Genomic DNA, 144,179 nt, shown 5'->3' with positions numbered 1-144,179 from the left:
TATGTCATGCATTAGACTATATAGGTACAAGATCTGGAAAGGAATTAGCCCATAGGATAAAAATCTTTAACACACTGTTATAGCTACAAACTGAGAAAAATATGACTCTCTTAGGTTCAATATCCCTTCTTGTGACGGTGCTAGAAACTATAGAACTACAGATTATATCAGAGGAGAAAAACCCTCTCTGTCCACAATCATTTTAATTTCCCAGCCAGAAGCAAGAGAGGTGCAGCAATACATAGAAGAAACAGGAGTGTGGAAACCCATAGGTGTCATCGAATATTCATTTTCCTTTGATAAAAATAGCCAGTATATTTTTGAGCTTGCTTCTGTTTGTCAATGGTTCTGCAAAAAAAGAAATAAATAAAGGGCAGACTCATGGAAAACTAAGTTTTTAAATTGATTTCAATGCTCTGACTAATGTCGGATATCATTGATGCATTTAGAAATTTAGTACAGTAGTGCAATTTAAATCAGATGGGTCAGGTAGGGTCCACCTAGAGCAATCTGGGCTCTCAAAGTGGGGAGGGCAGGTGAGGGAGCAGGCGAGCAGGGAGCCATTGGCAGCCTGCTGGTATCGCTTTCTCTCTGACCCAACTCCACGGCATGAATATTTACGGGATTGTTCAGCTTTGTTTGTTTGGTTTTTTAAAAAAAAGAAAAGTTTGATAGTATAAAGCAGAAATCTTGGTATAGGTATTTTACATAATGATAATATATAAATTGGTATAGTTATTGCATATGTATATGTATAGTGTGTGTGTATAGATAGATAGATAGATGATAGATAGATGATAGATAGATAGATGATAGATAGATAGATAGATAGATAGATAGATAGATAGATAGATAGATACTGCAGCGAGTTCAAAATGCATTGAGTAATTTTCTTTAAAAGTTAAACATAAATCTTCTTTAGATGTTCTCCTCCTTATTGCGCTTCTTAGTTTCCATTTATATTATTTTCTCAAATGCTTCTTAGCTCATCAATTCATTTCAAGAGGGAAATGTCAATCCTGCAGCAAAACTCAGTCCAATTTTATCCATTTTTACCAACACATACATTCAGTCCTTTCCTTCTTAAAAAATGTTTAAGGGTTCGCTTTCTCTCTGACCCAACTCCACGGCATGAATATTTACGGGGTTGCTCAGTTTGTTTGTTTGGGTTGTGTTTTTTTTTTAAAGAAAAGTTTGATAGTATAAAGCAGAAATCTTGGTCTAGCTATTTTATATAATGATAATCTATTAATTGGTATAGTTATTGCATATATATATATATCTTAAAAAGCAGAGACATCACCTTGCCAACAAAGGTCCATATAGAAAAAGCTATGGTTTTCCCAGTAGTGATGTATGGAAGTGAGAGCTGGACCATCAAGAAGGCCGGTCACCGAAGAATTGATGCTTTTGAATTATGGTGCTGGAGGAGACTCTTGAGAGTCCCATGGACTGCAAGAAGATCAAACCTATCCATGCTGAAGGAAATCAGCCCTGAGTGCTCACTGGAAGGACAGATCCTGAAGCTGAGGTTCCAATACGTTGGCCACCTCATTAGAAGAGCAGACTCCCTGGAAAAGACCCTGATGTTGGGAAAGATGGAGGGCACAAGGAGAAGGGGACGACAGAGGACGAGATGGTTGGACAGTGTTCTCAAAGTTACTAACATGAGTTTGACCAAACTGCGGGAGGCAGTGGAAGACAGAAGTGCCTGACGTGCTCTGGTCCATGGGGTCACGAAGAGTCGGGCACGACTAAGCGACTAAACAACAACAAATATATATATTGCAGCAAGTTCAAAATGCATTGAGTAATTTTATTTAAATGTTAAACAAAAATCTTCTTTAGATGTTCTCCTTATTGTGCATCTTAGTTTCCATTTATATTATTTTCTCAAATGCTTCTTAGCTCATCGATTCATTTCAAGAGGGAAATGTCAATCCTGCAGCAAAACTCAGTCCAATTTTATCCATTTTTACCAACACATACATTCAGTCCTTTTCTTCTTAAAAAATGTTCAGGGGTACTCTCATTTTCCTACTCATATTGAAATACTGTCCCTCAATGAGGCCAAACTAAGATTCACAAAATGTTTAGGGGTATGCGTACCCCTGCGTCCCCCCAGAAATAAAAGCACTGCATACATTTATTTAACTGGCAACATTCCTATATGAAACAGGCCAGCATTAATAAAGCACTATCTGTTGCATGATCTAGGGTCGTAAATGATGCCCTTTTTTCATACTGTTTGGCAAGCTACCGTGAGTGTGGGAAAAGAAATATACACTACCATACCATCTATGCAAGATCAGTCTTTAATAAAACCAAAAGGGAAGAATATGAAGTCATTTTCCATGATATAAAGCAGCCTTCATATATCACTGATTCGCCAAACCTAGGCAAAAAATTCAGAAATAGTGCAGAAAACTCTGGCGTCTGAAAAGGAAACCATATTGGATCTTTCACCTATTCCTTTCGTCTGTGTTAAAGCCAGTCCCAAGTCATCTAACAAAAGTAAGCAGTTTCCAACCCTGCCCAGGAAAAGAGAGTGAAAGGAAGATTGAAGGAATGCTCAGGAGGGAATTGTGGTGAAGGTCACGGAAGTTTAAACAATACCTTTCCCTAAGCAAATTAGTTTGTGGCATTTAAAACTTGCCCATAGCAACCCTGTCCTGATGCCCTCCTGTTTGTAGTCATAAGTGCTTGTGCATTTAGCTTTTCTCGGGAAAACTGTGTGGTTCCTAATCTGTGATACACATGATATTCAGGTAATGAACATTCGATGGCACCTTCTCCGCCTACACTATTAAAGCTGAGTTTCTGCCTTTGCATAGCTTAGCAGAATTGAGTTTTAATGGAATCCCTTCAAGCAATTAGATGATGATGGTAAGTTAGATGACGGCTAAGGAGTCTGGCCTTAGGAATAACAACCAGCTATCTTTTTTTCTGTTCATTTATATAGAAGGGTACAAAACTGATGGGATGGTGTGTGCTGTGGTCTAAACCACAGAGCCTAGGGCTTGCTGATCAGAAGGTTGGCAGTTTGAATCCCCGCGACGGGGTGAGCTCCCGTTGCTCGGTCCCAGCTCCTGTCCACCTAGCAGTTCGAAAGCATGTCAAAGTGCAAGTAGATAAATAGGTACCGCTCCGGTGGGAAGGTAAATGGCATTTGCGTGAGCTGCTCTGGTTCGCCAGAAGTGGCTTAGTCATGCTGGCCACATGACCCGGAAGCTGTCTGCGGACAAACGCCGGCTCCCTTGGCCAGTAAAGCAAGATAAGCGCCGCAACCCAAGTCGTTTGCGACTGGACTTAATTGTCAGGGGTACCTTTACCTTTACAAAACTGATACCAGCAGTTCTGCATAGAATGACCCTCTGTATAGTGACCAGCTGCAATTGGAACTAAAACAAGCTCACTTGTAAATGGCACTGGTTTCCATATACTCAATACACTCCCTTTATACAGAGAAATACATATATTGGAATATTAATTTAAAACAAAACAGAATACAGTGGTACCTTGGTTCGCAAATGCTGAAAACCTGGAAGTAAGTGTTCTGGTTTTCAAACATTTTTCAGAAGCCGAACATTTGATGCGGCTGTCGGCTATTGTTTCTGGGGCCCCTGCACTAATCAGAAGCTGCACCTTGGTTTCCGAACATTTCAGAAGTCAAACAGACTTCCGGAACAGATCAAGTTTGGCACTTTTGTTTTTGCTATTTATCTTGCATTTTTGTTTTTGAGGCTTTTTCGGTTAATTTGTTTTTGTGACTTTGTGGAACCCAGTTCAGTTACTGATTGGTTGATTGTGTGACCGCAGAAATGGATAAAAGCCCCCATCTAAACAATGACCATCATCAGTGCAGGTAAGAAAAAACATAATTTAAATTTTTATCATCTACAATACTGTCTTATTTATTTTATAGTACAGTACATATTGCTTTCATTTTATGGATCAATGGTCTCGTTAGATAGTAAAATTCATGTTAAATTGCTGTTTTAGGGGTTGTTTTCAAAGGTCTGGAACGGCTTAATAGGTTTTGCATTACTTTCTAAAAGCGTGCCTTGGTTTTGGAACGCTTTGGTTTTGGAACGGGCCTCCAGAACGGATTAAGTTGGAGAACCAAGGTACCACTGTACTGAATGATTGAGCATAACTTTTTCAAGTGGTAGGGCAGGACTTGAAAAGTAAGGTGTGCCACATGGCCTGAGTTGCACACAGCTTTGTGCTTGGAATCTGATAAATCTGAGTTTTCCTCCAGTGTTTGATACACTTTCAACGTCATGATACTAAACAGTTGATTTGCTTACTCTGTAGCATAGGAACGTACACACATCTATATATACACAAAAAGAGTCCCCTCAACTCCTTCCCCAACACATTTATGACATCTTATGATAAATACACTTTCAGTTTGTAGGATAATAATATTTCCAAAACTATTTACTAGGGCAGGTTTCCAATTATCTGGGAAGGGTCTTACTCAATTCTGTTTCAGTGTCTCTTTCTTCATTCCAAAGAAAACAGGACCCACCCACCCTCATTTGTCTTATGTCAAATGATGGGAGACCATAATAAAGCCCTGACTTTGTCTAGGGATCTGGTCTTCTGAATCCTTTCCAGAAATAGATGCATTTTTTCCATTTTATTTGTAATCATATTGGAATGGAGTGTCTTAGAAGGTAAAGAATCTTTCCTTTCCTCAATGACAATGTAAACTTTATACAGCCAGGGATTTATTTGCGAGTTCAGACCCAGAGACCTCTCCCCTAAATAAATACACACTTGACTCAAATTTTAGTTTTGGTTTTTGGCAGAATTTAGGCCACAACTTTATTGATTACAGAAAGTGAGTGGTTGCATAGGCTCTGGTACGACTAGCTCCCTACACCGTTGCAGGCGACACTGACCCAGGGCACCAGCATAGGTCAGGCAAGGGTGAACACCTGAGGTAGGTGAAAAGCTCGGGAACAGACTCTGTTCACTCCCCAGATGCTCCCCTGGACTCAGCCATGGGCACAACCCCCACTCAGGGGTTGACCAAACCAAGCTGAGTCTGTGGATTCCTTTAATGGAATACCCTTCACATAGGGATGGCGAGAGCGTTCTCCCATCCCTATCACCTGAACCAGTGCCTATCTGCAACCTTACAAGTTGTGATGATTTGCTATGTGGCAGGCGAAACCCAAATGGCAACAGCCAATCAGCCAAGTGGGGAAAATTCCTGCCGTGCCCCTGTCCCAACGACAGACGACACACAATGGCATAGCAAGGTCAATCACAAAATACCCTAAATATAGGGAGAGGTGGGCGGGTGTTCCGAATGCACGAGCCAAAAGAGGAAGCTCAGGGTCACGTGCAAGGGATTAAATAGGTCCCTCAACCTGTTTAGACTGCACCCCATTGGCCAGATTAAACCTAGCAACAAGGGACCTACCAATCAGGTGCTGTGGCTGTCCAACAGACCCACCCACAATCAGGAGGTCAATCTCAGGTCTCACCGCAACACACACCCTCTTTTAGGGAGGACATGATTTATGTATTGGGTGAAGGTAGGAAATCAAGACACATGGAAATATTGGCCTGGGACATTGACAGAACAGAGTAACACAATCAGAACTGTTGTTCTTCTATTAAATAAATAGAGCACTTTTTCATTATCTACAAATTAATATTTCATTGAAGAAATGTAAACACAAACCCCTTCCAAGCCATCCATGTTTTGGCTTTTAAAATAGCACAATTTTAGGTGAAGGCAAGCACTTCTTATATCAATCATAGTCCGCCAAATTCTTCTATGAGCTTGTGTTAACAGGAGTCAGATTGTTTTGTGCTAAAATACAACCACTTCTGAAAGCTTGGTTTTTGTTACGTACTGAAGTTCTCACCCTGGGCCAGCAGGGGGATACTGTAGATAGTTCAGGTCCACATATGCAAATAAGGGATCGAAAGTGACGTTCAGTGATTGGATAGTTACAGAAAATGGTTACTGTTGCGTTCTAGTGGAGCTCTATATAAGCAGGCTGGCTGAACCCTTCAGTTCAGTTCTGTTCTGACCTGTGAATAAACAAGAGCTGTTTGAAGAATCGCTGTGTCGTCTGATATGTTCACCCACAACTTAACAGTTTTGGTTTCTACACTGCGCCCTATCTCTCCATCGTCCATGCAGCTAAAGAAAAGACATTCTTAAATTCAAGGACCAATTCAAGCCAGACAAAAGCTCTCAAAGCAGGTGTGGACCAGAGCTGGTGAATGGTTGGTCTGGGGAGAATCCTGGAGACTGAATACAAATACCTGGAGGGCTTGCATTCATCCACAAAGACCCAAGGCTCCCCAGTCTTTTAAAAGGTTGGCAACCAAGTCCCCTCCATTTCCCCCCTCAGCTCACACAAAATCCATCACTGTGGCTTCAGTCTAAATTCCACAGTTATCTTGGTTATTTTGTTTCGTCCTTCGTCTTATCCTGCCTCTGGCAAATGAGTCTCTCCTCTCCTCTGCTCCGCAGACGTCTTCACTTTGCAAAAATATTCTGTGCATGAAATATTTGGGTTTCTAAACGATTATCATAAATTAGACCACTGTTTTGTTTTCTGCTTCTTTGAAAAGAATGGATCGGCGGTACCTTGATAGTCTTGCCCAAAGCATTCTTTTCTGTGTACACTTGGACAACTGTGTTCTATCAAAATGATATCCACTGGTCTCGGCGGAATTCAAACAGAGAAATAGAACAGCGATGCTGCAGTCCCAGCAGAAGAAGATTTAGCACATGTGGACATGATGTTCAGTGAGAGGGTTTTAGCAGTCACACCAGGAAACAGAGATTTCTCATAATTCATGCTAGTGGTATTCTCAACGGAACATGGTCGAAAAAAGTGGTGTTTATGATAGAAGAGGAGCGGGCACATCTCCTGCCTTTTTCTCTCAAACTGCACCAAACTTGGCTCCTTGACCATGGCAATGGGAATCCGCTGTGGGAAGCTTCTATTCCCCTAGCCAAAATTTGTCTTGGGGGGGGGGTGTGAGTCTTGCTTAACAACTGAGATGCTTACATAGTGTGCGCACAGAGAAGTGGGAATGAAAATATTTGGCTGGGCATGAGGACAACAATTTGTGATTAAAGTCCGTGGAAACCAATGACCCTGAAAATTATAAAGCAACAGCTTTCACTATGCACTACGCCTGATCTATTTACAAGACTCAGCGATGATTCCAGGCATTTTGTTTATGGCCTTTGAAGAAAACGAATGCCAAGAAATTCATTACAGGGTTCGCAGAAGGTTAAAACCCAACCACATTTGACAGCTTTCTATAATACAAAATCCAAGGGAAACCATCAAACGTAAGGCATCCCCTTTCAAGTTCTTCATTCTTCAGCTTTGTGGTCCTCTGTGTTAGTGTTCATGTTTTTTGTTTTTCTTCGGTGGGATCATTCGTTTCAGCATGGGGCAATCAGGACCACAGGAAATGCCACACAAACAGACTGTATAACTCCTAGGAGACTAGATGGAAACTATTGACTGGAGATCTTTGGGGCAAATCTGTCCCATCAAAGGAACTATCTGCCACACCTCCAAACTGCCAAACCAGAGGGAAAGCAAGAACAGATAGCACAAATGAATGTAACTGTAGAAGGATGGAGTCTTGACTTTGTCTCTTACTTCATTATCAGAGAAGCCACCCCCTAACCTGGACAGCAACTCCAGAAGGATACCATGGTCAATGGTATCGCTGAGAGATCAAGGAGAATTAAACAGCCTTGGCCCAGTATACCTGAAGGAGCGTCTCCACCCCCATCGTTCTGCCCAGACACTGAGGTCCAGTGCCGAGGTCCTTCTGGTGGTTCCCTCACTGCGAGAAGCAAAGCTACAGGAAACCAAGCAGAGGGCCTTCTCGGTAGTGGCGCCCGCCCTGTGGAACGCCCTCCCATCAGATGTCAAAGAGATAAACAACTACCTGACATTTCAGGGAAGTTTTTAATGTGTGATATTTTAATGTATTTTTAATCTTTGTTGGAAACCGCCCAGAGTGGCTAGGGAAGCCCAGCCAGATGGGTGGGGTACAAATAATAATAATATATTACTACTACTACTACTACTACTACTACTGGGAAACATTTCCCCTGTCTCTCTGCCTGTTATTGTTCAACATCTTTATAAACAAATCGAATGAAGGAATTGAAAGGATGCTCAGCAAATTTCAGAGATGCACCAATCAGAGAGGAAGAGCTAATGCCGCAGAAGACAGAATCGGGATTTTAATTGACCTTTACAGATTGGGAAACTGGGCCCAAGCTGGAAAAAATGCATTTCAATAGGGACAAATGGTAGATTCTGCACTTAGGTAGGAATAACCAGATGCACAAACATAGGATGGGGGACTCCTGGCTTACTAGCAGTACATATGAAAATGATCTAGGGGTCTTGGTGGACCACAAACTGAACATGAGTCAACAGTGTGATGCAGTAGGAAAAAAGGGCTATTGTTATTCTAGGCTTTGGTCAGACCATACTCTATCCAGTTCTGGGCACTACAATTTAAGAAAGATATTGACATGGGTGGCCCTGTGGTCTAAACCACAGAGCCTAGGGCTTGTCGATCAGAAGGTCAGCAGTTCGAATCCCCGCGATGGGGTGAGCTCCTGTTGCTTGGTCCCTGCTCCTGCCAACCTAGCAGTTTGAAAGCACGTCAAAGTGCAAGTAGATAAATAGGTACCGCTCCGGTGGGAAGGGAAATGGTGTTTCCATGCACTGCTCTGGTTTGCCAGAAGCGGCTTAATCATGCTTGCCACATGTCCCAGAAGCTGTACGCCGGCTCCCTCGGCCAGTAAAGCGAGATAAGCACCGCAACCCCAGAGTAATTTGCGACTGGACCTAACGGTCAGGGGTCCCTTTACCTTTACCTATTGACAAGCTGGAACGTGTGCATAGGAGGGCAACTAAGATGAAAACCAAACCTTATATGGAACTGAAAACCGAACCTTATATGGAACTATTGAAGGAGCTGGGGATGTTTAGCCTAGAAAAGAGGAGACTGAGAGGAGATATGATACCTATCTTCAAATATCTTAAGGGCTATCACATGGAGGGGGACGCGGGTGGTGCTGTGGGTTAAACCACAGAGCCTAGGACTTGCCAATCAAAAGGCTGGCGGTTCAAATCCCCACAACAGGGTGAGCTCCCGTTGCTCGGTCCCTGCTCCTGCCAACCTAGCAGTTCAAAAGCACGTTAAAGTGCAAGTAGATAAATAGGTACCACTCCGGCGGGAAGGTAAACGGCGTTTCTGTGCGCTGCTCTGGTTCGCCAGAAGCTGCTTAGTCATGCTGGCCACATGACCCAGAAGCTGTACGCCTGCTCCCTCTGCCAATAAAGTGAGATGAACCCCAGAGTCAGCCACGACTGGACCTAATGGTCAGGGGTCCCTTTACCTATCACATGGAGGAGGGAGCAATCTTGTTTTTTCCTGCTCTAGAGGGTAGGACTCAAACCAAGGGCTTCAAGTTACAAGAAATGAGATTCTGACTAAATATCAGGAAGAACCTTGTGACAGTAAGTGCTATTCAACAGTGGAACGGACTCCCATGAGAGGTGGTGGACCCTCCTTCCTTGGAGAATTTTAAGCAGAGGTCGGATGGCCATCTGTCATGGATGCTTTAGCTGAGATTCCTGCATTGCAGGGGGTTGGACTCGATGACCCTTGGGGTCCCTTACAACTTTACGATTCTATGATGTGCATTAAAATAATATATTTGTGAAAATAACATGTGAAATGTACAACAATGGGCACAATTGTGTATAAGAGAGAGTGTGTGTGTGCGTTCGTGCGTGCGTGCGTACGTGAATTTTTGTAAAGATTTTTTGAAAATATTTGCCATTTAAAATATTTTTAAATATTTTTAAAATATTTAAAAATCATCACCATCATCATTTTATTTGTTCGCCACCTTTCCAATGCTCAAGGCGGCTTACAACATGACAAAATTTACATAATTACCAACATAACAAGAGTCATAAACAATAAACAAAACACATCAAAAGGTACACAACCAAATGGAAAACAATTTCCACACGAATCATAAAATCTAAAACTAAAAATGCAGTTTAAAAATATTTGATGTGGAAGTGTGGTAAACTAAGCTGACATTTGGAAAAATCACAAAGTGAGAGAAACTGGAACTGACAGATTCCTCCATTGCTACACATGCCACACAGAAAACGGTTAAGCTCTCCAAAACAAAGGCTACAACATATCTAACTAAACAGCATGTGGATGTGTTGGGCATCCATATACCTCAGTCCATAGGTGCCAACTCCCTGAGGCCCTGGTTGCCCGAGCACCCACAAAATTCCCCATGAGGGGTCCGGGCACCCACAAATTTTGGGGCCAGGGCCATTCATGCTGCATGGCACCCACATGGTCGCAGGGCCAAGCTGGCACTCCTGCCTCAGTCCTACAAACTTTGCATTGGTAGGTGAAGCACCAGCTGGTCCGAAAGGAAATGAGAAACAAAGTAAAAGCGCAATTGGGGTGGCAGAGAAAAAGGAATTTCATGAATTTGGTTAGTTTTCCCCTTTCCCCTGGCCTTGTTTGTGGAACAGTCAGCCTAGTCCTGAAAGCTTGTGGAGTCTCTTGTGCCAAGTTAACTGTCAAAATTTTAGTGGAGAAACTGGCATCCTTGATGGGAACAATCGAAGGAAAACCACTGAGGAAAATTATTTCCAAATAATCCTGCTGTTGGAATTCTCTAAAGCAGTTCATATTCCCTCACCCATCTGGCATTAACATTCCTGGCTGACCAGTAGCACTTACGATTTCCTGGAGTACATTAGAACAAGTGATGAAGGGATGAAGAAACCTTGGTAGATCAGACCTGGAGTTTGAATACCAATGCTATTATTTACGGATTATACAACCGGCAATAATTATTTTTATTTATTTATTTATTGAATAATATTTATTAAAATTTCAAAGAAATTACAAAAATAGAAAAAAAGAAAAGAAAAAAATAAGAAAAAGGACAAAAAATACAAAATACAGAAAAATAAAAAGTTAAAAACAAATCAGTCTTAAAAACAAATCATCTCTTATCTTTCATTTACTTATTTCCCTGACCTCCTCTCACCTTCCTTTTTTGTATTCTAGTTCAGTAGTTCTTTCAGCAAATCCTTACCCTTTTTGCTTTTATCTTAATATTTTATCTTAATATATTGTAACTTTACATTTTCACCTGTTATCAATTCCTCTTTACTTAATCCTTTATATCTTTTCTGCTAAAACCACATAGTTTAATTCCAACATCTTTCTAACATTCCTTAATTTTACAATATTTCTGTAAGTAGACTTTAAATTTCTTCCACTCTTCTTCCACCGACTCTCGGCAATAATTATTTTTAAAGTGTAGATTCAAGGTTTTCCAATTCCTTGTAAGTAACATGCAATGGAGCTTTCGTTCAGTTTCTGTGACATCCAAGTCTCTGCTTGGTTGCAGTTATCCACATAGAAATAATTTGCATTCCTCCTCTCATTGCTCTTGTTTTTATTTTGTGGGACCAACAAGACTGTGCTGTGATTCAGCTTGAAATGTCGCCGGGCTAGAAAATGATGAAAATGCAGTTCATTTCTCTTCCTCTCTTTGCTAGAGCAATACTGAATTGATGGCTCACTAGTCCTAATGACTTTAACATCAGAAAACTTTTCCAGCCACTTCTGCCAACAGCTTCTAGTTTCATAGTTAAGCAACCTAGGAGAAATATTTTGAATCTTTGGATGCAAATGTGAAACAGAGGAAATGCTTATAAAACATAGCAAACTGAGTCTTTGAATGTTTTAGGTGACATATTTAAGGCTGGAAACAGAGACATGGGTGGCACTGTGGTCTAAACCACTGAGCCTCTCAGGCTTGCTGTTCGTAACGTCGGCAGTTCGAATTTGCACAGCAGGGTGAGCTCCTGTTGCTTTGTCCCAGCTCCTGCCAACCTAGCAGTTTGAAAGCGAGCAGATAAATAGGTATTGCTGTGGCAGGAAGGCAAACGGCGTTTCCATGTGCTCTGGCTTCTGTCTCGGTGTCCTGTTGCGCCAGAAGCGGTTAAGTCATGCTGGTCACATGACCCGGAAAGCTGTCTGCAGACAAACGCCAGCTCCCTTGGCCTGAAGCAAGATGAGTGCCGCACCCCATAGCCAAATTTGACTGGACTTAACTGTCCAGGGGTCCTTTACCTTTCTACTTACAACTCATCCAGAATGTGGCAGCTAGACTGGTGACTGGGAGTGGCTGCTGAGACCACATAACACTGGTCTTGAAAGACCTACATTGGCTCCCAGTACGTTTCCGAGCACAATTCAAAGTGTTGGTGCTGACCTTTAAAGCCCTAAATGGCCTTGGTCCTGTATACCTGAAGGAGTGTCTCCACCCCCATCGTTCTACCCGGACACTAAGGTCCAGCGCCGACGGCCTTCTGGTGGTTCCCTCACTGCGAGAAGCCAAGTTACAGGGAACCAGGCAGAGGGCCTTCTCGGTAGTGGCACCCGCCCTGTGGAACGCCTTCCCACCAGATGTCAAAGAGAAAAACAACTACCAGACTTTTAGAAGACATCTGAAGGCAGCCCTGTTTAGGGAAGCTTTTCATGTTTGATGCATTACTGTATTTTAATATTTTGTTGGAAGCCGCCCAGAGTGGCTGGAGAAGCCCAGCCAGATGGGTGGGGTATAAATAAATATAATAATAATAATAATAATAATAATAATAATAATAATAATAGTTATTATTATTATTACTTAGATCAATCAATATGTGAATGAGGCTTCTATTACACACCCTCGATCACTTGCAAATGAGAACAGAGCCATTCTTGGGACCTTCTGATCGGCCAGCCCAAGAGGCTCAGTTGTTTAGACCACAGTGCCGCACCTCGTGAATGGGTATGGACAGCAGAAAGCAGGACATTCTGCCCTATGAAAAAGGCTAGAGTGGTTCTGAGCATGTGTAGAGTATCTTGCCCTTCTCACAAAGAAACTGCAGCTTGTCCAAACATATCTGAAATGGAGGCAGGGCGAGATTTTTTAGGCCAAAGGGCAAGAGTTCCCTGCAGGCTTCAATCATTTTCTTAGAAAGCAGTTTCCAAATGATAGACTTAAATAAAACAGAATAACAATGGGTTGTTTAAATTAAATTATGTACGAGGATGTCTTGGGTTTAATTTGAAATGTTTCTCTCAACATGTTGTAGGCATGGAATTAATTCTCATGCATAAAGAAAGAAAAAATAAAATTAACTATGATTTGTTTCTGTGGTGTGTGTGTTTTTTAAAAGAATACTTTGTCACAAAGAACAGGATAATGCAGAACACAGGCAACAGAATGGGGGCAGGAGAATGTAAAGAGTGAATTCTTCAAATAATCTATCCCAGCAGCAAAATGGAATTGTTCATAATGTGTATCAGAACAGTTAGCGGCAAAAGACATTCAACTTCCAAATTGATGGGGGTATTTGTGATTGTGTCTCAGGTCTTCAGTGCACCCTATCTGTAACTGAAGAGAGAGAAAATTCAATTAAAGTTGGGTATAGTGCTTTTGTTGTTTGTCTCTCTCGACAAAATGGAGGAGTGTGCCTTTGGGAATGAAGTCAAACAGTTGGAAGGTTACATAATAAAAAAATGATCTGTGTTCTTTTCCTTTTCTCTGATGTTTTCCTCTCCATGTTTCAAGTATGAATGGAGAAATAATAAAATAATAATAATAGAAAGGGTGAAAACACACACCTAAGTTGATGTAGTCAGGTGAATGCGAGTAAAAACAGGAAAGCTGTTCCATTCATTCCCATACATAATAAGAGACTTCTGTAAAATAAAGTTATAACCAGTTATTGTCATTAATTCCGATTGCTCATTGTTCTTCGGGTTGCAATATAGTATTGAAGTTATCTAATATGCTGACTCCTTCGCACTGTTGGCATCAAAATCTAAATTTCCTGTGGTCAGAAATATGATACGCATCATTAAAAGATCTAAAGCAAGGGTGATATCAACGGAATGAATGAGGCACTTCAGTTTGCTCTTCTGCTCTTTCCATTAAGGCTGAAATAGCTCGACAATGGCAGTGAAAGATACATAAAACATTAATGGATGTTTGGAGAACCCTCCTGATTGGTTCCATCAGATGCTACAGCCCTGAGGGATTTGTGCCCATTTTCATCACATTTAAATCTGGACCCTACCAGGAATTATTTTCTACTAAGGCACACTAAAAAATATTAACCCCTAATTGCTGTATTTCCAAGTACTAAATATACAGAGCATCAAGGGGGAGAACTTCAGGCCTGGGAGCTGAATACAGCCCTCCAGCCCTCTCTCTCTGGCCCTTGATGCCTTCCCCAGGTTATACCTCATCCTGAACCATAGCCCTTTCCCCCAGCTCGGTCCTTCACCACCCAGGAACATACCTTCTTTGAGTGTTCCTACCTAACTGGACTGTGTCTTTGAACTCTTGCGCACCTGGATCGAGAACGGCAAGGAGCAGGAGAGTCTGTATATATACCAGTCTACCGTTGTTGTTGGCGTTGAGAGACAATGGAGTGTGCCTCCTGCGGTGTTGTCAGCTTGCTGGAGAATCACAGTACCTCCCTTGGGTGCAGAGATTGGTAACTCATAACTGCTGCCTCTCACATTCTTTTGGCTGCTTTGTTGTTGTTGTTATTGTTTAGTCGTTTAGTTGTGTCCAACTCTTCGTGACCCCATGGACCAGAGCACGCCAGGCACTTCTGTCTTCTACTGCTTCCCGCAGTCTGGTCAAACTCATGCTGGTAGCTTCGAGAACACTGTCCAACCATCTCGTCCTCTGTCGTCCCCTTCTCCTTGTGCCCTCCATCTTTCCCAACATCAGGGTCTTTTCCAGGGAGTCTTCTCTTCTGAGGTGGCCAAAGTATTGGAGCCTCAGCTTCACGATCTGTCCTTCCAGTGAGCACTCAGGGCTAATTTCCTTAAGAATGGATAGGTTTGATCTTCTTGCAGTCCATGGGACTCTCAAGAGTCTCCTCCAGCACCGTATGCAGAATTCATCATGCAAAAGGCTGGGCTGGATGAATCCCTAGCCGGAATTAAGATTGCCGGAAGAAAATCTCAGATATGCAGATGACACAACATTGATGGCAGAAAGTCAGGAGGAATTAAAGAACCTTTTACTGAGGGTGAAAGAGGAGAGCGCAAAATATGGTTTGAAGCTCAACATTTAAAAAATGAAGATCATGGCCACTGGTCCCATCACCTCCTGCCAAATAGAAGGGGAAGAAATGGAAGCAGTGAGAGATTTTACTTTCTTGGGCTCCATGATAACTGCAGACGGTGACAGCAGTCACAAAATTAAAAGACGCCTGCTTCTTGGGAGAAAAGCAATGACAAACCTAGACAGCATCTTAAAAAGCAGAGACATCATCTTGCCAACAAAGGTCCGTATAATTAAAGCTATGGTTTTCCCAGTAGTGATGTATGGAAGTGAGAGCTGGACCATAAAGAATGCTGATCGCTGAAGAATTGATGCTTAGCAGCACCAAAACAACTTCCCTGGATTACCCAGACGACAAGACCCCCTTTTGGCCTTGCTGATGTGATCCAAAGGAAAGTGGGGCAATACATTTGGCATCAGCTTGGTTGCAGGAGTTGCTGGAAGGAGGCCTAAAAGGCGCCATCTCACTGTCTTAGGGACTCCAGTCTGGATTTGTGTAGGGTAGCCTTTTCTTCTCCTGAAGATGTCCCACAAGGCATCAGATTTCTCCTCAAGGTTTGCTCCCAAAGCCTTTCTCATGAATGAGTATAGCTGCAGGCAGCATAGGTTTTAAGGTCAGAGCTTTCCTTCTCCTAGATCAGGCATGTCCAACTTTCAAGAGACTGAGATCTACCAAAGTTGTTGAGCTTTCTTTAGGGGGTCAAAGTTGTTGAGCTTTTTGTGGGGAGATGGTCCAGCGATCTACCACGGACATCTCACAATCTACCTGCTGGGCATCCCTGTCCAAGATGGGCTATGTTCCCAGGTTGATACAATATGATACGATACGATAATCTTTATTGTCATTGTCCCATCCAGAACAACAAAATTGAAAAAAAACTACATCAGACATTCAAAAACCAACAAGCCTGCTATTCCAGCTATCCCAGGCTGCTTGACCCCCTAAAAACTCTGATACCCCATAATTAAATACAATATACTCCCATAGAGACTACCTTACACTGTGTTTAAAACCAAAATCACATTTGGATAGAAACTGTTTCTCAGGCGGCTAGTCCTCATCTTTATAACCCTGTACCTTCTTCCAGAAGGCAGAAGCTGAAAGAGATCATTTTCTTGGTGCGCACTATCCTGCACTATCTCTGCAGCTTTCTTATGACACCTGGAAGCATAGATTTGATCCAAGGTGGGAAGAGTGCACCCAATTATTCTCTCCGCAGTCTTTACAACACTGGACAGCATTGTTTTTTCCCTGATTGTGCAGCTCCCAAACCACACACACAGACCATAAGTTAATACACTCTCAACAGTACAATGGTAAAATGCCATCAATGCCTTTGAGGGATTATTTTTCTGGAGGATTCTCATTCTATGAGCCTCATCATAGGAAGTCCCAAACTCACTGGGGATTAGAGGCCCATCAGAAACTCTCACCTGTTTGAGCCAGCCAGTTGAAGCCATTTTCCAGGGTGTGGCCGCTGTCACATGCTGACACCTACTAAGAGCCACAGGTGAGAGCTGAGAGCAGGGTAGGGACCAAAGGCGGGCAAACTACCTGTGATGGCCTGGGATTCCGACTCAGAGGCTGAACCTGAGGAATCCCAGCCTGCACAAGAGTCCCTGCCTCCAAAACCAGCTGAGCCGGGGTAGGGGCTTGAGCCTGAAGGGTCCTCACCTGTGCTGGATCCTCAGGTGCAGGCACCAGCTGAGTCTGCTCTGGCTCCTGAGGTGATGGAGGACCCATTGCCTGCAGGTGCTCCACTCTCAGCCCCGTCAGGGGAAGCTGAGGTTGCCTGTGGGTCCGGTAACCCTCCAGCTTCTCCTGAGCTGCAGAGGCTCAGGGCAGAGAGGCGGAGGGAACTAAGTTCCTGCAGGAGGAGTGCTCGCCTCCAGACCAGGAGAGGCGAGTCACCTGTGGACTGGGGCCGCCCTATGCCTTGGGGCAGATAAAAGCCAGTCAGCCCAAGTCCCAGGTTGCGGGAGCAATGTTGTTGCTAGCCTGTTCCTGCCTGTATCCTGTCCTTCTTTTCTGCCAGAGTTCCTGACCCCACCTGACTCCCTGTCTTGGACCCCGCCTCGCCTTTGATGGACAGCCTCCATACTGGACCCTCGACCTTGGACTGGACTTGGACCTCGCCTCTCGGTTAGCCCCCAGGACCAGCACACTACCCCAGAAGGAGAAAAACGCACTGGTGGTTCTACCCCCTCCCTAAAACCACATACACTGTACAAATATAAAATTGATAGATGTTGCTCCACGCACTCAGCTAAATACGACAAGAACACGTGGTGTATTGTTGAGGCAGCAGTAGCCATTTTTAAGGAAGATGTAGTGAATTATCTGCACACTTATCAGAATGGCTTTCGAATCAAAGGCGCTTAAAAACTTAAATTCTGACACAATAGTCTCTGTGTTACTAACCATTTCCTGTAGTTTGAAAAGTTTAAATGTTTAAGAGGGAGAACAAAGGAATGCCCTCATGCTTTTCAGTGTTGGAGATGGGTTTTGATTTCCAAAGGGAAGAAAGAACTTGCTCACAATCTCCATCCCACCTGCCAATATCCAGTTCACTTCTATAGATCAAGTATATCTACGACATACACATTGCGCTATATGAGGAATGAAGAAGTCTTGGCTCTCGTTTTCATTTAGCAAATGACCGCAAATTTAAATTTACAAAGAGCCATTGAAAAGAGATGCCCCTCTGCTATTTTCTATCCAGGCTCTCAAAATTACATGAGAAGGAGCTGAAACACTTGAAAATCCTAACTTGAGTTCCCAAGACTGGCTAAAGTTTGCCATCTTGAGGCGAAAAAGCAGTATCTTTTTTTTAAGCATAGCATTTATAAGCAGAAGTGCTGCTCTCGTAAGAACTTGTCTATAGTCTTCAAAAGAAAATGATAATGAAGATTTTCATCATTGTAGATTAAGACAATCTTTGTAAACATGAGTGTAACTAAGGGGGCGGCAGCCCCCCCCCCCCCCGATTAAGTAAAACAACAGAAATACTTTAACTGACCAATCACATTGGTTCTGCCCCCCTAATTCCTGCCCACCCCCAAGAAAAATCCTGGCTACAACCATGTTTGTAAACTGTATGATGCAGTCCACCTGACTTGAAATATATCAGAGATTTTAATATCATCTTAGAATGATAAGAACTTAACTGATACCTGTGCACAAACAATTTCCATTTCTTCACATTTCCCCATCAACCACGACACTTTTGGGGAGCATGAACCAGGCAAACCTCTCCACATTTCCACAACTTTTGAGTTTCTTTTGTTAAATTCCTCATAACAATTCACTGGCATTTTAGTTCAAGTACCTCATAATATGGGACGCTGGTGGTGCTGTGGGTTAAACCACAGAGCCTAGGGCTTGCCGATCAGAAGGTTGGCGGTTTGAATTCCCCAGCTCCTGCCAACCTAGCAGTTCAAAAGCACGCCAGTGCAAGTAGATAAATAGGTCCCGCTCCGGCGGGAAGGTAAACGGCGTTTCCTTGCGCTGCTCTGGTTCACCAGAAGCGGCTTAGTCCTGCTGGCCACATGACCCGGAAGCTGTACGCTGGCTCCCTCGGCCAATAAAGTGAGATGAGTGCCGCAACCCCAGAGTTGTCCATGACTGGACCTAATGGTCAGGGGTCCCTTTACCTTTACCTTTACTGTCCTTCATCCACAGATCTCAGGGCAGTTCACAACATAAAATTACAATATGAAAAACTATAAAAGACATTTCCCACAATACAATGCATTTTTGTATTTTAGATTCAATAATGGACAGTAGAGGCATTTTTTGCACACATGGAGTACTGCATTGAACAATTCAGAAAGTGTGATTTTTTGAAGGACAGTTGCATTTCCTTTTCTGTATTGTTTCAGGAAGTACCATTTAGGTAGGTTCACCTTTAAATGTGAACCGAACTGAATTTCTCACCAGTCTTTAAAGGAAGTGATAGGAAATAGCACTGAAAAGTGTTTGCTAACAACTGGTTGATGCAGCAACATCAAGAATAAAAACAACAACAAACAAACCAACGAAGACGAAAATTACTGAGACGGCCAGAAAGAAAAAAAAAAGTGCACTTGAGACAAGACGAGCCAGGACCCAACCCCCAGAAAAAGAAGCCCTGTACAGGGATATTTGTGGTGTTTGTTTTATTAGGCTTTTAGATTTGTTAGAACTTGGAAGCTGGCCATAAGGGGATGGGGCAACCCAGTACAAATAATAAATGTGGGCAGGCAGCTCTGCAATCCAGGCCCTGTCCTGAAAAGCCCAAATTTATTTATTTTATATAAATTTATGTAATTGGATTTGAAATTTACAAACAATCACGAAGCAACCAGAAAAGAGATTTTTAATATATATATAAATTTATTTAATTTTCTAATTTTCAAACGATCATCAAGAAAAGCCCAGATTTATTAGTTGGGACATGCTCTGGGAACCCATAAACCACATTAGATGGCCATTGCACCTCCCTTTGGGCTCAAGAGGAGACGTTGCAGATAAACTGCCTCTGGCATTGGAGGCTCCATCAAGGAGTAGCCAAGACCAAGGATCTGTGCCGAATGGGGACCAAGGAAGCCATGGACAGGGACCCCCTTTTCCCGAGGGAGGGCAGAGGGAACGCGTTGGACTCTGCACAGGCGATGTGGTCAGCAGCCCAGGTGAGGGCCCCCACAAAAAGGGCACAGGTGATTCTGTGGCAATGGCCCCAAAGGCATGAAATGGGCCCTTCTCCATGGGAACAAGCAGGGAGGGGAAAGAGGAGTATCTCTCTATCTATGGGTGAGTCCATATCAGTGTCTATATATCTATCTGTTGGTCTGTATATGTGTAGGTGTGTCTCTCTGGGTGTTCCTATCTCCGTACCAAGTATACGTGTGTGTATATTTGTCTCTCTGTGTGTGTGTTTACATCCGTGTGCATCTATGTTTGTACGTCTATAGAGTGGCAGGCCCCCGCTTTGGGGGGTTCTGTTCCATGACAGATAACCATCCTTTTTTAAAAAAAAGAAATAGCATATCAGATCTGGATAAAAGGACAGTGCTGGCTTTTCTGGCTGTCCAAGTTCCTTGAGGCAAAGAAACATGCCTAATGCTCAGTGCCTAAACATTTTGTCAATCTTTGTACTTTTGTCCATTTACTGAATTTATTTTTCCTGTTATGAACTATAAAATGGTGATTTTCTTGAGTCAAAACGAGAGTAATACCTAAACATTTTTTTTAGAAAAAAAAAGCACTGCTGATGTCTATAGTTTCTGCACCCCGCCTTGTAGAGGGTTGAACTAGATCAGGCATCCCCAAGCTTCAGCCCTCCAGATGTTTTCGCCTACAACTCCCATGATCCCTAGCTAGCAGGACCAGTGGTCAGGGATGATGGGAATTGTAGTCCAAAACATGGGGAGGGCCGAAGGTTGGGGATGCCCCGTGACTCATCCCAACCATGCTATCATTCTTTCCCCTGGTTTTTCATGCAACATATTCGCCAGGTCCGTTTCTGGAGATGAGATGCAGGAAGAACGGAAACTCCAGTGACTCTCCAGCTTTGGGATGGGCGAAAGAGGGTGGCCGGCGCCATCTTACGAGAGGCAGAAAGAGCAGGCGGAAGCGGAAATGGTGGGGCCGCCATGCCGGACCCGAGGGCGCCATCTTAGGAGAGGCACAAAGGGCGGCCGGAAGCGGAAATGGCTTGAGCCCGAAGGCGCCATCTTAGGAGAGGCACAAAGGGCGGCCCAAAGCGGAAATGGTGCTGCCGCCATGCTCGGCCCGAGGGCGCCATCTTAGGAGAGGCACAAACGGCAGCCGGAAGCGGAAATGGCCTGAGCCCGAAGGCGCCATCTTAGGAGAGGCACAAAGGGCGGCACAAAGCGGAAATGGTGCTGCCGCCATGCTCGGCCCGAGGGCGCCATCTTAGGAGAGGCACAAACGGCAGCCGGAAGCGGAAATGGCCTGAGCCCGAAGGCGCCATCTTAGGAGAGGCACAAAGGGCGGCACAAAGCGGAAATGGTGCTGCCGCCATGCTCGGCCCGAGGGCGCCATCTTAGGAGAGGCACAAACGGCAGCCGGAAGCGGAAATGGCCTGAGCCCGAAGGCGCCATCTTAGGAGAGGCACAAAGGGCGGCCCAAAGCGGAAATGGTGCTGCCGCCATGCTCGGCCCGAGGGCGCCATCTTAGGAGAGGCACAAACGGCAGCCGGAAGCGGAAATGGCCTGAGCCCGAAGGCGCCATCTTAGGAGAGGCACAAAGGGCGGCACAAAGCGGAAATGGTGCTGCCGCCATGCTCGGCCCGAGGGCGCCATCTTAGGAGAGGCACAAACGGCAGCCGGAAGCGGAAATGGCCAGGGCCAGAATGCGCCATCTTAGGAGAGGTGAGGGAGGCGATGTCTGTTTCTCTCTCCTCAGCAAATGCTGACTCCCTGGCGCTTCTGAGCTTTGCTCTCTCTTCGCAGGGAAGGGTGCCAGTCACGGGTGCCTCAGCTTCGTGGAAGGGGAGAAGCCCTCCCCCCCAAAAAAACCCTTCAGGGAAGAGCCCGGAAGAATGTCCCTTTGGGGGTGACAGGGAGGGAATTTTCCCTGGCTCCCTGCCAGGGAGGATCAGGGTTGAAATGGCAGGTGTGAAAAATGCAAGTTTGGTTGGATTCCTCCATTTCACAACAGAGCCATCGATTCAAACAGAGTAAAAAGGAAAGACGTGAAATAGAATCCTAGAATGGGATCCCGTGGGGTCATCTAGTCTGACCCTCGCCATGCAGGAGTCTCAACGAAAGCATCTGGGGCAGATGGCCATCCAGCCTCTCTTCAAAACCTCCCAGGAAGGAGAGTCCGCAAAATGGGCAGGTTGAATGCTTAGGTTGTGGGGAGAGAGCCAGTTTTTTTCCAGATATTTTGGGGGGCTAAGTGAACCCCTCAGGTGACCACATCGAATTGGACCGGGATATGAATTGGCCAAGGCAGTGGTTGTTTTCAAAGAGTGTTCTCCAGGGTGGTTGGATTCAATGGGGAGGGTGAGACCCATGACTGCAATCATGAGATCCTTGGAGGAAAAAAAGCAGTGTTTAAATACAACTAAAAATCAGAGGCTGGCACTAAAAAAATTCTGCTGTACCATTTCGGCCCCATTGCAAAACACTTCATTGCCAGGGTAGCTGGAGTGGGAGGGGCATTTGCAGGGACACATTTGAATTTTCCAAATAACTTTTGGACTTTCACATTGCCATTGTATCCATGTTTAGGCCTTTGGGTGTTTCTGCTGGTTTCACTGTTTCATTTTAAATGCTGCTGTTTAATTCAAATGCTTTAAATTGTTTTATCATTTCTAGCAAGCCGCTTACAGGTTTTATCGCCATCAAGTGTCAAATACATTTTCTTCAGAAGAAATAAATAAATCCTACCCCACATGTGGTTTCTTTTTAAAAAGAAAGAAACCTCTTTTTTGAGGAACGCATGCCATAGGGACTCCTTGCTCAGTGTGAAATAAATGACTGCTTTTTTTGGCTACATGTGCCCAAAAAAGGTAAACGAAACTGAAATAAAGCAGGAATTGAGAAGGACTGGGAGAACTGTTGGGCACTGGAGGTGCGCTCCGTGGTTTTGGGAGATGTTGATTTCTTGGCCAAAGGAAAAGTACCCTGTTGCAATTCACATCCGCTTATTAATTGAAGCCTCCTAAAATTAAAATAGTATGGAAGTGAGAGCTGGACCATAAAGAAGGCTGATCGCCGAAGGATTGATGCTTTTGAATTATGGTGCTGGAGGAGACTCTTGAGAGTCCCATGGACTGCAAGAAGGTCAAACCTATCCATTCTTAAGGAAATCAGCCCTGAGTGCTCACTGGAAGGACAGATCCTGAAGCTGAGACTCCAATACTTTGGCCACCTCATGAGAAGAGAAGACTCCCTGGAATCTTTCCCTGATGTTGGGAAAGATGAAGGGCACAAGGAGAAGGGGACGACAGAGGACGAGCTGGTGGGACAGTGTTCTCGAAGGTACCAGCATGAATTTGATCAAACTGCAGGAGGCAGTGGAAGGCAGGAGTGCCTGGCGTGCTCTGGTCCATGGGGCCACGAAGAGTCAGACACGACTAAACAACAAAATTAAAATTGTACTCAGCTATGAGGTTTCCCCTCACACACTGTTTTAATTCTACCAATGCCCAGGCCTTTTACAATGTAGGCTTCAGAGTTGTTAGGCGAGCGAGTTGCTCTTGTGTGCCAATCTTTACTTTATTATTTTATTAATTATATTTATATGCTGCTGTTCATCATAAGATCACAGGGTGGTTCACTGAATGAAATACTGGTGGGCTTCCCAGAAGAAGCACCTGCTTAGCCTTGGTGAGGACAGCAGGCTGGACTAACTAGAGGGCTTTTGGCCAGATCCTGTGGGATTCCTCTTACATTCAGAACCCAAATGAGTCAGAATTTCTTTTCTTATATCTTGATACCATCTGTTTGGGACCCATCCTCTGGAGCAGGAGAAAACAACAAACATCACCAATATGTAGCCTGGATGCTCTGAAAGTGAAAGGACACAAATTGTTCAGCATTGACGGCGACTTCATCAGCGTTGCCCAACAGCTCTCGACGCTCTCCTCAGATGTGATGTCAAGAAGCTATTCCAACACCTTGGCCAATGACTTAACACCTCTCAGATCTTGGAACATTGTATGAAGAACTGTTGGGCAATGGGTGTGCATTTCATGGTCTTGAAAGACAAGTTGGACTCATTTGCTGGGTCACTGGAGGAAAACAACACTGTTGCAATCTTTACACACATACTAATTAAAGTTTTGCTCATCTTTGCTCTCAGGAAGCCAACAAGTGATCCGAGGGAATCCCTTGGTCTTCTGCCAAGTTCTCTCTGTCCTAATGAGATGTGCCAGCAAATCTTACAAAGCAAATACATTATTCTGTTATAACAAAACAGAAGGCTTATAGATATTTTTAGAACAGATTTACTTTACTCATTTACTCATCTGTGAATAAACATAAGACTAGGCCAGTTTTTTTACCAGGCTGCCAGATGAAGGATAATATAAGGAATGTAACTGATATAATAGAATATCTAGAGGTCAGAAATGACAAGCAAGCAGCATTGATGTTTATAGACTCAGAGAAGGCCTTTGACAATGTTTCATGGACTTTTATGAAGAAGAACTTCGGAGGGTCATTCCTTAGAGGAATTGACGCAATTTATTCCAACCAACAGGCTATGCTGATAGTAAATATTGTAATAACAGAAAAATGCAAAATAATGAAGGGGATGAGACAGGGATGCCCCCTGTCACAATTATTGTTTATTTTAGTTGTAGAGACCTTGGCTAGAAGTATAAGATCATATGATGAAATAAAAGGGATAAAAACAGGTTACAAAGCATATACACTTAAGGCATTTGCAGATGACCTTGTGGTAACTTTAGAAGACCCTATGGCTAGTATACCAAAGGTCTTGGATCAGATTCTCAAGTTTGGAGAAATAGCAGGTTTAAATAAAAGTAAAATGCAAGTATTGGTGAAAAATGTGACTGAGCAATATAAAAAAGACTTAACAGAATTGAGAATTGAAAGGAAAAGTAAATATTTAGTATGGATAACAGCTAAGAATATGAATATTTTTAAGGATAACTATAATAAAGCGAGATGAGCGCCACAACCCCTGAGTTGGTCACGAGTGGACCTAATGGTCAGGGGTCCCTTTACCTTTTATACAAAAGCCTAGAGACAAATAAAGAAAAACATAGAGGTGTGGAGAAGGGTGAACTTATCATTGGGAAGGATATCGGTAATTAAAATGAATGTACTACCCAAAATGTTATTTTTATTTCAATCAACACCCTTGATCAGCAATGCAGGACACTTCAGAGAATGGCAAAAAGATATTACTAGATTTGTCTGGCAGGAGAAGAAGGCAAGAATAAAATATAAATTGCTGGAAGCACACCACCAAAGGAGAACTTGGAGGCGAAGTATACCGTGCATCCATCCTCCATGTGCACAAACTTCAGCATGGAGAGCCCATGTGAAACAGCAGACTCCTGACAGTTAAGTCCAGTTGCAAATGACTCTGGGGTTGTGGCACTCATCTCGCTTTACTGGCTGAGGGAGCCGACATTTATCCGCAGACAGTTTTTCTGGGTCATGTGGCCATTTCTGGCGAAACCAGAGCAGCGCACGGAAATGCCGTTTACCTTCCCGCTGGAGTGGTACCTATTTATCTACTTGCATTTTGACGTGCTTTCAAACTGCTAGGTTGGCAGGAGCAGGGACCGAGCAACGGGAGCTCACCCTGTCGTGGGGATTCGAACCACCAACCTTCTGATCAGCAAGCCCTAGGCTCAGTGGTTTAGACCACAGCGCCACCCGCGTTCCCTGAAGCAGCATTAAATCAGCTTAAATCCAAGTGCTTTGGCTTAACAAAGGTTCAGACCAGGTGAACTCCTGTTTGACTCAGTATGTCACAGCAGAGCTGATTAAATGCACATCTAAGAGCTCCCACAGAGTGAACTTCATCCACTGCAGATGGAAGCATAGCTCTGCCCCGATCCTTTCTGCACATCCCTATTTTCAGCTAGAGCAGACTTCAAAATTTCCACAAGAGAAAATTCCTGAGAAATCTAGAGGGAAGCCACCCCTGATTAAGTGAGTCTCACAAACATGCCTACATTTATGACTTAATTGCCCTTAAAGCATAGTTCAAAGAAAAGTTGGAGATTTTTCTAGACATCCCCTAGAACATCTGACAAATGGAAAGTTAAGACAGCAGAATATCTCAGGAAAGGGAAGCTTACATGTCCCTAGAAGCTTTGGCTCAGTTCCACTTCTCTGCAAGGCACAAATCTAAAAAGTTATGTACATGGTGAATAGGGCTGGGCAAATTTGTCAATTTCCCTAATGGACACCATCTCTTGAATCTAGAAAAATGGAGCCAGATGTGACAACACAGAAAGTAATAAAATGTAATGATCTAGTACACTTTGGTCTTGGGGTGAACTGTGTTAACAGCTTCAGGATCTGTCCTTCCAGTGAGCACTCAGGGCTGATTTCCTTAAGAATGGATAGGTTTCATCTTCTTGCAGTCCATGGGACTCTCAAGAGTCTCCTCCAGCACCATCATTCAAAAGCATCAATTCTTCGGAGATCAGCCTTCTTTATGTTCCAGCTCTCACTTCCATACATCACTACTGGGAAAACCATAGCATAGAATCATAGAATTCTCCATCCCAGTAATGGAAAGATTTGGGGGAAGTGTGAATAAAAACGAGTATATTTGTGAAAGTAGCATTATATTAGGGAAAACTGATTTGTAAAAATGTGTTTATTTGGGGAAATTACATACAAAAAAAAAGTACATAAGGAGAAATTAGCTGAATAATTTTCATTAAATTCACAACTGATGTGGAAATGGGGAGAACTGAACAAAATATTAGAAAAATGAGAAACTGAAATAAACCAAAACTGACTATATGGAGATGCAGCTGGAACAGAATAGGAATGGAACAATCTGTCATTTTTCCAACCTTAAATTTGGTTCTCCACCTTTTTGCAACAATTTGCAAATTTTCTTTTTAAAAATCCCTATGGAAATTCAGCAACAGTTTAGTGTGACTATTACTGCTAATTTCTCCTAATAAACACTTTTTTATGTAGTTTTGACCAATGCATACATGTTTACAAACAATTGGGATATATGCATTTTTGCAAACATTTCTGAGTTGGAGAATTGCATTGCAAAATTCAGACAAGTGTGGTTATTGAAGGATGACTGTATTCTGGTTATCTTATTGTTTTAGAAAGTGTGAATTTAATGAATTCAGCTTTAAATATGAACAGAATCCAAATTCTGCCCCATCGCTATTGCAGAATGAAACAGCTAGTCTGTTAAGTGGTGTGTCTTAAGGGATGTAACTCCTAATTATACAAGACAAATTCATGTATAGATGAATTGTAGATAAAGCTATCAAGCTAGTCGAAGCCCACAAAGAATCCAAAAAGCAAATGCAAGTAACATACAGGTATCAGGTGATACACACTGTAAAACAAGGCAGGGTATTAGCCACAGAAGCACAAAAAGAAAGATGCATACATTACAACATACAAGAAAAATTGAATGTCCAGCACTAGAATTGATATGCAGGAAGTGTCAGAAAGAAAATACCTGCTCAAGAGCATGCCGTTCATTTACCTTTACCTTATTCAAAGAGAAAGTAAAGCAAAGGGCATGTAATGTCATACAGTGATGCGTTTCTAAGATGACGTCAGTGACTCAGCTGCAACACTATGCCTATTTACAACACGTAAGCAGGAATTCAGAAAGGGGAGATATTTGTTACAATTCACAGAGAACACAAGGATGTAACAATGACGTTTAAGACAGGTACTCCATAAAAAGCAAACTCGCCAATACACGAGAACAGCCACAAACATGGAATCGTGTCTCTATCAGATAAACTAATAGGAAACAGCACCAAATAACATAGTGTTTCAGAAAATTGTCCTCCACATAGGCATCTTCCAAAGAAAAGTGCACAAAATCTTAGAAAAGACTGGATGATATCATCGACTTCCTACTACACATAAATTCCAGCAAGTCTCACTATCAAGATAAGCAGAGAACAATGTTAAGTCAAATGCCAATAAAATAGAAGCTTCTGTGGAACAGGTGATAATACTTTTATTCAGTCTAGAATTGGAAGCACTATGCCAGACACAAAATAAAAGTAGGTTTTCGTTTGTTTTTAAAGGAACACTAAAGGCACTGTCAACCCACCTGGAACTTATCCTAGGGATCATGACCTATTTGCCAAAAGTCACACCCAGATTGGCAGCCCTCACAGAATAACAGCAGGCTTGTCCAGTTACTCAGTAGAAAGCTTAAATCTGTTAAATAAATAAAGCAAACATTTCTGTCCCCAAAAGTCACAGGTCATGAGAAGATGAAGCAGAGCAAAAGAGAAGAGAAATGAAAAACACAAAATACCTGTAGGGACGCAGGTGGCGCTGTGGGCTAAACCACAGAGCCTAGGGCTTGCCGATCAGAAGGTCGGCGGTTCGAATCCCCGCGACGGGGTGAGCTCCTGTTGTTCAGTCCCAGCTCCTGCCCACCTAGCAGTTCGAAAGCACGTCAAAGTGCAAGTAGATAAATAGGTACCATTCTGGTGGGAAGGTAAACAGCGTTTCCATGCGTTGCTCTGGTTCACCAGAAGTGGCTTAGTCATGCTGGCCACATGACCCAGAAGCTGTCTACGGACAAACGCCAGCTCCCTCGGCCAATAAAGCGAGATGAGTGCCGCAACCCAAGTTGGTCACAACTGGACCTAATGGTCAGGGGTCCCTTTACCTTTTTTACCTGTTGGGACATAAATGCAAGATCACCTACAACTCTTGGAAGACACTTCAAAGGGAGATGCAAAGTCCCTAATGGGACAAGACCTCAAGTCATAAATAGTATACAGAATGTAACAATGTTAAAGCAGAATCTAATACATCACACATGTGAGAGAACAGAGGTGACTCTGGTGCCTTAGAACCAGAAGGCTTACACAATGGTCATGAAACCCCCATTGGAACCATACAAGGAGCAAAGGTACACTCCCTAAGCTCCCTGTGTTTTTAGACAACACAGCAATTAAGTAGAAACCCTAAAAGGTAAAGGTACCCATGACTGTTAGGTCCAGTCATGGACGACTCTGCGATTGCGGCGCTCTATAGGCTAAGGGAGCCGGCATTTGTTTGTAGACAGTTTCTGGGTCATATGGCCAGCATGACTAAGCCGCTTCTGGCAAAACCAGAGCAGCGCACAGAAACGCTGTTTACCTTCCAGCCGGAGCGGTACCTATTTATCTACTTGCACTTTGACGTGCTTTCGAACTGCTGTGTGGGCAGGAGCTGGGACCGAACAACGGGAGCTCACCCTATTGCAGGGATTTGAACTGCTGACCTTCTGACTGGCAAGCCCTAGGTTTAGACCACAGTGTCCCTAGTAGAAGCCCTATATATTCCAAATAAGGGAGATATTTCAAGCCCCAAAATTGAAGGACTAGGAAACAAACGGCTAACGTAAACAGAGACACCACTAGAAATATGCTGCCCCTCTCCTGTTAATAGAGACATGTATGCCACGCAGTGAATTAATAGTACTCTATCTCCTCAAGTAGGGACGCGGGTGGCGCTGTGGGTTAAACCACAGAGCCTAGGATTTGCCGATCAGAAGGTCGGCGGTTCGAATCCCCGCGATGGGGTGAGCTCCCGTTGCTCAGTCCCTGCTCCTGCCAACCTAGCAGTTCGAAAGCACGTCAAAGTGCAAGTAGATAAATAGGTACCTCTCGGGCAGGAAGGTGAACGGCGTTTCCGTGCGCTGCTTTGGTTCGCCAGAAGCGGCTTAGTCATGCTGGCCACATGACCTGGAAGCTGTACGCCCGCTTCCTCGGCCAATAAAGCGAGATGAGCGCTGCAAACCCAGAGTCGGCCACGACTGGACCTAATGGTCAGGGGTCCCTTTACCTTTACCTATCTCTTCAAGTACCATCCAGACTCCCTGCTCTTCCATTGGCGATGAAGAGCTGAATTCCACCGTTAATAAAACCAGATGCCATTACAGACACACAGGTAGAGACTGGCAATGAAGACCCCTCAGAGGAATTAATTAACAGCATCTCGGTAATTGCTGCTGCCATGTCTCTGGTTCCTTGCTGGCATCAGTTTAGTGTCCACAGGATCTTGTTGCTGCTGGATGCCATAAGCAGTTCTTAAAGTGATGCGAAGGGTGGGTCACCAGATACCTTCACAACCCACTCCTTCACTAAGTAGAACAAGGGAGGAAAGTTTCATGCCACTCTAGCTTGTTCCTTACTATAGGGTGGCAGGGACAGGAAGGCACCCCCTTCCTGTTTTAATTTTCTATAAGGACTGGGCATAATACATGGGAAGTTATGCAAACCCAACCCAATTGAGATGAATTAGAGGAGCACTCTCAAGCAGATCCTGATTATTTTAGTGGGACATTTTCAAGTAAACTTCCCAGTAGATTGATGGGAAGGTGAGACTGCTGTTTGGATTTTCCTCTCCAGGCACCAATATTTTTGAAATCAAACCCAATGAAAGCACATGTGTGTGTAACTGTGTGTGAGAGAGAGGGGGGGCAGGCTTTGTAAGCCTGGCATGGCCAAACTTGGCCTCCAGCTGTTTTGGGACTACACTTCCCATCATCCCTGACCCCTGGTCCTGTTAGCTAGGGATGATGGGAGTTGTAGTCCTAAAACATCTGGAAGGCCAAGTTTGGCCATGTCTGTACTAAACAGACATCTATGAGTATCTCTCCTCTCTTGTTCCTATTTAGGGAGAAGCAACATACTTCATTTTTGCTTGATGCTTCTTTGTCAAATGCTATGTACATTGATGGCACTATGCTGATCAGTAACAACAATCCGGAAATCTCTTACAAAGAGGCATCTCATGGACTCCTCCCTGCAACGTATTGGTGTGTTTCAGTTTCCACTCAACTGAGAGATAGAAGTCAGTGATCTCTGACTTGCCTCCCAAGCCTCTATCGTGCAGCTTTCCTTTGTGCTCTGTTTCCCTCCCTCCTCTCCCCACCTGGCTTTGGCGTCTCTGTTTCCTCACTAGACTCTGTACTCTGAAGCAGACCAATCAGCTTGCGGCTTCCCTGACTTCCTGTCTTTCCCAGCTCAGGAAGGTGTGCTCATTTGTACTCACCTGAACAAGTTAGACACAGACAAAAATACCTCCAGCCTCGGGGAAACCAGGAGAAAAAAACTTTAACCTGGCCCCAGGAGCAGCAGCGAGGATCCACACCAGATCTACGGGAAAAGACCCTTTTAAAGTTCAAGATGTGACACCAGTCAGGTAAGGGAATTTGATCTTGTCTCTGAGTTACGATACAAGGAGGGAAAGTCTGCTCTGTTGCAACATTCCTGGGAGAAGAATAGGAGAGAAAGAGAAAGAGAGAGAGAGGCTCCCGTGGGGCCTTGTACAGGAATTCCAGCTGAGCGGTGTCACATTTAAATCAAGACTGTAATGGGGTCTGACAGGCAATTTCGGGAGAAGAAAAGGACCCACCATTTTAAAATGTAGAGTGAAGTTCGTTACTTTTTTTTAATCATGCTATCGAGTGACTAATAACTCTGGACTTGGCTTTGATCTTTGTTGTTGTGGATATATCCTGTAAAGGTCTTATGGGCGTGCTGGATTTGTTTCTTAGCGTTCCCCTCTGCCAGGGGCAACAGGTGGGTCCTTGTCTCATCTACCTTGAAGAAAACTGGTGGTCGGGAATAAGTCACAACCTTTGTCTTTCCGTGTAGTAGCTACGCTGCTTGAGCTCAGCCTCCTGCTAGTAAAGATTTGTACAAGAAAGGAGTCGGATCTAATGATAAACAAGTTTCCTGAGACTAATGCAGTGTTTGAAAAGTTTGTGTCCGGTAGTTGCTAAGTAGATCCCTTGTCAGCCTCTTGTCCATAGACAGGACCTGAAGTTGAGGCCTGCCTGATCCCCACATCAAAGTGGATTTCTTCCCACTGGGCAGCAGCTTCTGACCCCAACTGAAGGGGCTGCTGAGGACAATAGCCTCAGGTCAAGTGGACTGCTTGAACTCTGGACTTCTTCCCTTGTTTCATTTGTGAACGTCTTATGACTTTTATGGTATGCAAAGGTGATTACTGCAGTGACAAACAGGCAAGGGGTTCGTCCCACCCCATAATCTCACAATCACCGCAGGATGAACATAAAATGCAGTTTAGGGTTTCTAGAGTATTCTGGTTCCAAAGAATGGATCCCAAAGCCACCATGGAAGAGAGAGATCCGTGTGCTTGACCTTTGTTGGCTGTTGAAGTATAGAGATACAAGCATTTGATAGGTGACATCTGAAGGGGCCATGGGAAAGAATAGCTTCGGGGGAAACCCAGGATGTTCGGCAGTTGAATTGCACCAGGATGTTGGAGGGCCATTCCAGAAATTTAGCTTGATCCAGCAAGAGAGAATTGAGTGTGCAGGCATTGCGCATCTGTATTTCGAAGTTCGTCCAGCTTCTCTTAAATTGAAAAATGCATCTGGCAATGTAGGCAGATACGTTTTTCTCCGATCTATGTTCAGTAGCTGTAACCAACGCACACAACTAGTGATTACTTGCAGCCGATGTATATTATTTTTAGCACTAAATATGCACTTTTCATTCACTTACTCTGTAGAATTCATGCTATCACGGCTGATGAGTGATACAAGGCATCACTTTGTGCCTGTCATTTTGTGAATTTTAGAAAACATTATATACCATATTTTTCGCTCTATAAGACGCACCAGACCACAAGACGCACCTAGTTTTTGGAGGAGGAAAACAAGAAAAAAAGTATTCTGAATCTCAGAAGCCAGAACTGCAAGAGGGTTCACTGCACAGTGAAAGCAGCAATCCCTCTTGCTCTTCTGGCTTCTGGGATAGCTGCACAGCCTGCATTCATTCGTTCCATAAGATGCACACACATTTCCCCATACTTTTTAGGAGGGAAAAAGTGAGTCTTATAGAGCAAAAAATACGGTATATATATATATATATATATATATATATATATATATATATAGTTACACCTGAACTGGATACACACACAATAGCGAGTTGCTGCATGTGCAGTGCTTGACATTAAGAAGACCGCATTGTGCATGTGTAGGTCCTACATGTGATCTGTTAGAGGGAGACCCAATCTAGTCACCTTCAGTGAACATCTCTCCTAGTAAAAAGAAAAGACATGGCAAACTTAAGTCCAGTTGTCTACCACAGCATAAATAGTCCTCTATCCATCATATGTAGATGGGATATGATGCTTTGGGACTCAGTTGACTGGACATAATTTACTGGACGGCCCTTTGTCAAAACTAAATGGGTAACCCAGTTATAGATAGCATGGTTCATCTTTCAGTAATGAGTAAGAACGATGGCCCTGGTGGGAACTAAAAACACTGAGATAACCAAAAAGTTGCAGATGTTTGCACCAGTTGTTTCTCAAATTATGTAAGGCATTATTCAATTTAAAATGTTCTATTTTTGTTACCAAGCATTACTGATCCAATTTTGTCATGTTATCTTACATGGCAAAATGTGTTAATTGATTGATGTGTATTTAGCAAATTACGTCATTCTCTGTAACATGTTGTAGCACCTCCTCTGTTTAAGCATCACAGTGTCCTGCATTTCTCATTTCCTACACGGTGTCATTAGCTGCTGGGGGCAGAATAGTACCCAATGTTCTGAGAGGGGAGAGGGGATACCTGGATGCAGGTCTATGTTTAAAGGAAACACGGACTGCCCCTGAAATGCGTAGTTCCAGCCTGAGTAAATTTACTCATATTTGCCACAGGCCGTGGCGATAAATCATACCATTTCTTTCATTCCTATGTCCCCCATAATAAAATGCATTTCTGCTCGTATTCAGGTTCAGTTCATAGCTGTGCTTTGTTCCATATTTACTGCAATGGAAAAGAATTTCTCTCCATCAGGTCTAGTACAAATGTCCTAATACGATATTCTGCGTTCCCCGATCTTGGCTCTATATCAGTGACTGTAGCTAGTTGCAGAACGTGTGGCATCAGGTTATCCCATGCCGGTCTTCTTCAACTTTGGGTTCCCAGAGATTGGAATGCAACTCCCACAATGCCCAGCCAGTTGCTTGGCAGGGGGTTGGACTCGATGGCCCTTGTGGTCTCTTCCAACTCTATGATTCTATGAACAAGAGTTGTAGTCCAACAACATGTGGAGACCCAGAGTTGAATTACACTGTCCTAGATCATCCTGCCCCAACTTGGGAGCCATCAGATATTTTGAACTCCTGCTCCGCATCAGCCCCACCCAGCTTGGTTGTGGTTGGAGAGAGGGAGCCAAGCATAGGGCTGCCATTTTTGTTCAGTGCAGATCTGCACAGTCTGCGACTGGCCAGACTGAATGCGGTTCGTTAGCAGTGTGCTGTGGCTTGCTGGCTCTTTGACAGTGACCTTTTTAAATACAATACTGTCCTGGGAGATTTCTGAACTCATTGATTCCTAATGCCTTGCAGTGGGCTTGGAGCATCACAAGTTGCACAAGCCAGGTTTTTAGCATAGCATCTACTTTGGTCCTCAGAGCTGCTTTTCAGGCATTTAAGGTCTGAAACTTGACCTGTACCAAGAGTATATAACTACTTCTATACTAATTACTTCATACTGCAGCTGGGATATTGTATGATTGAGTGGTCCTCAATATCAACCCCTCATTTTACCCCAACCTCCCTAGCATGTCAGGGAAAAGGCTAGACTGCAGTTCTTTTCCATCACATGAAATTTCCAAAATATTTTCTCTCTCTTTTTGTCTCTTGTTACACAGGCCTTGTGAGAGCTACTACAGCATTGTTGTTGTTGTTAAATTTGTTGTTAAATTTGTATACCGTTCTTCATTCGAAGATCTCAGGGCAGTTCACAGCATAAAAATACAAGATAAAAACACAAAATACATGTTGTGTCAAAAATCAAAATGCACCTGCTGGTCTAAGAAGGTTGGCGACCCATGCTCCTCTCCAGTGATGTTTTGCAACTTGCAAATTCTCTTTTGTATTCCAAGAAGGTTTCTCTAAATAAACAGGCTTCTTAATGCTCCTATCACTTTTGGTTGGCTTCACAACCAATTCTGCAGTCTTTCCAATCACAAGACACATTTCTAATTCATGTGCTGCTAGGGTAAAAGATCTGAAGCTGCGGCCAATCCATTTGTCTCATTCACACATTACATTTTAAGTGTTCATGTACAGCATTCTAGGTGTAAGCCTAAACTGCAATGTTTGGAGTAGTAACTCTTTAGTCGGTGGCTATTGTCCTCCAAGGGACGCGGGTGGTGCTGTGGGTTAAACCACAGAGCCTAGGACTTGCCGATCAGAAGGTTGGCGGTTTGAATCCCCGTGACGGGATGAGTTCCCGTTGCTCGGTCCCTGCTCCTGCCAACCTAGCAGTTTGAAAGCATGTCAAAGTGCAGGTAGATAAATAGGTACCACTCCGGTGGGAAGGTAAACGGCGTATCCGTGCACTGCTCTGGTTCACCAGAAGTGGCTTAGTCATGCTGGCCACATGAACCGGAAGCTGTACGCCGGCTCCCTCGGCCAATAAAGCGAAATGAGCACTGCAACCCCAGAGTCGGTCACGACTGGATCTAATTGTCATGGGTCCCTTTACCTTTACCTTTATTGTCCTCCAAACTGAATGAGCCAAACTTACCAGACACTTATACACAAGATACGAATCCCTTTGCTCCAAAAAGGATGCCTGTCTTGGGTTGAATATATTGCTGTGGATAAATTGAGGTAGATAAGCAAGAATACAGTTAAAATAAAGTCTTAAACTGCAAAAAGAGTATATTTCACTGAAAATTGTGTTATCCATGGGTTGCCCCTGATTTCTTGGCTAGTCTAGTTAATCAGAGAGCTGAAGTCCTCAGTGATTTCAGTCCTCTGCAATCTTAATATGAGAGTAAGTCCTATTGAAGCTGGAGACTCTTCTTTCCAAGTAGAAAAACTATACTTCACTTTGCTTCCATTCACTACTTAGGAAAATTAGAGCAAGGAATGAATCCTGGTAGATATTTATCTTTGCAGAGAAATACTGCTTCATTTTCTTTCTTTTTAATCCTTTAGGAGCCCCTGAATGCATGGACAGGATAGGAATGAAACAGGGTGTCTCCAGATTGTCACTATTTTGCGGGAGGGAGTTAAACACATACTGTAAGTTTGGGTCAGCACATCTGACTCAAGGGCTTTGTCATCCAAGTACAACAGCCACTTTAAAAAAAGAACCTGACTTTTCGAAGTTTGGAAAGTGATCAGGAAATGCGTTGGAAAGTGTGGGATAAAGGAATGATTAATAGGAAGACATATAAACACCTTGCAAGCAAATTACGATTAATACAGGATGAATGCTCATAGTTTGTATAACCTCCTCACAAACAAATTGGAATGAGTGCTCAATAAATAGATTGTTAGGGGAACCCATGGTTGCTAATGAATAGCCCTTACTTTATTGCCCAAAGGTGAAGGCAGACTGGTAGAGCAGTGAGTATATCTGAGAAGCGCCCTCACTGGGTTCAGTGAAAATGTAATGTTTTCTCCTCTGGCGCATGGTTTGAAGAACTCCGATGTGCAGCTTTCGGTTTGTCTCCATGGCAAAAAGCTGGAGATGGATGTTTCTCATTATTTGCTAGTGTTTTCCGTGACAACAGAACCAACCTCCAATACTTGAAAGTTTTAAAATTAAATATAATTACCATTCAAAACACAACCCAGCCGGATGGACTGGTTATAAATAATAAATTATTATTGTTATTGTTTTGTTATTATAATTATATTATAACCCAAGTCCAAAATGTTCAGTTCAGCAAGTATGACCCTCAAAGGCTCTTGAGGCCATGTTCAATGCTTGCCTGAGTGGATTGTCATCATAGCCTCAGCCTTTATTCTATCTTGCCATTCTACTTAAGGCTGCCATCTGCTTGGGAAAAACTAACCTGACCTAAATTTTACGTGCTCATTTATGTAAATATATGTCTTTGAGAAACTATCACTCAGTCTGTAATTTGCCATTATTAAGGAAGGCGCTGGAGTGGGTGGTGTTTTGTTAACTCTTGAGTTAACTTTGAATCTGGCTTCCATCATGGCTTTGAGACAGAAACTGCCTTGGCAGATGATTTACACTGGGGAATGGATGGGAGGAATGTTCTCCTTGACTTCTCAATGGTTCCCAGTACCATTGTGTTCTCCTTCCAGAATATCTCTCTGGGATGAGGCTTGAGAGCCAGTGTGGTGTAATGGTTAAGAGTGGTGGACTCATAATCTGGGGAACTGGGTTCGCGGCTCCGCTCCTCCCATGCAGCTGCTGGGTGACCTTGGGCTAGTCACACTTCTCTGAAGTCTCTCAGCGCCACTCACCTCACAGAGTGTTTGTTGTTCTGGAGGAAGGGAAAGAAGAATGTTAGCCACTTTGAGACTCCTTCAAGTAGTGATAAAATGGGATATCAAATCCAAACTCTTCTTCTTCTTCTTGAGGGCACTGTGCTGTAGCAGATCTAATTCAGTGTGGATGATGGTTCTCAAGGACCTCTCTTTCCTTTCTTGGCTACTGGCCTTTGGAGTGCTTTAAGGCTCAACTGACCCTCCAAACATTTCAACACCTACATGAAACCAGGGGGCAAAGTCACCAGGAAGTATGGCCTGAGATATCATAAATATGCAGATAACTATCTACCTCTCTTTTTCACCATGGTAGAAATCTTAATCTAGGCAAGATGTGTGTACTGTAGACCAGGAAATCTGTCGATCTGGATGTGGTTGCCGGCCAGTAAAGATCCAAGGATGGGGTTTGGGAGATCTCCGCATTATCTCTGGGGTGTCAGGTGGTATCAAAGGCCAGGAGCACTTTTAATCAACCTTAGTTGTTTTGCTAGCTACAGCCTTATTTTGAGAAGGCAAATCTTACCTCAGTGACAGATAGGTAGCCGTGTTGGTCTGCCATAGTCAAAACAAAAAAAATTCCTTCCAGTAGCACCTTAAAGACCAACTAAGTTAGTTCTTGGTATGAGCTTTCGTGTGCATGCACACTTCTTCAGATACACACCTCAGTGATTACCTCAGTGATTCAACCAAGGATACATTACTGCATTGGGTTAAGCATGGGACTCCCTTTTTAAATGATTTGGGAACGTCAGTTGGTGCAGAATGTGGACACTATAATGCTTGTAGAAACTAGACATTTGGATTATATTTCACCCAGTCTGTGTGTGGCTGCCTGTTTGATTCTAGCCCAGTTTAAGGTCATGGTTTTATGCTTTAAACAATTTGGGACTGGGTTATCTGAATGATCACTTGCACCCATATGAACCTCCTGTTATTTTAAGGTTGGCTAACTATTTTATAATGTTAATGAGATTGTATTAAACAATTGGTATATAATTTTTATATGATGATGTAGTGAACCACCTTGTGAGAGAAGATTCCCGGAAAAGCGAGTTTAAAAAATAAAAATGGAACAAATGAATGAAGTTGTAAGTAGGCCATTTCTCAGGAAAAATGTGATGCTTAAAATAGTTAATAAAGGGGTGATTCCAACCTGCAAAGCCAGTTTAAAACTAGTCTAACAACCTGGGGTAAGTACATGGAATAAGGGTGTAGCCATACATGCACCCGAATGTTCTTTAGACAGACAGATTAATCTCTTCCAATTCAACTATGTAAGGTCACGTTATACAATGTCATAGTGCATAGACCTTGGGGACAGTTCTGGAGGACTCATCTCTATGGCTGGCACTCACAAGGTTGTAGAGGTGCATATTCAGATGTATAAAATATTGTGGCAAAATGAAGAAGTCATGCGCTTTCTGGATTATCTCCTCCTCCACTTGTCAGTAGCATTGCAAAATCGTAATTCATGAGTTAGCACCTTTTTGCAGTTGCACTGGTGGTCCTGTAGAACAGAAGTACATTATAAATATAGAACCACCTTCTCTAATTTTCCAGTGGGAAAGCTTAGGGTTTCTACCAGCTAGAGTTGAAAGGGGTGTGCTGTCAGACTCACTTGCAGATTCCAGTGTAAAATATCAATTGGATTTTCTCTGAATATTTCCTTAATATTTGTTGTTGTTTAGTCATTTAGTCATGTCTGACTCTTCGTGTCCCCATGGACCAGAGCATTCAAGGCACTCTTGTCTTCCACTGCCTCCCGCAGTTTGGTCAAACTTATGCTGGTGGCTTTGAGAACACTGTCCAACCATCTCGTCCTCTGTCGTCTCCTTCTCCTTGTGCCCTCCATCTTTCCCAACATCAGGGTCTTTTCCAGGGAGTCTTCTCTTCTCATGAGGTGGCCAAAGTATTGGAGCCTCAGCTTCACGATCTGTCCTTCCAGTGAGCACTCAGGGCTGATGTCCTTAAGAATGGATAGGTTTGATCTTGCAGTCCATGGGACTCTCAAGAGTCTCCTCCAGCACCATAATTCAAAAGCATCAATTCTTCGGCGATCAGCCTTCTTTATGGTCCAGCTCTCACTTCCATACATCACCTTCTTTAGGGTCCAGCTCTCACTTCCATACATCACTACTGGGAAAACCATAGCTTTAACTTAATATTAGATACCTGCATTTGCAACTGATATTATATTTGTTTCATTTTATGGAAGAATGCTGCCACCTCTCCATAGAGCCTCGCCAGACTCCTCACTAACCACAGTTCCAAGGGCAAACCCTTCTAGGCAGCAACCTCTCTACTTTATTTCTTGACTCCAAGCCTTTTATACACCTGCCTCTCTCTGTCTCTCTTGCATCTTCCTTTCTGGGTGCCTTTAAGAGATTCTGCCCTCCCAGGATGCCTTCCTCGCTTGAGAAGGTGGACCCAGCAGCTGGCAGGTGTGCCATTTGCTGAGAGTTCCACCCACCCTTTCCTCCTCTGCTCTGGTACTCCTCTCTATAGAAGATACACCAGTTTGGCTGTCAGGATATGTTTGCGAAGAGAGAGATGTGTGCAACCAATGTATCGAAAGCCCAGTGTGGGCAGTGGGAGAGTGCATCTTCAAGGGTGAAGTCAAGCCGATGGAGAGTTACAGTGCCTGCTATGGCTGTAGAGTCCGATATAGAAGAGCAGGCATAGGCAAACTCGGTCCTCCAGATGATTTGGGACCACAACTCCCATCATCTCTGACCACTGGTCCTGTTAGCTAGGGATGATGGGAGTTGTAGTCCCAAAACATCTGGAGGGCCGAGTTTGCCTATGCCTGTGAGAAAGACATGTTCTGTTGCTGCTGAGGCAGATGAAGGTGTTCGGTTGTGCTGCTAGAGGTGCACCATGGCATTCTCTCTGCCCTCCTTCCACAGTCCTAGCTCTGGGCCTTTGCCTTCCTTCTCCTCAAGGGACTTCAAATTGTCCATAGTTGCCATAGGATGGCAGAGTAAATATGAACAGTGGTGACACAATTTTGTTGTGGCAAAGAATAAAGTTAAAGGTACCCCTGCCCGTAAGGGCCAGTTGTGTCCGACTCTAGGGTTGTGCGCCCATCTCACTTAAGACGCCGGGGGCCAACCGCTGTCCGAAGACACTTCCGGGTCACGTGGCCAGCGTGACGAAGCTGCTCTGGCGAGCCAGCACCAGCGCAGCACACAGAAACGCCGTTTACCTTCCCGCTAGTAAGCGGTACCTATTTATCTACTTGCACTTAGGGGTGCTTTCGAACTGCTAGGTGGGCAGGAGCTGGGACCGAAAGACAGGAGCTCACCCCGCCGTGGGGATTCGAACCGCCGACCATGCAATCGGCAAGTCCTAGGCGCTGACGTTACGCATAATAAGCTGGAAATATGCAAGTACTGGGACCCGGGTGGCACTGTGGGCTAAACCACAGAGTCCAGGACTTGCCGATCAGAAGGTCGGCGGTTTGAATCCCCGTGACGGGGTGAGCGACGGGGTGAGTCCCTGCTCCTGCCAACCTAGCAGTTCAAAAGCACCTCAAAGTGCAAGTAGATAAATAGGTACCCCTCCAGCAGGAAGGTAAACGCCGTTTCCGTGCACTGCTCTGGTTTGCCAGAAGCGGCTTAGTCATGCTGGCCACATGACCCGGAAGCTGTACGCCGGCTCCCTTGGCCAATAAAGCGAGATGAGCGCCGCAACCCCAGAGTCGGTCACGACTGGACCTAATGGTCCGGGGTCCCTTTACCTTTACCTTTACCTTTATGCAAGTATCTGTATAATTGATACAAGATGCAAACTCCATCTTTTCTTAGCACAGAACCTGAGTAATCTTGGTGCATTTTTGTTTTATTGATTATTTTCCTTTTTACTTAACAAAATATAAATAACACTTACTTGGACAAAATACCTCTGAGCACTTTATAGCCATGCAGGACACACACAGTTCTGCTGTGTGCTCAGATGGACACATGAATTTAAAAATGTTAACAATGCAAGTCTCTCACAAGCATTGTTTATAAAGTTTTACATCTTGCATTGGAGGACCAAATGATTCTAAGTTGGAAACGTCCGTCTTCTTGAATTAGCAATAATCAGTAGTTGTGTCTGGAAAGGCACATGCTCTTAAAATCATGCGCCTAACTTTTGTGGCTAAGTGAGCACAAGTGTAATCAACTTGCTTCAGTGTCTGAATAAACTGTAGGCCTACTTTTTTCCCCTTTAGACAATCTTAGCCTACCACCAAGAGCTGTCCAACTTGTTTACAAAGGCCAATGAAAATTTATGAGGTCTTGACTTAATCAGCAGGCATGGTGTAAGAACCTCAGCTATAGAAACACGACACTGATGGTTTTTAAAAATGAAACCACTGCATACACTTGCAGAATTGCAAAGGAATAAGGCAGTAATTACATCTTAGCAATTACACTGCATTTCATTTTATATGAGCACATTCTTGCAACTTCGCACAAACAGCAGATATCCCTCTCCCCATTAGTGAAGTGGTAAATGAGCTGACCTTTTCATACCTCCCCCAGCCAAATGATAAAATAGAGGGGACTCTTAACATACTTCTGTTGTGTCTCCCCCCTCACACTAGGCTTCATTGCCTGAGCCCGCTCTTTCTACGTGCCCTCCCACCATTACATATTGCTGAAGTCTCTTCTCCACTTGTTGCCTGAACCTATTAAAGGTAAAGGGACCCCCTGACCATTAGGTCCAGTCGTGACTGACTCTGGGGTTGTGGTGCTCATCTCGCTTTATTGGCTGAGGGAACCGGCGTACAGCTTCTGGGTCATGTGGCCAGCAGGACTAAGCCACTTCTGGCGAACAAGAGCAGCGCATGGAAACGCCATTTACCTTCCAGCTGGAGCGATACCTATTTATCTACTTGCACTTTGACGTGCTTTTAACTGCTTTGTTGGCAGGAGCTGGGACTGAGCAACGGGAGGTCACCCCATTGCGGGGATTCGAACCACCAACCTTCTGATCGGCAAGTTCTAGGCTCTGTGGTTAAACCCACAGCACCACCCATGTCCCAGAACCTATTAAGCAACATTAAACATCAATTTGCTTTTCCCACGATTGCAAAAGATTCCCACTGAGCACATACTCCATGTCATGCACAGTCAGCACTAAGAGTAGAGTGATGTTTAGGCTGATAACTTCCCCATATTGCCTGATGAGGTTCAGCTACTTTGCAGAGGTGCTTTCATCTCCAGTGAAGTATCAATGCCCAGTGATAGACATCTCTTTTCAGCCAGGCAGGTGCCCATGATCTCCAGCACATGCACACATACGCAGACATGGAATATGGTGGGGTGCTTTTTTGCCAATGTGGCTAAGAGATGGTTCAAACCTTGACTCTACTGTGAGCACACTGGACAGCCTTTAGAGAACCATTCTTCTTTGACCCCCCCATCCCCACCCCCTGCAATAGTGCAGTTTGTGAGCTGGGATCACAGTCCTGCCAAAAACCAGGTGAAGTCAATGCAAAATCACATTTCAATCTGCCTTCTGGATTCAAAATCGTTCCCAATACCTCAACTTTAATGAAGTCCCCCATCCCCAAGTCAGAAACCTTCATGCCAGGTTTGGTGGCCTGCAGGTTTCAGGGCGGTTCACAGGATAAAATGAGAATTTAAACCACAAGGTATATAATCAAAATAAAAACAACAACAACTCAATGACCACCATCCCCATGTCAAAAAATGGGTGAAGTCACACAAGAGTGATGTTTCCACCCACTATCTTGTATCAAAATGGCGGCAGGCTTCCAGATCACCACCCCTACCTTGGGAACCTTCCTGCCAATTGATATCTTGAAAGGCAGGCAAACCTATAGAGAACAAATGTACAAACCAATTTCCAAAATATATTCAATATGTTGCAGTAAAACTCAAGTAAAAACGTTCCACCAGGCCACCACCAATCGATGGCTTTAAAAGAGGATTAGACAAATTCAGTAGTGATGTATGGAAGTGAGAGCTGGACCATAAAGAAGGCTGATTGCCGAAGAATTGATGCTTTTGAGTTATGGTCTGGAGGAGACTCTTGAGAGTCCCATGGACTGCAAGAAGATCGAACCTCTCCATTCTTAAGGAAATCAGCCCTGAGTGCTCACTGGAAGGACAGATCCTGAAGCTGAGGCTCCAATATTTGACCACCTTATGAGAAGAGAAGACTCCCTGGAAAAGACCCTGATGTTGGGAAAGATGGAGGGCACAAGAAGAAGGGGACGACAGAAGACGAGATGGTGGGACAGTGTTCTCGAAGCTTCCAGCATGAGTTTGACTAAACTGCGGGAGGCAGTGGAAGACAGGAGTGCCTGGTGTGCTCTGGTCCAGGGGGTCACGAAAAGTTGGACATGACTAAACGACTAAACAACAACAACAGACAAATTCGTGGAGGAGAAAGAGCTTTCTTTACAGCTAGAGGCAGTGTTGCCTCCAAATACCTGTTGCAACAGGCAGCTGCATGGCCACTGCGAGATCAAGAGCCTGCACTAGATGGGCCATGGTCCTGATCCAGCAGGCTCTAGATCATATGCTCTATCTGGGTGAATTATCACATTTTGCTGGATTGAAAAACATAAACAGTCGTATGTTCCCGTATCCACCAAGGAGATGCCACTTCCCAACATCAAAGTGCAAACTCAAGGTAAATTTGAGCAAACGGTGCACCATGAATAGGAAATGGGGGAACATTTGTGCCATAAAAAACTACCATATTTTTTGCTCTATAAGACTCACATTTTCCCTCCTAAAAAGTAAGGGGAAATGTGTGTGCGTCTTATGGAGTGAATGCAGGCTGCGCAGCTATCCCAGAAGACAGAACAGCAAGAGGGATTGCTGCTTTCACTGCGCAGCGATCCCTCTTGCTGTTCTGGCTTCTGAGATTCAGAATTTTTTTTTCTTGTTTTCCTCCTCCCAAAACTAGGTGCATCTTGTGGTCTGGTGTGTCTTATAATAATAATAATAATAATAATAATAATAATAATAATAATAATAATAATAATTATTTATTATTTATACCCCGCCCATCTGGCTGGGCCTCCCCAGCCACTCTGGGCGGCTTCCATAAAAACCAAAAATACAGTAAAATACGGTAGTTGTGTGGAATGAATGAATTGTCTCTGACTGGCAGCGACTCTCGAGTCTCTTGGATCCTTCCCTGTCGTGCTGCAACCTGAGTCTATTGAACTTGGAGGTGCTGGGGGAATTTGAATCTGAGACACCAAAGCATGTGTGTGGCCCTTTAAAGAAAGGGTATTTATTTTTATTTTTAATTAGATGTATGTACCACCCGTCATAGGGACGTGGGTGGTGCTGTGGGTTAAACCACAGAGGCTAGGGCTTGCGGATCAAAAGGTCAGTGGTTCGAATCCCCGTGACAGGGTGAGCTCCCATTGCTCAGTCCCTGCTCCTGCCAACCTAGCAGTTCGAAAGCACGTCAAAGTGCAAGTAGAGAAATAGGTACAACTCTGGCGGGAAGGTAAACACCATTTCTGTGTGCTGCTCTGGTTTGCCAGAGATGGCTTAGTCATGCTGGCCACATGACTGTATGCCGGCGCCCTCGGCCAATAAAGGAAGATGAGTGCCACAACCCCAGAGTCAGGGGTCCCTTTACCTTTACCTTTTACTACCCTTCATCTGAGGATCACAAGCTAATATACTGCACAAGGAACTATTTTATGTTTGAAAGAGAATATATGCACTTTTGAGAAATCAATTCCGCTTCTGAGTGGGACCAGGTTGTGCTCATGCCGCCAGGTTCCACCCCCATCTCAGCGTGGTGCGGGATAGCGTCCCGCGTCCCGCTGAGGGTGACCCAGCCATGCCATTTGCCAGGCGGCCAATCAGGGCGCTGAAGGGTTATGGCCGGGGCCCATTTAAACCGGGGTGCGACTCTGACAGTTCCTCTTTCAGCCTCTCACCACGGATCTCCTGCCCTCCTACCCTCTTTTAGGTAGGGTCACTGGCCTTGCTATGGACTTCGGTTGGTCGCTGATGAGGGGCCTGGTAGGACTTTTTTCACTTGGCAAATTGGCACCAGCCACTTGGTTTTTGCCTACCACATAGCAAACGTCACAACTTTGTAAGGTTTGGAGGTTAGGCATTGGAATAGCAATCACCTGCCCCTCCATGCAGAAGGCTATTCCGGGAGTATGGATATTGTCCGAAGCTAGGGCCATGCCACGACCCCAGCGGGAACCCAGGGGATGCTCAAGTCGATCCACATCGGCGGGGCTTCTCCTGCTGGTGGTTTACCCTTACAAGACTCCCTGCAAAGCGGGCAGGAGTCAGATATAGTCTGTTGATGCCAATGCCTAAGCCAATACTGCTCACATTCTGTAACCGATAAAGTGGTGGCCTAAATTTGTCCATCAACAGTAACCTAAATTCTGTGTCCTTGTGTCTTTATTCCCCTGGGGGAATATGTATTGTATATGTATTGTTGGAACCACAATATTCAACCACAGTCTAATAATAAATTAAGCCCATTGATTAGTCCCATTGATTGCAGTGGGAAAAGGTCTGAAGCTTAACTGCCACCTGTTGAAATGAGCATAGCTACGAAGGGTTGACTGGAGCACTTTTTAGTACAGTGGTACCTCAGGTTAAGTATTTAATTCATTTCGGAGATCCGTTCTTCACTTGAAACTGTTCTTAACCTGAAGCACCACTTTAGCTAATGGGGCCTCCTGCTGCTGCTGTGCCGCTTCTGCACGATTTCTGTTCTCATCCTGAAGCAAAGTTCTTAACCTGAAGCTCTATTTCTGGGTTAGCGGAGTCTGTAACCTGAAGCGTATGTAATCTGAAGCGTATGTAACCTGAGGTACCACTGTATATAAAAAGATGGGTAAATAGAAGTTTGCACAACATTTTCCCAATCCAGAGCCCTGGATGCCACCTCGAATTCTGACAGTATTGATAAGCTTGAAAGTTCACCCATTCTTAATGTATGCTATCTTTTCTCTCCTGCATTCACATAGCTATACATTGGTACCTCGGGTTAAGAACTTAATTCATTCTGGAGGTCCGTACTTAACCTGAAACTGTTCTTAACCTGAAGCACCACTTTAGCTAATGGGGCCTCCTGCTGCTGCTGCGCCGCCGGAGCACGATTTCTGTTCTCATCCTGAAGCAAAGTTCTTAACCCGAGGTACTATTTCTGGGTTAGCGGAGTTTGTAACCTGAAGTGTATGTAACCTGAAGCGTATGTAACCCGAGGTACCACTGTACATGAGTTGCTCTGCACATAGGGAGAGATATGCCGAAAGATATACCACAAAGCCAATCCTAGGAGCCCTCAGCCATATGCATTGCCACACAGGTGGTGGTTGCCCATAATGGGAGGCCAGTTTGTGCCTCGCATCTGTGCCTCTGGCATGCTCCCAACAAGTAACGCTTCTTGCAGGAGAATGCTGTGTCCCAGGGAGAAGTGATTTACTGGCTATTACCTGTCAGTTGTGGGATGTGGGGGGCGCTGTGGGTTAATCCACAGAGCCTAGAACTTGCCGATCAGAAGGTCGGCGGTTCAAATCCCCGCAACGGGGTGAGCTCCCGTTGCTCGGTCCCTGCTCCTGCCAACCTAGCAGTTTGAAAGCACGTCAAAGTGCAAGTAGATAAATAGGTACCGCTCCGGCGGGAAGGTAAACGGCGTTTCCGTGCGCTGCTCTGGTTTCGCCAGAATCATGCTGGCCACATGACCCGGAAGCTGTACGCCGGCTCCCTCGGCCAATAAAGCGAGATGAGCGCCGCAACCCCAGAGTCGGCCACGACTGGACCTAATGGTCAGGGGGTCCCTTTACCTTTAATAGGTTCAGGCAACAAGTGGAGAAGAGACTTCAGCAATATGTAATGGTGGGAGGGCACGTAGAAAGAGCGGGCTCAGGCAATGAAGCCTAGTGTGAGGGGGGAGACACAACAGAAGTATGTTAAGAGTCCCTTTACCTTTACCTTTGTCAGTTGCAGGAAGCTTGATCCATATCCACTGAGGAGAGACAAATCTGTCAGATTCTGTTTCTCTACATTTCTCATTTTTCCACTCTTAAGGTCAACACACTTCCAAATCTATTTGTAAACCTTTATTTGTTTTTTTAAAAGTCTGCACAAAAATTGTATTCATTTTTCGGTGCCTGTCTCCTGATATTGACATTTTATACACCATTGTGTCTAATATATGCATTTGGGAGGGGGGATCGCTAAAACAATGCATTCTTATGCATATTGGTTGGCTGTAGAGCTACGTTATAAAATATGATGGCAAATATGCTTACTGGGAAAGGATGTGCACATTAGGTTGGTTTGGACTAAAATACAGGCCAAATGCATTTCCCATCCCTGAAGTCCTCCGACAAGCGGTGTGAGGTGGATAGCTAGGAAAATGAGGGACTTCTCGGTGGTGGCACCTTCCTTTTGGAACAATTAGTGATGTTAAATTCTCGAGAATAATACAAAAGATTATTCTCAGGAATTTAACATCACTAGGAACATCCTCCCCGGGGGAGGGCCACCTGAGACATTCTTCATCACCTTTTTCGTTCCAGATGAAGAGCACTTCATTTACTCAGGCCTTTCAAGTTTGCATTTCTAAAATCAACCCTGCACTGTCCCTTTTAAATATGTGGTTTTAAATAACTCTTTGTGTGGTTTTATGCTGAGTTGCGCATGGTTTTATTCCGTCTCCACTGGAAGGAAAGCTTTATGCCGTTGCTTTTTACTGTCTTAATCATTATACTTTGTGTTTTGTTTTGTACGTACGGTGTTTGTTTTTTGCTTTCTAAGCCACCTAGATTATTTTTTGATGATCAGCCAAATACATTTAATAAATCACTATCCTTCCAGCTGTCATGATGTAGCATGCCCTGCCCAGAGCCCAGCTGAGGGATGCTGGGGGAGGAGAGAACACCCTGGTCTCTGGCAGGGGTGTTTCAGCCAGAGGGCTACATTCCATCATGCGCTGCATGCCACTGGTGGGTGAGGCGAGAGGCAAAGGTGGGCAGAGCAAGGGAAACGTCTTTTGCCTTCGTACCATGGGCTGCATTCCAGCCATGCAATAGAGCTGTGCATGCATGTAAACACATACAAACACACACACCTCCACGTGCCTTTCCGCCAATGAAAAAGCATCACCACAGTCTAAGAATGCATTCTGCACAGGCAAAAGAACTTGAGCAGGGCCAGAGAGGGGCATGGCCTGAGGAGTGTGGCTTGGAGAGAGTTGCCAAGGCTGGCTAGAGATTCTTGAAGGGCTGTGCTCACCCATTAGACAGGCAGCTCATCACCCCTGATCTAGGGGGTCCTGTTGGTGGAGCAAGGAGAGTGCATGATGGTGCACAATCATTTTGCTAAGAAGACTGATTGGTTGTCATGAAGATAATTACTGCTTGAATGCTTCTCCCTAAGTCAGTGGTTGAGGGACACGGGTGGCACTGTGGTCTAAACCACAGAGCCTAGGGCTTGCCGGTCAGAAGGTCGGCAGTTCGAATCCCCGTGACAGGGTGAGCTCCCGTTGCTCCTGCCAACCTAGCAGTTCAAAAGCACATCAAAGTGCAAGTAGATAAATAGGTACCACTCTGGCGGGAATGTAAACGGGGTTTTCGTGTGCTGCTTTGCTTCGTGAGAAGCGGCTTAGTCGTGCTGGCCACATGACCCGGAAGCTGTCTGTGGACAAACACTGGCTCCCTTGATCTATAGAGCGAGATGAGCACACAACCCCAGAGTCATCCGTGACTAGACCAAACGGTCGGGGTACCTTTACTCTGGGGTTGCTTGCTCATCTCGCTCTATAGGCTGAGGGAGCCAGCGTTTGTCCACCTTTAAGTCAGTGGTTATCGACCAGTGTGCTGTGGCACCCTGGGGTGCCTTGAATGATGGTCAGGTGTTCTGCGGGCAACACTGGCCTCTGTCCCTCTTTCCTTCCCTCCCTCCTCTGATGCCCTCTCATGTGTCTGCCTCTCAAAGGCTTGCACAGCTGTTTATTGCTGCAGCCCTGGCTATAAGCGCCGCAGGCAAATGGTTGCACTCTATGTTCTCTTTGGGGCAGGGGCAGCTCAGAGACTCAGGGACAGAAGCAGCTGCCCGCCCAGAGGACTCCCAAGGAGAGGCGAGAGGAGAGAAGGCTGAAGGAACACTCCCCAGGGGAGGGTGTTCGAAAAAGGTTGAGAAGCTACCAGCTCTGCAGGCAAAGGGTGTCCTATCTGGGCTCCTGAGCCCCACAGGGATGCTGCAGAGTGATTGCATTTGGTCAAGGGAGCCATGGACGCCAGAAGGTTGAAATCTCTGCCCTAAGTGTGTTCCAAAGCATCTTGGTGTTGGCTGCCTGGAGTTTCAGTGTGTGTCGCCTCTGCACAATGCAACAGGCCATGATGGTGAACAAGACTTGCAAGTCAGTGTCAGCCCACTCATGGCTGGCTTCAACAGCGGAAACTGACAAATCTGTCAATTTCAGTTTCCCATTTTTCCATTTCTGCATCAGTTGGCAATTTGTTCCTAAAAAAAAAAGTTCACATGAAAATTCACACACCTCTTGTGCATTTTTGCAAGCAATTTCCCAGCATATAATACAATATTGTACATTATTTGCAGTAATGTATGTATTTTATGTACAGAGTTTCCCTCAATGTATACTTTTCCCACACTTTGGAGAGCTGCACTGCAAAACTGGAAGAAGTTCAACTTTCAAAGGTTCATTTCAGTTTGTGTATTTTGATCAGAAGCACAGATTATATTCAGACGTGAACTGGGTGACTTTCTGCTCATTCCCTATTCAGTGTGGAAAGTTTCCTATTTACCAACCGATTGTTCTTTTTCCTGTGCTGCCCCCTCCCCCCACCGTCTGCTGCAGCCACAAACGTGGAGTGCAGCTCAGTGTGGTGAAATTTCCTGATGCTGATGTCACAGGAGGAGGAAAAAAACCCTCCAAGAATAGAAATGGCATATACTTTTAATGCAACTTACTCATAGCTTGCTGGTGTTTAGACTCGACCTTCGGCGTTGCCCAATGTCCTGGCTTCCGCTCAGGCACAATGAAGGAGTGGCTCCAGAAAGGAGCTGTAAGCAAACAGAGCTGGATTCTTTTATTTCCCTGTTCGGATGTGATGCAGGAAGACGGGGGAGAGAACAACTCCGCAACGGTAGCTTCTGAACATTCTGCTGGCTACGAGCCCTGTCCCAGGCTCCCTCTTGGCTTATCCTGCAGGATCCGCACTCACGGATACCTTGCTTACAAAACCCCGTGTGCTTGCATCAACTACCAAGCCCTCCTTCCTCTGCCAAGCAGTGGAGTAAGACTGTCTCGCTGATGCAGGCCTGGCCCCTAAACCCTTGCTTAGGGGCAAGGGGATGTCCTCTGGAATTCTCATAGACCTCATTGTGTGTGTGGCTTGTGTGCATTACTGGATTAGAGCAAATGGGATACAAAGGAACAAAGAACAGGATGCATTGCTACCGGAGGCGGCCAAAGAAGGTAACATGTATTTTGAATTACTCGGCTGGGGTCTCAGATTTTGAGTTAATTGCTTTGTACAGGGTGTGAGTTACATACTGAAGAACTCTGTGCTTCTTATAGGCATGGGGAACCTATAAGGTATTGCCCACTGATGGAAATACCTAAGAAGAGAAGGCCATATATTTATGTCTTCCCTGAGCCTGGTGGTTGTTGCAGACAAACTGTTGAGTTGGATGGACTTTTGGTCTGATCCGGCAAGGCATTAGGACAACTTGTTGTTGTTTAGTCGTTTAGTCATGTCCAACTCTTCGTGACCCCATGGACCAGAGCACGCCAGGCACTCCTGTCTTCCACTGCCCCCCGGAGTTTGGTCAAACTCATGCTGGTAGCTTCGAGAACACTGTCCAACCATCTCGTCCTCTGTCGTCCCCTTCTCCTTGTGCCCTCCATCTTTCCCAACATCAGGGTCTTTTCCAGGGAGTCTTCTCTTCTCATGAGGTGGCCAAAGTCTTGGAGCCTCAGCTTCAGGATCTGTGCTTCCAGTGAGCACTCAGGGCTGATTTCCTTCAGAATGGATAGGTTTGTTCTTCTTGCATTAGGACAACTACTGTAGCACAATAGCTAAGCTATGCTTCATAATACTCAGAAGAAGCCCTGGTGCTCTTTGCTACTTCAGTGAAGCATTTTGAACCCCTGAATGTGCTATATACATGATAAGTATAATTTTTCACTAGAATTAGCATCATAGTACTCAGAACAAGTCCTGGTACTTTCTGGTCCAGCTATGAACTGGAAAACCCATCGTGCAAATCCTACTTCTGGCATAAAAGTTACTAGATAGGCTCAGATAAGCCTTCCTTGTCTCTGTTTCAGTGTTTATGGGGGAAATAATACTGGCAAGTCTTACAGGGTGCCGTTAAGTGTTGCTGAAATAATGTATGTGAAACATTTTGAACGGACACAGCATGTTTTATTATCCATCCGCTTGGTGTTTTTTAACCTGCATTTTAGTAAGAGAGGTTGCTTTGAAATGGAAAATAAACATTCTCCATCATTTTGCTGAGCAGCGGTTAAGAATTTAGTGAGCAAAATCCAGCTGCCCTAGAGGCTAGTGAACAAAGCAGACACTTATGGTACTTGGCTTGTATACGATTGTGGCTAAGACACTGAGCTATGTCAATTGGAGGAGGTCCATACTTCAAAGCTCACTTCTTCTATAAACTCACTTTACACACTCACTTTTTGCCCCATGTGTCACATGCACAAGCCTCTGATTTCCTGGTCCATGTCTGAGTGCTTTCCCCCACCCCTGCCACTTTCCTCAAGGAAAAGCTGCTCTTTACTGCTGAATCGGAACAAGTGGCCATTCAGGTTTTCCGCAGATTGCCATTTGCACTGATTCAGTTGCAATGAGTAAGCTTTTCTGAGGAAAGCAGTGCCTCCCACAAAAAAAGCACTCAGACAGGGAGCTTTAAAGCACAGAACTGTACCTAGAAATGTGGAGCAAAGCTAAGTGTGCATGAGTTGTTAGAGTAGCTTTGCTATCTGCCTTGGCCCCCTTCGTGCAATATGGGATTGATAGGGACCTGCTTTGTAGGAGTGTTGTAATGATTACAGCAAGGTAATCATACACTTGAAGCCTTTTGAACACCTGAAGGTGCTCTCTACATGCTAAGTATCACAGCTGGAAGGAGTTTTGCTGCTCTTTGGTCCACCAAGTCTGGATCTCATGCCAGGTTCCTGAGGCAGACAAGTCACGGTGTGAGAGTGTATATTGGGCAAGAGGCCTAGCAGCTTTCTTCACGCTTCCTTCCAGAAGCATTTTCATGCCAACGAGAGGCCTTGAGCATTCATTGGCTGTCTGAATTAGCAGCTATCAAAGACCATCCTATAAACAGGATGACTCTGGAGGAGCAGCTCAGGTCACCAGAAAGTGTAACTGGTGCTGGATCTCTTGAAGCTTCCTAGCAATGGTGCTGCACCTTGTGGGGTCTGTATCCCTTCAGTTGGTAATATGTACTGCAGGCATAAGGACTGAGGTCCAGCGCCAAGGTCCTTCTGGCGGTTCCCTCGCTGCGAGAAGCCAAGTTACAGGGAACCAGGCAGAGGGCCTTCTCGGTAGTGGCACCCACCCTGTGGAACGCCCTCCCACCAGATGTCAAAAAGAAAAACAACTACCAGACTTTTAGAAGACATCTGAAGGCAGCCCTGTTTAGGGAAGCTTTTAATGTTTAATAGACTATTGTATTTTAATATTCTGTTGGAAGCCGCCCAGAGTGGCTGAGGAAACCCAGCCAGATGGGTGGGGTATAAATTATTATTATTATTATTATTATTATTATTATTATTATTATTATTATTATTACTGAGAGTGCTGATGAGTAACTTGGAATAGATCTCAGTGGTCACAGATTGAAATTCTATCTCCGGATAGAATTCTATCTCCAGAGAGAGATGTGGGGAGTGTGACCCTGCTAGTTTTTCTTGGCATCTCAGAGGCTTTCAATACCATTGACGATGGTGTCCTTTAAGAGGTGGGGTTTGTGGGCACTGTACTACAGTGTTTCTTCTGCTACCCCCAGAGCTGCTTCCAGAAAGCAATTGGCTCTTGGTACAGTTACTCCAATTGCACCTTTATAGATATGGCCCTGGTAGGACCCTGGTTGTTGTTGTTTATTCGTTTAGTCGTGTCCGACTCTTCGTGACCCCCTGGACCAGAGCATGCCAGGCACTCCTGTCTTCCACTGCCTCCCGCAATTTGGTCAAACTCATGCTGGTAGCTTCGAGAACACTGTCCAACCATCTCGTCCTCTGTCATCCCCTTCTCCTTGTGGCCTCAATCTTTCCCAACACCAGGGTCTTTTCCAGGGAGTCTTCTCTTCTCATGAGGTGGCCAAAGTCTTGGAGCCTCAGCTTCAGGATCTGTCCTTCCAGTGAGCACCCAGGACTGATTTCCTTCAGAATGGAGAGGTTTGATCTTCTTGCAGTCCATGGGACTCTCAAGAGTCTCCTCCGGCACCATAATTCAAAAGCATCAATTCTTCGGCGATCAGCCTTCTTTATGGTCCAGCTCTCACTTCCATACATCACTACTGGAAAAACCATGGCTTTAACTATACGGATCCCTTCATGGATCACTGCCTTGCTGTGGCGAAGGGGCTTGAATAACTCAGAGATGCTATGAACTATGCCGAGCAGGACCCTGGTAGGGATTGATATTACCTGGTGTCCAAACAACTCATTTACCCATTGCAGCTCTTCACATCACTCATTGGCTAAAAACACTGGTGGATCTGTCATTTCCATAGACACTGTGTCTCTGTCTCTCCTCCTTTCCTTTCTTCCAGGGCCCAGTATGATACGCCTCTTTTCCATTTCTCCCCCTCAAATCATAATGGCACATATTTTGCTAGTGATCTTTATCCGTTTCAGCAGATTCCAACTGAAGCCATGACATGTAAAGAACATGTTTATTGCTGAATTACACACACAAAAGGATTGTCCACGATTGTCCACAAGGCTCCTGATCTATTGAGATTTCACAAGCACCGTTTATCACTACTGGATGACTAGCAGCTGAATGTGTGAAATGCAAAACACGGCATTTGAGGTGACGTGAGGTGATTTGTGACGGCTGAGTCACAAACACCTAGCCACAGGAATTCATGTGTCGCTTACTGAAAGAATGGATTATTGCAATGTGCTTGATGTGGGGCTTCCCATGCGCTTAATCAGGCGGCTTCAGTTAGTGAAGAATGCTGCAGCACCATTGCTGACTGGAGTGAGGCCCTGTCTCATATAACACCTGTGCTCAGCATTGGTTGCTGATTTGCTGCCCGGCCAATTTCAAGGTGTTATTACAGTGGTACCTTGGGATGTGAACAGGATCCGTTCCGGAGCCCCGTTCGCATCCAGAAGCAAACGTAACTAGCGATGGCACGTCTGCGCACGTGCGCATCGCTTTTCGCCATTTCTGCGCATGCGCGTGACATCATTTTGAGCGTCTGTGCATGCGTGAGCGGCGAAACCCGGAAGTAACACGCTCCGTTACTTCTGGGTTGCCGCGGAGCACAACTCGAATGTGCACAACATGAAGCATATTCAACCCGAGGTATGACTGTATTAGCATATGTAATCATAACAACCTGGGACTAATTTACCTACGACATCACATTGTCCCACATGTGCCCACTTGACCTCTTTGATTGGCACTCCTACAAGTGCAACATAAATAGTTGTTCTGCATTTGTAAAAACTTTGGAACTCCCTGCTTATTGAGAAGGCACCTTCCTTCTGCTTATTTTTGGTCCCTGCCATAAACTTTCTTCCTTAAAGAAGCCTACCCAGATGCGTAGAAAGTTGGGGTAATATTAATGTATTGGTGTTTTCACTTTTGTATGTTTTAAAGTAGGGTTGTAATTTTTTTCATCTTGAAAGGATTTTTAAAATAAATTAAAAAATCAAGCCATGTATAATTTTTATGAAATAAAGAAAGGGAACGTATTCACTTGATGCTACAGATAATCATCAAGTGTGTGAACCAGCCCGTTGCCAGGGGAGAAAGAAAACTCAAGTTGAGTTTGGCCAAATCTGTGTCAGGAAATGGACAAAGTTGGGCCACTCACGTTTTGGTATGTTATCTTGATTCAAAATGGCAGCCAGCATCCCAATGTTGACAGAGTGCTGTGCCCTCGGAAACCCTCGGAAAGTGGTGCACGCTCCTTCATTAGAACTTTTTTAAGCAGTTTGATGGCCATCTGTCATGGATACTTTAGTTGCATGGCTGGGAGTTGACCTAGATGAGGCATAGGCAAACTCGGCCCTCCAGATGTTTTGGGACTACAACTCCCATCATCCCTAGCTAACAGGACCAGTGGTCAGGGGGATGATGGGAATTGTAGTCTCAAAACAACTGGAGGGCCGAGTTTGCCTATGCCTAACCTAGATGACCCTCCGGCTCCCTTCCAACTCTACAATTCTATGATTCTTCTCTACAGCCTATGGATTCTTCTATGAAGCTTCCATGTTGCCACCATGGCCAGAGTTGGCAGAATTGCTGCCAGTTACATCTTCACCAGTGGTCAGACTTACTCTTGTCACCCAGTCAGGCTGAAAGACCAGTGGTCCAGCTGCCAGGAGATTGTTTCAGGAGGCAGGAAGCAATAGCAGCAGCAAGCTGACAGGACCATTGGTGGGAGAGGAGAGGGGTCCTCACCCTGACCCACTGATGGACAGCAGGCAACAGTGCTTCTGTCAAGAGCACAGCGGAGCAGCTGGGACCCTCTCCAGTGCCATCAGGAGATACCCCAATGGTCTTGTGATGACACACACACACCCGCGACTAAGCCCTACACTGGTCCTCTTCTGAGCCTCCAGAGTGAGAGTAGCCACCAGCCTGATTCTCCACACAAGTTGCAGAACATGATGTGGGTCCCCTGCAAGGTGGGAATGGATCCCACCATTTATATCTGCCATCACTTTGAATGGGGGGAAGTAGCAGGGCATTACACCACCAACAATTTGCTCCAACACTTGAAGAAGCTTCACTGGTCAATCTCACTCAGGCCAGAGGGCAGCCATGTCCCAGCTATCAGGCAGCAAGGGCAAAACAGTGGTAATGCAGCAGATCCCCCCCCCCCCAGCTAGCTCTCAGTTTCCCCTTCCCAAGAGGCTAAGGTGGCCAACCATGGAGTTCGGGAAGCATGAGGTCTAGTGGGGGGGGGGGAGAGACACACCGCTGGGCCTACCTGTCTGAAAATTTGCAGGATTAATTCCCCCTTGAGGAGCTACAGTTTGCGTGTAGAGGTCTCCAAGCCACCCCTCAAAATAATTCACAAATCACACATAATTTTTGTTTAAGGCTTTTGGCATAATTTTGGCCACAACTTTATTAAAATACATAATCTGTGAGTGGTTGCTTAGGCATTGGTTATGACTATCTGTCCCCCCACCTGGGACAGAACTGACTATCCGAACTCCCTCGGAAGCCAGTGAAGGGAAAACAATGTTGGGGATCAGTTGAGCTGAGTGACAGTCCCTCACCGCTCACCCAACCAGCTCCCCAAGGCTTGCCGGCCCTGGTCCCATGACAGGGATTGGACGAAATCGTGGCAAGCCCCAGGATTCCTTTAACAGAATTCCCTTCAGCACCATTGGAGGGGCAGGCTCAGCCTATCCTGACCCCTCCACCACCAATTTTTATAACCAATGCCTAACTGCAAGCTTACAAGTTGTGACAAATTGCTAAGTAGTAGGCAAAAACCAAATGGCACCAGCCAATCAGCCAAATGGACAAAATTCCTACTAGGTCCCTGCCCCAACGGCAGATGACCCCATGACAGGCATACTAAGGTCAACCGGAACACAAGGAGGGCGGGTGATCCAATGCACTCTGCGAAACAGAAAACAAAAGCAGAGTGCCCCGATATTTAAAGCCTTTGGTCCCACCCACCTAATTTGCAACATGCAATTTGCCCCAGCAACCGGTCATCCGATTGTTGCAACAGGCAATAACCATTTAACCTGCCTGGCAACAGAGGTTTGGCCTGGCAGACCCCACCGCAACATGTGCTCTCATTTTAGGGAGAACACGCTTTCTCCAAATGTCATGTACCAATTGCAAAAACCAGCAGTTCATTGTTGTCTTGATTTTCCCAATGAAAGTCAATGGGAGGACTGAATATTTGGATTTCCAAATGTTGCTCCTATGCGGGGTCTGAGGCAGGGACCCTTCGAAGCAAGGTAGGGCCCGACCCAGAGCTCTAACCAAGAGGCTGCTATTATTATTCATTGCATTTTATATCTTGCCCTTCCCAAAGGAGCCTGGGCCGGCAAGGCCGGGCCGCCTCACACATCCCCCCTTGACATTGTAAGCATACATATTAGGAAGGAAGTGAATCCTACTGAAGTCAGTGGAACTTGCTTCTCTGTAAACATTGCTAGGATTGGACTGTAAATTTTCTTTTGGCAGTGCAAGGGAAGGCTTAGATATTCTGTACAATATTGCGATTGTGCATGTGAAGTGTTTTGAATGCTCTAAAATGTTGCACAAATGCACAAAGTATTATTCTGCACAATGTACAGTGGTACCTTGGGTTACATACGCTTCAGGTTACATATGCTTCAGGTTACAGATTCCGCTAACCTAGAAATAGTGCTTCAGGTTAAGAACTTTGCTTCAGGATGAGAACAGAAATTTTGCTCTGGCAGTGCGGAGGCAGCTAAAGTGGTGCTTCAGGTTAAGAACAGTTTCAGGTTCAGTATGGACCTCCGGAAAGAATTAAGTACTTAACCTGAGGTACCACTGTATATCCTCTTTATTCTCTATTAAGCCCTTCATCTTCCTAGGCAACACAGTGCGAGTGGAATGGATGACAGCTGAGCTGTACTAAGTTTGGTTTTAAAGGGACCCCTGACCATTAGGTCCAGTCGAGACCAACTCTGGGGTTGCGGCGCTCATCTCGCTCTATGGGCCGAGGGAGCCGACGTTTGTCCGCAGACAGCTTCTGGGTCATGTGGCCAGCATGACTAAGCCACTTCTGGCAAACCAGAGCAGTGCACAGAAACACCGTTTACCTTCCCGCCGGAGCGGTACCTATTTATCTACTTGCACTTTGACATGCTCTCGAACTGCTAGGTTGGCAGGAGCTGGGACCGAGCAACGGGAGCTCACCCCGTCACAGGAATTTGAACTGCCAACCTTCTGATCGGCAAGTCCTAGGCTCTGTGGTTTAACCCACAGCGCCACCTGCATCCCTTTAAGTTTGGTTTTACTCAGTGCTATTTTTCTAGAAAAAGAGGTGCACCGAACTCACCTTGAACACCTCCCTTGTTCTCTTATAATGGCAATGGTGCCCACCTGAGAGATGCCGGAACTAAGTTCTGGGCAGTTCTGGCTGGAAAAAAAGCCCTGGTTTTACTGACTTTCTGGCTGCCAGGTTCATTTTTAGTTCATGACCTGTTCACCATATTTCACTTGCATGAGTGTGAGACTTCTGAACAGGTTAAAATGTTGTCCGATTCAGAAATGAAGCTACACGGCAACCAGCCTGATTTGAAAACATTTTAATGCAGGTTACCTTTCTCCAAAAAAACCATAAGGGGAATTGCAAGGGTGGAGCTTAGGTAGCGGTGTGGAATGTGAAGTTACAAATACAACATGTGAAACCACACCCTTTGGTTAATGAACTCCAAGGACAGGGTTTGGCTTAAACCGAAAGAAGAGTTGAGGGAGGGAGAGAGGGAGAGAAATGAAGGAGCAAGTGAGGTTTCACAGCTCCTTCCTGGCAAACGACTGCGTCCTCTGCTTCCATCATCTCTCCCTGAAGAACAAACAGCTAGAACCATCTTCAGAGTTTCAGGTTTTAACTGGTTCTGCTCTCATTCATCCATATTCAAGCAGGGCGAGACCTTAGCAACGTGTACACAGCTACACACTCACGTTCACACAAATAGCATTTGAGCTTTATAGCAAAACTGCTCTATACCTCCTACCTCAGATTGCATGTGTCTGTGGCAGGGAGGGGTGGGGTGAGAATTCATGGTAGAATACTGACTCGTTGGGATGCGGGTGGCATTGTGGTTTAAACCACAGAGCCTAGGACATGCTGATCAGAAGGTCGTGGTTCGAATCCCCACGATGGGGTGAGCTCCTGTAGCTCGGTCCCTGCTCATGTCAACCTAGCAGTTCGAAAGCATGTCAAAGTGCAAGTAGATAAATAGGTACCACTCCGGTGGGAAGGTAAACAGTGTTTCTGTGCGCTGCTCTGATTTTGCCAAAAGCGGCTTAGTCATGCTGGCCACATGACCTGGAAGCTGTATGCTGGCTCCCTCGGCCAATAAAGCCAGATGAGCGCCGCAACCCCAGAGTCGGTCACGACTGGACCTAATGGTCAGGGGTCCCTTTACCTTTACTAACTCGTTAAGAATAATTTCTTGCAATTGAAAAGCAAGCGTCCTGGGATGACTCCTAGGCCAGAATCCTTCTCCCTGTAATTCTAGTGTCGGATGTGTATGCACACAATCTCCCCTTCTTGGGACTAAGATTATTCTGTTTTCCTGACATTACCCTAACTGTTAATTTGTGCAGTACATTGTTAGGAGTTTGAGAGGGTAGGCTCTATTCCTGAGCCCCCTTTCTAATTCCGGGATCCAACACAGATTCAATTGCTGGAATAGCCAGGCAGTGATACCAAGCGCTGCAAATCCTCCAACATCCTGCTGAAATCCTGTAACACTTCATACCACGAATGTTCGGAGTTGTATTTGGTCCCACTGTGGTTGTGCTATAGTCTCCCTGGACAGCAGTGATGTGGTAGCATTAGGAAACCATGACAGAATAACTAAGACTGTGTCCACACTAAGACATTCAACTCCAGTGTGGATGAGTCCTAATAAAGAAGAATAAACCCACCACTAACACACGTGGTAGAATGCACCCACAATAAACACCATTCCAAGGGCTTGTCATTCAATTTCAATTTGCTGCCCACTCTTCCTCTTTCCCTGTGAGAAAGAGGAGGCGCACAGCAAGCCAGCAAAGACCACTTTGCACAGGGTGCCTGAGAAAGGAGGTGGTGATGCCGTTTCTTCCTTTCCAGGAAGTCTAGGGTGAAGTGAAAGCATTGCTTCACTTGCCCTTCTCTGTGTCATGCATGGGACAGAAGAGGACTATGGTCTCAGTCCTTTAGCTTTGCACAAGGCTCCACAGGAGGAGTGTAATGAGAGAGACGGAGATGATGGAGCAGGGATATAGCCACACACAGAAATCCCAACCCCAGCCACTGGAGAACCGGTGGGCTAAGCCAGACTCAGCGGTTTCTCCTTTTCTGAAACTTTTACATATTCTAGGCATCCTTGGGGAAAAACCTCAAGGCTAATGTGACAGGAGAAGGGGCCAAGAGGTTTATTCTGAGTCCATGACTTGAAATTGCATAGTAGTGCCTGTAAGTCTAAAACTTCTTCCTGTTTCCACAGTGCCCAGCAAATGGAAGGTAATTTATGGAAACAGCTCCATAAAAAAAAGGTCATTCCATGGGGCAGAATATTGTGCTACTGGTGCTGGACTGGGGCTTGTGAGGGTGTCGTGTACAATAACTGAAAAAGGAATTCATAAATGCCCACCTAATGTTAAATCAAAAGTACAAGCCAAGAGGGAAGTACATAATCAAAGTTACAAAACATAGGAGCAGGATAGAGGTTGTCTTTTCCAAACAGAGAGGAGATACAGCAATATTTTAAAAATTAAAGTCAAATTTCACAATTTGGTGGGGGAAGAGAGTTTTGTATATCTGAATTTGACATATAAGAAATTAAACAGCATAAAAATGTTGGGTTATGTTCCTTCCTGCTTGCACCTTTGATTTTACATTAATAAAAGTATTTAAGGAAAAATAAACACTCATTTATGAATCGTCTAGAAAAACCCTCAGAAAATTCATCTTGGTAAGTTTTACAGGCTAGAGGATTTTGTTTACAAGTTTGTAAAGCACCTCTGGTTTTTGTTAATTAAGCAGCAAAGAAGCTGTTGTTTGTAATGACCGCTCCCCACCTCAAATGGGGGGGTGCTTTTTGCGGGGTCATGCACAGCCCCCTGATCCTATATGATCCCCTGCAGTTCAGACTGGCTTCACCTTCCTGAGCTGGATACCTGGACTTCCCACCTAACCTCAGACAGTTAGCCAATCCCAGCTGGGGAGGTGTTGCCAGGGGAGTTGACCAGGTAGGGTTAGGACCGCCCTGCACACACAAGAGAGGGTGGAACTTACCTGGGCGTCCTCAATCGGCTTCAGAGCTTTTCCCACCCTGTCCTCCCTCAGTTTACACCTTCCTTTTGCAGGTTCTTTACAGATATGCGGGCACTACTGTGGTCATTGATGGTTGCTGTTGAGGGACCGGGAAGGAATTTCCCTGCATTGGCAGGTTTTGCCTTCCCCGTAGCAAAAATGTCACAACTTTGGTGGTTTCAGGCCTTGGACAGAATCCTTTAGTCTATCTTCCCTAAATGGTGACCCATGCCCCCCCTGCAGTGGTGATACCAGGGTTTCCCATTAAAGGGGTTGTGTGGAAGGGAGTCACTGGCCATATGCCATTAGGTTGTCATTGCTCTCCCCTGTTGTCCCCCAGATCCCCGGACGGGGGCTGGGAGGGATAAACGCCCAATGCCTAACCAAGGTCTCCCTACATCTGAAAGTTTGACAAAATTGTGGCCAATTTTAATCCCATAACATGTTGTCATGAGTCATTATTCCTCCTGGGGGTCGCCTGGGGTCGGAGGGGAGGTCTCCGCCTGGTCACGCAAAAAGAACTCTGCTTTAAACTGGTATCTGAAGAAGTGTGCATGCACACGAAAGCTCATCCCAAGAACTGACTTAGTTGGTCTTTAAGGTGCTACTGGAAGGAATTTTTTTTGTTTTGACTATGGCAGACCAACACGGCTACCTATCTGTAACTGCTTTAAACTAACAGTTCAGCTTTGTAAAGCTCTTGCACTCCACCAGAATTTCCAGTCACAGTGAAGCATTTTTATAATGCCTCGGATGAAGCTGAGCACACAAGCAAACAGAAAGGAAGAGTAGTAAAATCTCAGAGTGGTGGGGGGGTTAGATTCAGCCTTGTGCTCCCCCTTCCAGTGAAAATAAGCCTGGGCTCTGCCATCAGCCCCATTTATCTCCCCTCTTGAGCCACATCACCATGCCCGTACAGCTGCCTGTGTTGCAAGAGGCTGCAGGAGTAATCCTTGCAGAGTCATTCTCAGACATCATCTTCCTCCAGCTGATAAACCTCATTTTTTCCCTTCTGAATTACAGTTGACAGGAAAGTGGGGGAGCCAGCCACAGCTTAAAGGGAAAAGTGTGAACTATAACATGGTAATTTCCCATTGATTCCCTATTGTGTTTTATTGTTCTCTAAACTGTGTGCAAAATTAATGAAGAGTATTTTTTAAAGAATTGAAATAAACAGAAACATTGTATGTAAAATTTCCTAGGGCTTTAGAACCCCCACCGTTTTGTTATTACCAGTGAGACTTTAAACATGTATAAAATGGGTGTTAGTAAAGTGCAGCTCCCAACCCTTAGGACATGGGTAGGCAAACTAAGGCCCGGGGGCCGGATCTGGCCCAATTGCCTTCTAAATCCGGTCCGCGGACGATCTGGGAATCAGCATATTTTTACATGAGTAGAATGTGTCCTTTTATTTAAAATGCATCTCTGGGTTATTTGTGGGGCCTGCCTGGTGTTTTTACATGAGTAGAATGTGTGCTTTTATTTAAAATGCATCTCTGGGTTTTTGTGGGGCATAGGAATTCGTTCATATATTTTTTTTCAAAATAACGTCCGGCCCGCCACAAAGTCTGTGGGACAGTGGACCGCACCCCTGCTGTAAAAGTTTGCTGACCTCTGCCTTAGGAGGTCATACTGACTGGCATCTATGCTGCTTTTTATTTAATCTCAGCTATGACCTAATACTCCAGTATTAAATCAAAGGCTTACACTTCCTTTCTGCAGAACTCTAGCTTGACTCAGCAGCAGCGGCAACAACTTCACCTAGAGCAAAGCTGGGTTTGCCAGTGCAAAAATGGTTACGTTTACTATCTGTTTTCTATGAAAACAACGATCCCAGTGGGCCATTGTGAGGCAATATTGGGCCAGTGTTTTGGACCTGATGGAGTATTAATATCCAGTGATATTTATTTGTTCTACTCCATTTATGAATCATTTCCCATAAAGTATCTCAAAGTGATGTCAGAGTTTTCCTGTTGTGTGTTTCCATGGGATCTGCTAGACAATTCTCCTTAAATCTTCCGAATGGTTAGGAAATACCTGAAAGGAGGGGAGGCGTGCCTTTGTCCCCCAACCCACCTTGCCATAAGGATGACATAATCTGTGTGAAATGAACCATGCACTACAGTTTTTGAATGAGAGACAGGGCTTATCTGGTCCTGCTAGGTTTTATCTGAATTGACGTTTGCTGTGATTTAGCACTAAAGAATGGGTTTTCTCTGTGAAAGCAGTGGGTCGAGAGGCAAGACCCAAGCTTTCTAGACATGCGGAAGTGTGGATGAGGCCATAGAGAGCTAAGTTTGCATTTTGTAAGCTAACAGCATTTTTGAGTTGCTGGTTGCTTCTGCCTAGAGATCTGATGTGAAGCAGTAGAACCTGGTGTCTTGGAGTGCTTAAACTCTGCTTCCACCTATGCTCAACCTCTTTATTTGTAGACAGATGTTACTATGCATCATAAACCTCAACTGACCTCTTTCTGAAGGAAACCAAACATGGCGAAGCACTGTGCTTCCTGGAACCTGTCACTGCTTGGAGTAGAGTCACATAACAGTATATTCAACAGAGAAGCTAAGGCAAACTTGGACATTTTACAAGTTTTGCCTCCTCGTGTGTCTGTCGGTCTTTTCAAATGAAGTTGGTTTTGCATGAGGAATGTGGATCTGGCCTCCATTTCTGGAGTAGTGCTGAATTCCTGAGAATCAGTAATTAGTGTCGCAGTTCTCTCCTTTCCTTAGGAATGCCTCTTGGGGGTTTTCAATGTCTGGTCATTTCCTAAAATCATAAGAGCCATGCTAGTCTAGCATCCTCTTTCTACACTAGCCAACCAGATGCCCACTGGAAGCCAGTAACCAGGACCTGGTTTCCAGCAACTGGCATCTGACAGATGTAGCCTTCTTCTCCATTAGTTTGTCTAGTCCTCTTTTAGAGTCGTCCAAGTTGTGGCTGTTTCTTGTTACCTTGTTGTTGGTGTTGTTATAGGTAAAGGTAAAGGGACTCCTGACCATTAGGTCCAGTCATGACCGACTCTGGGGTTGCAGCACTCATCTCACTTTATTGGCCGAGGGAGCCAGCGTTTGTCCGCAGACAGCTTCTGGGTCATGTGGCCAGCATGACTAAGCCACTTCTGGCGAACCAGAGCAGCGCACGGAAACGCCGTTACCTTCCCGCCAGAGTGGTACCTATTTATCTACTTGCACTTTGACGTGCTTTTGAACTGCTAGGTGGGCAGGAGCTGGGACTGAGCAATGGGAGCTCACCCCGTCTCGGGGATTCAAACCGCCAACCTTCTGATCAGCAAGTCCTAGGCTCTGTGGTTTAACCCACAGCGCCACCTGCGTCCCATAAGAGACCCATAAATTTTATTCTTTGTTGAGAAAGAGCATGTCTTTGCAAAATTTTCACCATCAAAAACTTCTGATTGCATTGTGCCCTAACACTGAAAAATTAGGTTTTCTAAACCTAGTTTTTCCACCAAAAAAGCTACATTTCTACATTTTTTAAGGCATTTATAAAATCTTTTGTGTGCTGGTGTATTTTTTCCCTGAAATACTCATCATGTTATTGATCTCTGTGTAAAATTTCAAAGAGATCTGATCATTGGTTATGGAGGGGGGGAAAATGCACACAAAGCCGAGGATCTCAAGAGGGACAGAAACACAGATTTCACGAAACTTTGAAGTGCTATAAAATTAAAACTGTTTGAGATAGAAGGGCGAAAATTAAGGAGGTTTCTTTCAACCATAAGGGAAGGGTGTACACCAAGTTTCATCAAAATCCGAGACGTTAGGTGGTGAAACCCTTGTTTTTTGCGTTGATTTGATGTGGAATGACCCTTCTGAATAATGCAAGTTGTGTGAATTTACATAATTTATCTAGTTTGGGGGAAGGACAAAGAGTTATGCAAGGCTCGTGGAAGCACCACCCCAACTACTAAAAAACTGTAATTCAGCCATCCTTCTGGCTTCTGAGATTTCAATAAATGCTCATGTATGTTTTTAAAAAAATTCAAACAAGAAACCTGAGACTGCAGAGCAAGTACCTGATCCTGAAAGAGTTCCTTGATTCTTTCATCCTTATCGCTTTTAAGCCAAAGCATCCTGACTGGAGAAAAGATGTGCAGAGACAGACCTTCCTCTCCAACTCAAGATTGCCATTGAAGGGGTTGAGATAGGCAATCTCCTTAGCCTCTCTGTATCTTTCCTTCCATGGGTGTAAAACGAAGTTAGAATCATTATTCCAAATGCGTTTTTTTAAAGTTTGGAATGATGATTCTAAGCTGGGAAGTTACCAGAGAGAAAGGAGTTCACCCTTCTTCTGTTCAGACTTGCAGCTTGTTTTGGCTGGGGAGAAAAATATGTCAAGGAAAGAATCATTGAACTCTGCATAATAGGTAGTTTGAGCCTCAGGTAGTTGGAGTCCACATTCTTTGCTCTCTTTCTTTTCTTTTCTTTTTACACACCTGAATGCAAGTTGTCTGCCCACCTTTCCCCTCCTCCTCCTCCTCCTCCTCCTCCTCCTCCTCCTCTTCTTCTTCTTCTTCTTCTTCTTCTTCTTCTTCTTCTTCTTCTTCTTCTTCTTCTTCTTCTTCTTCTTCCTGTTGATTACGTGTGTGGTTGAATGCTTTTAAATGTAACATTTCCTGGTCAGCCATAGCCTTATAGTAATTCTTCTTCTTCCTCTGATTTTCAGGATGTGCCACTGATGGAGTCTGAAAAAATCAAGGGGGAAGATCCTTTCCCCTCAGCAACCCACAAATTCAATGAACCTTCTAATCCTGCACCAGCCAGAAGGCACCATGACGTCACAGAATTTTTCACCAGGAGCGATGTTTCTGAAGAGAGGGTGACAGCAGTGACAGCAGAGGATAAAAAGAACTCTTTTTCTCAAGCCCTGCCACTTCTCTTTGTCATGGAAGAACAGATATGGGGCAGATTCCCTAGCCCTGTGGAAAGAGAGACATCCATGGGACTAGGAAGAGGCCAGAGAGATCCAGAGGACTGGGGAGGATTTTCCCAGCAAGAAAATCTTCTCAATATACAAGAAGTCACTTTGGAGGATAGCAAGGAGGCCCCTTTGGATCCCCGTCAGTTAGAACTTGAAGCTGCTCATTCCTTAAGTGATCATGAATCTTCCCTTTTCAGTACAGCAACTCTTGAACAGATCTCAAGTATTCCCAGTGAGGTCGCGGTGGGAGAGATAAAAGGTGAAACCCTTGTTCTTGGATTTCCCCAAGCTCTGAACCCTCGTGATGCATTTTCTCAGACACTGTGTGAGGAAACACATTCAACAGGCACTTTTTCAGCTAGTGAGGAATCAGCCTATGACTATCCCCCAGTGAGTCATGATGTTTCAGAGCATCACCAGAATGCTGAAGCTTCCAAAGGCAGATCAGATGAAAATCACTCATCGGAACTAGAGTCTCAATATGAACTAGACAAGAGCCATAGGCCAAATATGGAAGTCACATCGGAGATTGATGAGAAGATGTCCTCTAAGACCGAAGGAGCTGGTCAGATGCACCCAGATACCTCCATAGTGAATGAAGAAGGGAAAGTAAGAGAGTTAAAGGGACAAAGAGAGGGTGTGAAATCTTCTGCACTTTTCCAGCCAAGTTTTGAATTTTCTAAGGTTGGGAAAATACATTTCGATGTGCAACAACCAAAGCCTAATGAAATTTTGTCTCTGCCAGACTCCAATAGAGAAGACAATAATTCAGATATAGGAGAGGAAGTGGAAGAATCAGGACAAAATTCATTTATTTGCACTGTCCTCCATCTTGAGGAGGAAGATGGTATAGGGGGAAGCAAGACTCGTTCACTAACGGAGACGGTTAAAACAAAGCATGCTACTGATTGTGATGAAGCAGAATCATCTCAGGTATCAAAATCATTGGAGGCAGGGCCTGCAGAATTGGACCCACCAGAGTTGGTAGACACTGAACTAAATGAGGAATGCCTGGAATGGAAGGGAATGGAGAAAAAAGTGGAAACAGAGCAGAATAATCTAGAATTGGGACACAAAGGTCAGGAACAACAAGACTGTTGTGTGCAGATAAGGCAAGCATCAAAGCAAGGGGTAGAGAGAGAGATAACTGCCCCACTAGGTTTAAATGCACTGCAAATGAACGTGGATCTTCCTGATTTAAACAAGAACTGTTCTTTGGTTGAGGGCGAAGCATCTAATTTCACTTTCAAGGAGCTCTTATCTCCAAATCACAGTCCAAAGTCAGTCTGGACGCAGGACTCTGGTAATCCACAAATAGCAAAGGCAAGAGCTATGTCGATATCTGAAGGTATCCCAGTGTGTGAGAGCCCAAGGACACAGGCTCCAACATGCCATGATTCTAGACAACTGGAATCTTCTGGCGTCTTTCACCAAGTTGGCCATAATAGCCAAGGCAGTGAGCAACCCCCTGAGGAAGATGGAAGAGCTATTGAAAGAGAGGACAGCGAATATGGTGGTGAAGAGACAAGTGTTGTGAGTCTTGGTGGTGAAGGAAGACCACCATCCTGTAGAGATTTAATAGTAGCTCCTGATTCACAGATTTATCTGTATGATTCTCAGCCTGTGGATCACCCTGTTGATGGTGAAACCCAAATCACTGCCTCATCACTGGGGACCTCAACAGAGGCAGATTCTCTGGAGGAAGGTGCTGGCAAGGGAGCCAGAGATGGGACTGTTGTTCCATGTAAAGAATCAGAATCTACACAAGAGCCAGAAAACCAGAATCTGCTTAAGCCATGGCAGCTGAACAGAATGGACTGTGGAGAAGTACGGAGCAGTGATGCAGACGTCTGGGCTTCCAGCAAAAATGACATATCTGGTAAAGACTTATATGAAGTTGCTCAGGGTACTTCTTCTGAGATCCTTCAAAGTATACCATCAGGGGAGAGTCTGTCCAACGCAGACAGACCGAGTGTAGAATTCAGCCCTGATCCAGAATCATTCCAGGCACAAGACACTACCATAAGTTATTTGGAAACCCCAATGAGCAGCCTTGAGATTCCAGAAAAGGAAGCAGGAGCAGATACACTTTGCATGGAACAACAAACTTTAATCAGTGAGTCACCATGTTCATTAGTTCTTGAAGAGGATGGAACAGCATGTGGCAACACGGAAACCCCAGATGTGGCTCAGCCAACAAAGCCTTTGACCCCAACACCTGCCTCGGATCAGGCCATTTCTCCAGAGCCTGCTTCCAGCCACTTAAACCAGCTCATGCCAACTGTGTCAGACTACAGTGAGTCTGCTCAGTTTTTAAGCCCTGCACCTAATGAAGACACCCTTGCTCAGCCCCTCACTCGTGCTCTTGCACCCAGTCAGCTCCTAGAACGACTGCCCTCTCCCAGTCACGATTGCCAGTTTTTAGCCCCAAAGTCCACTGCCGTTAAGGCGCCACAGTCTTCAGTCCCGACACCTGACAATGAACTATTTAATCAGCCCCCAGCGACGGAATGCAATTCCAACCAACGTATGCCACATCCACTCCTTTCTGATTCAGTGTTTCCTGCCCTCAGTGCCGATCAGCCCATTCAACTCGCAAACTCTAGCCAAACCAGGGAATCTGTAGCTCCTGAGTTTAACTCCAACCCCACAGCCTTTGCTCTTAACAGGGACCTTCAGCTTCCACATGCAGCTTCCAGCTCCAACATGCCTCCAGCTCCTGATGGTGATCAGTTTGCCCAACAACCAGTCGAAGCACCAGAGTCTACTCTACCTATTAACTATATAGATGAGGGTGGTTGTGTGTTTGTTGCCGACTGCATCTCTCAGACCATATCCTATGCTGCTGAAGCCGAAAAGCTTGCCCAAGCTCCAAACATAGACAGCAGAGTTGAAGAACTCCCTGTTGTACAGTTGGCCAATTCAGAAGGGGCAGGTGCTTCACAAGGCCAGAAGGGCAGGAATATACACGAAGCATCCAGTCTATTGGAGATACACTCAGATGTTGGCATTACGGGAAACAGTGGGCCAGTGGAAGACTCCTCCTGCAGCATTCCTGATACTATGGATATGTGCGATGGGATATCATCAAATAAATACAGCCTCCATCCCCCAGTAAGGAGTCAGAAAATGTCTGCAGAAGCCAGAAGTCCAATGCAGCCTTCACTTATAGCTTTCACCAACCCAATACACTTTTTCCAGCGAGGCCCTCCATCTCCACCAACTATCAGACACCCATGCAGAGAACAGGCTGCCTGTCAAGGGCCGCAGTGGTGGCAGCAGTCCCAGAGAGGAGATGCTAAGAGAGATGCAGAGGGCACAGCCCCACCTTTGCTTCCCAGAAAGGAAGGCGGAGCCAGGCACCTACCCTTAGAGAAATGTACTAGTTGTCCAAATAAAAGTGTAGACGCAAAAGAACCAACATCCAGTTCCAAGAAACAGGAAGTGCTAAGCAAGCACCGGGCTAAAAGCAAGGATTGGCATCGGCAAGGTTTGAGAAAGATCTCAATACCAACGGACAATGAATTAGGTGAGTGACTTTTGATCCCTGTTCCTTACCAAAATGACAAGAAAAGTGAAAGGAGGTTGCCCCCACCCCGGCCACGCCCCCAGCTGTGCCGATTGGACAGCTGGGGGTGTGACATGGCCGGGAGTACCCTTGGCGTGGGTGGCATGCCTCCGCCCTCCAGCCGGGTCACTGGGGGGGTCCCAGGTGCCAGGTGCCGGTCTGCAACACCGCCCCCCAGGGAAGGAGAGCAGACCTGTTATAGACTAACATCAGTCTATCTGACGCAGGTGGCGCTGTGGGTTAAACCACAGAGCCTAGGACTTGCCAATCAGAAGGTCGGCGGTTCGAATCCCTGTGACGGGGTGAGCTCCCGTTGCTTGGTCCCTGCTCCTGCCAACCTAGCAGTTCAAAAGCACATCAAAGTGGAAGTAGATAAATAGGTATCGCTCCGGCAGGAAGGTAAACGGCGTTTCCGTGCGCTGCTCTGGTTCGCCAGAAGCGGCTTAGTCATGCTGGCCACATGACCCAGAAGCTGTACACCGGCTCCCTTGGCCAATAAAATGAGATGAGCGCCGCAACCCCAGAGTCGGCCACGACTGGACCTAATGGTCAGGAGTCCCTTTACCCTTTATCTGAAAGCCAGCTCCCAACTTTAAAAGAACATAAAATGAGTCCTGCTGGACTAGACCAAATATCCGTCTATTCAAGCATCCTGTTCACAACAGTTGCCAGCTAGATTTCTGCAGAGCATGTAAGCAACAGACTTTCTCACTATGTCCCAAGCACCTGAAAATCTGAGGTATACGATCTTTGAACATGGAGGTTCCATTTAGTTACCATGGCTACTGACCATTGATATATCTGTCTTTAGATTTCTCTTTTGAAACCATGGACGGGCCTTTAGTGCACTGTATAGCAGTGCTGATGGTCACTGCCTTTGGCAGATTCGCAGAGGATAGAGTGATCAATATCATAAAACTGGAACAGAGAGAGGCTCTGTTGTCCGCATGCTCTGCTTTTGGGCTTCTGGAAGGATCTGGCTAGACATAGTTGGAAAAGGAGATGGACCTGATATAATCCAGCAGGGTCATCTTGTGTGCTTAATGCTGGGAACTGGACTTCAGATAAATATATTGGTACCTCGGTTTTCAAACATAATCCGTTCCAGAAGTCCGTTCAAGTTCCAAAAGACTCAAAATGGAAAACTCAAAACGGAAGCCGCGTTTCCTGTTCAAGTTCTGAGGCGCGGTCGAAAACTGAGGCACTTACTTCCGGGTTTTCGGCATTCGAGTTCCAAAACATTCAACTACAGAGGTGTTCGAGAACCGAGGTACCACTGTATCAAGAAAAGCATGAAAAAGAATGCAAGTATGGTCAGAAACTAAAATGATGGCGTGCAGATAGCAGATAGCGTTTGAGGTAATGAACTGGGAAGCCCTTGTTAGTGGTTTGGAACCACGAAAGCCACCTGAAGCACATGGGGAGATATTTTGTGCACCATCTTAGTGGTGTGGGAATAACTATAGGTCCCAGTTCCACTACGGTGCAATTTACAATGTCTGTCATGGACTGCAAGACTCGGCAAAATCTGTGCCTCCCGTGAAATTAGGAGCAAATGGAACAGGAGGAAGGCTACCACACCTGTGGTGTCACTGAGCAGACACCTCCCCAATGAGTGAATGCTAGTTTCTCAATTTAGGGGTTGGGCTGGAAACAGAAATGTAGGGTTGGGAGGGACACCCAAGGTTCATCTAGTCCAACCCTCTGCAGTGCAGGATCACACATCAAGACAGTTGTATTGAGAGCAAAACATGTTGCCTTCCCCCCTGTGGGGGACTGACCACTGAAAGGGAACAGACACACCATGTATCTCTGTGCACCGAGACATGTTGTCCTCCCATTGGCTCTTTCCTGCAGTGGTACCTTGGTTTAAGAACAGCTTAGTTTATGAACAACTTGGATTAACAACGCTGCAAACCCAGAAGCAGGTGTTTTGGTTTGTGAACTTTGCCTTGGAAGCAGAACATGTTTTGCTTCCTGTTGAGTGTGTTCCATTTGTAAATTGAGTCCCCCGCTGCTATGGGAAAGCACGCCTTGGTTTAAGAACGCTTTGGTTTAAGAACGGACTTCTGGAACGGATTCAGTTTGTAAACCAAGGTATCACTGTATAGTCCTTCTCTCCACCTGCTGCAGTGAGCTGCATTTCCATTTTTGCAGCTGAGAAGTTATGACTGAATTACAAGCACTGCAGCACTTAATTTTTATGGAATAAGACAACCCCACTATGTCTTCCATTTTCAGAGTTTATAGCATCTCTTATCTCGTCGAAGGAGGAAGCCCCTGCACACAGAGAAAAATCAAACCATTTCGACAGAGTGAAATTTGGGTGAGTCTCTCCCCATAAGCATTTTTTGTACTGAGCCACTGGACAGCCTCTTGTGGCAGTGGAATTAAATTCCTTCTAGTGCTTTCTGAATGTTTAATGTACTTCTCACGCTATGTCACAGGAACTAAGAACCAGTGTGGTATATCAGCAGTTACAATGTTGGGTTTCCAATGAGTGAAATGCAGGTTCAATCCTTCCTTGGCTATGAAGCTGATGGGATGACCTGCCTTGGACAAATAAATTAAGCCCCCCTGAAATACTTAATTGCCTTCACCCCCAGTTCAGGTATGCAAAAAAGCTTCGGCCCACATGGTTCATTCCAGCCCAGTGTTTATGCTCAACTTCTCAAGAGGTTTGTAAATAAAACATAAGAGATGTTGGAAAAGCTTGCTGAGCATGGATATGGGATTCAGGAGCTCATTGATGCTCACCTCAAAGAAGAGGGGAACCTCCCAAGAACCCCAAGTTCCCCAGCTCAAATTAAAATCCACCCTCAAGAACAACAGCTTTGCACAGTTTGAGGAGACCCTACAAAAGCTGTGCAAAGGACCTGAAGTGCGAGCAACTTAGGGAAGCCCCAGCAGGCTGCCAACCTATTGAACTGATCAGGGCGATAGACAGCATCTCTGAACTACATTGTTTGTGGGGGGCTTCAGGAAGTGTTTTGAGGTTCTGCAGGCTCTTTATCCCCCTTGGGCTGCAGATGTGGAACCATAATTTGCAGTGAGGATATTGCAGTTTTGATAGCCTCCATGAATTCACTGCTGCTGCAAAGGACGGCTTTGGGGCTGGGTGGGGCAGGGCGTTAAGTGGTTGAATTCAGATAGCCTGACCTATTTCCCAGCCAATTACCCAATTTTAAAAGCTCACCTTATTTCCAGGTCAATCCAATGTGAGCTGTGGAAAGCTCCCCCTTCTGTATAGGGCAGGGGTGCCCAAACGTTTTCCAAAGAGGGCCAGATTTGATGAAATTAACATGTGTGAGGGCCAACCAAAGTTATTGAGCTTTTTTTTTAGGATTTTACCCCAGGAGATAAACTGCCACAGAGGCCAGATTAAGATTAAGGCCGGATGTGGGGCTGTGGCATGTCTAACTTGCCTCACAGAGTTGTTGTAAAGATAAATGTTATGTACTGAAGTTCTCACCCTGGGCCAGCAGGGGGATACTGTAGATAGTTGTGCAAATGAAGGATTGAAAGTGACGTTCAGTGATTGGATAGTTTGTATTCAAGTGAAGGGACGCGGGTGGCGCTGTGGGTAAAACCTCAGTGCCTAGGGCTTGCTGATTGCATGGTTGCCGGTTAGAATCCTCGCGGCGGGATGAGCTCCCGTCTTTTGGTCCCAGCTCCTGCCCACCTAGCAGTTCGAAAGCACCCCTAAGTGCAAGTAGATAAATAGGTACCGCTTTATAGCAGGAAGGTAAACGGCGTTTCCATGTCCTGCGCTGGTGCTGGCTCACCAGAGCAGCTTCGTCATGCTGGCCACGTGACCCGGAAGTGTCTCCGGACAGCGCTGGCCCCAGGCCTCTTAAGTGAGATGGGCGCACAACCCTAGAGTCGGACATGACTGGCCCGTATGGGCAGGGGTACCTTTACCTTTACCTTTATGCAAATGAAGGATCGAAAGTGACGTTCAGTGATTGGATAGTTTTAGAAAGTTGCAACAGTTACGTTGTTTTGGAGCTCTATATGAGCAGGCTGACTGAGCTCCTCAGTTCAGTTCTGTTCTGGCATCTGAATAAAGAAGAGCTGCTTGAAGAATCGCTGTGTCGTCTGATATGTTCACCCACAACTTAACACTAAATTAACCTGAAGAAATCTGCCAAATGCTCCTTGGAAGAACAAACTTCCAAGAAGAAGCTTTATCGTGGTTTCTGCCTTGCCATTTTCCTCAGCGAGAGTAGGCAATGTAGGCTATGAACCCAGCGCTTAAAATGCTAGCTGTAACTGATGAGATCGAACGCTCAGGTTATACTATCCTCTTTGTAGGCCTTATTGATTTTCCTCATATTTGTATACTATTCACATCTTGATGTTTTCCATTCCCTGAAAGAGAGAAGAAACTACTAGAGACAGCAGAAACCATCAAACGGCGGCGCTCCAAATTAATCAACTCATGTAAGTACTTCCTGCCTAATGAAATTCTCCGCGTGCTAAAAAACACTCTGTAGGTGCAGAATAATAGCAATAATAATAATAATAATAATAATAATAATAATAATAATAATAAATTTATTATTTATACCCCGCCTCATCTAGCTGGGTTTCCACAGCCACTCTGGGCAGCTCCCAACAGATTATTAAAATAATTATTATTATTATTATTATTATTATTATTATTATTATTATTACTACTACTATTACTATTATTATTATTATTATTATTATTATTATTATTATTATTATTTATTTGTACCCCGCCCATCTGGTTGGGTTTCCCCAGTCACTCTGGGTGGCTTCCAACAAATATTAAAAATACCTTAAAATGTCACACATTAAAAACTTCCCTAAACAGGGCTGCCTTCAGATGTCTTCTCAAAGTCAGATAGTTGTTTATTTCCTTGACATCTGATGAGGGGGGGGCGTTCCACAGGGCGGGCGCCACCACCGAGAAGGCCCTCTGCTTGGTTCAAGCCTCTAAATGTGGGGTTCATTTAAATTTTCCCAGAGTTAACAACAGACAGAGTATTTAACTGAGGAACAATGAAAACATAAAAGTTGTGTCTGATGTGAATGTGATTAGAACTAGTAATCTCAATCCTAAACCCATTCACATCCAGCTAATCCCATCTACCCCCCACTCTAAGCTGACCAAACTCCCTGCTGTCATTCCATGCTCCCTTCAGTTCCTCTTCCCCACTATTTCATTCTACCCCCTCCAAACATGGTTTGGATGTGGCTACGTACACATTAAATTATGTGTGCTTTTACAAAAGTGTACTTAGACCAGCCATTTATATTTTGGAGGAAGAGCAGTCATAGGTCCCTGTTCTGGAACGTCTTCCTATTCTAGAATGGAGCCCACGTTCAGGTTTCTGGATGCTTCAATATTATTTTCAACGAAAGAGAGATGGTAAAGAGATCCTAAAGTATCTCAGCGGCAGCAGCATAGCCTGAAAGGGGATATCAAACGTAAGCCTAAAGAAGAGTGTTATTATCCCTGCTTTTTCTTCTTTTTGCAGAAAATGGGAGTAGATATAGAAATAACCCTAGCATCTTACTTAATTTATCTCCTTATTTTTGTTCTCAGAGCTGGGTTGGCCTGAGAGAAAAGTGCTGATGCGGGATGGATTTATTTAAAAAAAATAAAATAAATCCATAAACTCATTAGTAACAATGAATTGGATGCTAACTGCAGATTCAGCAAGCCTGGCAATTTCAAAAGTTTTAGCTTTGCTTACTAAATACAAGTAAAATAAAAAGGCTAAATTAGACCTCTCTCTAGGTCTAGGGCATCAAAAAATATTCAAACACAAACTAAATACCAGCCTATTCTGCACAGGAAAAAATATTTCAGAAAAATAAAACACATCACTGCAGCAGTCTTCAGGGGGGAAAGGTGGGGCTGGGGCACACTTTATTCCCTTATCCAACTGCCCCTTTCGTTGCTAAAGTCTAGTTACCAGATCCCACTTTATACATGAATTGGGAAGTTGTGTAAACAACAAATGTGGCTGCCCTCATTATGCCTACTTTGCCCCAGTGTCGTCCAGTGAAATGTTAATAATATATCTGTTGCTTATAGAAAAGCCCCAGGTGTACTAGAAATTATCTGTTTTGTCAGCCGTGGTGAAAGGGTCCATATGGGTCCATATGACCAGCAAATGGAAATTTCAGGCCCCTTCCCAGAATTTTAGCTTTCAGGTTTTAAAAAAGTCTGATGTAGGAATGCCAGAGAATTCTGTCAGAAACAGAAATAGGAGAAAAAATGGACACAATTTGCATGTGTGTACAAGGTCAGGGGACATTTACATGGGACGCGGGTGGCGCTGTGGGTTAAAGCCTCAGCGCCTAGGGCTTGCCGATCGAAAGGTCGGCGGTTCGAATCCCCACGGCGGGGTGCGCTCCCGCTGCTCGGTCCCAGCGCCTGCCAACCTAGCAGTTCGAAAGCACCCCCGGGTGCAAGTAGATAAATAGGGACCGCTTACCAGCGGGAAGGTAAACGGCGTTTCCGTGTGCAGCTCTGGCTCGCCAGAGCAGCGATGTCACGCTGGCCACGTGACCCGGAAGTGTCTTCGGACAGCGCTGGCCCCTGGCCTCTTGAGTGAGATGGGCGCACAACCCCAGAGTCTGGCAAGACTGGCCCGTACGGGCAGGGGTACCTTTACCTTTACCTTTACAAGGTCAGGGGACACAGGTGGCGCTGTGGGTTAAAGCCTCAGCGCCTAGGACTTGCTGATCGAAAGGTTGGTGGTTCGAATCCCTGCGGCGGGGTGCACTCCTGCTGCTCGGTCCCAGCGCCTGCCAACCTAGCAGTTCGAAAGCACCTCAAAGTGCAAGTAGATAAATAGGGACCGCTTACCAGCGGGAAGGTAAACGGCGTTTCCATGTGCAGCTCTGGCTCGCCAGAGCAGCGATGTCACACTGGCCATGTGACCCGGAAGTGTCTCTGGACAGCGCTGGCCCCTGGCCTCTTAAGTGAGATGGGCGCACAACCCCAGAGTCTGTCAAGACTGGCCCGTACGGGCAGGGGTACCTTTACCTTTACTTACAAGGTCAGGAATGGAAACCACACAAAGAAATATAAGTGGTCTGAGCTGTTGTTGTGTTTTTACTCCACAAGGATGGAGATGCAAATAACTTAGGTTTTGGCAGAAGCCAGCCTTCAAATGAATGGAAACCGTGCTGTTTGCGACAAACAGAGATAGGACAGAAATTGTTCCCTCCTTGCATCACTAGCCTGTAGCTCTAAAATTAACAGAGTTGTGAGGAGTGGGGGAAAGATGCAGGAAAGAATTCTTCCCATTTGCTTAGAAATGAAGTAAAGCTGCAAATACACCTGTTCTATTGACAAGCTTGGTACTTATTTTTAAGTATCAGGTAACAATGGGGACACGGGTGGTGCTGTGGGTTAAACCACAGAGCCTAGGACTTGCCAATCAGAAGGTCGGCGGTTCGAATCCCCGTGACGGGGTGAGCTCCCATTGCTCGGTCCCAGCTCCTGCCAACCTAGCAGTTCGAAAGCACGTCAAAATGCAAGTAGATAAATAGGTACCACTCCAGTGGGAAGGTAAACGGTGTTTCCGTGCGCTGCTCTGGTTTGCCAGAAGTGGCTTAGTCATGCTGGCCACATGACCCACAAGTTGTATGCCGGCTCCCTCGGCCAGTAAAGTGAGATGAGCACCGCAACCCCAGAGTCAGTCACCACTGGACCTAATGGTCAGGGGTCACCTTTAACATTTCCTTTAACATTTACCTTTCCTTTAACATTTACCTTTAACATTTCCAATGTTATAAAAATTAAACACCATCATTTTTCATGTATAAATGGAAGTATATTCTTGCTGGTCCAAGGCCAATAACAGCAGAAATAGCCTTATCCTTTTCAGAATCTTCCTACTACAGTCGTATCTTGGTTGCTGAACGCTTTGGAACTCATATGTTTTGGCTCCTGAACGATCGAAAACCGGAAGTGAATGATTCCGAATGATTTTCAGAAGCCGAACGTCCTCCGTGGCTTCCGTGGCTTCCGATTGGCTGTAGGACGCTCCTGCAGCCAATCAGAAGGTGTGTCTTGGTTTTCGAACAGTTCCGGAAGTCAAATGAACTCCTGGAATGCATTCTGTTTGAGAACCAAGGTACGACTGTATATGTCAGTTTCTAACCGGTCATTTCATTTCAATGTTTATTTTTTCTATGCTTATGCAACAACATTTGAATGTAAGTTGTTTAACTTCAGGCTGTTTCGAATTTAAAATGCAGTGTGTTTACTGCTTCACACTGACAAATTAAACCTTGTCCCTTCCTCTCCTCAGTGTGCCCTAACCCCACCACAACCACCCCACCACCCGCATAATAGCTCTGGTGCGTTGAGTCAGAATTGTTAAGACTTGGTGGTTTTTCTTCACAGCGAAGTTGCTCTACCAGGAATACAGCGATGTTGCGCTGAACAAAGCCATTCAGAGTCAAAAGAGAGCAGATTCCTTGAGCGAAGATTTGGAGTATAAATCCGCAGACTCCCCAAGGTTACGAAGAAAAAACATCTCCCCTCAGGACTCCTACCTGCAACGCCTGTCCGTCTCATCCTCGACGTCCCTGTGGCAGGACATCCCCATGGTCCGAGAGAGCACTGTGTTGCTGAGCATGACCCGTGAGGAGCAGAAGTTGCAGGAGGTAATAGAGGTGGAGCGCAGCCAGGCATATTTGACTAGAGAGGAGGCTAACTCAATATGGCTAGTGGTAGAACCAGCAGGCCTAGAGGAGGCGAGCTGGAAGATGGAGCGAAGCAGGTGAATGGGGTAAGAGTCCAAATGGAAAAGTGAAGTGAGAGGATGGAGAGAGAGCTGCAGAATCCGAATCAGGGAAGTTGGCATACTGGTTTGAAATAAGCAGCTAGCAGCCAACAGCTCTGCAGCATTAATTTACTTTATCTGAGTTCTGTGGGGATTACTCTCGAGATAGACCGATGCCCACAACCAGTGCCGTATTTACATATAAGCTAAACAAGCTAGAGGGACGCAGGTGGCGCTGTGGGTTAAACCACAGAGCCTAGGACTTGCTGATCAGAAGGTCGGAGGTTCGAATCCCCGTGACGGGGTGAGCTCCCGTTGTTCAGTCCCAGCTCCTGCCCACCTAGCAGTTCGAAAGCACATCAAAGTGCAAGTAGATAAATAGGTACCGCTCTGGCGGGAAGGTAAACGGTGTTTCCATGCATTTCTCTGGTTTGCCAGAAGCAGCTTAGTCATGCTGGCCACATGACCCGGAAGCTGTACGGCCGGCTCCCTCAGCCAATAAAGTGAGATGAGCGCCGCAACCCCAGAGTCGGCCACAACTGGACCTAATGGTTAGGGGTCCCTTTACCTTTTACCTTTAAACACGCTATAGCTTAAGGCCCCACTTAAGGTAAAGGTAAAGGGACCCCTGACCATTAGGTCCAGTCGTGACCGACTCTGGGGTTGCGGCGCTCATCTTGCTTTATTGGCCGAGGGAGCTTCCAGGTCAAGTGGCAAACCAGAGCAGCGCACGGAAACGCCATTTACCTTCCCGCCGGAACGGTACCTATTTATCTACTTGCACTTTGATGTGCTTTTGAACTCTATAAGGGGTCCCAAAAAAATTTTAAGGAAAAAAAACCTGGATGCACTTTTCCAAAATATAAGATAAAAAACAAATAAATTAAACCTACATACAGCAACAGTGTTTTATGTTGTGTAGGCTCCTATGATGTAATATTTTGTTGTGTTCAAATGGCTTTAGACGCCTATTAGGTCCATGAATTACCTTATAGCATATATTCAACCCAAAAACCAGTGGTAATTTGTTGTTGACAGAGGACAGCTGGACATATAAAGGGGCCCATTGCCTTCAGTAGCTTAGGGCCTCATCAAACCTAAATCCGGCCCTGCCCACAACATAACTCACAGGCAACGTAGGATTGCAACCTTAGAATGCACAAGGAAGGGGAGACAGATTGTTTGAAATCATTCAGAAGGGTTGCATGTAAGATGAAAATGAATGGAAAGATCTTAAGGACCAATAGGCTGGCAAAAACATTCAAACAGGTTTTTCTTTAGGAGTGGATCCAGGAGGAAAGGACAAAAAGGAAAGGATGGAGGTTTCCAAAGAGACATTCATAGGATGTTTGATTGTGTGATGTTGAATGCAATTCTTGATCTGCTGGTTTGGATAGACCAGTTCCAGGCCTCTCTTCTGACGGACGATGAAGCGAGAGATGCAGTTGTTAGCTCTGTCTCCATCAAGAACATGCAGATATGATCTACTCCCCTTGAGGGTTTAATTTCATCTCAAATAATTCATTGCTTCTCGGAGTATCCTGTGCTCTAAAGCTTATCTTCTCCATATTATTAACAGGCCAAGTTTGAACTGATTGTATCAGAAGCCTCATACCTGCGGAGCTTAAATGTGGCCGTGGACCACTTCCAGCACTGCCACGAACTCCAAGCTGTCTTAACGAATCAAGATAAACAGTGGCTTTTCTCCCGCCTTCAGGATGTACGTGACGTTAGTGCCAAGTGAGTTGTGGTCTTCCTGTTCTGCTTGTACAGTTATCACACCGAAACCCTGGACGTCTCGAGCCAATGCAATCAATAGATACTTGCCTGTGCCTCATAACCGCATAGTACTTTGCGCTAGACTATACAGTGTGGGTGGACAGACCACTGTCAGCATCGGTTTTCCATGCGCTCTTTCATATATATATTCTGTCCTGTTTCCAAATTAATCTGCAACTTTTAAAAAAAGCCAAATGAAAATTCATATTTGAATGCATATTTTATTTTATATTTATTTATTTATAAGGCCGTTTATAAACTGCCAAACTCGTAAAAAATATTATGGTAGTGTATAATAAAATAATGAAAGCGTTTAAAATGCAGACTAATACTGAATCGAATTAATTATTTTAAAATGCTTGTTGAAACAAACATTTTCAGCAGGCAGCAAAATACTAGAATTGGAGGTGCCTGTCTGTCTGCTTTCAACAGAACCAGCATTCCAAATTACTGGTCATGAAATATGCATTTCTATTTTTTTTTATCATTTTATCATAAAATGCACGTGTTTAATACCTTTTGAGCTGATAACAGTAAAGCTAGAGAAGTGCAAAATGCCCAGGATAGCTGCACTGCAATCCACACATTAGTCCATGAATTCCTCAAACCTGCCTACTATGCACACATTCAGGCTGATATTTCTATTATCACATACAAATAATTAGCCGTGACTTAGGAAATACTTCCTGTCATTTTGGAGTAAAACCTGGATTCTGGTCTCCATGTTTATGTATCACTGAAAAAAAACACAACACAACTAAAAGTTTTGCTAGTATTTAATGTTGCATCATTGTTTAACATTGTGTTTTGATTTTTTTATCTGGTTGCACATTTGCCTAGAATGCTGTTCAGCAGATGAATAGAATAGAAATGACTGAAGGGTTTGTCCATGCTTCCACTTTCCCCCTGTCTAGAAAGCACGGATCTGAGCAGTTTTCCCCTTGCCCTGCTCCTTTTCCAGGGAAAGCCTTCTTTTTGGTGCTAAATCAGAGCAAACATCAATGCAACTGAACACTAAAAAGTAGTTTTCCCTGGGGCAAAGCATCAAGATAAGTCGAAGTGTGGATAAGCCCTAAATCTTTATATAATCACCCAAGCAAGCTGCAACAAGCACTCCTCCTCCCTGGTCTCCCAGAACCAGAAGAGGTATGAAGTGAGAGGAGCAAAGACAGTCATGCAGGCACAGTCTCTTTTTTATATATATAATTATATTTTATTAATTTTTCCATACAATCATACCACATTACAATTTCTGTTAAACTTTTCGATTTTTTGACTTCCTTCGGCTTCTCTGCCAATCATTCGAAATTTAATTTCTTTAAATACACATTTCCAAATTTTGATATTGCCTTTATACCTCCCCTTATACTTTTTTACAATATTTCTTATTTTGTCACAGAGCTTCTCTAAATGCCACTAACGTTATTTCATTATCACTTAAACATTCCCAGTAATCTGTTAATTATCCCCAGTCCTCGATGAATTTTTGATCTCGTTGATATCTAATCTTCCCAGTCAGTTTATCAAGTTCTGCATAGTCCATCAGCTTCGTTCTCCATTCTTCCAACATTGGTAATTGCTCTTGTTTCCATTTCTGAGCCAGTAATATTCTTGCCGCTGTTACTGCATATTGGAAAATTTTATGATCCTTTCTATTTATTTCATTGCCAACAATTCTTAAGAGAAAAGCCTCTGGTTTCCTAACAAATGTATATTTCAACATTTTTTTCAATTCATTGTATATCAACTCCCAGAAGCTTTTCACTTTCTTGCATTCCCACCACATATGAAAAGAATGTACCATCTATTTCTTTACATTTCCAACACTTCTTACATATTTTGTACATTTTTGCAAGTTTCACTGGTGTAATGTACCATCTATATATCATTTTCATAACATTTTCCTTTAATGCAGTAGCAGGCACAGTCTCAGATTGCTGGGGGAAAACCCTGGCGATGAGGGGACATAGGCAGCTGTGGGGTGGCTTTCAGCCTCAGCAACTGCTTCATGGGGGAAAGACCTGTCAGAAATGAGTTGCTGTGCTCATTAGGCCTCACACGCCTGTGCAGATCCTGTTGCTGCTAATAAAGAGTTAACTCCAACTTGCTCGGGTGATTTACTGCAGGCACACTCCTGCCACACAATGAGTAAGAATTTCCCTACAGCTTGGACATAGGGATAGTTATTTTTCTAGAGAAGGAGAAAGGTTAAAAAGTCGGGAGAAGTGCTGTAATTCTGGTCACCATGTCTCATTATTTTCTTCTGGGGGGGTTCCTGCAGCTTCCTATTTGACCTGGAGGAGAAGCTTGAGGAGAACATGTTCACCTTCAATGTGTGTGATGTGGCTCTGAGGCATGCGCCCGAATTCCGGAGGGTTTACCTGCCGTATGTGACAAACCAGACGTACCAGGAGCAGACCTTTCGGCGACTACTGTAAGAAACCTAAAGATGCCCCCTTTCCTATATTTTTATCCTCTTCGTAACACTCCACAAAATGTCCTTTGTAGCATATCTACACCACAGACAAGTCGTCTCCTGTCTTGGGAACTATCGCTCTGAAAAGGGGTGGGGTGATAAGGCTCTCTAGCAGACAATGCTCAAGGTTCTGCAGGGGAATCCAGGACAGTTAAACTGGAACAAAACAAGATCTAGAGGTGGACAGTTAGGAGAGATCCACACCACACATTTAAAGCACATCTAGCACACATTCAAAGCACATAAAGGTAAAGGGTAAAGGGACCCCTGACCATTAGGTCCAGTCATGACCAACTCTGGGATTGCGGCGCTCATCTCGCTTTATTGGCCAAGGGGGGCGGCGTACAGCTTCCAGGTCATGTGGCCAGCATGACTAAGCCACTTCTGACGAACCAGAGCAGCGCACGGAAACACCGTTTACCTTCCCGCTGGAGTGGTACTTGTTTATCTACTTGCACTTTGATGTGCTTTCGAACTGCTAGGTGAGCAGGAGCTGGGACTGAGCAACAGGAGCTCACCCCGTTGTGGGGATTCGAACCGTCAACCTTCTGATTGGCAAGTCCTTGGCTTTGTGGTTTAGGCCACAGCACCACCCGCGTCCCCAAAGAATCCTGGGAACTGTAGCTGTCCCCTTCACAGAGCTACAGTTCCCAGGACACTTAACAAACTGTTGTCAGGTTGTCAAGTAAACTGCCTTTTATATAATAATAGTGCTTTTGTGGAGGTATAAAAAGCATCACAGCAGTAATTAACAGCATGCAGAAGAGCCCTATTTCAACAGGCCACACCTGATTCAGTTCATAAGTGTTTAAGGTACCCAAAACAGATGTTGATACATGATTTAGTTCAGGTTCCAGGTTAGAGGAAGTGCTGTGCTATTCCAATATCATATAGATTTTATAGATAAATTCATCTATAAAGAGGCAAATTCCAGGGGAAATGATGTTTGCTGCATTCTGGATCCTGGCCCTTCCAAGGAGATTCCAGGGTATTGTCAGAGGAATGGCAATCAACTAAGATGCATCTCCCAGAATTCAAGTCCATGGTAACATATCCTAGATAAGAGCTCTAGCGCAAGTTAAATAGAATGAAAGCCCCAAAGAGGTTGCTGCAAAATAGTCAGCATTTTGTTTTCTTTTTCTGACTTTATTTGGGACATTTTCACACTGTTCTTCAGCCAGCCAGTCAGAGAGGCTTACATAAAGTGAATAAAAACAGCAGGAAGCAGTAAAACAATAAAAGCAAATAAGAACAAATAATCAGCAATGAAACCAAGATCTTTCTTTTGAACCATCCTGAGATCTTGCGATGAAGGGTGGTATCTAAATAAATAAGAGATCTAAAAAGGCCTCACACACATAAGATCTAAAAATAAAGATAAAAAAAGATTAATATCCCTCCCAACACCACCCCAGCCCAAGATTCTGTTCAGCCTCCCAGGCCAGGTGGAAAAGGCCCACAAGGCAGGGAGCAAGTCTTCCAGGACTCACTTGCCAAGATGGTCTCTGGCCTTTTCAGCAGCTTCAGCTTTTCTAGTTGGGAGTCAATCTAATCTATCGCGTCTTCTCTCTGGCAGGAATGATGTCCCTGCCTTCCAACAGGTTTTGGAGAGACTAGAAAGTGATCCTGTTTGCCAGCGCCTCTCTCTCAAATCCTTCCTCATTCTCCCGTTCCAGCGCATCACAAGACTTAAACTCCTTCTCCAGGTAAAAGTGTTGGGGATACAGGACTCACCTTTCCTTGGGCTGGCCAGCCTCATAATTCAACCGACAGTTTTCCTGGCAGTAAAAATGTAAGCAGCAGGAAAAGAATTGGCGCCCACTTCTTTATTACAAAGATATTTGACATTTACATGCATGCAATGGCAGCAAACCAGATGTTGAAGTGTGACTCAGTCCAAAAGGTGTTTTCCAGGAGCTTCTGTTTGAAATTGTTTTGAATTTAACCTCCTATATTTAACCTCCTATATTTTCAAAACCTGGGCTCTTCCATTCCGCACTCACTTCTTCCCCAGGAGCATGGCTTAATTCCAATATTTATACCAGGCATAGGCAATCTCAGCCCTCCAGATGTTTTGGGACTACAATTCCCATCATCCCTGACCACTGGTCCTGCTACCTAGGGATCATGGGAGTTGTAGGCCAAAACCATCTGGAGGGCCACGTTTGCCTATGCCTAATTTATACCCATTTCTTTTGGACTCTGGGAAGTTTTAGGAGGAGTGCTGAAACTTGGTCCATGGAAGCACAACTTCAAAGGGAGTTTGAAAAACTTGTTTCTCAAATAAGTTTAAAAACTGGAACCCCTGAAAGAGCCTGCCGCCATCCCTTAGTTCTCTGTTTTCAGCCTAAAGGTGTGGAGCACATAGTATCTGTGGCAACAGAACTTTCTGGCAAATCTCTCTAGGGGATGGAAGTTGAGGGACTGACCAGCACCTTCTCTCAAAATTGTCCCCTATAAAAACTAGCTGCTGACCAGAGGGATCGCCTTTAATTTACCACTGCCTGAAAAAAAATCCATAAATTAGCCAATTATTTAGGTAAAGGTAAAGGGAGCCCTGACCATTAGGTCCAGTCGTGGCCGACTCTGGGGTTGCGGCGCTCATCTCGCTTTACTGGCCGAGGGAGCCGGCATACAGCTTCCGAATCATGTGGCCAGCATGACAAAGCCATTTTTGAGAAACCAGAGCAGCACACGGAAACACCGTTTACCTTCCCGCCGGAGCGGTACCTATTTATCTACTTGTGCTTTGACATGCTTTCGAACTGCTAGGTTGGCAGGAGCAGGGACCGAGCAACGGGAGCTCACCCCATTATGGGGATTCGAACTGCCGACCTTCTGATCGGCAAGTCCTAGGCTCTGTGGTCCCCACCCACGTCCCTTAGCCAAGTATTTAATCTCTTACCAAAAACCCTTTGCTTCCGTCCTGCAGAACATACTGAAGAGAACTCGGCCCGGTGCCGATGAAGAGGTGCAGGCCACTCAAGCATATGATGCACTTGAAAAGGTAAAGGGTGTTGAAATCTCACCACTTCTCGCTGCCTCACACAAATGGTTCAAAAGTTTTCTCAACTCTTCCAGGCCACAAATTCCCAGTAGCTAGAAGCTGAGGTACCCATGCTGTTGTTTTCTGAGACACATGAGATATGAATTCCTTAGATACCCGAGCGACTTCTCTTCCCCTATTAATTAAAAACATGCAACAAATAATGGTTTGGAAGCGGCTCCAAGTTAGTTACAATGATGTGCAGTAATGCATGCATGTACCCCAACACTGTGGTTTGGATGCACAATGTATCCGTTCACTGTGTGAATCAACTGTGTTTTTACTGAGCCAATACCATCTAGTGAGATTCTGGGGTGAGGCGTGATTTGAACCTGGGTCTCCTCAGCACTCTGGCCAAGACACAGCTGGCAGTAGAATATTCTGAAGATATATATTCTATAAAGGTAAAGGGACCCCTGAACATTAGCTCCAGTCGTGGCGGACTCTGAGGTTGCGGCACTCATCTCACTTTATTGGCCGAGGGAGTCGGCGTACAGCTTCCGGGTCATGTGGCCAGCATGACTAAGCCGCCAGAGCGGTCCCTATTTATCTACTTGCACTTGACGTGCTTTCGAACTGCTAGGTGGGCAGTAGCAGGGAACAAACAACGGGGATTCGAACTGTTGACCTTCCAATCGGCAAGCCCTAGGCACAGCGCCACCCACGTCCCTATATGTTCTACAATTAACCACAAATGTTTGAGTATTCCCCTCTAAATAGAGGGTGCCTGGGAAAGTTTAGACACAAAGGGATGTAACTTCCAGCATGGGTAATAGGACCCAGATGCATATCTTGAACGCTTGAACTGGCTTGAGAGCCAGTGTGGTGTAGTGGTTAAGAGCAGTAGTCTCGTAATCTAGAGAACTGGGTTCGAGTCTCCGCTCCTCCATATGCAACTGCTGGGTGACCTTGGGCCAGTCACACTTCTTTGAAGTCTCTCAGCCCCACTCACCTCACAGAGTGTTTGTTGTGGGGGAGGAAGGGAAAGGAGAATGTTAGCCGCTTTGAGACTCCTTAAAGGGAGTGAAAGGTGGGATATCATATCCAAACTCTTCTTCCTCTTCTTCTAAAGAAATCTAGCTGGTGAGCCTTTTCCTGAAGAAGTGGTTGATCCAAAGTACAGTCCTTTTGTGTCCACCCCATTTTGGGTCCATTTTGTTGAACATCCACAGCAAACCCGGAAGTACCGGAACAGGTTACTTCCAGGTTTGCCGCTTGCGCACTCACAGAAGTGCTAAATCGTGCTTCGCGCTAGCGCATAGCGGCGCTTTGTCGAGCGTCCCTTTCATGGTGCATCTGGGGCTCCAGAATGGATCCTGGATGCAAAAGGAGATACGACTGTAACCAGTTCCCTCAACACCAAGCCCTAACCACAAAAGGAACCGTGCTGTCTATGTAACCTCTCCCTTAAGATCGGTCTCTGTCTGCACTGTTGCTTTTCGTCATTACTGAGGCCATACACAGATGGACCGAGTCATCTGTGTCCCCTTGTGGAACTGGGTCATCCCAAGCCCCATGCATCCTGCCCTATAGCTATGAGCCCTACCCCAGTGTTTTCTCTGCTATGCTGGAAGAAGCTTACGCAGCTTTCTAAGTGATTGAGGTTTATCATTTAGAGAAAAAAGAGGGTCGTGGGTACTTTACACATCTAAACAGTGGATCTGAAATTAGCTTAACTCAGCCAGAGAATTGGTCTAGCCAATTGAAGATTCTTGCATTTTTCTAAAAAGTTGCTCATGCCAAAACCAGGTGGCCTGATTCCATTCTCTGCCTCCTAAACCCATACCCTGTCACCCTTTCCACTTTGAGAAGGGGACACCCACCCCACCTCTCATTTTTTCCAACACTTCCCCACCCTAATAGCATTTTCCTTTCCACAGCTCATCAAAGATTGCAATGAAAATGTCCAGCGTATGAGGAGCACCGAGGAGCTAATCTACTTGAGTAAAAATATGGAGTTTGAATGCAAGGTAAACATTCATTCAGGGGGCTACAGCTTCCTCCGTCTGACACTGTACTGCAACCACCTGCTTTATTCATGCATAGATAGCCCTGCATAGTGCTGGTGATGCCAAGGTCACAGGTTTGATCCCCCTATGGGTGCAATTTCTGCTTTGAAGATGGTTGGGCTAGATAATACTCAGGGTCCCTTCCAACTCTGTGATTCTATGACCAGAGCTAATCTACTAGTGAACTGCCCTGGTCACCAAGAGGGCCTTCAGCTTATCCCTATCTTGCAGAAGGGACAGGAGAACCTGTGTCCTTTCTGATGTTGGGCATACAGCCCCCTAACCATTGGCTATGCTGGCAGGAGCGGAGGGACCACAGGTTCCCCAGTGCAGTCTTATAGGCAAGGTTGCCCTCACTGTGATGGTATTGGGCTAAGTACAGTATCCTTCATGCCATCAGGCAACAGCTGGGCGGTCTGTGTGTGACCCATCTACTGGCCACATCCACCTTCCAATGTGTAGGCTAGAATAGTAATTTTATCAACTTTCTAGCTTCAGAGAAACCTCCCCACATGGATCTGTCTACCAGGAAGTCCTTGCTTCTCTGCCACCCCACCCCCTGGAAAGTATTCTAGGCCACACACACAACTCCGATGCCCCTTGAGCCTCATGGCTACGCCTTGGAGACAAGGAGCACACCCAAAACTCGCCCACACCTGCCAATTGCAGGGGAAGGTCTTTCAGGAGAGCTTGGCTGCCTGTTGAGAACCCACCCCCCAATAGCTTCCAAGCAATCTTGCTTTCTCTCAAAACAAACTGAAAACCACATTCAGAGGACAGGAGAGTGCACCTCACAGCTCATTACGACCAAGTCTGGCTTCTGCCTTTCCAAAGCTGACCATCCCTAGAGCTGACCTTTCCAAACTGACCATCCCATCTCCCAGGACATTCTATACAAGATCTCAAAGTAGTTGTAATATTACGAAAGAATTTCAGAAATAGACTGGAAAGAGAAGTTGCTGAATTACAACTTATTACCAAACTTTAAACCATGGAGAGACCTGGTCTGAATAGAGACATGGGATTCTTATCTCATTATACATGATAAAGCTATTTTTGGCCATCTCACCCTTTGCTTTTCCCAGTAAGACCAATTGCAGTCATTAACAGTCGTCAACTGGTTTACCACACCTATCAGCTGATCACCCATGCCCACCACCCTTCTGAGTAATACCCCTCCCCACCCTCCCACTGGTGACTTCTGTTTCAGTGTATCTAAAGAAGTGTGCATGCACACGAAAGTTCATATGAATAAAAAATTTAGTTGGTCTCTAAGGTGCTATTGGAAGGAATTTTTTTATTTTGTTTCATCCCTAGAGTGGTATTCTTTCATCATCCATCCCATATGCAACTCCTTTTCAGTGGAATATTCTACAGGCTCACAGAACAATCCGGAAAATGGCATTTTGACACCACTCACCTTTCCTTCCACTAGCCATTGCCCTCTAGTACTGGAGATGGGATAAGAAATCTTCTCTACCTCTGTGCAGGGAGAAGAGAACAGCTCTCAAAACTTGTGTCTTGAAGCACTGGAGTTATAATGAGACCTTTGGGCCTCACCTAGAGCAATTATTCTTGCACTTGCAGATTTTCCCACTCATCTCGCAGTCACGGCGGCTGGTAAAACGTGGGGAACTCACAGCGTTGGAGTACAACCTGAGCTTGAAGTGGAAACTGACCACCCGGCCAATCTACCTGCACCTCTTTAATGACTACCTGCTCCTGTCTCGGCCCAGAGAGTAAGTGTTGGGGGAAGGGTTTCATTACTCCATCTTTCACTCAGCATTTATCCCTCAGCAGTCGTAACATCCTAGTTATGCAAATGAGGTGGATCAGTTCCTTTCAATTTCCTTTCCTTTTAGTAACACATAAAGGTAAAGGGATCCCTGACCATTAGGTCCAGTCGTGGCCGACTCTGGGGTTGCGGCGCTCATCTCGCTTTATTGGCCGAGGGAGCCGGCGTACAGCTTCCGGGTCATGTGGCCAGCAGGACCAAGCCGCTTCTGGCGAACCAGAGCAGTGCACAGAAATGCTGTTTACCTTCCCGCCGGAGCGGTACCTATTTATCTACTTGCACTTTGACGTGCTTTCGAACTGCTAGGTTGGCAGGAGCAGGGACTGAGCAACGGGAGCTCACCCCATCGCAGGGATTCAAACCGCCAACCTTCTGATCGGCAAGTCCTAGGCTCTGTGGTTTAACCCACAGCGCCACCCATGTCCCATTTAGTAACACATACCGGTAAATAAACATTATCACATTCTTAGTCCCCACCCCCACTTTTACAAGTCCAAATATGTTTTTGTTAAATTCTCCCCCCACAAAAATACTTACTTGACACTCAGTCTTCTTTTTATTTATACAATTTCAGATTAATTTTTTAAAAAATCACATGATTGCAGCAAGAGAAATGGATGGAAGAGGTTATGTTATAGTAGCTTGGCATAATTTTAGATGGTTTTGCATTCAGGTGGCACAATTTTTCAAAATGGGACTTTATGTTAATTTAGGGAAGGTATGCATTTTTCCATCTTCCATCACTAAAATGTATTGTTGTGTTATGTGTGAAGAGCAGCGGGCAACCACTCATAATTTGCTAGGGCGCAAAATACCCTTATGCCAGCAATGGCAAGGAGTCTTCTTTCTTACTCATTAAAACCAAGCTTTTAAAATGCCCCCTTTCTTTTCTTTCCCTATCCCTCGCAGGAATGGGCGCTTTATCGTATTTGATTTTGCTGCTTCCTCGAATGTGCGTGGAGAGAAGTGTGAAATGAAACTGCACGGCTCAAGCAAAAATCTCTTCCGCCTCTTCCTGCTGCAGAACAATCAAGGGAAAAAAGTGGAGTTCCTCTTCCGTACAGAAACACAGTAAGCAAAAGCCAAATGTTTTTGCATTGGAGAACTCCCAGCACCACAACATTCCTTAGTTTAACTTTCAGAGTGATAAGAATGAGATGATGCCTTGTGCAACCACATATTTACTACCGTATTTTTCACCCCATAGGACGCACCGGCCCATAGGACGCACCAAGTTTTTTTGGGGGGGAAATAAAGAAAAAAAATTATTCCCCCCCCCCAGGCGCTTGTGGGGCCGGCAGCAGGGAGAAGCACTCTTCTCCCCGCCGCCCGCCTGCAGACCAGGTCCGGGGACAGCAGGAAGATGCGCTCCGCCTCCCCGCTGTCCCTGGAGCTTGCGGGGCTGGCGGCGGGGAGAAGCACACGTCTCCCCGCCGTCAGCCTCCAAACCACATCGGGAGACAGCAGGATGGCGGCGTTCCGCCTCCCCGCTGTCCCCTGACCTTGTGGGGCTAGCGCTGCAGCTCTCCTGAAGCCTGCATTCGCCCCATAGGACGCACACACATTTCCCCTTCATTTTTGGAGGGGGAAAGTGCGTCCTATAGGGCGAAAAATACGGTAAAAGCAACACAGAACTTTCTTTCTTTTATGACATGAAGTATATCAGTTTTATTTCGCGTATTAACAGTCTTACCAGCAGGATTGTAGCAAGGTGAGAAGCCTGCAAAGTCTGAAGGGGAGGCCTTGCAAGCTCAGCTCTGCATCCAGCTGAGGGTTGACTTTGTTTGCTACCTCCTGCTGGAATTACCAGCTTCTTTTTGCCTTTTGCGCAACTTACTTATTGTTGCATTTATATTCTCCTTCTCCTCAAAAGAAGCTCAAAAGAATGGTAAAAAGGGTATGATCCAGCATTTTGTAATATCTGCATTCATTTACAGATTTAGCATAGGCAGAGGCATAGTTTAGACACTCCAACCGCTAGTTGAATATCACCCAGAGCTGACACACTGAAATTAATGAACGTTAGGTCCATTAAGTTCAGTGGCTGCTAAAGGGCTGTGAAAATTTGTGTCCCAGGCTTTTTAGACTCGTAGAAGGGACGTGGGTGGCACTGTGGGTTAAACCACAGAGCCTAGGACTTGACGATCAGAAGGTCGGCGGTTCGAATCCCTGCGACGGGGTGAGCTCCCATTGCTCGGTCCCTGCTCCTGCCAACCTAGCAGTTCAAAAGCACGTCAAAGTGCAAGTAGATAAATAGGTACCACTCCAGCGGGAAGGTGAACGGCGTTTCCGTGTGCTGCTCCGTCCGGTTCGCCAGTAAAAGTAACACAGTTTACATAAAATCACAATCAATTAATTGAAATGCATTCTAAAATCAATTCATTCTAAAATCAATTCAGAATCAAATTAATGGCAACCATTGGGCTAGAGTTCTGTGAGGATTACAGAAGGAGAGCGGGAGTCAGACTGTGCCTTGGCCAAAGGTCTGGTGGAACAGCTCTGTCTTGCAGGCCCTGCAGAAAGATGTCAAGTCCCGCAGAGCCCTAGATATTCACTCACCCCTTCTTACATAGCAGGGGGCACCATTTTGTGGTTCGCCTCAGGTGCCAAAACATATTGAGCTGGCTCGGCCAAGAACAGTGGCTTCCTTAAAAGCCATTAGTTAGTTAGTTAGTTTGTTAGTGAGCTATGAGCATGACTCATGGTGTGCCTCAAGTAAAGGGAGCAAAGTATACTACTACACATCTTGACATTTCACCAGCAACTGCCACGTACAACCTGAAATGCCTCTCTCCTCAGTACTTTTCACTTTTCTCCCCCCTGCCCCAGGAGTGAGAAGCTGAGGTGGATTTCTGCGCTTATGCCACAGCAAGCCGAACCTGACCTTTTGGATGACCCTGGTAAGATTGCTCAAGACATAGACTGCAAAGGGCTAGCTCATATAATACGGGTATTATGTATATACAATAGCAAGCAAATACCGACAGCAGCAACAATCAGATGCTTGCTCAAAGCATTTCTGTTTTCCTGGGTGTTTCCAGAAGTGTGACTCCAACACTTATATTTATTCATGGTTAATTTTACACTGTGTTTTCATTGCTTAATATTTTATTGTGCTTTTTCTACTGCCTGCCACTTGGATATACCATGTCAAATGGTATATAAATTTGTTAAGTAAAATACAGTACACACTGATCCTGGGCACTTATTACAGCTGCAGGTTCTTTATTAACACTGCAGCAGCACGAAATATATATAAATGTCCAGTAGCACCTTAAAGACCAACTAAGTTTGTTCTTGGTATAAGCTTCCATGTTGCATGCACACTTCTTCAGATACAATGGTACCTCAGGTAACATACATTTCAGGTTAAATGCACTTCAGGTTACAGACTCCGCTAACCCAGAAATAGTGCTTCAGGTTAAGAACTTGGTTCAGGATGAGAACAGAAATCGTGCTCCGGCGGCGCAGCAGCAGCAGGAGGCCCCATTAGCTAAAGTGGTGCTTCAGGTTAAGAAAAGTTTCAGGTTAAGAACGGACCTCCGGAACGAATTAAGTACTTAACCAGAGGTACCACTGTACACTGAAACAGAAGTCACCAGACCCTTCTATATTGTGGGAGGGTGAGGTGGGGTTTTTTTCAGGAGGGTAGTAAGAGATGAGTGGTTGACTCTTTTTCATTATGCCCATCACATTACTTTACATATGAAGAACTAAAACCAGAAATGTGTGTTTTCCTTCAATCAAGGATGAGAATTCTTACTGGATATGCAGTTAAACTAAGCTGAGACTCAGTTTACATTGAACACACAAATCTCAAAATTGAAGAACCAGGAATGGTACAGAAAGCTTTATTGAAAATAAAAAAGAGATGCCCAAGCTATACTGACGAATTCAGTATTTTATTTTTTTCAAGTACATTTTAGGTTTCTTTGCTTGCTTGTTTTGAAAAAGAACAACCCAACACATTTGAATGGTTAACAACAACAACACACCTGGTAACTGATAATCACTATATTCTTTCTTTCCAAGCTCTCTTAGATAAACTTCAAGTTCAGTGTGTGAGGTCATACAAAGCCCGAGAGAATGATGAACTGGCGCTGGAGAAAGCAGATATAATTATGGTCCTACAGCAAAGTAGCGATGGTGAGTGGATTTGGCAATGTTGTGGCAAGGTGCTGTGAGGGGCAGGAAAGAGAGCTGAAAATGTCATGGGGTGACTATGACCTGGAAGGTGGCTTCCTTTGGAACTAGGAAATGGCTTACATCGTTGAAAAATTAAAAATGGAAAATACTGCTTTCCTTGTGTATAAGCTGTTTTTCACCCAGCAGTGCAAAAGCCTGTGCTGACATGGCAGCTCCCCCCGCACCCCCGGTCCAACTCAAGTGGGAAAGCAGGGATAGAATTTGGCATCAGGGAAACAGCCTGTGGGGAAAGGGTTAAACACCCTTCCTGTCACTGCTGCAATCAAATGAGAGCTTTCCATGTATTAAAAGTAATACCAGACACAGGAGAAACGTCACCCATCCATATAGCTTGATCCAGAAATTACTTCATTTGATAGCACGTGAAATAATAATAATAATAATAATATAATAATAATTTATTATTTATACCGCGCCCATCTGGCTAGGCTTCCCCAGCCACTCTGGGCGGCTTCCAAAAAAATATTAAAATACATCAAAAATTAAAAGCTTCCCTAAACAGGGCTGCCTTCAGATGTCTTCTAAAAGTCTGGTAGTTGTTCTTGTCTTTGACATCTGGTGGGAGGGCGTTCCACAGGGCGGGTGCCACTACTGAGAAGGCCCTCTGCCTGGTTCCCTGTAACTTGGCTTCTCGCAGTGAGGGAACCGCCAGAAGGCCCTCGGAGCTGGATCTCAGTGTCCGGGTAGAACGTTGGGGGTGGAGATGCTCCTTCAGATATACTGGACCACGGCCGTTTAGGCTTTAAAGGTCAGCACAAACACTTTGAATTGTGCTTGGAAACGTACTGGGAGCCAATGTAGGTCTTTCAAGACCGGTGTTATATGGTCTCGGCGGCTGCTCCCAGTCACCAGTCTAATCTCCCCATAGATGGTGTTTTGCTCCTTTTTCAGATGAGAATAGATAAGAGACAGAGAATGGGAGCTTTCTTCTGAGTTGCCCTGGTCCACACACACTGCATGAAGACAGAGAGTGGTAACTTATCACTGTTCACACATAAGCACTTGCCAGCCTTCTATTTGGTCCTGCCATGAACTTGACCACACTTTGTCAGAAAACCGAGAAGCAAAGGAGTACAGTCGTACCTCATGTTTCGTAACCTCTAAGTTATTGAATCTTTGGGTTACGGCCGCAGCAAACCCGGAAGTGGGTTTGCTGCTAGTGTATGTTCAGAAGCGTTTTGTGGCACCGCGCGAATGTGCAGAAGCGATCCTCCACTTACGGAATTTTCAGGATACGGCCGGGCCTCCGGAACGGATCCTGTTCGTAACTGGAGGTACCACTGTATTCAATTCCACTCAGCACTTGTTAGGGTGGTAAAGATGACCAGCTAAAACACACTTAACTGTTCAGTGTATATCATGTATTATAGATTTTTATTCTTGTCCCTGCGGAGCTTAACAGTGTGCCTTTTTGATGGTGAGAAAGACCACAGAGAAAGCAGGAGAGGACAAAGAATCAAGGGTGGCAAGTGATTGAATGTGAACAAATGCCAGTAACAGATACGCAACCCAGTCTTCTGTTTGTTTTGGAACTAAATTCCACTTAGTGTAACAGCCTTAGATTGGATAGAGTTGGAGATGAGGATTCAGAGGTCCGCACTCATCAGAAATCGGGCTAAGGCAGGACTGGCACTTCACATTGGCACTTCGGAGGATGGTTCAGTCAGTCAGTTCTGAGACCTAAACTACACCAGAATAAGCTCTCTCACTCTAGGGCGATCTCATCTTACCAAGAGTTAAGGACTTCCTGCACATTAGGTGCAAATGTGGTTGTATCACCCAGATGGCTAGCCTACCAGGGTAATTTGTAGACCAGGCTTCCACAACTTCGGCCCTCCAGAAGTCTTTGGCCTACAACTCCCATGATCCCTAGCTAGCAGGACCAGTGGTCAGGGGTGATGGGAATTGTAGTCGCAAAACATCTGAAGGGCCAAGGTTGAGGAAGCCTGTTGTAGACTGTAACAACTCCCTAAATGGTTCTCTGAATGTTTCACCCTTCGTGTCTGTTCCCTCTGCAGGGTGGTTTGAAGGAGTGAAACTCTCCGATGGGGAAAGAGGCTGGTTCCCTTCCGATCACGTGGAAATAATCTCCAGCAAGCAAGCTCGCCAGATGAATCTGAAGGAGGAACAGCGTGTCAAGTATGCAAAACAACAAGTCTTCCATAAGAGATAGGGCCCTGTTTCCCCCAAAGACAAACACTTTAAAGCTCGTCTCCATTGTGGCTCCTTAACCCAACAGTACATTGCTGTATTTGGTTTTCTGGAAGAGAAACCTCCTTTGACACCGTCAACAAACGTTTAACCAATACAGGACACAGTACGTACCAAAGAAATGAAAACTGACTTGGTGGAAAGATTCTCTTCCTGTGCATCACCAGAGGAGGAAAAAGAGAAGAAAAAAACCTGCATTAGCTTTGGCTTGATGGTTTCAAATAAGAAATACCGTTGGAAACTGGATATTAGGACTTCTGGGAACCAATTATTGACACTGCCGTTGTTCCAATGCATGAACTCCTCGCTTGGGGCCTTTGCTTCAGTTTCTGCTCTGCCAAATGAGGCTATGACTTATCTCACAGAAAGGTGTGAAGCTAATAATGTTCCCAAATGCTTTGAAGTCTTCCCAAAAAGAAGATGCTAGAGAAAAGCAAAAATATATTTTATATGTATTGTCATGGAAATTGGCTTTTCCGTTTGAAATACTTCATTTATTTTAATTGCCACGTACTTCTTACCAAAGAAGATACAATACATATATCTGAATGAAAGGGAGCCAGGTTCCCCTGAACTCTGCTTTACAAAAAAGTTTGCCAACTTTTCCTGGTCTGCTCCTGTGCTTTTAACAGTAAATTGACACACACAAATTCAGCAGGTGAAAGCATTTCACACCTTTTGTCTCCACATCAGAAAAGCTTCACCTGCTACTAATTTCTGCAAGTCAGTGTGTAATTAAAGGAACAGAAGTAATCCAGAGAAAATCTATACAGGAAAAAGAACTAAGAATGCAGGAAGAAGGAAGGCATATTTGCCATTAACTTTCTTCTGGAGCCACTTCTTTAGTTGGATAACATTTTTTTCCCTTATTCTCAGCTTGAGGTTTGTGCTCAGAAAGTGTTTGTGGCCAGCCCAAGAGCCTTAGGAATGCACAAACTCATTACAAAGAGAAGGCAATGGGTCAGATTGCTGGGGGGGGGGGGGGCAACTGATCAGGGACAACTGATAAATGACTGCTTGGTGCCTGCCAGTAGGTGCTGCGTCTTTTAGGGGCAGAGGGTACATGCTTTCTGTGCAGATGGTCCCAGATTCAATCCCTGCTATTTACAAGTAGCATACGATGGGAAAGGTGCACACCTGAGACCCATTGACAGCAAGGGCATGGGGGTGGGCAGAGGGCCTGTGGCCCTGGGCACACAATTTTGAGGGGCGTGCCTCTCCAGCCCACTTTTTAAACTCTGGAGATGAGTCACAGCACCTTTCCACATCTTAACTTGGAAGCCCAAGGTGAGCTAAACTAACTCACAGAGGGCTTTTTCCTGTACTATCGCCCCAGTGCAGCACAGCCCTGCACTCCTCTCTGCAGGCATTGGGGGGATTCACCCACCAAGGGGCATGTCGTCCAGCCGGGTTCCCCCCCCCCCCATGTGGGTGCAGGTGGTGCAGCACAGCCCCACTTGGCTCCAGTGAAGGGGGGGATCTGCTCCGGCAACTTCAGCGATGAGGGTTGAGCTGTTGCGGCAGACTCCGTTTACCCCCCTCTGCATCCTGCACCCCCTGACGCGCATGCCTGCCCCAAGCACCAGCAACCTACGCTATGCCACTGGTTGACAGTCATGATAGATGCACTGGATACGCAAATAGGAAGCTCCTCTGGAAGTGCCATCACCTGCGGAGACCAGGCAAGACATAACTCAGGATGTAAAGCAATGTTCTTTTATCAGCAGTCATTCAAGATATTGCAGTATAAGAAACAAGGTAGAAAAAGACTGAGACAGGCTTGGTGTGTGTAACTGTATATTCTTTTTTTGTAATGGCCTGATCAAGCACACCTTAGACCACTGAAATCAAAGGGCATAGGCCTGGTTAAATCCACATCGGATTGTCACCTGAGGCTGCTTAATCTGCCTTCAGAAAAACCCAGATTCTTCCAAATATAAATATTTGGCAGTCAGATACACGGGGGCGTGGCCCACAAATCACTTAAACAGACTTACAATCCAAAAACACATTATGCCCAAACTATGAATATTCCAAATGTGCAGTTGCTTTCCTCAGAGGCGGCTTAAAAAGGATGGTGGTACCAACAAATTTAAACAGGTTTTTTGCACAATTGGCCTTTCCAAACATTTTAAAGAAGATCTTTTCATTCTACAAAGGTTGGTGGAACTGAAGCTCAAATTGCAAATTACTTGGAGTTCTGTGATTCTTCCTTCCATGTCGCTTTTCTTAAGCCAAAGCAGCCAATAAGTCTGAGTACAAGAAGGGAACACAGAGGAAATTGCTTTATTCTTTTCCCTCTGGTTATTTTTCAGCTCAGAATGGCCCTGCCCAACCTATGTACTTTTCCATCTGCTATGGGGAAAAGCAACAGGACCCCATAGCTCGCCCCCCAATGACAGTTTTGGGGGGAACAATGATAGTTATAGTGGAACAAACAAATACAACCCCATATTGCATTTTGTAAACATGACCTTAGTGTCAGGAAGCCTATTCCCTCAAACAATGGGAGCCTTTACTGAGGTCAGTGGATTAGCGATACGCACTACCTCTTGACCCCAGAACAAGAAATGGGGTGACCTGATGCAGAGCTGGAGCTGCGGGGGGGGGGGCTAGCCGGGTTTTTTGGCCCAAGTGAAACCTCCAGAAGGGCATCATTGAGGCTTCCGGCCTGTGCATGTGTGTATGCAAACATGCATGGGGGATGCAAAACTGGGTCTTTGACCCAGGTAAACTAAAGTCTAGTTCAGGGGTCAGCAAACTTTTTCAGCAGGGGGCCAGTCCACTGTTCCTCAGACCTTGTGTGGGGCCGGACTATATTTTGAGAAAAATAATGAACGGATTCCTATGCCCCACAAATAACCCAGAATTGGATTTTAAACAAAAGCACACATTCTACTCATGTAAAAACACCAGGCAGCCCCCACAAATAACCCAGAGATGCATTTTAAATAAAAAGACATATTCTACTCATGTAAAAACATGCTGATTCCCAGACTGTCCGCTGGCTAGGTTGAGAAGGCGATTGGGCCGCATCCTGCCCCCTGGGCCTTAGGTTGCCTACCCCTGGTCTAGTTTCACCCCTGTCAGATGCAGCACTTTCAGTAGTTGTGTTAAATGATAAGTGGTGGCTTCTTAAACTATTAACAGTGCCAAGCCCTATCAAAGTTGGTATCTGGTCAGGGGAGTTAGCAAACTCTGAACTGGGGGCAAATTCTCACTACAGCAGTGGCGTAGCATGGGGGGTGCAGGGGGGGCTGGCCGCACCGGGCGCAACATCTGGGGGTTAGGGTTAGGGGGCGCAAATCCACGGGTTAGGGGGCGCAAATCCATGGGTTAGGGAGCACAAATTACTTGCCTTGCTGACAACCCACACTACGCCACTGCACTACAGAGAAGTTTCGTTGAAAGAAGAAGGTGGAATTTACTTTAAAAGGAGGGAGGCTGCTTAGGAAAGAACATACATGGAGATAAATGTTGTCCAGCCTGCTTCTGCCAGCTTTGAGATTGCTATGTTTTTCATGTTGCTTTCCAAAACACATTCTGTTGGAAGCTGCCCTCCGAGTATTTGAGATTCTGCCCCCCCCACCCCACCCTGGGCAGAATTGGAGCCAATCTAGGCAAGATGGCATCAGTTCCACATGCTCCAATACTAAATCTTTTAATTGCCTTTTTAATGCTGAACATTCTCCTTATCAGAGAAAAAGCTGGTGAAGAAAAGTCTCGTAACCTCACAAACTTCTCCCTTCTGGAAACAAAAAATGGTTTTGTGGTCTTCTTGGGAGAAATCCTCACAGCGGGACTTATTTCATTGATCGCACTTATACTCATAGTTTCCCTCCATGGAAGTCAAGGTGGCCTGTGCGTGGCTCCCTCCCCCTCCCCCCCATTTCATCTCCACAACAACCCTGTGAGGTAGGTTGGGCTGAGAGATGCATTGCCCAAGTCATTTGAACTTTGGTCTCTCTGGCCTGACACTCAAACGTAGCCTTTCTCAACCTTGAGGGCCCCAGATGTTTGCTGGGCTACAACTCCCATCCTCCCTCACCAGCAGGACCAATGGTCAGGGAGGGATGGGCGTTGCAGTCCAAGCAGGGCCAGATTTAGGTTTGGTGAGGTCCTAAGCTGCTGGAGGCCATGGGCCCTTTATATGTCCAGCTGTCCTTTGTCAACAACAAATTGTCACTGTTTTTTGTGTTGAATATATGATGTATGGTATTTATGGACCTACATGTTGCCATGCAACTAGTCCATGCAGAATGTAGGCACCCTATACAGTCATACCTCGGGTTACAGACCCTTCAGGTTGCGTTTTTTTCAGGTTACAGACCTCCGAAACCCGGAAATACCGGAACGGGTTACTTCCGGATTTCGGCAGTCGTGCATGTGCAGAAGCACCGAGTCGCAACCCGTGTATGTGCAGACGCACAGCTGCAGGTTGCGAATGTGCAACCTGCATGGATCACGTTCACAACCCGAGTGTCCACTGTATATAGAAATGAGCAAACCAGTGATATTTTAGGGAGCAGTCTAATAACTCACACATTACTCACACCATAGGTGCCTACACAACACAAAACACTGTTGCTGTATGTAGGTTTTATTTTATTTGTTATTTATCTTCTATTTTGGAAATGTACATCCAGGGGTTTTTTTTACCTTTAGTTTTTTGGGGGCCCCCAAGAGAGAGGTGCCCTGTATAGCTATAGGTAAATCCGGCACAGATTCTGGAGCCTCGGGGTGACCCGCCAGCGTCCTCCTGCCGCGCAGGTGCCCTTGATGAGCTTGCCTGGCGTCGGCGCGCGCGGCGGTTTACAAAGCTCCCTGCGCTGCAGCGGCGGCGGCGGCCGCGCCCGAGGCGGAAGATGGAAGTGCGCGCCCAGCTGGAGGCAGCGGCGGCCGCTCCGCCGCCCCAGGACGCGGGTAAAGTGGGGGGCCATGGAATCCGGGGTGGGCAAGGGCAGCGGCCCTCCGGGACCTTCTCCCGCCGAATGCCTCGGGCTTCCCTGGGGAGGACAGGGCTCGCAGGCGCGCTAGAAGCTCCCGCGCACTTGGCTCTTATTTGCCATCTTTAATTGCCAATAGAAGAATGTAATGGCCCAATTATGCCCGCGTTAACATTAGCCCCGAGGGGAGCGCCGGAGCGCACCTGTCCCCGCCCGTTGCTGCGTTTGGGGACCCCCTCTGCACAAAGGGGGACCTGCTCCAAGTCCTTCTTAGACACGCTCTAGTTAAGGACGTGGTAAACCACCTCTCTCCCACCCCAAGGCAGCCTCCCGAAAGCCCAATTCTGGAGCAAGCTCTACTTTGCGCGTTGTAGCTCCAGACTCCGGCGTCTTGGAAGGACGTTCCATTTCTTGTCTCTTTCAAGTTGGCAGGCAAGGTTCCTAGCTTTGCAAAGGAGCGAAACAAACAGTTCCCCCCTTAGGTAGCTCCGGCAAGGCGGTTCATTCACTGGGTGCCCTTCAGCTGCCGCGGGATTTTGTTTCTATCGCTGGTTTCTGTATTAAAACTTGCATGGGAGTAAATCTCACTGAACGCAGTGGATCTTGATTCTGAGTAAACCTACGCGGAAACTGGCTTGCAGAGCTTTGGAAATTACTGTAATGAAAAGTCTGGTGCCTTGCTGGATGGGGTTTAGTGGTAAGGGGCAGAAGCCCCAGAGGGCGGTATCCCATTCAGTTTTACCTGGAGTAGACCTACTGAAATCAATGGGCCTCACTTGGTTATTAATTTCAGTATGTCTCCTCTGAGTAAGACTTGGGTGAATGCAACCTATAGTTTTATTTTGCTAGGTCTTAGGCACAGCACAAAAGCTAGGTTTATGGATCTAAGGCTTGTGGGATCAGGAAAAATAAGGGGTGGGGTGGTTCTAATTCATGTTCTTTTGGTACCTGGGCTGAAAATGAAAGAAAATAAAGATGCCCTGCCTATTCAGTGTTCCCCACTTCTCTTACATTGGTTGGCTGGTGGCGCACCCTTAAAAGAGAGGGAAAAAGAGCGTCCTCACTCAACAGGCAGCACTTAATTTTTATTTTCTGTTTCACATGTGAACTGTTTCACATAGGGACGTGGGTGGCGCTGTGGGTAAAACCTCAGTGCCTAGGGCTTGCCGATCGCATGGTTGGCAGTTCGAATACCCACGGCGGGGTGAGCTCCCGTCTTTCGGTCCCAGCTCCTGCCCACCTAGCAGTTTGAAAGCACCCCTAAGTGCAAGTAGATAAATAGGTACCGCTTTATAGCGGGAAGGTAAACGGTGTTTCCGTGTGCAGCTCTGGCTCGCCAGAGCAGCTTCGTCACGCTGGCCACGTGACCCGGAAGTGTCTCCGGACAGCACTGGCCCACGGCCTCTTAAGTGAGATGGGCGCACAACCCCAGAGTCGGACACGACTGGCCCGTATGGGCAGCAGTACCTTTACCTTCACATGTGAAAACATCAGAATGACTTGAAACCACCTCAGTCCTGTTAAGTGGGGTGAGAATAAAGGCCAAACTCAATGTCAGGGCCATCCACCCACATCTCTTCCACACCACTTCCTTCGCATAGCAGGGACTTGGAAGGCTGTTTGCATGAAAAGGAGTGCAAGGGAAGAGAAGCCAATCTTGACCTGCACTTTGTTCATTTCCGGTATCACAACTGGGTTGGGAGAAGGCTGCTCAAAGGAAAAGTGAGGGAGGGGTGGTTTTCACTCCCCCCACCCCTGTTTACGCTTTTTCATCTAGGCAGTAGATTCTAGGACCCCTTTCCTGTTTTATATGTGAACAGAAAGATGTGCATGTACATGGCTGCCTATCAAGCCTAGTTTGGCCCCAAATTCCAGACTGATGCTCATGGTGACACTGAATCCTTAACATGTTGTGCATGTGGCATGTGGCCCTGTGATGAATTGGCCTTATGTATGTGCCACCAATTTACAGGAACAAATCTTTTATCCATTGTCATGGTCCTGGCATGTGGTGGTGCCTGCGCATGCTGAGTCCAACACCAGAGGCAGTTTAAAGTGTCAACTGCACCTTCATGGATGGTCTGAGTTGTGGCATCATAAAGTTGAGGGATAGGTCTTCCCTTTCCCCCATGTTAAGAAGTATAGCATTAGCTTAATCGGTCCCCAAAATGGCCTGAAAATACACAATGCGGGTTTCAGATAAGCAGATCTGGCCTTGAATGCTACCTGGGAATCAGATGTAAGCCCTTGGGAAATAGAGGCTCATATGCTGTCAATTAATCTAAGGTACGGTGCGCTATAGAATACTCCCTCCCTACTTTTATGAGCTCTTCAAGAGGAAAAACTGGGTGTATGCAGGGTGTATTAAATGACTTGCCTTGCAAGTTCAAACCAAAGGTCAGTGTTCTGTTTCCAGCTGTGGTAACCCAGATACAAGCAGTACATGAAAATGATGGCCATCATTTGTTTGACCCAAGTATCTGGTGCTTGGAGGCATACATTGAGGTTCCATTTAGTTATCGTGATGGATAGCCGTTGACAGAGCATTCCTCCGTGGACTTGTCTTGTGGTTGGTTGGTTGGTTCTAAGCCATCTAGGTTTAATAGATTTCTAAGACAGTCATTATGAGGTTGTGACAGTTATTAAGAGGTCATTAAGAGGTTGTGAAAAAGGTGACCATTTGCAAAATTAAAGCAGAAAGGAAACAAACCTCAATACTGATAAAGGCGGAAGAGAAGTGGGGCAGGGGCTGAACAGGAAGGTGTCCCATGACATGTCTTTTCATGAAGGTTGTACATCTTTTGTAAGAAAGCTGCTTTTTCAGTACTAAACACTTAAGAAATAAGGACAGAGGTCTCCACAGGTCATAATAATAGATGGAGAATGTGTAAGCTACTTGTGATGTATATTAGAACAAATTACACAAAACCAGGACATGGCTTTTTATGTCACGGGAAGCTGTTTTGACTTTTGCACATTGGAAATGCATTAGTTCATATTTTCCCCTGGGAAGCTGTTGGTTTAACCCTTCATTCCCAAGTGAAACAGCCATTTCTGCTCCCATTCAGCCTGCATTATTTTTACCCTTCACTTTATGTCTTGCATTGCTGTCTTTCCACAGTTAAAACTTGGACTGTAAACTTCTTGAGCAGGGACCTGTCTTACTTTTGTACCTCGCTTTCTTGAATAACCATTTCAGTTCATTTGCTTTGCAGTGTGCATGGAGGAGTTTGCGAGTCAAGAGGGGAAGGGACTTAGAGAGCCGCTGTTGTGCACAGACGAAAATGGGAACCTTGAGAGTGAGGTTGGAGCCAGAAGTAGTGTGGTGTCCGTTCTCCACACCGTCATTATGGAAGAAAAGACGGGGCAGATCCTGGCGAAAGAAAGGGAGAATGATGTTGCAAAGCAAGAGCAGGCAGGGGACTGTTACATAGGACAAGGCGCAGGGTCCTCGGCTCCACAGTCGTCAGCTTTGGATAGTCACCAGCTCAATTTTGTCACTATATACAGGCACCTGCCAAACTATGCCAGCAATATAAACCCTGATCCCCCTATTCCGGAAGCCAAACTGAACCAAGAATTCATTAATCAGCCAAAGCCACAAATCCCAGCAGAAGTATCCTGCCTTAAAGTTTCAGAAAAGGGGAATGTGAAAAGAAGAAGCGATGCTGTTTTCACTGCTGGTTCTCTGAAAGCATCTTCGGCTGCTTTGGAGCAACAGAGTCAGGGTGTGAGCGAAAACCTGGGCAATGCTATGCGCAGATCGGCCAGATGCGCTGCAGCCAGCTGTGTGGGTCAGCAGTCCTCCAGAGCCTCTTCATCCCAGACAGCCAAGGGCAAGCAGGAGGGAGCCAATGAGAAGAAAGAACCACCAAAAGCTCCAGTGGAGCCTGCTCCACCTGCCCAGAAGAAGACACGCACGTTCTACAGTGCTGGTAATCAATTAAGAGCTGATTCATCCGTCTTCATGCACTTGTCCCTTCTCAGCCCTCAGTGCTACAGTGTTCTTAGAGTTAACTGCTGATGGATCCTGTTACAGTTACTGTACTTACTCGCACACTATGCTGGGGAGCAGGGAAGTATTATGAGTTGGTAAAGGTTGCCTTCTAAACCACCAGACCCATTTGAAGTCCCTCAAGGCTCCTGTGTTACCCACAGCAGCAGCTTCTTTTTTCGCTGGGTCTGAATGCAATGACCCAACCAAAAAGTGAATCGTACCAAGTGTTTGTTATAGCTCAACTACAGGCAGAGTAAGCAATGCTTAGCCCTGCTCAGTACAGCACGATGGCTAGTACGTTCAGTAGCACCTTCACCGGTCTCTGTCTTTACTGAGGTTGGTGGAGGAGAGTTTCCAAGCCACTTTTATATCTTTCTCTCGTAAACATTCTCATGGCCCCCACGGCCAGACACCAGAGCTCCTTGGACAGGTCACTGAGCTTGAAGCCCAGCTAACAGCTGCCCAGGACTAAACAATAGATAAGAAATTGGCTCCCTGGCCAGCTGCTGCCCTGTCATAAGATAGCCCTGTCATAAGATGCAGTGCTTCCCCCCACTGCCAGCCACACAAGCTCGGGGGGCAGCGGGAAGGTGGCTCGCTGCCTTTGCGCTGCTCCCCGACCTGGTCTTTGGGGCTAGCGGTGGGGGAAAGCAGAGCTTCCCCCCGCCAGCCCCAAAAAGCAGGTCAAAAGGAACCTGAAGCCTCCGGAGCCCAGAGGGAACACCCGCCACACTCCAGAGGCTTTGGGTTGCCTTCACTGGAGCCTCCATAGCAAGAGGGATCAGTGCGCACTGACTCCTTTCGCTCTCCAGGCTTCCAAGGTAGCCGCCTGAAGCCTCCAGAGTGCAGCGGGGATTCCTGCTCCGCTCTGGAGGCTTTGGGTGAATGCACCTTGAACGCACCTTGTTTTAGAGGGGGAGAACAAGAAATTTTTTTTTTCTGTTCTCCCCCTCCTATGGTCCGCTGTGTCCTATAGAGCGAAAAATACGCTGTTACAACATCTCTTAACTCCTTGCAGTGCCGTTCTGCAATTCCATTACAGCTCCTCCTTCAGATTTCTTAATTCCAGAATATTCCTTCCTTTCAGGTTGCCGAGAGCCCATCAGTTTGGAACTGAAACTGGGCCACTCAAAAATCAGTTAGAGATCTCCACATACCTGCTTGGTATACAGAAATATAGTAGTTGACGAGTTAAAAGAAAATTCATTTAAAAAACCCAGACATGAAAGCTTCCAGAACCTTTGAAATGTTGAGGGAACAACGATAAGAAAATTGTAGATAAATTTAATTGTAGATAAATTTAATTGCCTAAATAGGTTGGTATGCTTGCAGGGTGGCACGCTTCTGCCCATTCATAGCTATACAGTGGTACCTCAGGTTACATACGCTTCAGGTTACAGACTCCACTAACCCAGAAATATTACCTCGGGTGAAGAACTTTGCTTCAGGATGAGAACAGAAATCGTGCTGCAGCGGCACAGCAGCAGTGGGAGGCCCCATTAGCTAAAGTGGTGCTTCAGGTTAAGAACAGTTTCAGGTTAAGAACGGACCTCCGGAACGAATTAAGTACTTAACCTGAGGTACCACTGTACTAAAATTTCTCTGCTGTGTTTCCTGTGAGCAGCAAGGAACTGCCAGTCAAGCAGGTTATGTAGATCTTATAATGATGGTTGGTATCCTACTATGGTTTACTCAGAGTAGACTCACTGAAATTAATGAATCTAAATTAGCAATTGTTATTAATTGTAATGGGCTTACTCTGAGTATGACCAGCATTGAATGTAGCCCGTTATCTGTGGTTGACATCCAGGGGATGTTGAAGTGAAATGTGCGCTGGGTATGAGATTTTAAAAACTCCTCCTGTAATGTCATTTCCATAGCTATATAGCAATACGGTGATTAGGCTCAGAGCTCATAGTTAGCCCCAGCCTCAGCCCTTTAGCATTATATAGGAAGACTGGCTCTAGCCCTGAACAGAAGCCCTCCTGTTAGAGACCATGGGTGTGCTGCAACATTTTGATGTATTTTGATTTTGAAGGATAGGAGTATTGATACAAATATCTTAAGGGTTTTCTACTATTCCTCCCCACTCTGAACTTATCCTCTTCTCCCTTTCGCATTGCTCTTTTTTCTTCTTCTTGCTTCATTTAATGATACCCTCCTTCCCAGAACAGCTAGAGGAGCTGGAGAGAACGTTCCACGAGGACCATTATCCGGACAGCGAGAAGCGTCGCGAAATTGCTGCTGCTATCAGCGTGACCCCACAGCGTGTTATGGCGAGTCTTCCCTGCTGAACAACAAACATGGGGGGGGGGGAGTTGATAGTAAAAATAGCCCACTGGGAAAGAATTATTCTGCTGTTGCGATTGCATTTACAATTCCTCCCTCCACCCCTGTTGGCCAGGGGTCAGCAACCCTGGTCCACCGTCCCTCAGACCATGTGTGGGGCCGGACTATATTTTTTTTGGGGGGGTGAACAAATTCCTATGCCCCACAAATAACCCAGAGGTGCATTATTGAATAAAAGCACACATTCTACTCATGTAAAAACACCAGGCAGGCCCCGCAAATAACCCAGAGGTGCATTTTAAATAAAAGGACACATTCTACTCATGTAAACACACGCTGATTCCTGGACCGGATTGAGAAGGCGATTGGGCCGGATCCGGCCCCCGGGCCTTAGTTTGCCTACCCCTGCTGTTGGCCTTTCTGTAGCAGGGGGTGAATAGCAGCTGGATCACAACTGTGTTTCATTCAGCTTGGGCCAACATCCAAATCGCAATTGATGCTCCATCACATATACCGCCACCCCTCTGCCATATATTTGATGGCAGCTTTTTATAAAATGCCAAAGCCAGTTGCAGTCTAGGGTGGACCAGTAGGAGTGGGGGAAAGGACTGAGCAACCTCTGGCAATTCAATTTGCCCTTCTCCAGCTGCTTCTTACCAGGAGAGTGGGGCATGTTGCTTGAGGAAGGAGGGATAATAATAATAATAATAATAATAATAATAATAATAATAATAATTTATTATTTGTACCCTGCCCATCTGGCTGGGTTTCCCCAGCCACTCTGGGCGGCTTCCACAAAGACCAAAAATACACTAATATGTCAAACATTAAAAACTTCCCTGAACAGGGCTGCCTTAAGATGTCTTCTGAATGTCAGGTAGTTGTTTATCTCTTTGACATCTGATGGGAGGGTGTTACACAGGGCGGGCGCCACTACCGAGAAGGCCCTCTGCCTGGTTCCCTGTAGCTTTGCTTCTCGCAATGAGGGAACCGCCGGAAGGCCCTCAGAGCTGGACCTCAGTGTCCGGGCAGAATGATGGGGTGGAGACGCTCCTTCAGGTGTACTGGGCTGAGGCCGTTTAGGGCTTTAAAGGTCAACACCAACACTTTGAAAAGCGTCAGGCAGCTCTTGTTCAAGATTGCAACTTCAGTCCTTGCTTGGCTTTTAAAATGGGACGGTTGGTGGTGGATATTTTTGCGGTGCCTTTTGATTTCTCTGTGTTGTGAAAGGGGGTTCCGTGATCTGGTGAACTTGCCACAAGACCTCTCATTTTATGGTGAATTTGGTGTTCATATGGTTTACAAAGAAGTTGGAAATGTGGAGTTTGTTTTGTTTCACTGAAGATTCCTCTCCCCTTTTATTAGATCTGGTTCCAGAATCGCAGAGCCAAGTGGAGGAAAACAGAAAAATTGACGGTGAAAAGCAGCAAGAAATGTTCAGTCGCAACATTGGCTTTGTCAATAGGCTGTCAACAAAATTCACAAGGGTGAGAAGCCTCCACAACTCAGGTTGAAGATGGATGGTAGTTTTTTTAAAGAGAACAGAAAGTGATACAAATGGCAGCATAGCTGCTCTGTTTCCTTACATCCCAAAATCTTCTTATGTCATGTGGGTTTTCCAAGGTTTAGGAACTACAGAAACTTGCAGAGCCTGTTTCTTTGGGAGCAAAATTGACATGAGTGACATCACACTATGATCTAGGAGGAATCTCTCAGATCACTTTTAGCAGTTTGGCAAAAATACATGCCAGTCTCCAGGATGAAGCTTATATGAATGACGGGCGTTTGTTTTCTCTCACAGCCTTTTTCTTAATTTCATATTTTCTGTTAATGGTGCTGGAATACAAAGTGTCTGTAGCCAGAAGTCTACATTCTAGGTACACAAATATAATTCAGTTTCTAAAGAGTATTTGGGTTTTTTTAATTGCAAATATGTTTTAAAATACAGGTTTTTGTGAGTTACAGAAGATTTAACTAAAAGGTATAGGTGTTTAAACAACAGACAAAATGTGTGATGAGAGGAAGTTGATAAAAAATGCTTTTCCCCATCAGTTCCTTTCCAAATTTATGATGCACCCCCCTTCAAAATAGAACTGCCTTATGAGTTACGCTAAGTGATTTTTCTCTCTGGAAATTGTGTGAAATTAAAATAAGCTTTCTTAAAGCAACTCTTATGGAATACAACAATCCTTGCTTTTATACTGCCTCCCCCCTCCCAAATTTATTGCCCCCAACTCCTGCCAGTATTATGGGGGTGTGGTTTTGGATTCCTGTACAGCTTTTTATCAATTCCCATGTTTCCTGTTTCCTGTGTCCTTCTCCTTATTGCCTCTCTTCCCCCTTCCCCAGTGCCGAATAATAATAATAATAATAATAATAATAATAATAATAATAATAATAATAAATTATTATTTCTACCCCACCCATCTGGCTGGGTTTCCCCAGCCACTCTAGGCAGCTTTCAACAGAAGATTAAAAATAGAATAAATCTTCAAATATTAAAAACTTCCCTAAAGAGGGCTGCCTTCAAATGTCTTCTAAAAGTCGAACAGTTGTTTATTTCCTTGACATCTGATGGGAGGGCGTTCCACAGGGCGGGCGCCACTACCGAGAAGGCCCTCTGCCTGGTTCCAAACATCCTCTCAGCAGAGCAGCCCTGAAATATGATAAATTTTGCCTCAACGGCTGTGATATTTGGATTTGAATTGGGGGGGGGGGGCATTTGACAGATCAGCCAACCAAGCTTAAGAGAGAAAACGAATATTCTTGTGCTGTAATGAAGCTGCAAAGGCATTATCTTAGTAAAGAAGGCGACAGGATCTCTTTTCCTCTGAAGACAAGGAAATGGAAAGTGAAGCAGCATCGAGGGGAAGGTTTGCATTTTGCCTTCTGCCCATTCCTCCAGTGTGGTGCAGTGGTTAAGAGCAGTGGACTTGTAATCTGGTGAACTGGGTTCGCGTCTCCGCTCCTCCACATGCAGCTGCTGGGTGACCTTGGGCCAGTCACACTTCTCTGAAGTCTCTCAGCCCCACTCACCTCACAGAGTGTTTGTTGTGGGGCAGGAAGGGAAAGGAGAATACTAGCCACTTTGAGACTCCTTTGGGTAGTGATAAAGCAGGATATCAAATCCAAACTCCTCTTCTTCCTCCTGATCATGGTGTTAAACTTTGCTTTCAGTATAACTCTGCTGCCTGCACCCCCCGTATCTGACATGGTGCACGATCAGCCTGCTGCACTCATGATGGATGCCACACCTGATGCCAACTATTCTAACATGCTCAGTGGATCGGCCGTGCCACTGGCCACCTCCTCAGGTGAGATCTGTTCAGCTTGTGGCACTGGTGACTTGGGAAAGGTTGGCCCTTGCCTCACTTCCTGTTTCCCTACTTTACTTCCTCTCTCAGTGGAAGGTCTATTTCTCACACGGTTCAGCCTTTATCTTCATGGGATAAACACAAGATTGTTCTGTTCACATTTTAAGGTGCGCACACAAAACAGCTTTGGCATTTTTGAAAAAGGCCGTAAGACAGCTTGTAAACGGAGGATTCTTCGCATCTTTCATTCCTTGGAATACAGCAGAGAAAGTGTTAAGTTGTGGGCAAACATATCAGACCACACCGTGATTCTTCCAAAGCAGCTCTTTATTTGTAAGGTGGAACAGAACTGAACTGAGGAGCTCAGCCAGCCTGCTTATATAGAGCTCCACTAGAATGCAACAGTAACCATTTTCTGTAACTAGCCAATCACTGAATGTCACTTTCAATCCTTCATTTCCATACAAACTATCCAATCACTGAACGTCACTTTCGATCCTTCATTTGCATAACTATCTACAGTATCCCCCTGCTGGCCCAGGGTGAGAACTTCAGTACATAACAGAAAGACTGATGTTGGAGCACACCAGGGCAACTACCTGTGACTCTGTTTCCCCCCATCTACTTTCCACAAATGTAATGCTTTTAGAAAGGAAATATCTAGTCTTTGTGTTTGATCTGTTATGCAACTCTGCTCACTGGAAAGAAAGCATGGCTTTCATTTAATATAGGGAAACTGGCGACCCTTCTTGAGTTGTTGGACTTTGTTTCCCAACAGGTCCTGTGGTTGGGTGGGTTAACCCCACCAGGTTAAAACCTCCCGTGATTCCTTGCTTGTGGCATATTCCACTGTGCCTCACTGAGACAAAGACTGATTCCAGAATGCTTCCCGTGATTTTTCAAATCTTGCAGCCAGGACTGTAAAATTTGCTTTCACTGTGTAAGAGCAATCAAAAATACTTTTCGGTTTCAGCTGGATCCAATCTGGTTCCAGTTCCACAATCAGACAGTGGGTAAAAAACTTAGAATGTAAAGGCTACTTGAGAGAGGTGGCGAAAACCCTTGTTGACTCTGAGATGAAAGTTAACCAGCTGCATCTACAAAGCAACTCAATGAGATTTTCTTCACTGGTGAAGGCAAAAATGAGTTGCTGGATTTCTTTCATATTCCTTTGGAGATAGCTCAGTAGATAATCTCCGGGTTGTGGCTATGAGCCCCACGTTGCGCAAGAAGATTCCTGCATTGTAGGGGGTTGGACTAAATGACCCTCGTGATCCCTTCCAACTCGACTGTCCCTGGGTAGTCAAATGCCAGGTAGCTGCTCCCTCCAGAGTCCTAAAGGAAAGAGGCTTTCACTGCCCCCCTTCATGTAAAGCATTTTTAGGGGGAACTTAACTGAGGCTCAGGGACGCGGGTGGCGCTGTGGGTTAAACTACAGAGCCTAGGGCTTGCCGATCAGAAGGTCGGCGGTTCGAATCCCCTCGACGGGGTAAGCTCCCATTGCTCGGTCCCGGCTCCTGCCAACCCAGCAGTTCGAAAGCATGAAGTGCAAGTAGATAAATAGGTACTGCTCCAGCGGGAAGGTAAACAGCGTTTCCGTGCGCTGCTCTGGTTTGCTAGAAGTGGCTTAGTCATGCTGGCCACATGACCTGGAAGCTGTATGCCGGCTCCCTCGGCCAGTAAAGCGAGATGAACGCCGCAACCCCAGAGTCAGCCACGACTGGACCTAATGGTCAGGGGTCCCTTTACCTTTTTACCTGAGGCTCATGACTGGCAAGAGTGAAGAGTCCTTGGAGCAAACTGAAGGTTCGAGTGAAAGTGCTCTCCTCTTCATCCTCTCAGCCGAGGATCAGCAGCTGGAGTGGGAGATGCTGACTGAAAAACAGGAGCCGGCCAACTAGCAGCACTTCAGGAGGCAAATTGGCTCGGGGTTTCCAAGTGTCTTGAGGACAGCGTTGAAAGGGATGTTCAGAGAGGGGTGGGAAGAGAGAGAGCCAAAGCAAAAAACCTCTGAGGGTATGTGGGACTTGGAAGCACTGGCTGTCTTTACCTGTCCAGGTGAGAGCTGGGAGGGCAGCCTACCACATGGGAGAGAAGTGTGGCTTCTGTTCAGTATAAAGGTAAAGGGACCATTAGGTCCAGCCGTGACCGACTCTGGGGTTGCGGCACTCATCTCGCTTTATTGGCCGAGGGAGCCGGCATACAGCTTCCGGGTCATGTGGTCAGCATGACTAAGCTGCTTCTGGCGAACCAGAGCAGCGCACGGAAACGCCGTTTACCTTCCCAATGGAGCGGTACCTATTTATCTACTTGCACTTTGACGTGCTTTCAAACTGCTGGGTTGGCAGGAGCTGGAACCAAGCAACGGGAGCTCACCCCGTTGCGGGGATTCGAACTGCCGACCTTCTGATCGGCAACCCCTAGGCTCTGTGGTTTAGACCACAGCGCCACCTGCGTCCCTCTGTTCAGTATAGTGCTAGCTAATAGTGTGGTTCCGTAGAATGTCCTTTGGCGCAGTGACATCACCCCCCTTGCAGTTTTGTTTGATAAATTTTCCCTAGGGATTGTTTCCTTTTCTCTTAGTCCCTAGGCTAGCCACCTTTCAGGCTGGTGAACTGCATTGGGCTCGATAGATCACAAGTTGTGCAAATCTGTCCCAGAGTACGGATAACTTAGCAGCTCCTTCCTTCAAACTGGTCCCTGCCAATTCCCAGTTCAGCAGCTGGGGCAGAGAGAAGCTCCTCTGCTCCTTGTCTTCGGGTAGCAAGCAGGGCTGGGAGGAAACGCCTTTTGTGAAGCAAGTCTCAGAACTCTTAGTTGCAGTGTCAGTAACAACCAGAAGATGGTGATCTTACACAGGCTTTTAAGGATGAGGCTTTCCTAGCGATCTGGGAAAAACAAGTGTTGGACAGGTAGCAACTTCTCCAGGTCATGTGGTCTTGGATGGTACTGATTATTTGCAACCGTTCCAAATAATTTTGAGAAAGCAACAGCTTTTCTTTCCTGGTAGTTGATTTACATCAGGGAAGGGGGAATGCTACTCTGGACTTCCTAGAGGGTTTTTGACCACATTATTCTTCTGGATCCGTTGCGTAGGTTGGGCTTACAAGACAGATTTTCAGTGACTCCAGTAGCGGGATGAGTATCTTCAGAAGGTACTGCTGTGGGACACTGTTCCCACCCCATGGCCATTGGCTTAAGGCAGGGTAGGCAACCTAAGGCCCAAGGGCCAGATGTGGGCCAATCACCTTCTTAATCCAGCCCACAGATGATCCGGGAATCAGCATGTTTTTACATGAGTAGAATGTGTCCTTTTATTTAAAATGCATCTCTGGGTTATTTGTGAATGAGCTGAGGTTAAATTCAGAGAAGTTGTAGGTTGGGAGATTGTTTGCTCCATAAAGTGGCTCACAGTTGATCTTAGTTTGGATTGCTTCAAATATTTAAATATTTGCTATTTTACTCTTGAGCCAAAAAAAGGCTTCAAGTGTTGCCATACAGATTATTTCAGAAAAGAAAGAAAGACCGGGTCCCCAGACTTCGAATATGAAAAGACATGACACAGGAGGAAAATATATTGGGAGGGTAGAGGAGATAAGCACATGCATGCGCTTAAGTTCCTACTTAGAAAAATATGGAACGCAGAATAGACAAGAACAGGTCAGCAGAGAGAGTTCACCAGAATAGTGACTGGAAAACACTGCCCCAGACTAGCATGGTGATTGAGGCTGAGCATCATCTGCAGTGTGCAGAAAATAATAATAATAATAATAATAATAATAATAATAATAATAATAATAATAATAATAATACTGCATCCATTTAGCTGGGTTTCCCCACCCACTCTGGGTGGCTCCCAACAGAATATTAAAAGCACAATAAAACATCAAACATTAAAAACGTCCCTAAACAGGGCTGCCTTCAGATGTCTTCTAAAAGTCAGTTGTTTATTTCCTTGACATCTGATGGGAGGGCGTTCCACAGGGCGGGCGCCACCACAGAGAAGGCCCTCTGCCTGGTTCCCTGTAACCTCACTTCTCGCAGTGAAGGAACCAGCAGAAGGCCCTTGGAGATGGACCTCAGTGATGGGGGTTGAGACGCTCCTTCAGGTATACTGGGCCGAGGCTGTATAGGGATTTAAAAGTCAGCACCAACACTTTGAATTGTGCTCGGAAACGTATTGGGAGCCAGTGTAGGTCTTTCAAGACCAGTGTTATATGGTCTTGGTGGCCACTCCCAGTCACCAATCTAGCTGCTGCATTCTGGATTAGTTGTAGCTTCCGGGTCACCTTCAAAGGTAACCCTACATAGAGCGCATTGCAGTAGTCGAAGCGAGAGATAACCAGAGCATGCACCACTCTGGTAAGACAGTCTGTGGGCAGGTAGGGTCTCATCCTGCGTACCAGATGGAGCTGGTAGACAGCCGCCCTGGACACAGAATTGACCTGCACCTCCATGGACAGCTGTGAGTCCAAAATGACTCCCAGGCTGCACACCTGGTCCTTCAGGGGCACAGTTACCCCATTCAGGACCAAGCAGGGTGTTACTTCAAGGCCACATCACTCATCACACACATGTGGAAAAGATACAGTCAGATAATTTCTGGTTTGTTGGTTTCAGTGTGGCAACGACAGAAAGGTTTTTCTTAGTTTATTATCTGGGTAGCGGTGCACTGATGGACAAAGTGATCAATTGCATAGTTAATCTAGAAACTTCTAACTGTGTTGTTAGATTACCAAATATTGTCTAGCCTAGGTTTTGAGCGATGGGACTCTTTTTATACATGCCATCATCCTAAAAATATGGTGTCTTGGAATTGCAATATGGACAAGTTATTATGTTGTATTCCACTGAATGACTCTCATTTTAATCAATTGTAAGGCTATTAAAGAGTCTCACAGTAGGAGCTGAAATGGTTCCCAAAAGCTGAAATAGTAATTTTGATATTAAGAAAAGTAAGTAGTTTGCCTATTATTGTAATAGTAAAAATATTGGTTCTTTCCCCTCTCTGCTCTTTTAAGAGAAAAGGTGGTTTATGTGTCTGTCAGTACAATAGGAACTATTATAGGAGCTACCTTATGTTCTTAGTTTTTCCGTTTTCTCATTCACTTCCATGTAGACAGTATTGACACCCAAACCAATAAGAGCTGGTGGTTTAGGAGGGAGCCCTTGAATAGCTATGCAGTAATTTACACCTCATCATTGTTGGGGAGCACCTGGACTGTGGTGTTGTAGACGGCTGACACAGAAGTTTTGTGTTTTTGTTGGTGCTGTCAGGATGGCACCTATTGAAGGAAAGATAACTGGATCCCCATAGGTGTCAACTCCATGCCCTGTCTCTGTCAGGCTCATTGTTCCCCTTTCCTGTCGTGATGAAACTCGCACGCAGTATCGGGGAAACCTAGGACAGGTGAAGTGTTACTGACGTCAGACAGATGTAATTGCGGAACCACGCAAGCAATTCGAGAGGAATCTGGACTCTCCCACAATCCCGTTTGCTCTTCTGGAGAAGGGTGTGATGTGACTCATGTTCCCTTTGACTTGTTTTGACACGATCCCCTAGGCTGTGCATCAGCATATGCAATTAACAAACTGGAAAGGTGGTTCTTAAACTGAAGGCGAAACAAGCCAGGATGCTTGTTCTCAGTACGATGCCCGAGGGTCACATCACACATTATGCAGAGGCAAATGTAGATTTGTTGCTGAGGGTTCACACCACGGGGAGCTGAATTCAACAGTGGCTCCCAGATGATGTAATAATAATAATAATAATATTTTATTTATACCCCGCCCTCCCCAGCCAAGACCGGGCTCAGGGCGGCTAACAACCAATAATAAAAACAAGTTGATTAAAATACAATTTAAAAGATTAGGATGCAGCCTTTTCACAGGAGGAGAAAGGAAAAAGTAAGAGGGGGAGGGAATCAAACTGATTCTAAGCCAAAGGCCAGGTGGAACAAATCTGTCTTACAGGCCCTGCGGAAAGAAATCAGATCCCGCAGGGCCCTGGTCTCATGAGACAGAGCGTTCCACCAGGCCAGGGCCAGTGTTGAAAAGGCCCTGGCTCTGGTTGAGGCTAATCTAATCCTTAGGGCCCGGGACTTCTAGGGTGTTGCTATATATGGACCTTAAGGTCCTCTGTGGGGCATACTGGGAGAGGCGGTCCCATAGGTACAAGGGTCCTATGCTGTGAAGGGCTTTAAAGGTCAAAACCAGCACCTTAACTCTGACCCTGTACTCCACCAGGAGCCAGTGCAGCTGGAAAAGCACTGGGTGAATGGAAGAGACCATGATACAAGTGTGTCATTCCTGCATGATACACATGCTCAAAAAGACCTGTTTTTCACATCCATACATTGAGGAGTAGGCTTTAAAAGAGCTTGGGTGCAACCTGGAAAATGTAATGTGAACTTGAGAACAACTGTCCTAGGAAGCAGGCAAGAGCATTGTGTCATACCTGCAAACCCTATTTCTGGATTCCATCATCTTTTGACTCTCTTTCCTTGCACTCTTTCACCCCTGAATCTTCTGTTTGCTTTCCACTTCGGGCCCTCAGCCCTGCTGTCAACCTCTCTTATATAACGTGTTCTTCCTTTTTTCTTTACAGCCGACTCTGCTGCTGGCAGAACAACCACATATGACTCCGTCCAGACGAAAGACATCTCCCAGGGCATGTTCAGTTCCTTCAAGAAAGAAATCTTTCCTGCCGTTCCCAGTCCTCCACCCATTCGTAGAGCCAGCCTCCCATTCAGCATGGTGTTTAACCCAAACAATCACATTGTTCCACTGATGCTGGATACCCCCAGCAGTGAATACAGTCCATCTAGCCAGGAAAGTAGCAGCAGTGAGGTCTTTGCCTACAGCATCCAGAACCAAAGGTAGGAGAAGTGCGCCTGGTGGGAGCGAGGTGAAGGCACCTCGCCTCAGAGTTCATCTAGATTAATTTGCCACCCAAGATAAAAAGGCTAAGTTGTATTCCCATAGCTGTTGGCTTTCTTCCTGTCCCACAAAATTGGTTGTCTTTACAGTGGTACCTCAGGTTACATACGCTTCAGGTTACATACGCTTCAGGTTACAGACTCCGCTAACCCAGAAATAGTACCTCGGGTTAAGAACTTTGCTTCAGGATGCGAACAGAAATTGTGCTCCGGCAGTGCGGCAGCAGCAGGAGGCCCCATTAGCTAAAGTGGTGCTTCAGGTTAAGAACAGACCTCCAGGACGAATTAAGTACTTAACCCGAGGTACCACTGTATTTGCATTCCATATTTACCATCCGCGGTGAGTGCATCATCTATGAGCAGATTAACTTTGCAGGACTTTTTTACCCCCACCCACCAGGCAATTGTATCTGAATTTATTATTTTGGTCACAGACCAGTTCCAGCCCACATACAATATCAAGGAAGTCATAAAATGCGATAGGGATACATTTGAATTTGCAATTAGGTATAACAGGGACAATACAGATATAGCAACAGTTTAAAAAATATATAAATTAAAACTTAGTCACTAACATATAACCTAAAATTATCATTTAAGGCCTTAATCATTATGATAGCACAGGTTGTTCCCTAGGTTTTATGGCAATCACACAGAATTTGGCTACCCTTAACGTGATCTCAGGATCCTTGTCCTCTACCAGGGATTTTAAACATTGAAGTTCGGATTCATTTGGAGATTTTTGCATAGCAGGGGTAATAAATGCTGAGCGTATATCCCCGTAGAAACAGCAGTGTAACAAGGCATGAGAGACAGTTTTTACCTCCATCAAGCTGCAGGGGCAGACTCATTCGGCGTATGGTTTACCCTCGAATCTGCCCTGCAATAAGGCAGATGGCAGCACGTTGAATCTAGCGAGGGTATATGACTGTCATTATTTAGGTATTTGTAATTTTGACAACTAATTTGCTGGGGTAAATCCTCTCCCATTATCTTTTATTGCTGGGTGTTTATTCATCACGCTCACGTGGCATTGCAGTTCCACATCCCAAATTCGTCGGCGGATTATTGCTCTAGCTTTCTCATAACCTACAGCTATCAGGACCTGTGGGGGAAACCCCACGCCTCTTAGCTTTTCATGCAGTGTACTTTTCCATTTGGATTGGTAGGAATCCAGTAGGGTTAAGGGTGCCAACCCAACAGGGAAAAAGATAAGTTTTAACCGATAATGGATCTTCAGAATACATATCCAAGCTGTAACAGGGATTTGCCTGACCTCCAGGCGGACTGCTATGTTAGACACACAAGAAGGGATCCCTAGCAGACAGTGATAGAACTTAGTTTGGAATGGTTCTAAGGGAGCAAGGTTTAATAAGCTGCAGATCCACCAGGCATGCGCTGCAAAATTTGCATGTGTTCTGCAGTCAAGTGTGGCACGGTCTTTGTGTGCTATAGCACACCTGTGAAGTTGGAAGGGACCCCAAGGGTGTTCTAGTCAAACCCCTAAGTGGCCCCTTGTTTCATGGCAGACAAAATTCAAACAAAGGCATGCATGTGAGCGTTCTCAATGGCTGTTTTTCAGCTTTGGAACTCCGCTTCACTTGGGCTTTGCCATACAGTGGTACTTCAGTTTAAGATATGATACGATAATCTTTATTGTCATTGTCCCATCCAGAACAACGAAATTGAAAATGTCTACATTCAAAAACCAACAATCCTGATATCCCAGCTATCCTAGTCTGGTTAGCCCCCTAAAAACTCTGATACCCCATAATTAAATACAATATACTCCCATAGAGACTACCTTACACTGCATTTAAAACCAAAATCGCATTTGGATAGAAACTGTTTCTCAGGCGGCTAGTCCTAGTTTTTATAACCCTGTACCTTCTTCCAGAAGGCAGAACTGAAAGAGATCATTTCCGGGGTGCGTACTATCCTGCGCTATCTCTGCAGATTTCTTATGACACCTGGAAGCATAGATTTGATCCAAGGTGGGAATAGTGCACCCAATTATTCTCTCCGCAGTTTTTACAACCCTGGACAGCATTGTTTTTCCCCTGACTGTGCAGCTCCCAAACCACACACACAGACAATACACTCTCAACAGTACAATGGTACAATGCCATCAACAGGTCCTTTGAGAGATTATTTTTCCGGACGAACGATTCGGTTTATGAACTCCGCAAAACTGGAAGTATTGTCCCGGTTTGTAAACTTTACCTAGGTCTAAGAATGGAATCTGAATGGTGGAAGGGCACCGGTAGCGGGAGGCCTCATTAGGGAAAGCGTGCCTCGGTTTAAGAATGGTTTCAGTTTAAGAACGGACTTCCGGAACGGATTGAGTTCATAAGCCGAGGTACCACTGTATCTTGAACTTCATTTGGAGGCAATGTAAAATATTTGTATTTGGGCGTGTGAGGGGGTTCGCCTCCCCCCCAAACGTTTCTAAAATGGATGCTTTGTGAGTATTTGCATTTTCGATACAGTCGTACCTTGGAAGCTGAACAGAATCCGTTCCGGAAGTCCATTCGACTTCCAAAATGTTTGGAAACCAAGGTGGGGCTTCTAGTTGGCTGTAGGAAGCTCCTACACCCAATCGGAAGCTGTGCCAGATGTTCAGCTTTCGAAGAACGTTCGCAAACCGGAACACTCACTTCTGGGATTGTGGCGTTCGGGAGCCAAAACGTGCGAGTGCCAAGGCGTTCAGCTTCCAAGGTACAACTGTATATTAGAACATGTTGCTTCCCCGCCACAAACAAACCCCGGTTATTTGTCCTCGTATCTTGTGGAGTGGGTTATAATTCTTAACAATGACTTGTGAACTGCTTCTTTCCTCCAGCGTCGAAACTCCTGTGCATTGCAGTTACCCTGAACAGCTGGAACCTACTGCTAACCTAGAGACCCCATATTACCACCCAAATAGCCAGCCTGGAGTTTACCAGTTCAGCCAGTATCCTCAGCACCAGGTGTCCCAGTTGCACCATGGCCCAGTTCACATTGCTGGCACTGCATTTTCCAGTGTCGGCCTCACACCAGCTATGCCTGGTAAATCCACCACAGCTTTTCTCCCCATGCCTAGCAATGGGGGACTTGTAACCTATGGAACAACAGAAGCTTCTCAAGGGTACCTGCAGAACCACGCAGGAGGACAGCTCCTAATACAGCCACCAGCCGGGAACTCGGGTGAGTACCTCAAATGGAATTCCACCCAACATGGTTGATTACTTATTAAGGGAGAGATGCCATTGGATGCCATGAACACTGTCGGAAGGTCCTAAGGCTCAGAAGGGGCCTCGCCAGCACCGGGCATTCTGGGTGAGGTGGCTGCACCACTGCCAACATTTCCCACAGCAGTTACAAAAGGCTTTTAAAACGAGGAACTTTTTATTTTATTTTATTATTAGAAAATTTTATTCACAAACAAACACATAGACACGAAACAAAATTCATATTACCCTACCACCCTAAATTACAGACATTAAAATATCCTTGTGACTTCCCTCCACCGTCCCTCACACTCCTATATATTATAATATAATATTTCACATTGCCATTTTTATCTAAATTTATATTTCTTAACTCTTTTAACACTGTTTATTTTATTTTGTTTTTAACCAGCTTTGCCAACATTAATCCAAACATATCAACATCTTAGTTTTTGAGCAGTGCCTGGACATATAATCTTCAGACCATTTCCATTGTATTTTTATTTTCTGGTTTGATTGGTACCTTATTACTGCAGTTAATCCTGCCAATTCTATAAATTCAATTAGTTTATTTATCCAGTCATCCTTTGTGGATATATATTTTAAATGTGGAACTTTTAAAAAAGGGTATTTCTGTGGCAAACTGCAGCAGTGGTGCAAGCCTTCTTCTAGCACACCCAAATTTTTATTCAAAGGATTAGCATAACTTAAACTGTTGCTCGTGGTAAAGGTAAAGGTAAAGGGACCCCTGACCATTAGGTCCATTCGTGGCCGACTCTGGGGTTGCGGCGCTCATCTAAATTTATTGGCCTGGGGAGCCGGCGTACAGCTTCCGGGTCATGTGGCCAGCATGACTAAGCCGCTTCTGGCGAAACCAGAGCAGCGCACGAAAACACCGTTTACCTTCCCACCAGAGCGGTACCTATTTATCTACTTGCACTTAGACGTGCTTTCGAACTGCTAGGTGGGCAGGAGCTGGGACCAAGAAATGGGAGCTCACCCCGTCATGAGGATTCTAACTGCCAACCTTCTGATCGGCAAGCCCTAGGCTCTGTGGTTTAACCCACAGCACCACCCGCCTCCCTGTTGCTCGTGGTAAAATCACTTAAAAATCCCACAGTGGCTGAAACAGCATAAAGGAATTCTTTCTTTTCTCCCCCCTCTGCCTTTCTCTTCTCCTTTTTTCGCTTCTGCCTTCACCCAGGCTATATCCCTGCATTTCAGACTGTGCCCTGGAATGAATTGTGTATGCAAGGAGTTCCATTTTCCAATCAACTTTCCTCACAAATGCAGTTTTCCGGCTCAGGAGGGGGATGTTATTCAGCTGAACAGGCACAGCACCTTCAGAACCAGAGTGGGCCTCCCAGTCCTTGTCTGCTGCAGCTGCCCAAAGCAGAAGTGCCAGGATATGCTGCTCTCTTGCTCCCTACTGAGCAAATGGCAGATCTCAATTCAAACCTGGATCACCAGTCACAGACACAACACATGGCGCTACTTGAGGAGGACTCTGATATGGACAAAATCCCCAAAGAGGAAGACAATATTTCTGGTGAGTCCTAGTCATGTGGTCATCGTGAGGTAGCCTGGAATAAAGAATTAAAATGAATGCACCACACTAGGTGTGATGGTGTGAGAGCTGTGGTTGTATCTCCTGGTGTTTGGTTGGTTTATTTAAAGAGCAAAATGGCAGTGGAGCCACTCAGAATTAGGCTGTAGTCGGAGAAGAGGAGGGTGGATAGGAAATGTTTTAGAACTTGTTTTTTGAGTTGGGAACAGAACTGAGATGCACAGAGCACACCTCAAGGAGGTCTTGATGATGCTCACAACCTCTTCTTCACTGTTGTCCCAAGAGTGAAATAAAAATCCATCTTGTGGAAATGGGAGGTGAAGTAGCCAGTGAAAGGAAAACTAGAAGGTAGCAAGGTAAACTGCTGTTGGGGCCAAAGCCACCCCCTTTGGGTGACCCCATACCTCCCTCAAAGGGTGGAGTGTTGACCCCCAGCAGCACCTTTCCTGGACCCTCAGGAGAGAACCTTCAGCTGCCTGTGACTCCCTTCCACTTTGCAAGCAAGGGTCAGGGGCTTGCAGTCCCCCTTGATCCTCCCTCACATGAGCTTGTAAGGGCAGGTGAGTATGTTTTTACCATTTTTCTTGGGTGCTGGGAAGAACCCAAGCTCTTTTTTGCAAGCTGTTTTTGAGGCAAAACATGAGGGTTCCTACTCATCCACAGTAGCAAAGTTGGTTTCTGGAAGCAAAGGAGTCCCTGGTGGAAAGCTTTTGAGTGGCAAGGAGGGCTATCCTTGTGCCCCACAAAGGAGAAGTTGAGGACTGTGAGTGGAAGACCAGGATCCTTACCCTCCTCCACAGTTCCACCAAGTGAAATCCCAAATTGTCACTCTGTGGAACATTCTATTTTAGATGCATAAGGATTCAAGGCATTTGTTCGTTTATGGCATCTAGTCCTCAATTTTCTTGGGCATCCAGGATTGTGCTGCCCATATAGAAGGCCTTCTAGGAAGGAGCTGAAATGTTCTTGTTGGCTTGAGGCTCTGGGCGGAAAGTTGCACCTCCCGGTCAGCTAGATACTCCTCCCTCTGCCATCCCTCTGAAATCCTTTAAGTGTGGTTCCTCAAATCCATGCTGATAGGGCATTCTTGCTTGGAGCTTCCACCACCTCTGATCCTCAAATGGGATTGTGGGTTATATGAAAAAAAGTGTACTGGCGGCAGCAAGCAGCATGGTCAGCTAAGGAATATAGTCATACCTCAGGTTACAGATGCTTCAGGTTGAGTTTTTTCGGGTTACAGACCCGCCGAAACCCAGAAGTACCAGAACGGGCTCCTTCTGGGTTTCGGCGGTCACGCATGCACAGAAGCGCTAGATCACGCTTTGCACATGCGCGTAAGTGCCAAATCTCAACCTGCGCGTGCACAGACGTGCCGCTGCGGGTTGTGAACATGCATCCCACACGGATCACGTTCGCAACCCAAGCGCCCACTGTACTAATATTAGGGTCAGTGATAATACCAAGGTAATACCCCAAGTTTAACTGAAAGTTCCCAAAAGTCAATGTTGCCTTTTTTTGGATTTTCCTTTGTAGTATGGGTGAGGCACAGTAACATTTTCTCTGTGGCTGGAGTTCCAACTACACATAATGTCACTGCATAATTCAGGTTAAAGCTATGTGTTTCTTTAAAAGCTGGGGCATGATCAAATATAGCAAGGGATGGTGCTAAAGGGGCATGTTTAAAGGGCTACAAAAACGATGCTCCTAGTAGCTGTAAGAGAGCCTTTTCTACTTAAACTACTTCCCTTCTTCTCATGGGGGAAAACAGTAGAGCTGAAGCTCTGAAATGAGCTGATAAGCAAATGCTTCCTTTGGTGGCCAGTTCCCAAACAGCCATCTTCTCATTGTGGGTCACTCTATTGTATGCTGGTGACCCCACAAGGTTCCCATGACCTGAGATGAAATGAGTCACTGTTCCCCCTTCTGGAACTGCTGTTCTAGATACCCAATTCCTGCTCCGGACGACCCCCTTACCATTCTGGCCTGGTGGTAATAACGCAGGTGGAGGGATCTAGACTCAAGAAGGCTAGTATATGCCACAAGAGAACTCTGATATCTGGCAACATTTTGGAAATAAGAAACACAACACTCTGGTGGCTAGCAAAAGTGGTTTTTGCAAGGTGTTTTTTTTTAAAACCTCTACCTCCTTTCCTAGACAATGACTTCACAAGATTATTCTGATCTTTATCTTTCCAGATTTCCCCGAAGACAGAAAGAACTGACTCAGAACTGACTCAGGCTTCCTCGTGGAAAACAAGGGGGTTGCGCGAGAGAGAAAAAAATATTATGACTTTGTTGTTTTTAAACCTTCTCTTGGAGATAAACAGAAAAGAATGTACTTTGTGAAATTCACTAAAGACTAAAAAGAGGAAATAACAGGATTGGCTTGATTGTTATTATTTAATTTATTATTGTTGCTCTTCTGAGGAAGGAAGCAGTGAAATATCTTTCAATAAAACAAATTCAGCCCTTTGTTTTGCATGGAAGATGACATTTTGTTCTTGGTTCATCCACATTTGTCTTCATCCCTGATGAGTAGGATTCTTGCAGTTGTCAATCTGCTATAGGGAGTCCTGAGATTTCAAGAGTTCCCATCCTTTCATGACTCTGTCCCCCAAGTCCTCCACAAGCTTCACGAGTCTCCACCAGGCCTGCCAAGAGTCCTCTTCCCTGAGTTCCCTTGGTGTGTTCATCTTTGTTAGTTTTGCTAGTAGGAATTTTGGCCCACTAAGCTCTGAGTCTTGCTCCTCCGCCCTATGTTCCAAACAGAGCACAAGGAAGGGGAAATTGACCTCCTTGCTTTCTTTTCTTCAAATTTTATTTTCACTGATATACAGCTAAAGATATACAAAAGTTTATACCCTAAACAAAGAATCTTTTGACAATATACCAGAATAAAAGAAAATGAAATCTAATCTAAACAGAAACAGGAGCAAAGGAAAGGAAAGGGAGATGAAGAAGAAAAACAGAAGAAAGAAAAAGTAAAGGGAAAAACGAAGACTTCTGACTCTCTGTCAGCTAAATACAGTAACTTGTTCAAAGTATTCACTCAAATCGACACCCAACTATTCTGTTTTCTACAAGATAATGTTTTTTTCAATTTTCAAATCCAGATATTGCAAGTTATACGATATACGATATCTTTATTGTCATTGTCCCATGCAGAACAATGAAATTGAAAAACTACATAAAAACTATATAAAACTACATAAAACATTCAAAAACCCCTAAAAACTCTGAAACCCCATTTTAAAATACACTATATTATAGAGACCCCTTATTCTGCGTTTAGAACCAGAAGTTCATTTTCTTTTTCATGCAAAAAGTCCATGAGAAGTTTCCAATCCTTAATAAATGTCAATATGTTTCAGGCAGCCCTCTAAGAAAACCCAGGGCTGCAGTACGTCATTGGTACTCTTTTTCTATCCTTTGCCAGCACCTTGCCCATTCCTGAAATCCTTAATCCAGCCTCCATGGTGGATTCCTGAGGACCAGAAGAGCATAAGGAAGAATGGATTAGGTACTGCTCTGGACTGATGGGCCCTTAATTCCTGGGTAGCAGCTTTGCCAATATTTTTGGCTTAAACATCAATTGCTCCATTTTTCACTTCAGCTCACGGCACCAGAAACAGCTTGCTTATTGCTTGGGTTAACTTCCTGTTTAAAGCAGCAGAGACAGAGCAGATTTGGTGTTATCTCCTGGAAGGACATTTCCTCGGTCAAATGTTATCAGACAGAGACCGTTGGATATTGCTGTTGATTAATATATCCTGTGGCAACATTATTCTTATTATTTAATGACAAATGAGTCATATGCCAGTGAACTTAAGTTAAATGAACATGTTTAATTACCGCTTCTTTTTCAATTTCAATTTAGATAGGATTTATGCCCCACTGGATGAAATGACTACAAAAGCTGGCCTCCATGGGGTGTAAGTCTCAGATGTTTTGAATAGTAACAAAAGGAGTAGTATTTCATCCTTAAAAATATATGGGGTGTGTTTGTATGACTCTGTCCAGACTAGGACTTGCCAGTTCCACATCCTGCTGATACAGGTGCGCTAAATGTTGTTGTTGTAGTTTAGTCATTTAGTCATGTCCGACTCTTCGTGACCCCCTGGACCAGAGCACACCAGGGAGCCTGTCTTCCACTGCCTCCCGCAGTTTGGTCAGACTCATGTTTGTAGCTTTGAGAACACTGTCCAACCATCTCGTCCTCTGTCATCCCCTTCTCCTTGTGCCCTCCATCTTTCCCAGCATCAGGGTCTTTTCCAGGGAGTCTTCTCTTTTCATGAGGTGGCCAAAGTATTGGAGCCTCAGCTTCAGGATCTGTCCTTCCAGTGAGCACTCAGGGTTGATTTCCTTCAGAATGGAGAGGTTTGATCTTCTTGCAGTCCATGGGACTCTCAAGAGTCTCCTCCAGCACCAGAATTCAAAAGCATCAATTCTTCGGCGATCAGCCTTCTTTATGGTCCAGCTCTCACTTCCATACATCACTACTGGGAAAACCATAGCTTTAACTATACGGACCTTTGTTGGCGCTAAATGTTAAGACACAAATATTTCTGTGCATAACATCAAATCACACATGTAACCTTTTCTGTGATATTTGGCTCTCCCAGCATGACCGAGCCGCCATGCCAGAGCCAGCCATGGAATCTATCATCAACTGCACTGGAATAAAAACAAGCTGCAGGGTTTTATTTCATTTTTTAACAGAGGCATGGTAAAATCCCCAACTGTAAATTTTGAGAGAAAAGCCCTGTTACTCTGTTATTTGGTCTACATGATGGAATCTGGCTCACTGTGAGCCACTGAGAATGAGCTCTGTTGCATTTCCTCCTCTCGGGAAAAGTTAAATATCTGTATTTCAAACTTTTTCTATTCCTTATTTGCCTGGTTTTGTTCTCTCTGCTCTGCCCTTCATTTTGCCAAACCTCCATGTCATTTACGAAGTGTGCATGCACACGAAAGCTCATACCAACAACTAACTTAGTTGGTCTCTAAGGTGCTACTAGAAGGAATTTTTTAATTTATTTTTATTTTTATTTTGTTGTGACTATGGCAGACCAACACGGCTACCTACCTGTAACTATTTACATCTCTTGTTTGCCCTGTTGCGATTGGGCATCCCACACAGCTTGCCAAATCCCTAGAAATCCCACCACTTCCATTTCTCTCAAATTACATAAACTGTTGGTCCATGCTGTTTCTATGGGCTTTTCAAAAAAAAAAAAAATCAACCAATCAACATGTAGATATAATTGAAAATCTGGCACTGCCACTCTGCCTTCTTTCTCATGTCTCCAAAGTTTATTCTCTCAAACAAAATGATTCACTTTTGTCTGTCAACGCTTTGTGTCTTTCCTCAAACTGCAGAAGGGTTATGCTACAAATGATAGATTTAGGACAGACCATTGGGAGAAATCTTCCATCTTGCTCCTTGGCTGATCCTAATTATATCTTTAAAAATCTTCATTAAAATGAGTAAAGCAGTTGCTTTGTCAAAATGTCTATATTAGGCAAAAATTGCATATAAATTTCATTAGGAGAAATTTGCACTAAGATACTGAGGCATTTTTAGGAATACCTTGTGTGTGTTTTTTGTTTTAAATTCCAAACTCATTTGGAAATGTGGAAAATGAAATTGTGAGTGGAAAAATTAGAAACTGGAAAGGGCAGATGTGCCCACTCGTAATCCCAGGGGAGAATATATTGTGTGGACAGGCAGAGTCCCCCAGATCCCCCCCCCCGTCATTTGGAATAACGACTCAAGACAACGTGCTATGGGATTAAATTGGCCACAACTTTATTATATTTCAGGTGTGAGTAGACCTTGGCTCAGGCATTGGCCGTTCTCCCTCCCCAGTCCCCAGCTGGGGACCTAGGGAACATCAGGGTTATCCAGTGTGTGCGTGGGGGGATGAGCTGGCTCTGGAGAACATATGTTCAAGCAGAGATAGCCGCCCCCTGTTACGCCGCTGTCACAGGGGAGAGCAATGATGACCTCTCGGCGTACGGTCAAACCTTCCCTTCAGAAACCCCTTTAACGGGGAACCCTGGTATCACCGCTGCAAAGAGGAAGATAGACTAAAGGATTCCGCCCAAGGCCTGATACTGCCAAAGTTGTGACGTTTTGCTATGGGAAAGGCAAAACCTGCCAATGCAGGGAAATTCCTTTCCAGCCCTTTAACAGCAACCTTGACGTAGCAGCGCCCGCATACCTGTGAAGAAAAGTTAACCTGCAAAATAAGACTTAACTGAGGGTGGGTAGGGTGGGAGAAGCTCTGGAGCCAATTGAGGATTCCCAGGTAAGATCCTCTATTGTGTGGGCAGGTAGTCCCTCCCCCTACCTGGCCTGGTCTCCTTGGCAACGCTTCCCCCAGGTGGGATTGGACAACTGACTGAGGTAGGCGGAGACCTCCAGGTATCCCACCTGAGGGAAGGCAAAGCCAAGCCTATGCTGTTGGAGCCGCACCGGGTCCAGGGGCTGCGCGCGTCCACGCAAAGGGCGCCCCCCATTTTAAAATCGGCCCTCCCATTTTCAAAGGGATTTAAGCCATGATTAATTTGTCTCATTAATTTTAATTTTTTTAAAAATAATATTTTTATTAAGTTTCACAAAAGTTAACAACAATAAAATTAACTCAAATCACAAAAACCAACAAACACACACATCAAAAATACAAACAAAAAGAATAACAAAAATAAAAAAATAAAAAACATAAAAAAGAAAATTAAAAATTAAAAAAAGACTCTGTTTCAAATTAATAGCCTTCCAGATCTTATTTTCCTTGCTTCCACCCGCCTTCCTTTCATGTATTCCACTTTAAAATTAGTTCAGCAATTATCATATTATTCAAGTTCATCCTTTATCCTTCCCTTTATACTCTTATTTATCTTAATCACTAGAACCCCTTCATTTCATTTACAGTGCCTTTAGCATTCATAAATTTTACAATGCTTTTGTAGATAAACTTTAAACTTCTTCCAGTCCTCTTCCACCTGCTCTTCTCCTTGATCTCGGATTCTGCCAGTCATTTCCGCCAATTCCATATAGTCTATCACTTTCATTCTTCCAGGGTGGGTAAGTCTTGTGTCTTCCAATACTTTGCGATGAGTATTCTTGCTGCTGCTGTGGCATACATAAAAAAGGTTCTATCCTTCCTTGGCACCAATTGGCCGACCATGCCCAGGAGAAAGGCCTCTGGTTTAGGAAAGTATACTTAAATACTTTTTTCAGTTCATTATAGATCATTTCCCAGAAAGCCTTGATCCTTGGGCAGGCCCACCAAAGGTGAAAGAATGTTCCTTCCATTTCTTTACATTTCCAACATTTGTTATGGGGCAAATGGTAAATTTTTGCTATCTTGACTGGGGTCATGTACCACCTATAAATCATTTTCATAATATTTTCTCTTAAGGCATTACATGCTGTAAATTTCATACCGGTGGTCCACAACCGTTCCCAGTCAGCAAACATGATGTTATGACCAATATCTTGTGCCCATTTTATCATAGCAGATTTAACCGTTTCAATTTGTCTCATTAATTTTAAAGGTAAAGGTAAAGGTACCCCTGCCCGTACGGGCCAGTCTTGCCAGACTCTAGGGTTGTGCGCTCATCTCACTCTATAGGCCGGGAGCCAGCGCTATCCGCAGACACTTCCGGGTCACATGGCCAGCGTGACAAGCTGCATCTGGCGAGCCAGTGCAGCACACGGAAATGCCGCTTACCTTCCCACTATAAAGCAGTACCTATTTATCTACTTGCCCCCGGAGGTGCTTTCGAACTGCTAGGTTGGCAGGCGCTGGGACCGAACGACGGGAGCTCACCCCGTTGTGGGGCTTCGAACTGCTGACCATGCGATCGGCAAGTCCTAGGCGCTGAGGTTTTACCCACAGCGCCACCCGCGTCCGTCTCATTAATTTTAATGGCAGCTAAATTAAGCTAAATAGACCCAGTCTGTTTTCTGTAACATGTAGTTTGGGCATGTTCAAATCCGTATGGAAGAGAAAACCAGGAAAAGGGTACAGATTCAAGTCGTGAAATCTCTGCTGTTGTAGTGGAAGCTGTGCATCGCTGTCTTGGGTTTATAGTGCACAAATGGGACTTATACACAAGGGATTCTAAGAGAACAAAAGCGATGAGTGGAGAATATATTTCCCAAGACTCTGACAGTTCCTCCTGTGATGTCAGCCCATGTTTGTTCGCACAAAACTTCTCCTTTTTGAAAGCACCTTTCTACTTTTGCATTACGCCACAGTAACCGCAGGATATAAGCAAGCCCTCTCGACTCTGTGCAATTGAAAGGGAGATCTAGTCATGTTCGTGTGTGTGAACTGTCTCTGTCAAAATTTCCTCCCTCGTGCATTGAAATTTCCCTTTTCGGAGCCAAAGATTTTCCCCTGCAGACTTAGGTGAATATGATCAGAACCAGGGTTTTAATATTAGGGAAATGCAAATAATAGTTACAGAAAAAATGAGTAGGTACAACCCTCACCAGTGTATGTCAGTAATTAAGCTTGCAGTGCGCACCAGAAAAATAAAAAGAAGCATAACACACTTCACTCAGAATTTATTATAAATATTTCCATGCCATCTTTCAGGACATACCACATCATGTGTAAATAACACATTTGAACTAAAGCATCTCATCCCAATGAATAAATCATCGCATTCCCATAAATCGGGTCCCCCTCATGGAGAGCACATGTTGCGGTGAGATCATCAGGACTGACCTCACTGTTTGTGTGGGTGGGAGCGATTGGATAGCCGCAACAACCCGATTGGTGGTCCCTCGGTTCCTGGGCAGATCTGGCCAATGGGGAATTTTGTGTATTATTATTTTTTATAAGATATTTATTAAAAAAAATTAAAGGTACAAAAAGCAAAAGCAAAAAACCCACATCATTTTAAACAAAGAAAAAGATAAAATACAAAAAAGAGAAAAAGAAGAATAAAAAAGAAAGAGCAGAGAATTAAAATCCATTAAGCAAAAAGAAAAAACAAGGAAAAATACAACAAATCTTCCCATTACTTATCTTTCATTAGCTTATTTCCCTGACCACCTCGCACCTCCCTTTTTTGTATTCTAGGTCAATTATCCATTTCAGCAAATCCTTTCCCTCTTTTCAAATTTTTGTCCTGTAATTTATCTTGATATTAATATAACTTTACTTTCCCTCCTTTCACCAATTAACAGTCTATTTTTTCCTAAATCTTTGTAACATTTCTGCTAAAATCACATAGATTCATTCCAACATCATTCTAACATTCATTAATTTTGCAGTGTTTCTGTAAATAGCCTTTAAATTTCTTCCAATCTTCCTCCACCGACTCTTCTCCCTGGTCTCGGATTCTGCCAGCCATTTCCGCTAGTTCCATGTACTCCATCACTGGGAATTTTGTGTATTAACCAAGGGACCTTTATACCACTGCACATTGCGTAGAGCTTTCTCTTTTGCTTCCTGCACTGGATCACCCACCCAACCTTCCTATATTTTGGGTTCATTATGACCTTGCTGTTCCGTTGTGGGTTGTCTGTTCTTGGGACAGGGGCCTGGTAGGAATTTTCCCATTGGCTGGTGCCACTTGGGTTTTGCCTACCGTGTAGCAAATCGTCACAACTTTGTAAGGTTTGGGGGTTAGTCATCGGTTCAAGGTGGAGGGGAGGGGAGGTTGTCACGCCTGCCCCTCCCAATGTGCGATAGGGAATTCCGTTAAAGGAATCCAGGAGCTCACCATGCTTTTGTCCAATCCCCTTCCAGGGGTTAGGGTAGGCTTCCTCAACCTTGGCCCTCCAGATGTTTTGAGATTACAATTCCCAGCATCCCTGACCACTGGTCCTGCTAGCTAGGGATCATGGGACTGGTAGGCCAAAAACATCTGGAGGGCCGAGGTTGAGGAAGCCTGGGTTAGGGCCATGCCAGAGCACCTGGGAGTATTTTGGGGTGAGGTTGTGTCTGTGGTAGGACCAATGCTCCCCCAGTCTGTTTCCCCTTACTGACTTCTCCCAGAGTCCAGGTGTCAGGGTTTCAGGGAGAGAAGAGCAGATGGGGGAGGAGACAGAGAGCGAGGGGGAAGAATCCCAGAGAGATGAGGAGGAGGATGACGATGCCCAAAGGTTCTCCATGAGTCTGACCAGTGAGTCAGAGGATTCCCAAAAGGGGGCTCCCCTGGTCAGACCGAAAGGGGGACAAGGGGGAAACAGTGAGGAGCAGGGGAGAGAAGGGAGAAGCCCCAGTGGGGGTCGGAGGCAGGAGCCGGCTGCTCAGCCGGAACGGAGTGAAGGGGGTGGAGTTACAAGTGTGTCAGAGGGAGCAGAGCAGGAGAGAGACAGGGGAAGGAGATCGGAGCAGGGCGCTCAGCCGGAAGGGGTGGAGAGCAGCACCGAGAGCAGTGTAGCGGTCAAGAGAAAGGTCAGGAGCAACGTACGCGCGCCAAGTTCAAAGGTAGAGGCGCGCGGAAGTGAGGAGAGCCCTGGGGAGGAGCCCGGCCCTAAAGCGAGAAGGAGGGGGGCAGAGGCGTCAGAGGATTCAGCCTCGGGCGAGTCCCGGAGAGGGGGAACTCAGGGGGGCAGAAAGACCCTGCGGAAAAGGAAGGAGAGGAAGAGGTGGTCCAGGGCTAGCCTCTTAAATTGGTGCCGAGGCGGGACAGATTCAGAGGGGACTTCAACGATCTAACGGTACAGATGTAGAGTCACAGAGATGGAGTGTAAATGCAACCATGATCTTCAATAAAGACTTTCTGTAAATAAACCGGATCGGAGTTGGGTCTCTTGTGAGCTGGGACCAAACGGGTGACTCTGACAGTAAGTCCCCTCTCCAGAACGCAAAAATTTTTTTTTTTGCAAAGCTCACCACCGGGAGCAGCCATGAGCGCGGAGGAACAGCTGATCACGCTGCGGAATCAAGTTACCGAGCTCACAGCTGCAGTCATTGCATCGCAGAAGAAGAATGACGAACTGGACAAGGCTTGCCAGGACCTGCGAACAAGGTGGGAGCAAGCGGCCAGGGCAGGGGTCCCGGGGTCCAGATCGGAGGGCGTTGCACTTGGACGGCGGGGGGGCGCCCTAGTTACGCACTTTAATGGCAACCTTCAAGATTACCCTAACTTCAGGGCGGACATCGTGTATGCACTGCATTTACTCCGTCATGATTTTAAGGATGAGGAGGAGAGAGTGGGGTTCATAATTTCGCATCTGCATGGGGAGGCCAGAGCTTGGCTGCGCAATTTGTGGCGCGAAGATGGCCCTGCCCGCCGCAGTTCTGATGAATTTATTAAAGCGATGGATGCTTGTTTCCAGTCCTCTGTGGATGTGGATATTGCACGGAGACAGATGCACGGACTGCGACAAGGCAAAGCCACTGTGCGTCAATATCACTCCAAGTTCTTTGCATTGCTAACTGCGTTGGGCTGGGAGAAGGATAGTAAACCAGTCAGAGATCTTTTCTGGGAGGGGCTTAGCCCCCCCGTCAAGGATGAGATCGCCAGGGGGGATAGACCCCAGACCCTGGAAGACGTCGTGCATCGGGCTTTGGCTATTGGAATCCGACATGAGGGACGCCCGTGGCACGAGGGGGAGGGACCCCAGGCGCGTGCACCAGCGAGAACCCCCCCTTTTGTCCCCAGGGACTTCAACCAGTCGCACCCCTCGCCCTTGGGGAGGCAAGGTGAAGAGCCGATGGAAATAGGTGGTGCTAGGGCTCAGACACCATCCAGAGCCCCTGTTTCCGGTGCAGTGAAGGCGAAGCCGCCTAGAGGGACCAGGAAATGTTACATCTGTGACAGTGCACACCATATGGCGAAAGAGTGCCCCCAGAGGCTCCAGAAGCACACTGCAGCTCTAGCAACAGTGTCAGCGGAAGTGGTGCAAACGGAGCAGCCTCAGGGAAACGACAGTGCCTGGCTGGAGGCGGAGCTACTGGGGCTCAGCCAGGCGGATCTGTAGAACAGTCCCCAGCACCCTTGCAACGCACAGACCCTTTACCCCCCAAGCCAGCAGTGCAACTCACTGCAACCCTTCAGCTGCCAAATGGACATTCCCTGGAAGTTCCGATCACGGTTGATTCAGGAAGCAACGCGGATTTTGTGGGAATGCAATTTGTCAAGCAGCATGGCATAGCGCTCCTGCCTGCGACGACCCCCCTGAACGTGGTCACAGTGGACGGCAGGAAATTGCTGGGAGGGCAAGTTGTGCAGCAGACGCCTCCCATGGTGATGCAGATTGGAAATCATCGGGAAGTCATTAGCTTCAATGTCACCCACCTGTCAGACACACCCATTGTGTTAGGCATGAGTTGGCTGGAGAGACATAGTCCCGCTGTAGCGTGGTACCAGCGGCAGATCACCTTCTGCTCATCGTATTGTGCTCAGCATTGCATCCAACCCAATCAGGAGGAAGGAGCTGAGCAGCAACTGCACCTGGGCATGGTGCAGGCAGTGCCTCACAAGTACGAGGGATTCTTGGAGGTTTTCTGCGAGAAAGAAGCTGACAAGTTGCCGCCTCACAGGCCTTACGACTGTGCGATCGACCTGGTGCCAGGGGCGCAGCTGCCAACTGCAAAGCTGTATTCCATGTCTGAGGACGAGATGCAAGAGCTCAGAGAGTTCATAGAGCATAATCTAAAGCGCGGGTTCATCCAGGAATCCAAGGCAGTGGGAGGCAGTCCTGTTTTCTTTGTGAAGAAAAAAGACACGCCCCAAAAAAGACTCGTGGTGGATTACAGGTTCATAAACAGACTGACTAAGCCCAAGGCCTTTCCCATGCCCAAGATTGACGACCTCCTAGCAACCGTTAGGAAGGGTAAGATCTTCACCAAGTTGGATTTGCGTGGAGCGTACAATCTCATCCGCATCCGGAAGGGTGATGAGTGGAAGACTGCCATGTTCACGCCTCTAGGCACGTATGAATACAGAGTTATGCCGTTTGGTCTCCAAAATGGCAGCCACGTTTTCCAAGCATTTATGCATCACGTGCTGGCGGGACTCCTCTACAAGAAGTGTGTATGTTTTCTCGACGATATCCTGATTTTCTCGGAATCGCCAGAAGCTCACGAGAAGGATGTAAAGGAGGTCCTACAGAGGTTGAAGGAGCACAGGCTGTACGCCAAGTTGGAGAAGTGCCAGTTTGATGTGACGGAGGTGGATTTTCTTGGCTACAAGCTTTCCGACGAGGGGCTGGCCATGGACAGAATCAAGGTACAAGCGGTGTTGGACTGGAAGAGCCCACGCAATCGGAAGGAGGTCCAGAGATTCATCGGATTTGCCAATTTTTATCGCAAATTCATCAAAGGTTTTGCCAATGAGACGGCAGCAATCACGGACACCCTCAGTTCCAAAAAGAAGAGGTTCGCTTGGACGGAACAGGCAGAGCGCTCTTTTCGGAAGCTTAAAAGCCTCTTCGCCTCCGAGGAACAGCTACTGCACGTGAATCCCGGCAGACCCATGCGAGTGGAAACCGATGCGTCCGACAGAGCGGTTGGAGCCGTCCTTCTGCAGGAGGATCCGCAAGGCAATTGGAGGCCGGGTGCCTTCTACTCACGGAAGCTCAGCAAGACGGAGCGGAACTACACCATATGGGACAGGGAGCTGTTGGCCATTCATGCAGCTTTCAAAGCGTGGCGGCACTTCCTCATAGGAGCCAAGCACACAGTGCAAGTCCGCACGGATCACAAGAACTTAGAGTATTGGCGAACGGCAAAGCTGCAGACCCAAAGACACATGCGCTGGGCAGAATTCTTTGCAGATTTCGACTTCAAGATAGAATACATCCCGGGGGACTCCAATGTTATAGCAGACGCACTCTCCAGGAAACCGCAATACCTGGAGGAGACGACACCAATTGCAGCGAAGCACATTTTCGCACCGCAGGCGTGGGCGTGCGCGGCTATCGCAGTCGACCTGGACGCGGTGCGACGAGCGTTGCAAGCGGATCAATTTGCACAGTCCAAGATGGAGGAGCTCCGCAGCGGGTCGCAAAGAGACGATGAGTTCCAGTTGCGGGACGGACTCTTAACTCGCAAGGGTGCCCTCTACGTGCCTAATGACGAACTTCGCGCAAAGGTTCTGCAGCAATTGCACGACGCTCCCAGTGCGGGACATTTCGGCAAGGAGAAGACGATAGAACTAGTGGCCAGGGACTTTTGGTGGCCCCAGATGCGGGGAGAGGTGGCGGATTACGTCGCCAGGTGTGACACCTGTCAGAGGTCCAAACCAGTACACCAGAAACCGGCGGGATTGTTGGAACCGCTGGAAACGCCGCAGCAACCGTGGGAAAGGGTAGCACTGGACTTTGTTACTGACCTGCCCAGCTCCAGGGGCAAGACGGCGGTGCTGGTGGTTGTGGACTTGTTCACCAAGATGGCGCACTTCATTCCTTGTGCCAAGGTGGCGACGGCAGAACAGACCGCCAAACTCTTCATCGACCACGTGTTCAGAGTGCATGGACTACCGCAGTCCGTCCTGTCCGACAGGGGGCGCCAATTTGTTTCCAACTTCTGGAAGAAGCTTCTGGGTATCCTGCACGTCAAGATCGACCTAGCGTCGGCGAGACATCCGCAGACCAACGGCCAAGCAGAGAGGGTCAACGCGATCATGCAGCAGTACCTGAGGTGTTACGCCAATCAGCGACCAGCAGCGTGGGTGGACTACCTGCCGATGGCTGAGTTTGCCTACAACAACACGAAGCACGCATCGACCGGGGTGACACCGTTCTTCGCGAACAATGGCCGTCATCCCAGAACCTTTCCGAGGCTTATAGCGCCAGGAGAGGGGGTGCCTCAAGAAGCCGACCAGTTCGCAGCAGAGTTGCAAGAGGTGCACGAGGAGCTGCGGAGACATTTAGAGCTGGCCAAGCAGGCCTATAAGGTGCAGGCGGACAAGCACAGAAGGGCGGGAGAAGACATCCAGGTGGGGGACTGGGTATGGTTAGCAGCCCAAGCTATGCCAGCCAAATCGTTAGCCAAGAAGAAGCTAGGACACAGGCAGCTAGGACCATACCAAGTTGAGGCTAGGATCAATCCAGTAGCATTTCGCCTGGCCCTTCCGGAAGGCTCCAGAGTGCACCCGGTCTTTCATAGGTCGGTGCTCACTCCCTACAAGGCCCCGCACAGGTTTCAGGAGTCAGAAACAGTACCAGACCCACGCAAGGGGGCACCAAAGAAGGGGAGGTCGCCTAGAGCCGAACCCCTTAACGAGGTCACAGAGATACTGGACTCGAGATGGGGGGAGGAGGGGGTTGAATACTTTCTCGCCAGGGAGGGCACACCAGCCACTGCTAATAGTTGGGTGCCAGGCTACGAGTTAGACGAACCCCTTTTGAAAGAAGAGTTCCATGCACTTTTCCCACATAGACCCATGCCAGCTGAGTACTTTGATGACTGGCTTTTCACACCCACATTGTCAGATAGCACGTTCAGGGGTTTCTCTTCCCCCGAGGAAAGAACACCAGAATCAAGCCCGCCCAGGGGATCGTGCTCGGGGGTGGACACGGAAACCCCTTATTGGTGGGAGGAGCAGCCAGAGGAGGAATGGCGTAAGAGGTGGCTGATAGGTCCTTGGCGGGCAGCACCGGAGGAAGTAGCGATGGAAGCAGAGACTGAGAAGCATTTGGGGGAAGAACCCGAGTTCGAATACACATACACAGAACTGCCAGCAGAGAACATTGACGTAGACGACCTGTATCCTGAGCCTACCCCCAAAGAGCCGCAGTTTCCACAACCGGCCCCCGGCGAGCGGGAGGGGGGAAGGGGGGGCTTCGAGGGGGGGATGGATGTCAGGGTTTCAGGGAGAGAAGAGCAGATGGGGGAGGAGACAGAGAGCGAGGGGGAAGAATCCCAGAGAGATGAGGAGGAGGATGACGATGCCCAAAGGTTCTCCATGAGTCTGACCAGTGAGTCAGAGGATTCCCAAAAGGGGGCTCCCCTGGTCAGACCGAAAGGGGGACAAGGGGGAAACAGTGAGGAGCAGGGGAGAGAAGGGAGAAGCCCCAGTGGGGGTCGGAGGCAGGAGCCGGCTGCTCAGCTGGAACGGAGTGAAGGGGGTGGAGTTACAAGTGTGTCAGAGGGAGCAGAGCAGGAGAGAGACAGGGGAAGGAGATCGGAGCAGGGCGCTCAGCCGGAAGGGGTGGAGAGCAGCACCGAGAGCAGTGTAGCGGTCAAGAGAAAGGTCAGGAGCAACGTACGCGCGCCAAGTTCAAAGGTAGAGGCGCGCGGAAGTGAGGAGAGCCCTGGGGAGGAGCCCGGCCCTAAAGCGAGAAGGAGGGGGGCAGAGGCGTCAGAGGATTCAGCCTCGGGCGAGTCCCGGAGAGGGGGAACTCAGGGGGGCAGAAAGACCCTGCGGAAAAGGAAGGAGAGGAAGAGGTGGTCCAGGGCTAGCCTCTTAAATTGGTGCCGAGGCGGGACAGATTCAGAGGGGACTTCAACGATCTAACGGTACAGATGTAGAGTCACAGAGATGGAGTGTAAATGCAACCATGATCTTCAATAAAGACTTTCTGTAAATAAACCGGATCGGAGTTGGGTCTCTTGTGAGCTGGGACCAAACGGGTGACTCTGACACCAGGCATCAATGCTGCCCTGCCAGAGGTGTAGATGCAGCTAGTCGAACCAATGCCTAAGCAAACCACTCACATTCTGTAATCAATAAAGTTGTGGCCAAAATTATGCCAATAACCTTAAACTGATATTGGTGTCAACTGTGTCTTTCTTTGGGAGGTCTTGGGCGTCTTCACACGCAAAACTAAACCATTCAAACAGCAGTCTAAAGCATTTCATGGCCCAGCACAACACGCATGTCAAACCAATGTGTGTATGTATATATCCATGCATACATGTGTGTATTCCCCTCCTGGATAGCTCGGTTGGTTAGAGTGTGGTGCCAATCATGCCAAGGTTGCAGGTTTGATCCTCATATGGGACAGTTGCACGTTCCTTAATTGCAGGCAGTTGGACTAGTGATCCTCAGGGTCAGTTCCAACTCTACAATTGTATGTACAGTGGTACCTCGGTTTACATACGCTTCAGGTTACATACACTTCAGGTTACAGACGCTTCAGGTTACAGACTCACCTAACCCAGAAATAGTACTTCGGGTTAAGAACTTTGCTTCAGGATGAGAACAGAAATGGCAGCAATGGCAGCAGCAGCAGGAGGCCCCATTAGCTAAAGTGGTGCTTCAGGTTAAGAACAGTTTCAGGTTAAGAACGGACCTCCAGAACGAATTAAGTACTTAACCCGAGGTACCACTGTATGGGCTGGAAGATAATGGCCAAGAATCTGACGTTTGAAGTGGCGGCTGTGTGGGTAGACATCATAACTGAGCTCTGAATGCAATTTCTTCCTTTGTCATTCATATTTTTTCAGTTGAAGTGGCCCACACATTGAGATCATCTGCTGGTAAAAAAGGAAAGGTGAAGGACCCCTGACAATTAAGTCCAGCTGTGAACGACTCTGGGGTTGCGGGGCTCATTTCGCTTTACAGGCCGAGGGAGCCGGCATTTGTCTGCAGACAGTTTTTCTGGGTTGTGGCTAAGCTGCTTCTGGTGCAATGGAACTTGCACTTTTTGGCATGCTTTCGAACTGCTACGTGGGCAGGAGCTGGGACCAAACAATGGGAGCCCACCCCCTCATGGTGCTCTCCTCCAAATGCCCTGGTTAGCTCAGATAAGGCAAGTGAGAAATTAGGGAGAAAGGGCCTTTTCCGTTGCAACACCCATGTCTGCAACACTCTCCACAGGGAGGTTCTGCTGTTATCTGGTTAGTGCCTTTGGTCTCCTACAATTTGTCTAACTTGTTTTTATGCTGTTTTTCACTGCTATTTTTGTTTTATGTCATGATTATGTCCCCCTCCCCATTTATTATGTTAATTGCCATTACCCTGGGAACTGTTCTTGAAGGGTGGTGTAGAATTTTTCAAACAAATGAATTGGGGGGCCACTGTGTGGTTCCCAGTGTGCCACAATAAGGAAATCAAATCACTTCAAATCGCAGAGGAGGCTGCCCACTGTGTCTCTGCATGATGCCTTGCTCTGGCCCTGCATTGCCTCCACTCAGCTTTATCCCTGCATCTGGTGCGATGAATCAGTCACCCATTCCCCTAAGCAAAACCACAGGAAAATTGCTTGTCCTCAGGCAAGTCGTCCTGCTGCATCTCTGCATGGATAACTGCCCGGGCTGTGCCTCCCTTCTCATACAGAAACACAGAGACTGGGTTTCTCTGAGACCGGTTCTTTCCAACCTTACTCTTACAGTGCCACACTCTAAAAGTAAACTTTTGGGCCCACAAGGTTGAGTTGTGCCACCAGTTTTAATTCAGAAAAAGTATTTCTCTGCTATCTGAAGTTTAGGGAACAGACAAGAGTGGGAAGTCCAGTTATATGTTGAAACTGACTCACTGAGGCTGCAACTCCCTTGCAATTTCCTCGGAAACTGGTTTCTCTGCTTTGTAACAAGCCTTCTCTTTCTACCAAAACTTCCCTGTGATGAGAGGAATTTCCTTCAGTCAGTAAACAGTGGATCCAGTCTCCGTGATCCGCTTTGGAGAATACTATCCAGTGTCCCCGGAGGCACTCCATCCAGTGGAACAATCCATTTGGCGAATAATGGCGTAGGAAGAAAATAAAATAAAAAAGCTTTGTGGGGAGGACAGCTGAATAGCTGCCAGTTTAGTCATCCAGCAAAAATACAACCATTTATCCACACAGCAAGCTGAGCACCGCACCCTTGAGGGCTCTGAACTTACAGCGAGCCCTTTCATTTGTTTGCAGGGTTTCTTAGGCGATTAATTGCAACACTGTCAAACACAAATAAGAAAGGAATGTAGGTAGGCTTATATAAACTTTAAAAAACAACTGGCAGGAAAGCCCAGGGAGCTGTTACTCTAGAAACCCGGGTCTGGGACAAACCCAAAAGTTACTGATTCCATCTCCACACCCAAAGGCAGGAGACTGCATGTACTGGAGCATGACGCATTATCTCCTCCCATCATGTGCCCACAGAATGTTAACTCATTTCAGCGATGGCACAAACACAGAGCAGTGGTGAACAAATTGGCCAAGCTAGAAGGGTCTGTGATGTTTGCCCTCCATTTCAAAACACACACACTTTCATTCCTCTCTGTCCATGGCTCCAAGGAGCATGGGTTTGCTGTTCCATATTCATTGGGAACATGATATTTGTCTGAATGTTAATTTGCTGGAGACGGTTTACAGCTTTAAATAGCATCTGTGAACTGCTGCATGTTTTTAATCCTTAATTGCTGTGCTGTGGTCCCAACCAGCCACTTTTTGCATTGGGAAGCTAGGTGCCACTGGCAGGTATCCTCTGGGCACAGACAGGAGGAGCTTTTGGGGTGGGGATCAGTGGCGTAGCGTGGGGGGTGCAGGGGGGGCCGGCCGCACCAGGTGCAACATCTGGGGGTTAGGGTTAGGGGGCGCAAATTACTTGCCTTGTCCCGGGTGCTGACAACCCATGCTACGCCACCGGTGGGGATTTTCATTGGGGTTGAGGTGCAGCCAACAGCCCCCCCACTGAAGAAGCAGTCTTGATGAGGCCTACTGGCAGGTGTTATATGAAGAATAAAAACGAAGCAATCCAAGCTAAATAATGCAATTTAACACAATTTCACATACCTAGTTCAGTTTTGTTTTCTGAGCATGATTCAGGGTGTGTGTGTGTGGGTGTGTTTAGCTGGTAACATTGTTTTATTTGAAGGCAGTGGTTGCGTTACTGCCTGAGAGGCACTTTTGTATTTTTTTTAAATAGTTTTTATTAACTTTTTCCACCCCGCCCCCAAATTACATTATAGCAAATACCATAATTCACCAATCCGAAATTATCCCTTCCCTCCCTCCCCCGGAACTTCTCTCAACCTCCTTCTCTAGATTGCTTTTACACAATATCAGTTCCTGCTTATTTCCTTTCCATTCATTTTAAAAATATTTAATCTTGTACATATTTTGTTACTTGTAAATGTTTACTCAAAACCTGCTAATGAGTCCAGTTCTTTGCATTGCTTTTGTAGGTATTTTGTAGGTATTCTACAAAAACAATGATTGGCGGCGTTGATGCGGCCTGTAACACACACACACACACACACCTATAATACCTTGGGCCCCACATACTTCTGAGCCTGCCTTCTGTGTTTTGCACCATTGTGGCCATTAACTGAAGCTGAGCATATGCTGATCTCTGTATCAACCTGGCAAGGATGAGCAAAGGGGTATTTCTGATAGCTCTTTTTGCTCCAAGCCCTTCAAAGTTTGAGACCAAATGGTTTCCTAAAGAGCTGTAAAACATTCCTCTTTGAGCCAGCATTCTTAGGCCAGGTCAACCCAGCAAGGGATAATTTTATTTTTAAGTGTGTGTGATGTTTATTGTTACCAACCCTGAGCGCCTGAGAAGCAACTGGATGTTGCCTGAAGGAGGAGAACCAGGAGAGAGGAGTGCTAAACCACTAAATGCCTCCCTTCCTCCCTAATTTCCCCTGTAAATACCCCCTTCCCCGCTACTTCTGCCAAATGCTTTTCTCCTTGCCCAAACTAGTTTCCAGATTTGGAGCCTGGCCAAGGAATGACATCCAAGGATTTGCTGGAGAATAAATATTTACTACTACTGCCCAGACACAAATTATCCCAGTGAATGCCTGTGTACCTTAGCATTGTGAACATCAACATTTAATTCCATTCTTAGAAGTATCTGGATGTTATTTCCCTCAGTGTCATGAACCAAGATACCGTATTTTTTGCTCTATAAGACTCTCTTTTTCCCTTCTAAAAAGTAAGGGGAAATGTGTGTGCGTCTTATGGAGTGAATGCAGGCTGCACAGCTATCACAGAAGCCAGAACAGCAAGAAGGATTGCTGCTTTCACTGCGCAGCGATCCCTCTTGCTGTTCTGGCTTCTGAGATTCAGAATATTTTTTTTCTTGTTTTCCTCCTCCAAAAACTAGGTGCGTCTTGTGGTCTGGTTCGTCTTATAGAGCGAAAAATACGGTAATTACGGGGAGCCATACGAGAATTACTACCGTGTTTCTGAAGAGAAGATGCATCATCTCAGCTCTTGTTGTATTCAAACATTTCCCAAAGAAATGCATCAAAAAGATAATAATTCAGAATGGCTTTGGGGCCATTGCAACCATAAGGAATTCTCTCGTGAGGTGGAGAGGTCACTCCTGCGGTATCTTCAAGGAAAAAGAAACTCCCACTTGAACAATGAGCAGAAACATTTCAGGGTGGCCTGCTTCCTTAGACTGAAAATGAGATATTTATGTCGGGGGTTAAGTAACGGGAAAGAGCGGGCCTAATGTAAATAAAATGAGGAAACGGACTGGATGCTTGAACGCAAGGAAGTGGGCAAGGAGGACCTGGGCACCATGATCAGGAAGGCTGGTGGTTCCAACTTGATGACAGCGAGTTGAGGCCTTGGGAATGGTGACGCCAAGTCACACACTGGTCTGGCAGAGATTTTCGTTGTTCTTGCTGCCAATTGCCAGAAAAGTAAAGGGCAAAGGCACTTCCTTTTCATTTGTGTATGTTGGGTGAGCAATCCACCAGAAATGGCAGGGCTCCAACCCTGGTTTCCCAAAGTTATCAAGCTTGAATCCAAGGCTGCAGAGAAGGGAACAAGAAAAAAAATGCAGTTTGATGAGCAGCCTCCACAATCAGTACTCAGAGAATGTAACATTATGAACATC

General features: G+C 45.6%; 2 protein-coding genes across 3 annotated transcripts; both read left to right on the top strand.

Moving 5' to 3' along the window:
- The first annotated feature begins 30,905 nt into the window (after positions 1-30,905).
- On the top strand, positions 30,906-96,691 carry ARHGEF5 (Rho guanine nucleotide exchange factor 5). 2 transcript variants are annotated; one of them, XM_081911690.1, is made up of 15 exons: positions 30,906-31,081; positions 66,103-69,886; positions 72,167-72,251; positions 74,304-74,368; positions 78,321-78,583; positions 80,282-80,442; positions 82,763-82,915; positions 84,534-84,663; positions 85,890-85,964; positions 87,884-87,973; positions 89,600-89,751; positions 90,717-90,878; positions 92,637-92,707; positions 93,840-93,953; positions 96,032-96,691. In XM_081911690.1, exons 2-15 carry the CDS (start codon positions 66,115-66,117, stop codon positions 96,184-96,186), a joined length of 5,448 nt encoding a protein of 1,815 aa, XP_081767816.1. In that variant the 5' UTR covers positions 30,906-31,081; positions 66,103-66,114; the 3' UTR covers positions 96,187-96,691. The 2 variants fall into 2 exon arrangements, with proteins under 2 accessions (XP_081767816.1, XP_081767815.1); XM_081911689.1 differs by lacking the exon at positions 30,906-31,081 and adding an exon at positions 50,140-50,650.
- Positions 96,692-101,089: 4,398 nt separating this feature from the next.
- On the top strand, positions 101,090-124,957 carry NOBOX (NOBOX oogenesis homeobox; the record flags this gene model as incomplete). Its single annotated transcript, XM_081912533.1, has 9 exons — positions 101,090-101,147; positions 104,386-105,105; positions 107,337-107,443; positions 108,822-108,943; positions 110,634-110,770; positions 117,378-117,648; positions 120,551-120,894; positions 122,122-122,466; positions 124,681-124,957. 9 exons carry the CDS (start codon positions 101,090-101,092, stop codon positions 124,704-124,706), a joined length of 2,130 nt encoding a protein of 709 aa, XP_081768659.1. The 3' UTR covers positions 124,707-124,957.
- Positions 124,958-144,179: the final 19,222 nt, after the last annotated feature.

This window comes from Podarcis melisellensis (genome assembly GCF_964234715.1).
Source record: "Podarcis melisellensis genome assembly, chromosome: 5".
NCBI classification, from domain to species: Eukaryota; Metazoa; Chordata; class Lepidosauria; order Squamata; family Lacertidae; genus Podarcis; species Podarcis melisellensis.
Note: the sequence above shows the minus strand (reverse complement) of the source record. Positions and strands in the feature narration are given on the sequence as shown.

Coding starts and splice junctions, on each gene's coding strand:
- ARHGEF5 (XM_081911689.1), top strand. CDS start 50,594: ATGGGATACAAAGGAACAAAGAACAGGATGCATTGCTACCGGAGGCGG. Junction 85,965..87,883: donor CATATGATGCACTTGAAAAG/GTAAAGGGTGTT, acceptor TCCTTTCCACAG/CTCATCAAAGATTGCAATGA. Junction 93,954..96,031: donor CCTACAGCAAAGTAGCGATG/GTGAGTGGATTT, acceptor TTCCCTCTGCAG/GGTGGTTTGAAGGAGTGAAA.